General features: G+C 31.9%; 6 protein-coding genes and 1 long non-coding RNA gene across 22 annotated transcripts; 4 read left to right on the plus strand and 3 right to left on the minus strand.

Moving 5' to 3' along the window:
- Window positions 1-2072: 2072 nt before the first annotated feature.
- LOC141535190 (uncharacterized) lies at window positions 2073-3579 on the plus strand. The gene is made up of 3 exons (XM_074255022.1): window positions 2073-2403; window positions 2643-3226; window positions 3401-3579. Exons 2-3 carry the CDS (start codon window positions 2848-2850, stop codon window positions 3577-3579), a joined length of 558 nt encoding a protein of 185 aa, XP_074111123.1. The 5' UTR covers window positions 2073-2403; window positions 2643-2847.
- A 36434-nt stretch (window positions 3580-40013) lies between these two features.
- Window positions 40014-42628, plus strand: LOC141535191 (uncharacterized). The gene is made up of 2 exons (XM_074255023.1): window positions 40014-42297; window positions 42411-42628. The coding sequence occupies exons 1-2, from the start codon at window positions 40014-40016 to the stop codon at window positions 42626-42628; spliced, it is 2502 nt and encodes an 833-aa protein (XP_074111124.1).
- An 8254-nt stretch (window positions 42629-50882) lies between these two features.
- Window positions 50883-89680, minus strand: LOC141535146 (cytospin-A). The gene is made up of 8 exons (XM_074254961.1): window positions 89523-89680; window positions 88557-89138; window positions 55421-55876; window positions 54910-55345; window positions 52454-52645; window positions 52211-52387; window positions 51750-52132; window positions 50883-51677 (listed from the first exon to the last, which is right to left on the minus strand). Exons 1-8 carry the CDS (start codon window positions 89553-89555, stop codon window positions 51588-51590), a joined length of 2349 nt encoding a protein of 782 aa, XP_074111062.1. The 5' UTR covers window positions 89556-89680; the 3' UTR covers window positions 50883-51587.
- On the plus strand, window positions 74127-75380 carry LOC141534573 (uncharacterized). Its single transcript, XM_074254003.1, has 2 exons — window positions 74127-75286; window positions 75367-75380. The coding sequence occupies exon 1, from the start codon at window positions 74127-74129 to the stop codon at window positions 75264-75266; it is 1140 nt and encodes a 379-aa protein (XP_074110104.1). The 3' UTR covers window positions 75267-75286; window positions 75367-75380.
- A 500-nt stretch (window positions 89681-90180) lies between the features above and the next one.
- Window positions 90181-92515, plus strand: LOC141535149 (uncharacterized). Its single transcript, XR_012480558.1, has 5 exons — window positions 90181-90674; window positions 90741-91221; window positions 91358-91465; window positions 91601-91759; window positions 92306-92515. It is a non-coding gene; the product is annotated as an uncharacterized LOC141535149 (long non-coding RNA).
- A 785-nt stretch (window positions 92516-93300) lies between these two features.
- On the minus strand, window positions 93301-107240 carry LOC141535147 (lysine--tRNA ligase-like). 13 transcript variants are annotated; one of them, XM_074254975.1, is made up of 11 exons: window positions 104940-104958; window positions 103965-104290; window positions 103014-103511; window positions 101293-101825; window positions 101052-101222; window positions 98827-98873; window positions 95850-96030; window positions 95420-95517; window positions 94157-94215; window positions 93864-93954; window positions 93301-93636 (listed from the first exon to the last, which is right to left on the minus strand). In XM_074254975.1, exons 5-7 carry the CDS (start codon window positions 101163-101165, stop codon window positions 95892-95894), a joined length of 300 nt encoding a protein of 99 aa, XP_074111076.1. In that variant the 5' UTR covers window positions 101166-101222; window positions 101293-101825; window positions 103014-103511; window positions 103965-104290; window positions 104940-104958; the 3' UTR covers window positions 93301-93636; window positions 93864-93954; window positions 94157-94215; window positions 95420-95517; window positions 95850-95891. The 13 variants fall into 13 exon arrangements, with proteins under 13 accessions (XP_074111076.1, XP_074111074.1, XP_074111073.1 ...); XM_074254973.1 differs by having other exon boundaries at window positions 95420-95486; window positions 95850-96033; XM_074254972.1 differs by having other exon boundaries at window positions 95850-96033; window positions 104940-104957.
- A 10744-nt stretch (window positions 107241-117984) lies between these two features.
- Window positions 117985-120033, minus strand: LOC141534637 (cyclin N-terminal domain-containing protein 1). 4 transcript variants are annotated; one of them, XM_074254107.1, is made up of 6 exons: window positions 119440-119617; window positions 119263-119350; window positions 118771-119042; window positions 118616-118706; window positions 118479-118533; window positions 118252-118390 (listed from the first exon to the last, which is right to left on the minus strand). In XM_074254107.1, exons 1-5 carry the CDS (start codon window positions 119449-119451, stop codon window positions 118511-118513), a joined length of 486 nt encoding a protein of 161 aa, XP_074110208.1. In that variant the 5' UTR covers window positions 119452-119617; the 3' UTR covers window positions 118252-118390; window positions 118479-118510. The 4 variants fall into 4 exon arrangements, with proteins under 4 accessions (XP_074110206.1, XP_074110205.1, XP_074110207.1 ...); XM_074254104.1 differs by having other exon boundaries at window positions 117986-118390; window positions 118479-118706; XM_074254105.1 differs by lacking the exons at window positions 119263-119350; window positions 119440-119617 and adding an exon at window positions 119710-120033 and having other exon boundaries at window positions 117985-118390; window positions 118479-118706.
- Between the last annotated feature and the right edge of the window lie 1863 nt (window positions 120034-121896).

Here is a 121896-nt window from a genome sequence, read left to right on the forward strand (position 1 = left end):
TGTGCCCTCTCGTAACTTTAGGAAGTGCGATGCAGAATGCCTTACAAGTCACGGAGCCGGCATATAATGCACAGTTAAGATAGAGACATCAAATTAACAATTATGTTAGAAATCATTAGATAATAAGTACTCAAACATGTTCTTTTTAAATATCTCTAAGGAACTCGCGTCTAATACTTCTAGTGGTAGTTTTTGCCAGAGACATACTGTTGAGATCACAAATGAATGTTCCAGATATGATGTTGAGAATTTTGGAATTAAAAAATTCATATTATTGTTTTTGATCGCTAATCTCTCAGACCTTCTCGAATCATCTTCTCTAAATAATTCTCTTAAATAACTAGGCTTACCAATAAATAACAATTTATAGAAATAAGTAGCTAGAAAATAAAGTCTTCTACATTTAACTGATAACCATTTTAATTCTTGCCTATACAGTGTAATATGTTCTTCTCGGCGAAGATTAAAGATGAATCGTATTGCATTATTTAAATAACGCTGTAATTTTGAATAATTCTCTGCATTAGAATCTATAAGTACTATAGAACAATAATCAATTAATGGCCAAACTGTAGCTGCTACTAATAATTTCCTTATTTCAGTAGTGAAAATATTTTTCCGAGTCTTTAAACAATACAATGTGGCATTAATCTTCTTAATCGTATGTGAAATATGATTTTTCCAGGAGAGATCATTACTTACAATCAATCTAAGACATTTTGTATGATTAATATAAGGTAGTTCAACATTATCAATAGTAATTAATGGACGAGAGACCCAATCAATTTATTTTAGTTTACTAATCGTTCCAATGATCATAACTTTCGTTTTCGCCAAATTAACCAACAGACCATGCTCCTTTGTCCAGTCAGAAATAGCTTGGGCATCCTTAGTGACGAGATCAACCGCATTAAGTATATTATTAATTTCAAAATAAAAATATATATATTTTAGGGTGGGTCAAAAAAATCGAATAATTTATTTTTGACTTTATACTCTGAAAAATAGGTTCGTAGACACCTAAAAAGAATTCTCTCCAAGTATAAGCTCTTAATTATAACGGGAAGGTCCTCCGCTTTGCGGGTTTCTATTTTTTTCGAATAATCAGATAAAAAAATTTATATCTCGCTTCCAACTGCTTGGAAAAATATTCCGTGGCATAGATTTTGTGAGAAATTGAATGCTTTACAAAAAAGGTCTCTTATGACTTTTTCAAAAACTCAACCGATTAAAAGATATTCATAGTTGAAGTTTGGCTATTTTAAGGAAAATATTCGTTTTTATTATGAATTTTATAAGTCGATGAAAAAAATTATTTCGGATTGCGGAACTCATGATTTTGTAGGAAATTTACTGCTCTACAAAAATGGTCTCTTATGATTTTTTGATTAAGTGAAGCCGTTACGAGATATTCATCGTCAAACATTAACGAATATCAATATTTCCAGTTTTTGATCAATAATTCGATAAATTTTAATTTAAACTATGAGTTTCAGGAAAATTTACATAAATTTAAATTTCTATCATAAAAGTCACTCCTACAGGAGTTATTTGTTCAAAAATTCACTAAGAAGTTTTTGTTCTAATGATATTTTTGTAAGCTTTATTTGTAATAATTTAAAATGTCAATTGCATTGGCATTTCATATTATTACGGTTGTTTAGTATGTATTTTCAAATTTTATTCTACCAATTATACATAAATTTTTTTGTGAGAGAGGCTTTTTGTTCTGAATTACATTACTTCTTCTGTTGGTACTCTAACGCTAGCACCACCTATGTTGTTTTTCTTAACTATCTTCGTTGTCTACTTTTTTATCAGTACATTTTCAGTGCTCCAAAAACTCATCATTTCGTATACATGATAATAACAATTTTTTCGAAATAAGTCATTTTCTCATTATATAAATTCATTTATTATCAATAATTCTACAATGAATAAAGAAATACGTTTAATCGGTATACCTGTGCAAAAACTCACTGACCGTAAGTTACCAAAAGTGAAAAAGGTTATGAGAGTGTTTTCTATCAACTTAAAGTTTTAAAGTTTTCAATCAAACAAAGTGCAAAAATTCAGCTGACAAGGTTATTGAATTGTGGAAAATAAATCAGATCCCTACGAGTGAAGCTCCTAATGTAGTCAAAAAAATTCTCCGTTTTCATAGTGAGTGGTTGAAATTACAAAAAGATTTTAATAAGAAAAGTGATAAGGTAAAGGAAAAGGAGTTTCAGACTGATCTTGAACAATTATTCGACATTGTAAGTAAAAATTTCCTAAAAGGGGTGGATGATAACATTAGGAAGTTGTATTTGGATCAAAAATTCTGTACACACAAAGAGATTCTTTCGAATATTGTACCTGCGTCAAACTCAACTACAGATATGATGGAAATCGATGAAAGCAGTAAGTATCTGAGATAAATAATTGTTATAAATTCAGGTAGGAGTGTAAAACTTCCTTTATATTTATTATAAACAATGAGAATATCATTTTTCTACTTTACTTGCATTATAAATATCAGTATTCCTACGTATGACATTTGACTCGACGGTTTCTGGTACTCATGTTTAATTGCTTCTCATCATAATGAATAAGTGTTGGAAATTTTGTCTGTTTAATTTAAAAATGAACTCTTATTACAGACTTGAATCAGCCGTCTACCAGTCATGGGATTGTTTTAAGTGGAAAATCAGAATCATTCTCGACGCATACATTAAGTGGAACTACAAATTCTGGATCTGATTTGGAGTATGAACCCCAATTCCGACAAAACGAGCAAAAATAAATGTCTTAGCTCCTGAAGTCGTTTCTGCACTTGACAGAGCTAATGTCAGCAGTAGAAACGCGATGTTCATTATTGCTCCTGTTTTATCAGCTGTTGGTATAAAAATTGAAGATACAACGCTCAGCTATAGGTCCATCCAACGAGCTCGTATGGTTCAAAGAAAAGACATTGCTCAAGGATTAAAAGACAATTTTAAAACACACGATAAATACGTAGTGCATTGGGATGGTAAAATGCTAAATGATCTAATTGAATCCAAATCTGTGGAACGACTACCGGTTCTTTTAACTGCGTATGATACTGAACAATTACTTGGAGTTCCAATAATGAATTCTGGGACGGCAGTTAATCAAACATCCGCCATTTTATCAACATTGAGTGAATGGGGTATTATTAAGTATGTCAAGGCGATGTGTTTTGACACTACGGCTGTTAATACAGGTAATCAATCAATTACAAAAATATTTTATTGTTGTCATTCTAGTTTAATTTCTATTTCTTACTGAATTTTACTATCAAAATGTATTAATCGTTTACTCGTTTGGATTTGAAATATAACCATTGATTTTTCTTAAATACTAAATTTAACGATAGTCATTTATTATTGTTCTACAGGAATTCACAACGGTACATGTAAGGAAATTGAAAAGATTTTGGGAAGAGAGTTGATCTGGTTATCATGTCGTCATCACATTTTTGAGATCGTATTAAGGGGCGCATTTGAAGTATGGCCTGTGTCATCTGGACCAAATGTACAGATGTTTGGAAGGTTTAAAAATTTTGGGATGATATAGATATAACTAATTATAAATCTGGTGTTGAAGATGCTGTTGTTGCTGATATCATTTCGAATAAAAAGATGAAATCTCTAGTTTTATTACGAAATCTTTACAGGTATGATTTAACTGTGATTTAAATTATAAAAATTTCGTTATTTTTGACAAATTTTTTATTTTTGATAGTTACTACAACCCCGAGATGATTATAAAGAATTATTGGAATTATCATTGATTTTCCTTGGAGAAATGCCTCAAGAAAAGATTTCTTTCAAACGTCCTGGTGCTGTTCATCATGCTAGATGGATGGCTAAGGCCATTTATAGTTTGAAAATGTATCTATTCAGAGATGAATTCAAACTCTCTCAGAAAGAATTGCATGGTCTTCGTCATTTCTGTATTTTTATAGTCACATTGTATTTAAAAGCTTGGTTTTCATCAACTTCTGCAACAACTGCTGCTTATCATGACTTGCAGTTTATGAAAAATTTATTGGAGTACAAAAATATCAATCCTTTGATTTCTTCAGCTACGTGTGAAAAAATGATTTCGCACTTATGGTATTTGAGCGATGAACTTGCCATTTTATCACTGTTTGACGATGGCGTTCCATTAGAAGTAAAAAAAGTATTGTTGAAGCTGTTAATACTCGTGAAGGTACAGATTCTAAAGCTAAAAAATTTGTAATTGCTAAAAAGATTTGAATTCATTGGCGCAGAGAACTCTGAGTGACTTTGTGTCTAAAAAGTCATTAAATCTTTTCAAAATCTTCGATCTACCGTATGACTTTCTTGATGTCGATGTTGAATTATGGCCTACTAATGAGAGTTATCTCGAAAATAAAGAATACTTTCAACAACTAAAAGTTGTCAATGATTCAGCAGAGCGAGCTGTTGCATTAGTCAGTGAATATAATCAATGCTTGACAAAAATGAAGAACAATTCCAGTACTTATTGCAAGTTGTCAAAGAACATCAAAAAACATTCCCAAATTGTAATAAAAGAAATTATTTATAGTAATAGCGTACTGTTATGTTAAAAATATAGACAATTATATTGCAATTGATAATTCAATAAAAAATGTATCTATAAAAAAGTTAAATACTGGTTGTTTCTCACTTGATTCAATACTTTTCATATTAAATTTGACAAAGAAATATGTCATTCACTTCAAATTAAACTAATCATTGGCTATATGTCGAAAAAATGCTCTAATTTCTTGTTTTAATGCAATCAAACAAGCTCAAGACTGAAAACAATATTAAAAAAATTGTTTATAACATTTCTTTATCGATCGAAACTCAAATTTATGTAAATTTTCCTGAAACTCATAGTTTAAATTAAAATTTATCGAATTATTGATCAAAAACTGGAAATATTGATATTCGTTAATGTTTGACGATGAATATCTCGTAACGGCTTCACTTAATCAAAAATCATAAGAGACCATTTTTGTAGAGCAGTAAATTTCCTACAAAATCATGAGTTCCGCAATCCGAAATAATTTTTTTCATCGACTTATAAAATTCATAATAAAAACGAATATTTTCCTTAAAATAGCCAAACTTCAACTATGAATATCTTTTAATCGGTTGAGTTTTTGAAAAAGTCATAAGAGACCTTTTTTGTAAAGCATTCAATTTCTCACAAAATCTATGCCACGGAATATTTTTCCAAGCAGTTGGAAGCGAGATATAAATTTTTTTATCTGATTATTCGAAAAAAATAGAAACCCGCAAAGCGGAGGACCTTCCCGTTATAATTAAGAGCTTATACTTGGAGAGAATTCTTTTTAGGTGTCTACGAACCTATTTTTCAGAGTATAAAGTCAAAAATAAATTATTCGATTTTTTTGACCCACCCTAATATATTTATCGTCTGCAAATAGCCCATATTTATAAAAAGTAATCCGTCATACTACAAGATCCGAACAAAAACAGTTTCACTGTAAAAAATCGCGCCAAGTCCATGTTCATAAGATTTTTAAGAAAAAAAAAATTTTTTTCTTTACAAAAAGATATAAAATCAAAATATTAAAAAATCCAAGCAACCGATATGATTTTAGGTAATTTTCGGAAGTTAAAAAACATTTTGTTGTAAATTTAAAAATTAAAGAAATAATTTTGGAAAGTACTTGGTGTGCGTCATTGTGTATGTCAAATTTTTTTTTCAGTCTCAGTAGATCAATTTTACGAATTTCATAAAAAGTATAAGACTTTGCAACCAGTGGTGACGTAGCTTTTCTTTTAATTAACCCTAAATATTTGAGTTTATGCCAAAATGATCGACCCTTTTGCTCTCGTGAAAGTTCATTTTTCAAATAAAGATTACGAGCTTGATTCAATTCATATTTCAATTCCTTTCTTTTAGTTCTATAAAGTTTAAAGAGTTCCTTATTCGTAATTCTTTTCGCTCTTTTATACAGTAAATCAAGCTCACAACATTTGGACTTAAGTTGCTTAGTAATTAAAATATTAGAACTACTTTTAATTTTTCGCGTAATAAATGAGGCATGTTCATCAAGTAACTCTATCACACTATTTAGAAAAAATATTAATAGGTCATTGGGATTGGAATTTTTTATTGTATTATTATTTATGTTTAATACTTTCAATAATGAAATTGATAAATCAACATGATCGCAATTTCTAAAATTTCTATAAGTAATTGTTTTATCCAAAGGCTTTGAAAAATTTACTAAATATTCACAAAACAAATAATCATGACCCGATACAAATGGCGAATCTGATTTATAAAAAGTGCCTAATTTAGTTTCTGAGTCTAATATAATTACATCAAGCCACGAATCTTTGGATCCAGTGCGATGGGTAGCATTAAAAAGAACACAATGAAGTGCAGATTCAAAAATAAATGAGTTTAAATGATCAGATGCCCAAGTTAATTCTAACAAATGACTATTTAAATCTCCGGCAATAATAGAATTTTTTAAATTTGATGAGTACTTAGAATGTACATTAATAAAGTTATGAAGCATATGACCATTGGGACGTCGATATACACAAGATAATAAAAGATGTGAGCCACTCGCTAATTTAACATCTAACATTGAGAATTCTGCTGTGTTTATATTGTCTGAAAAGGAAGAATGTAATATGATAGCTTTAAATGATTTATAAATAAGACAGGCAACTCCTCCACCTTGAACAAAGCGTCCAGTTTCTGTATGTAATGAATTACGATCTCTCCTGAAAATAACATAATCTGGTAACATAATCTGAATTACTCCTCGAGTTGGAGTCTTTTATTATCAAGTTTTCTCGTTGTGAGAATATCACTTTTTAAATGTGATAATTCCAATTTCTCAAAGATAGCCGATGGGACCTCAGAGGGAGTTAAGTTTAATGTAACAGGGTACGGTACACCTGAAATCAGTATGTCAGACATATTCGATGGAGCCTTCTGATTAGAGAATCCTGCTGAGTCATTAAATCGATCTGTCTTTAATTAACTTAATTCTTCAGACAATAAAGTCAACTTAGCATTAGTCTCTTCTTTAAAGTCTTCAAATTCAGCCTCGATTTTCTTAATCCCTGTAGTGTTTGTTGAAACTTTTGCTTGCAATGCATCAATTCTTTTACCAATGATATCAATTTTTTTAGACACCTTCTGATTTGATGATAGGAATTCGGTCATCATAACAGTCAACTTTTCATCAGTGCTCATGGAGTTCCAATTATCAGGTAATACGATTTGCTCCGACATTACAGACTTTAACGATAATGGTGAAAAGACGTTATCCTGACCCGGTGAGTTTATAACCACAGGACTTAGAGGTGTTGATGGTGAAGAAGTTACCGACTTATAACTGGAAGCAGATGAGTTTCTTGATGAAATTTGGGTTTTTCTCAATAAATATAGTATCTGCTTTCAATGCAGATACTATATTTATTGTAAGTGGTGATCGATTAGAATTTTTTGAAGAACTATCGGCAGCAGACTTGCTCCTCGTCTTTATTTCATTTGTAGTTAAGAAATCGCCAAATTTTTTAACACAGCATGTTCTTGCAATTTTATTTGTGTGTGTGTGCGCGCGCGTGTGTGTGTGTGTGTGTGTGTGTGTGTGTCAGCATGTAAATCGCTTATAACTTTTGAACGATTGAACCGATCAGAATCTACCAAACGACGTTCTATAGAGTTACCTCAAACTTAGATTTCCTATAAATTTGAATCGATTCGGACCTATAAATTTTGAGAAATCTAAAAAAAAAATCGGAAAAAAATTTTTTTTGGGATAACTTTTAAACGGCTCCATCAATCAACTTCAAAAACTAATCCGCCTTCAAGCTTGAAAAACCACTTCGATCACCGCTAATCCAGTCAAAATCGATTGATTCGTTCAAGAGATGTCGTGAATGACAGAAAACTGAAAAAAATTTTTTTTTTTTCTAATAATTCTTAGAAGTCAACAAATCACGTCGATCACTGCCACGAACGTAAAATTTGGTTCATTAGTGCGAGAGATATCCTCAACAAAATATTTGGAAACAAGTGTTTTTTTTAACTTAATCCCTACATTTTTTGGAATAACTTTTTAACGGATTTACCGATCAATTTCAATAACTTGTCAGCTATTAACATAAAAAATTACGTAGATTGTCGTCAAGTTGGTCAGAATCGAACTATTCCTTCAAGAGACATCGCGAATGAAAAAAAATCGGAAAAAGTGTTTTTTCGGAATTACTCCGAATTTCTAGTTTTATCAATTTAAACTTGAAAATTTTCGACGAGGCTGAGAAAACTGCGCCGAATGTCTCCAAGCACGTGAAAATAGGTTGATTCATTCAAAAGTTAATGCAGTTTGAAAATTCAAAAAATATTGTTCTATGAAACTTACATCATACTTTTGAGCTCGAAGAGCTCAAAAGCATAGAAAAGCTATTTCTTTGAGCACGAAGAGCTCAAAATAACAAATGAATTACATTTTTGAACTTGATTTTGCTAAGATTCTACTTATATACTTTTCCTGACTAAGAATGATTTCTCGACTTTGTCTATCTCGATGTATTGAAATTCCCAGAAATTCTTTTGGTTCACCCAAATCACTCATCTCAAATTCCTTTTTAAGTTTTAATTTTACCTCAACCATTTTAGATTTATCGTTAGAGGCTAAGATAATATCATCAACGTATAGTATTAAAATAAGAATCTTTCCGTTTTCACTCCAAATAAATAAACATGGTTCAATTCCATGATTTTTTAATCCTACACTCAATGCCACATCAGTAAATCTCTCATTCCATTTTTTAGGACTAATCCGTAAACCATACAGAGCTCGTTCTAATTTACACACCATAGTTTCCCTAATTTTTTGTGTAACATTCACACCCTCTGGGATTTCCATATAAATTTCCTCATCTATAATGCCATTTAAAAATGCAGTTTTTACATCAAGATAACAAGTCTCTAAATCATATTTATTAATTATAGCAAAAGCAGATCTAATCAAGGGCAATCGAGATACAGGGGCATAGGTTTCTCTGCGATCATAGTTATTATTATCTTTAAAACCTCGAATCACTAATCGCGCTTTGTATTTAATTTGATTGTCATTTTCAATTTTTTTTAAACTCACCTAGAGTCTATGATATTTAATCTTTTACCGTTTTTCAATTTAATAGGTCGGTCAACTAATGTCCACACACTATTTTTATTCATAGAATTAAGCTCATCTCTCACAGCATTTTGCCAAAATTCCCGTTCTTTTGATTTCATAGCATCTTTAAAAGATATTGGATCTTGTTGAATACCCGCTAACATTGCATGACAAATTTTATCATGGGTTTCACTCGTCTCACAATCTATTCTCTCACCAAAAACTAAGTTAACATAAATTTTATCGTTTACATCAATTATTTCCGAAAAACTATTATCTTTAATTGAGTTCCCGTTATTAATTTTCGCATCTGTTAAACTATTTTGCTGTTTCTTCAGTCGTCCTCTCTTTCTTTTCGTCTCTCCCTCTGGTTTTAAAAATTCTAACTCATCTTTATTAAATTCAACAAACCACTTCTCTTTATTAACTGATAATTTGTAAACCGGCCAATCTTTCACACCATTTTTATCATTCTTATCACCATACACCAGTTTTTCATTATAACGAGCATCTCTACTTTCATAAAATTTCCCTTCTTCTGGTTGCAAGAACTGATAACCAGTAGGTGTATATCCTACCAAAATTACGCGTCTTCCTTCGAACCTAAACTTAGGACTAGTTTCTCTTTATACTTTAATATATGCTACGCAACCAAAACGTCTCAATTGATTAATGTCACAATTGTGATTCGGTGCAAACCTTTGTAAAGGTATTATCATATCGTTAGACTTGTGAGGTGTTCGGTTGTAAGCATATACAGCAGCACTTAAAGCAAGATCCCACATATTTTCAGGTAATTTCGCATCATACATGTAGGTTCTTACTTTCTTTTGTATCGATTGATTGAACCTTTCGGCTACCCCGTTGTGTTCAGGTGTATGAGGACTTGCTAATTGTTGTTCTGTTCCTAGAGTTTTTAACACCTCGAGCGTGTATCCCCCTGTATACTCAGCACCCTGATCTTTACGTAAATAGCATAATAATTACTAAAATAATCATCTACAAAAACTGAAATGAATTTATATCCTTTTGGATGAGATATCGGACTTATAGGCCCCATAGTATCAGAATGAATTATTTGAAGAGGTTCAGTTGCTCGTCGACGTGTTGAGTTGAATGGTTTTTTATTAAATTTCGCAACCATACATACTTCGCAATCTAAAATAGTATCATCGAAAATCGCGGTTCTAAGATTTGCATTTTCTGAAAATTTATTCTGAAGAGCTTTTAAATAACTAATAGACGCATGAACCAACCTTACATGCCAAAGCATAGCCTTTTTATTTTTAGCAAAACTTTTGTAGTTTTCATCGAATGGAGACTCTTTCTCTGATAATTCAACGATAGGTAATTCATCTATATCATGAAATTTTCCATCCCAGATAGACGTGTCAAAGTTTGAATTTTCATAAACAAATTTATTTTCACTCTCTACTACGGATTTTACCTTTTCAGATTCTACAACCAAGTCATTGTTATCTACATGTAACTTTTCTACTAGTAACTCATCTCTTTCATTATCATAACATTCTTTATCACCACTAGAATTAATATCGATTTTAACCTCATCTCGTACCTGTTCGACTGTGTTTGAATCCCTCTTCTCTAAATCACTCTTCTCTAAAATTTCTTTCGCAGTTACACTCCTCGTTTTATATCTTATTTCATTACAACCATCCGATCTATCTGAAGTTAGATTTGCAATTATTTTTCTATTTATAAAGCTATTCCCATCATTACTCTGACTATTATTAATTTCAAATTCTATTATCCAATAAGGTTTGTTATAAACTCCAGTAATAAATGATTCATTTGAAACAGGATCAAAAATGTCAATTTCTTTATTGTCTAGATAAATACTAAATCCCATTTCTGCAAATTTTGTAAGTGTAAGATAATTGTCTTAACATTAAATATTTATTTGCCGGGACTAGGTGTTAAAAGATGGAGAAGACACATTCGTGGTTATAATAGTATTTATTCTAAAATTAATCACAGGCGTAGTTTTGGTTGTACAGAGTTTGAGTAGTTCACAAATATTGAGCACTTTGAACACTTATTATGATCTTGAATTATTACATTAATTCATGAGTACGCGTTGTTGAGTTTAATTGAGTTGTATTAATTAATGCATATTAATTAGACTGAGCATGAGTTGTAGAAATTTGATCTTCAATTGAACTGTTAATTAGTTTACAATATAATTAACACTAGCAATTATGAGCGATAAATATGAGTAATGTTTAGTTGGGTGAGCTGTATAATTTGGAGTCACTGGATCATTATTCAATTAACAATATAATTAACTTTCACAGTGTGAGCGAATGAGCCTTAACAATAATGAGCTTAATTGATTACGTGGGTCTCGGGATGCGAGATGGAGCCCAGGTTGTTGAACACAGAATGGCCGACAGGCCCAAGAGCAGGTAGCAGTCACCCCCAATCCCCACCAAGCAACATCTGCAATGCGGCATTTGATTTTGCCGCAGGATGACGAATTTCTATTAACAATTGTAACACGTGATTGTTGCTAGGTGGAAAGTGTAGGTGACTGCTATACATATGTATGAGAAAGAGCGACACATGGGTAGCCATGTGACAATGAGTAAGAGAGAGAGGGAACATGAGAGTATAGGTTGTGATAAAGTGATCTCAGATGATTTACAATAAATACTTAATTGTACCTGAGTTGTCAATGATTGCTGGTGAATAAAGATGAGTAGCGATGCTGTAGTTGGCTTCAGTAAAGTTGAGTGGATGAGCTTGATGATTTTGTAAATACACAAAGAAATGCACTGGTCACGGTAAATGCGTGTGTACGCTATACAATTAGCACGTGTTATGAGGAGTATGGCTGCTTGCCGGTGAGCCAGTTGAGTTGAGGTAGGACACCCGAGGGCGTTTGTGTAGCGGCGCCTCGGTGCTACCAGTTTGTTGCGGGAAGGTTTGAATGATTCCGCAACAGTAAGTGATAATAAATTTTCGGACAAAGCTTCTGCATATATAACATTTTCTATTTCGATCGATTTATTATTATTTAATAAAAACTCGACTTTACCCGCTCCCTCCGTTTTCAAATCTGCGGATTCGTTTTTATTAGCGCATCTAATTTTACCGTGATCTGATTCATCAAAGGATTTAAATATTATTTTACTATTAGTTAAATGTTCTGTTGCACCCGAATCGACAAGAAATTTTGTAAATATTTTACTTTGTTCAGAAACATCTTTAAATTTGCAACTGTTATCATCAAGATCGGACTGTTGTAAATAATACTGACTGTGATTAGTTGGAACATTCTCAAAAGATATCTTACCATTATCTTGTTTAGTTTCAGTGAAATTCGCACCTACGTCTTTCTCCTTTGACTTCTGTTGAATCCTCTTATCATTGTTTCGGAAATTTTTATAAGCTCCTCTTCCTCGATTGGATTTGAATCTTTTCGCATCTCCGCCTCTCTCATAATTATTCTTCCGTTTCCAATTTTGTCTTCGGTATTTTGGAAAACTTTCGACCTTCTCATAGCGTTAGAACGTCCTCTGGCGAAACCACGGCTATACCCTCTACCTCTTTCACCATGTGATTGTTTTGTTTTCTTCAAAGGACAGTCGGCTGCTTTATGGTTGGTCACTTGTCCACACCCATAACATTTTTTCAGTCCTGTCCCTCTCCATGGACAATGAATTGCTATATGACCCAGATCATCACACTCATAATATCTGTCTAAGCAATCACGTCCTTGATGAGCTTGCATTACAGTTCCTGTGGTCTCAGACGCTGTTGCATGGTTTTTGTTAGCTTCTGCTTGTAATATGAAAAGTTTGAATTTTTCATAACTAAGCCCTTGACCAGTCGAAGACATTGTCATGAATTCAACTGATTGAACATCAGGAACGGTGGTCATAATAGCACTATAAAAGGCGTCTTTCTTTTCAAGTTCTGACAGTGGCTTAATACTAGACAAATTTCCGTAATTTCTAACGACATCTTCAAATTTTTCAATAAAATCTGAAGCTTTTTCTTTATTTAGATAATATTGCATATTATATAATAGTCTTCTGAGTGTACTTGAAGAATTATTACGTTCAGTTTTCTTAAGGTCTTTAATTGTATTTAAAAATTCTACCGGATCTTTGATTCCAATAACTTGAGAATGACACTTATGATCTAAATGATTAACTAAAATATCTCGAACTTTAAATTTATGTTTTTCAATAATATCAGTATCAAGATCTCTACGCGGAGCGCTAGTCGGATCAATTACATACAGTAATTCATGAACTCTTAAGTCTGATGTAAAAAGATCATAAAAATGTTCAAACTTTGTATTTGGTGTAAGTTTATAATCTCGTTTCATATCCCTATCTTTACTTATAATTTCTACTTTTAATGTTTCCTTAATTTTATTTGCTAAACTATCAGAATTTTGAAATTCGCTAACACTTCTATCTACTTTTAACTTTTTAAACTCTTGTTGTACTAATTTAGAAACTTGATTTTTCAATTCTCCAAGTTCACTACTAGAAGTACCACCGTTCGATCTGCTCTCATCTCTATCAACTAATTTTTGATAATGCTCATGCATTTTACTGCATTCATTATCCACATCTTTTATTTGCTTAGGGATCTCATTATTTTTGTCTTCATGGGTTTTCGTTTGTTTAACAAAAACATCTTTTTGTTTATTGAACTCATCAATAATCAAACCTTGAATTTTTTCCATTTTAGCAACAGCTGCCTGAGCATCTAACAGAGATTCCTGGCACTGCTTCATCATATTGGTAGAGGATTCGCAAAATTGCCTCACCAGAGATAACACTTCGTCTTTATTAGTGTTACTCTCCACAATTTTTGAAGTAGTACCAGGTAGCGCTTCAATTTCATTATTTTTTGCAACTATATTAGAAACGGAAAAATGTTTTGATTTAATTTTATAATTAAGATTAACTGATACTATAAATTTAATTGATGGTAAAGATTTACCTCCTTGGGATAAGTCTGTTTTGTTTAACAGAGTACTTTCCTTGTCACATCTCTTTTTCTCGCATCTCTCTCTCTCTCTCTCGGCCTCATCTCCACTCTCAATCGCATCTCTTAATAATGTCTCCTCATCTTCCTGAGACACAGATTTTTGGTCATCATCTCCTGGTGAGACTACCCAAGGACCATCTCCTTCTTGTTTCTCAATTCACTTGATAGCGGCTCTCCACTCGTCCTCGTTCATATTGCTTTTATTTGTTAAACTAATTAATTTTTAATTAATAATATTCTTATACCAGGAGCTATGCCTTAAGTCTGGTTGACTGAATTACAAGTATGGCCAGGTTAAAGCAAGGAGTAATATATATAATCCGAACACAAGATCATACATACAACCACTTCAGTAATTCAAGAAGTAAATGAATGCACAGCATCCATCACTAAACATGAATCACAAAATAAAACGTTGTATTTATTTTTGAACATACAAGTTAATTATTATTCATTATTGTCAAAAATTATTTTGAATTAGATTACTTTAAGTGAGAAAATCCAAATAATTGGATTAATTCTCAATATTTTTATGTACATAAAATTTATGATTTTCAACCAACCTGCTTGATAAGGTACCTCACGCGTCTCAACATGAAATAACACTCTCTCACCACTAATACTTAGTGATATTTCCTCTCCAGGATGGTTTTGTTCAAATTGAAAAACTTTTCTGTATCTTTCCAAGAATTATTTAAATAATTCTTCGTCTCCAATTTCTGCAGATAAATATATATAACTATTAATATTTTTATTTATTTGTGTGCACACAATTAAGAATCGTAACTCTATACAATTAAAATTTAATTTTTATACATAAGTATAAAATTTCGTTAAATCAATTTAAGTTTTCAGAATTTAATCTGATAAATAAACCGCGTCTATTTGGATACAAGTTAAATATTCAAACGTTGGTTTAAATTTCTATTTAAACCAGTTTTAATCTTCATAAACGTATAAACGTATGAAGTCACTCTCAATATTTTTTTTCAAAGTAAACATTGAGTAACAAAGGCGCATCTCAGTCTTTTCAAAATATCCAACAATCCAACGATTGTTCGATGCTGTTACCATGTGCCCTTGGCCCCATGTGTAACGTTTCAGGTTACATAGTTCTTGAAAGTAATAAAACTTGGTTTCAACACTTCTATATACAACATGTAACATGAACATTTTAACAGGCAAGGAATATTACAATATTCCTTCCTAGTTAACAAACAAAAATTCTGCCAAATTTATTAATTTAACATTTTAAAATTACGTACGTATTTTTCGCTTCTCAAAAATTCATGCTCATCTCTTAAATATTCTGACACATCTCAAAAATAAAAAAAATTTTCTTCCATATTACTTACGTTGACCGTTGTCATGGTCAAACTTTCCAACAGAAGACGTTTCTTCTGACATTTCTGCAATTTTTCAAAACTTGAATTGTTCAAAACTTCAAATCTTGATTATTCACTTCAGTTCACTTAAACAGTTCACCTCACGCTAGTTACTTATTTTCTCGAGAACTTCAAAGTTTCTTATTAAACGTAATAATTATTTATTGCTTAAAATTTTGAAAGTTTTAATTTATTAATTTTGCGCAGTGGACACGTGTAAGGCTCATTACCTGTTAGAATTAGGTAGGGCCTTTTTAAATAAACAATACCAATTAATTGTTAAGAGTATTTATTAACAGGTGCATCCGCACGTTACCAAAACTCAATCGGAAGTAAATAGTGGTACAGTTCTCAAATCTCAACTTAAGCAGGGATCATGACATCACATGACCTCCTCACGACTCATGGGGTTAGGCGTTACTTCCAACACTTCCATAATTCAGTTTGACGGTTTATTCAATTTCATTTTCACTGGCTTAAGCCAAATTATTAATTACACGATTTCCAATAATTAAATTTCACACATGACGTGGAAATCTGAGATTCATAAACCGTAATACGTTCCTGGTAGTATTAACTCAGACAGGCCTAGGTGTAAAATTAACAATCTGCCATGGACTAGTTAAATTTCCTGAACAAATTAATTAATAACCTGAAATAGGACCTGGTATTATCAATTAACTGTTTTATAATTTATTCTCAACTTTAATTCTAAAATTTAATGATTGTGATCGAGCACGAAATGGCAATGACCTTCAGCTGATATGAGGCCTGGCTGATGCCGCAGTTCCGAAAAATAATATACTCGTTATTTCTACCTGGAGTTTTTAAAATTTTTATCGGCACTCCCTCGATGAGCTGCAACTCCTCGTCTTCGAGTACTGGTGTAAATTTTCCTTGGTGAGATATTCTCAACTTAGCGGCAAAACTGTGGTCACCATCACTTGCTCCCTGGATATTTATATAGCCTATAACCGCAAATCAGCATTAAAAATTATCACAAAATTAAAACTAATTTAAGCAAGCTGACATTCGGCCTAGCAAGCAATAAATTAATAAGGTGTTATCGCTTCGTTCCACGTTGGTCGAACACATAACAAATAATTACCTTTGTTGAATGTTTTTGGAAAATTTGCGTGTCGTCCAGTTGAGCCACTCAGTCACAATAAGTCTTTCCAAATTTTTTTCTTCCTTCCTCGCTTCCTCTGCTCTCTCTACTACGGGTACGTCGGTTTCTTCATCTTGGGGCCTCGTTTAATAGCTTCAGCTATGGTTACAAAGACTTAAGATCATAGCGCACTGTGATCCGTCGATGACTAACACAGTGCGGATAAAAATGCCTTTAACGGGTGGTGCAGGGGTTATCTTACCTTCAGAGAACCAATCTCTGCCGCTTCCAGACCGCGGAAAAAGTGCCAGTTGCCGAACATGAATTGTAGGTATTCAGGAGTAGTCTAGGGCTACAGTCTTGATCATGGATGCCGGGATGCCATCAGGGCCAGGTGCCTTTCTTGTCTAGAGAGATTTAGCCGCGTCTCGTAGTTTGGGGAAAAGCTACAATGCTGTCCATTACGGCAGGCGAGTTCGGCGCTTCTGGTGAAGCCTTTCCAAGCCGTTTGGCGACAATTTAGTAGGCTTTACCCCAGATGTCCTTGTCAAGATCGTAACAGATCTCGTTCCACAACCTCGCTATACTTGCTTTGATGGCTTCGTTTAACGTCTTTTTGGCCTGTTTGTACTCGTTCGAATATAAGTCTTTGTTCAGAAAGCGTTTCGCAGCTTTCGTTGCGCGGCGACGTAGTTCATAGTATCTTCTGCGAAGTTTTGCTATGCCTGTTGTCCACCAGTACGCCGGCCTGTGAAAACTCCGATTTTTCAGTCGTGGCATAGAGGCGTCGCATGCGGCAGCAATTTACTTCATCGCTTTGAGCCCTGCCTTTTCCGTCTAATTGCAGGTATCCGAATTCGGATTATTCTATAGGGTAGACCAGCTCCGCGCAAGTAACGCTTGCAATGCCTCTGGATCAAGTCTTTTAGCGTTCCACTTCCGTTGTTGAAGAACTCGTTGTGGAACCGGAGCAGGTGCCATTCCAACTCTGAATAGCACATATTGATGATCACTGCCACTCTACTCTCCGGATACAGTACAGTCTTCAATCATGTTGGCTATCCTTGGGGTCGCCAGCGAAATGTCTAGGATGGATTTCTTGTACCCCGGTCTTCTAAAGGTTGTAGTAGTTCCAGAGTTCAGCACTACAAGGTCAAGTTTTGCTGCGAAGTCTGCTACTTCGTTTCCTCTGGTGTCAGAGAAGTCAGCACCCCATTCAGCCGATTTGGCGTTGAAATCACCAGCTACGATGACATCGCCGCCGAGCTTGCCGATGGTGTCCTCTATGTTTTCCAACTTCTGGCAAAACACACTAATCCCTTCGTTAGGTGAAAGGTAGACACTCGTCAAGTAGGTCATGGGAGTCTCAATCCAGACGAAGCCTGCTCCGTTTCCGTTGTTGTTGACAGTGACCTTCTTCGAGTTTGCGATCCATATCGCTGCTGTGCCGGACTTATCTGCAAACCATGTTTTTCCTTCGATTTTTAGATGTTGCTCGCAGATAAGACCGATGTCGATTTTATTTTTAAAGACGCGCTGGCGCAGCAGGTTTTGTGGAATGCCTTACAATTGCTGTGCGGAATGCCTAACAAGAGCTCCGGTGCCAGAAATATGGCATAAACCTTCTTGGGCATCTCTGTCTAAAGTGCAATGAAAGCATTTTGGCTTCTCCGTGCAGCTTACGGCCTTGTGGTTTTCTTCGCCACATTTGTAGCAGCACCTACTTCTGCCTGATCCTGCACAATGACGTGTTTGGTGTTCAAAACCAAGCTATTTAAAGCAGTGGGTTACTTTTACCTTTTACAACTGGCTGTATATGGCAGTGAATCCAGCCGATCTTTAAACGGGCCTTATCAAGGGCCTTAATTGCGCTGGTCTCGTCTATCGAGCAGAAGGCTGCTTGATTGTCTCGCGGTATGGGTTTTGTCAGATTTACCGTTTGATCTCCAGGTGGTTAGCTAATTCACGTTTAAGTGCTTCGCGGACGTCTCCCTCAGAAGAGATTTCATGTAAGTTAAGGATCTCGATCGTTGTCATTGGTGATAGCGTCTTGACCGTACCGATTAGTAGTAGCTGACTTTACCTATTCAGTAAAAACACTGCTATCTTTGGTATTTGGGCCATTTCGAGGAAAACGCCTCCGTGTTTTGTCAATTTTATAGACTTTATGTCTACGCTCGTCTCGACAGAGTCTACCTTGGTCTTGATTTCTTTTAGGAGATCGGCATATGTTCGGCCTTCTACTGGTTGGACCAAAACAGCTTTAGTTCTTGTCTTCCTTCTCCTCGGTTTTTTAGAGCCACCCTCACTTGTTGTTTTTAAGATTTAGTCGAGGTAGCCAAAGTTTCATATTTTTCTTCCTTTTTCTTTTTCTGTTGCCAAGTTACTTTGATCCAGATGTCCTCTCTGGCAGTCTTTTTCTGTGCTGGATTGTCCCTTGTTGAGGAAGGGCTGGGCGTAGAAAGCTACCACATCATGTTGTTGTCCTTTCCTAGCTGTGGCAGTATCTCAGGAGGGACCAAAAGTGGCTGTGGTTTTGTGGTCATTCACGGATATGTTTGAGTGGTTGTCGCTAATGTCGTTGGTGATTTGTTGGCCAGCTTATATGCCGTCCCGATAGACGTAACCAATTTACTGATTTCATGATAGAGATTTTTTTTGTCCTTCGTGAAATCAGCTAACTCTTTGACCTTGCTACCGAGCCGTTCCATTGGTGACTGTTGGCCGGTGATGATCAGTGGAGAGCTAATCCTTTCTCGGAAAGCATGAGTATTGACGGGAGCAAAAGGTCCTCCACTTTTTCGAAGAACTTTGCTCGGCTGTCCGTTCCCTTCATTCTGTGCTCTTTTAGTGCACCCTGTAGCATTTCCAGATAACAGAGCCATGGGGTCCACCTCGCTGTCGTAACGGTCGCTTGATAACAACGAGTTCCAGCCCGTTTGCACGACTTCCCTCGCCAGCACTGAGGTATCCCTCCCCTGTGCGGTAAACGATGTTTAAAAGTTCTGTGACTTTTCCATACTATTTTTTGCTAAATCTAGGTCCACCCCGAGTATTTTATTTCCTCGGTACCTGACATTTCTGCTGGGCATTCCCCTATCTGTCACCTGGGGAGGCGCCCGATGCCAGTCCTAGCAGCCCGACACGGAATGTATATATATATATATATATATATATATATATATATATATATATATATATATATATATATATATATATATATTATATATGTGTGTGTGTATGTATGTGGGGGGGTGTACCTAATGTACACACAACATTATTTATCCAAACACACGAACTATTATTCCCATAATTTTACAAATTAAATTTTTCGAAACACAATTCGATTAACTAATTGGCTAATATCCATTCATTTCCAATTATTTATAAATACAACAATAAATATTTAATAACAAGAGGTCTTCGTATCTTGAATTAATAGATTAAAATATGACACACACACACACACACACACACACACACACACACACACACACACACACACACACACACACACACACACACACACACACACACACACACACACACACACACACACACACACAGATTGATTGATTGATTAATGATTTATTCATGTCAAGGCACAGGCCAGATGGCAATATTAAATACAAAATATTTACATAAAATATAAAATATAGTAAAGTATGTATATGTAAGTACAAAAACTTAATCTAATCTAATTAGAAATATATCAAAATAAAAATAATATAATAGATAAAAATAAAAATAATGTAATAGATTCAACAATAATTTTATATTAAAGCTTTAACTACTCAATTTTTAAAGTCTTATTAATGTTTTTGATTACCAGTTTTTGACTTCTAACTTAATTATCTAAATTTAGCAAATAATCAAACAATTTATTTTTAAACACTTCACTACTACTCGAGTTTACAATATCTTCAGATAGATCTTCCCATTAGCGGATAAGGGTTACCACTAACTAAAGTTAAAAACTGAGTTAAGTGACCAATAACACTATTTATGTTTAAACTGAGTATATTTAATGGTGGAGCTAAGTTATTAGGAGAATTATTTGTTGAATTATCTAAGCGTTAATCAAGTTTCATAAGATCAGATTCACAATTTATAACTAGTCTTTCAGAGTTCTCATCTTTCTTTGCAAAGATTTGCCCATTTCTCGCCCAAACAAACTTGTATTTAGCAGTTTTAGCCTTCTCCTTAGTTTTGAGTAAAAGTCGATGGGTTTCTGGCAGAAAAAATTCATTAACATAAATAGATCCCTTGAATGCATCATCGACTTGCGTAGGAAAAACCTTCTTTACCGGAAGATTGCCAGACTGACGCTTCTTATTGACAACAAAGTTACGAGCTTGGATCGACATCATTGAAATTATAAAAGAGTGAGAGGCAGGCCTAGTTTGATCTCGCACTTGCTTGTTTTTATTCTCAAATTTACGAGCATTTAAGATGCAGCCAGTTAGATTTGGCAAACTCAAATTCGTTAGGACGGCTGTACAGATATCATCTGGTGTTTGGTTATTCGCTACCGAATCGGGAATACCCGATATGACTAATTCGGCAGAGCTCTCTGGTACCTGAGAGGAAGAAGATGCAACAGGAGTTGAATTTCCAAGGAGTAACAATTTCTCAGTTACCGCAGCCATTTCATTTTTTGTTTGATCTCTAAGATTTTCAAGATCTGAACTGAGCTTGATGATTGATGCAGCGTTTGCCTTAATATTGGCAGTTAGCCTTTCCTGATTCGCAGCAATAGTCTTGGGACTGTTGAACTTCTAGTAACTTAGCATCTAGCTTTTCAAATCTTGCATTCGTTGAGACTTCCAGACTACAGAATCTCTCCATCATTGCTGTTAATTTTTGATCGAGAGACTTATCTGCCCAACCTACTGGTAACTGCGCCATTTTTGGAGATACAACAGGTGATACGAATGCTGAGTCAGAAGTAGGTGATAGTGGTGAGATTGGTGTCGTTGGAGACTTCAGAGATGAGACCGATAATCGACCTGCAGACACACGCTCAGATGTAGAAGATCTCGCGGATTTGAAACTTGAAACTGAAGAGGTATTGGAGCTGGTAGATTTTAGTGAAGCAAGTCTCGTTTTTGCATCTAAATTTCCCAGGAGATAGTTGAATTGTTTTCTGCAACAATCAGTGAGCGGCCTGTTTTTTACAAAATCACGTGCACAACCAGGATGAAAATGTTGTTGACAAATGTTACAAATAACAGATGATTTGACAGGTCTTTTGCATCTAACACATGTGTCAGACACTAATGGCATAACCAGAAGATTTGAAATAAAATTTCTGTAAGGTGATCAGACAATTTAGTGCGAGGTTTCAAATTACCAATCAGAACCAAGATAAATAACCAGTTATTTTAGTGTCACTTAAACCTTCTCGATATACATAAGGTAAAGTAAAAGGTAAATGTCCAAGTAAATAACCAGTGATAAGTATTGTCACTTAAACTATCTTGTGGTACACACTGTAGATCTTATAAGTTGTTGAGTAGTAGCGATTTGATGCCCAGAAACAAGTTGATAATAATTTACCGATGGAGTAGATATCAAATTGATGATATCTTTCAAATCTGGTAAACTTCAAGTGTAAGTTGACATCAACTGACGCTAATTTGGCTAACAGCCCACTGCACACAATAACCACTGTCGACTTAACCTCTTCAATGATGAGAAATAAATATTTAATTATTTTGCAATCCACAACGAACAAATAAGTAAAATTTATATGTTAATCTGCAGATTGCAATTTGTTGCTTGCAATATTTCTGAAACCAAAAATGCCCGGGGGCAATTTTAAGCAGAAAAATGTTCTAAAGATAGAGTGAAAAATTTAGCGTGTTTATGTACTTACAAGAGAGAGAGAGAGAGAGAGAGAGAGACATAGTGACAAAATCGCGGGGGTAGTCAGGGAAGCTTCCTGTGATCTTCAAACGTCGAGATCAGATGAAATCTCGATTTTTGCAAAACGGGGTGAAAACAATAACTTCCCGATTTTTGAAAATCTGAGATTTTTAGCGGGAATTTAAAAATTATTTCTACAATATAGGTATGAAACGATTCCAAATTTCACGAATCGTAAAGATATCCTATCGTGTGGGGAACTTTTTTTTGTTAATTTTTTCTGTTCGTTTAAACAAATCATTATTTAACAAAAAAAACATCATTCCCATCATATATGTATCAAACGATTCCAAATCTCATGAATCGTGAAGATATCCTATCGTGTGGAGAATTTTTTTTTTAATTTTTTTCATTTGTTTAAACAAATAATTATTTAACAAAGAAAAAACCATTCCCACAATATAGGTATTGAACGATTCCAAATTTCACGAATCGTAAAGATATACTATCATGTGGGGTACTTTTTTTTCTTTAATTTTTTCTATTTGTTTAAACAAATCGCTAGTAAACAAAAAAAAATTGAAAAAGAAAAAAAATAAAAAAAAAAGTTTCCACACGATAGGATATCTTTACGATTCATGAAATTCTGTATCGATTGATACCTATATTGTGGAATCGATTTTTGAAAAGTTAATTAAGATTTAGAAAAAAAACAGAAAAAATTACAAGAAAAAAATATCAAAACAGAAATTACTCCGAGTTTCTGAGCGGCCGCTTCTATTGTTATTATTTGCCTCACATTATGATTATTTCCCCCATTTTTCTCCGACAGTGGTTGAATGGAATGACGCATGCTCAATTCCTCAGGTCCCGACATCGAAACCCCGTAGAGCTCATATTGTTTTGACTCGCGATTGCTTTACCGCAAGTATATAAAAAATTACGTATAAAATTAAAGTTTATATTTTATACCAAATAAATGAGTGAATCTAATAAATTGTGAATAAAACGTTTAGTTCACAATTAATAAAAATGCAAGACTAATAATAGATGTTGCACTAGGTAAAAAAACCAATGAGGTTTAAATTTAACTTTAATTCATTTAAAGTACAAACAAAAATGCGACTGTGCGCTATAAGGTATTCAAGAATAACTAACTTAGAGAAAATACAAAAATTGTAAAGAGTAGAGTAAGAACTAGGCGTTACAATTACAAGCAGGAAAAAAAAAGAGTAGGAATATTTGGTAACAAATAGTTGACCAGGAAACAATTTGGAAGCGGGATAATTGCAAACTATGCAGTTTGGAAAAATAAGCAGGAAAGGGAATGCGGATACTAAGATTTTACTTGGATGGGCGATAGGTTTACAAAATATTTCGAAACTTAGTGAGCAATAAAAAGATTCAAAAATACAAAATTTCCCAAAAGTAAAAAAAAAACCCAGAGTAATATAACCCAGGTATTAAGTTTATGACTATAAGCAGCTTAAAAAACAATTTAAGAAATATCCCAAAAAATCACCATTAAAAATTCATTTTCTACTCTAGAACTAGGAAAAAACTTAAATATAAAAAAAATTAACAAATTGCCTAGATTGCTATTGCACACGGAAAAAAAGTAAACTGTAAAATTCACTCGGATTCCGGTTACTTTTTACAGTTTCAAACTGTACAGCGGACATCGAGGTGGCAAAAATGTAAATATTACAAATCTAAATGTAGAAAGTATGAAAGCCACAATTTATAATTTAATATCCAAAATAAGTGATTAGTAGCGGTCACTGTAGTAAATAACGACTCTTTCATCTTTAAAAATTACAGTTTCAAACAGTAAAAATCGCCATTTTAATATGTATTTTATAATATCACGCCAAGTAATTTTTAAAAATAATAATAGTAAATAACAACCCTGACTATTTAAATTTTATAGTTTTAAATATTATTTTTGGATATAATTTATTAAATTTGCTATCGGGATTAACAAAAAAATTAACAATAAAAAAAAACTATAAATAAAAAATTTTTTTTTTATTTTGTCTTTTTTTTGTTTTTTTCTTTTTTTGTTTAATTAATATTTTTTTTTTTTACATTTTTTATTTTCGGCGTTTTTTAGAGGAGCTGGAGGAGGGGATAAGATTTCAATCACATTTGCATTCATTCATTGTGAAGAAGTCTTACGTTTGCCTTAAAAATAAATTCAGAAAAATATTGCCCTAACCGAGTTTCGAATAGTAACCTTAACGCACGCGAGACTCACCTAACCGCAACGCTATAAGAACGTTGGAGGGTCATTTTTGTCAGGAGTTTTATTAACCACGTATTTCTGGCTATCTTGACAGTGTTGAAATCGGTGCTGTCCAACACGTGTTAAAAAAGTCATGCGCATTGGCAAAAAAAATACAGTCGAGTCGCCTTATGAGCCCTCCTTGTGTCTCTCTCTTATTAACGCGAGTCTGGTTCAAAAACAAAGAAAACAAGCCGGACTCATAACGCGATTCGACTGTAGTACATGCTAATGCTCTGCAAGAGCACTAACGTTACAAATAAGGAGAAGGGGAAGGTCCTACACTCTGGGAGAATTTAACGTTTGAAACAGTAAAAATTCTACTTTTAAAATGTATATTTTACCCGTCGAAGCACATCAATAATTACAGTTCCATCTTTAGCGTTGCATTTAAAATTTACTATTTTACTTTGTAAATATTGACGTTACTTATATAAAAATTTACTAACTGTAGTTTATATTTTTTAAATATCATACGATCATTTTTTACATACGAAATTATAAATATCAAAGTCAAAGTTCTTAATTATTATACTTTAACATTTTCGACTTTCACATAGCGATTATTACTGTTTGAAATAGTATTTTTTAGCGTGTAAACAATAAATTGTAGCATTTAAATAATAAATATTACATAGTGACTAGTAAAATCACGATTTTACTGTTTGAAATGGTAATTTTTATCAGTTGATCATTACTTATTACAACTCGACTATCATTTATTACAGTTTAATTTTTTCCGTGCAGTACATAGGCTGGGAAATTTTACTCATAAATAAAATTGAATAAATAAATGAACCTTTTTCTAGATAACATAAGTAAAAGTATTTAACAAAAAATACGAATTTAAATTCCACATTTCGAAACTAAAATATACTATTTTTCAAAAAGCGCAGCAATTTTCGGTTATGACAAAATATAAATTATTTAAATTAATTTAAAATGCTATATTAAAATATATAAGTGTACGACGAAACACATATTTTTTTAAACTAGTCATCTGTCATTTTGGGTTCCATGATAATTGATCCCTCGACAAAATATCCCTGGACAAAATATCCCCGTGACAAAATGTCCCCGTCAATTGATACCAAACAGACAGAATTTATTAATAAAACCATAAATAACAAAGATAAATACACACTTAACATTAAAATTACATGAGTAAAATAACATCAATATTTTTAAAATAGGGAGCTAAAATAATAAGTTACAACAAATTACGGCAAAAAATTATAAATTTATTTAATTATTATTATCAGTCACTTTATATCTAAAACATTTTACAACAATTACAATATAGGATATGTAACCAGGGGGTTTAGCCCAGGTCCAGTTAGTTACCCCTTTCCTCTTTAGAAAGGGCGCCACTGGGATTTTAGACACGGTGTCCCAGAAACCGGGGAACATGAGAGGGGAAAGACAGGGTCGAGAGACGTCCGAGAAAGGCTGTAAATAAAACTGAGAAAAATTATTTATAACAATTAAAATGGTTTATTCAATCAACTTACAAACTTAACAATTTTCTTATAAACTAACTTAATTGTGAGAACCTCTCACCTACGCTGGCCCTTGCTAATTATTCTTATCACTAAATAATTATCACTAATTATCACTAATTTTCTTAACCTCGTCACTCCGACGGAATACCTTACTATCTTAATTTCCTCGTCAACCTGACGGAATACCATAAAATACCAATTTATTACCTCGTCAACCTGACGGAATACCAGTTAAAACCTATTCCCGACTGCGCCCCCGACTCGGGCGTCTACGCAGCGGTTTCCTAACTTAATCCGTTGTACCTCCGACTCGGGCGTCTATACAACGTTTCTAAATACTCACTAAATTCTATACAAAAAATCGTCCACCGGACGCTAACTTAATACACACTTTATCCGAATTACTAATTCTCTAAATTCCTGAAATTTAACGCTTAACATTTCTTTAATACAAAATACCAAATTCACTAATTTAATTCATTACCAAAATTTCTCAACTAAATTCATTAACAGTTTTCTCAATAAATTAATTCACTAAATTTACTAAATTAATTGAATTTAGCCCAACGGCCTAGAATTAATTTTACAAAATTACAAATTTCAAATTCTACAAATTTAACAAGCCTCATTAAATATTCAAACTACATATATTCCAAAATGACCTTGATTATCTAAATTATACAAATGCTTCTACTATTTCAATTTTTACCAAGATAATTTTACTTAAATAATTTCCCATAACTAAAGGACTTGTAATAACTAATAAATGAAGTTGATGAATAATTGACTTATAAAAGAATCTACTAAATTAAAAGTGACATCTGAGACAATAGCGATCATTAATTGACAAATTTTATTACAGTTAATTCGGCCTCTCAATTTTCAAATTCACAGCATTATTTTAGAATTTGAAAAATGCAAACCGTAAGATGAATGGTGTGGCTTAATGTATATAGAATAAACGAAAGTAAAAATTTAGTATAGACCGGATAGCTCAAATGGTAGAGTAGCCGACATGTCATCGGAAGATTCTGGGTTCGAATCCCAGTCCGAGCAATTTGAATTTTTTCTCGCATATTCTATACACTCACATTAAAAAGTTCCTCTCCCTAATCCTTTCTCAAACCTTTCCAACAAAAATATCCTGTTACGTGAATGTTGAAACGCTTCACGTAATGATTATCCGTAACTCTTATTCTTTCCCGCTTCATAGCATTATTTTCGAATTTGAAAATTTGAATATTTTGTAATTGGAATTACATATTTCTTTATATTACATAAAGTGTAATATAATACATAGTGGTAAATAAATTGGAATATATTGAATATCAGGTTTGTTGTGATCTATCATTATTTTGTTATTAAATGCTCAGGGGGGTTATCCCCGGAGTCCGATTCTCCGAGGGCCCAGCCTGAGCTCCATCCGTTACTGCTGGACCACTCCGCACAACAAGGCGGTTAGTGATCACAGCAGGCCAAAGTCATTTCCCTTAAGAGACGGAGAGAACCAAGTAAAACAGCCTTCTGCATCCTAACTGCCAAGAACTCAGCTTTTGATGAGCAATCTGGAACTTTGGCAAGTGAGGATACAAAAGACTGTTTCATCCCTCCTAGGACGCCAACAATCAGGACGACAAGCTTGACACGGTAACCTGGGTAAAGTTTGCCAATTTCGAACAGGAGATCCTGATATATTTACCCTTGCGACTGCGAGTCCACTCTGGAACCACTCTGTTTCCAGAGTCAGAGTGGAATCATACTAGATCCAGAGTGTTTCCAGAGTGGTTTTGTGCCTTTTTTTCAGAGTGAAACCAGATTGGATACAGATTGAAACCAGACTGTATTCAGAGTGAAAATTCAAGATCGATAGAGAATGAAATCAACGTGAAGCCAAAGCGGAGCCAGATTGGTTATTCAGTGAAACTATAGTGGAGCCAGAATGAAACCAAAGTGGATACACAGTGGATTCACGATCGATACAGAATGAATTCATAGTGGACCCGAAGCGGGTCCAGATTGGTTATCGAGTGAGACCAGAGTGGATGCGGAGTGGAGCCAGAATAAAACCAAAGTGGCGTCGGAGTTGAATCAGAATGCAACCTGAATAAAATTCGATTGAAATCAAAATGGAATGAGAGTAGATAAAGAATAAAACCAGAGTAGAACCAAAGTGAATACAAATTGTTGCAGAGTGAACTTTAATTATTTTCTTAGCAAATCCTTTATGAATTTTGAGTTACTCCAAAGTATTTTTAGATTAAATCCAAATAATTTTTAGAACGGACCTGTCATGTTTACACTTCAGTATACCTACTGTGAATTTATATCGATCTTGTTTCGTCTGATCAAAATACATATGGTTCAAAACGTTCGTATTGCTACATAATTTTTAGTAGATTTCATAAAAATCTAACTATTGCAGCCGTCCTCATGGCGCAACTTTTAAAAAATTTAGCCATTTTCTCACTCAGTTTTTCGAGCTGATTCAGAAAATGTAGTTTGTTCAAAAGTTTATATATATATATATATATATATATATATATATATATATATATATATATATATATATATTGGCCACGTCTAATCATATATAATCAGATTTACTTATGCATTATTATATATGATCATATATAATTATTTTCACTCATATATGTCTGATAAAAAAATGCTTTCGAGAATAACAAATTCATTTCATAAATACATAGAGAAATGGAATAGTACGGTAATGGTTAGTTACAATATTAGGATAATCAATTCATGACAATATTAAATAAAAAAATCGCAGGCGTATGGAGGGCTGGAACTCAAATCTTTTTAGCTGGAAGCCGTCTGAAACGCTGCTCACTCGTCCAAGTCACCAGCATTAATATTGAAAGACATAAATTTATTAGACTTTTAACAACAGAAAGTACTGGTTTTTATAAAAATTTTTGCAATTTCATCAAATTCCGGAATTCAATAGATTTTTGTAAAGTTTAAGAACTTATTAAATTTGATAAAATTCGCAAAGTACAATAAAATTACAAAAAAATTATGTCATTATTAAAAAAAATTAGAAAATAGTCACTGTCCAATAAATTTTTCGGTAATTATTGACAGGCTGTATGTCAGTGTCAAAACAATCGTATTGCTAGTCTAAAAAAAAAACTTTTTAAGGTCCCAAGAGTATTATCGCAAGATGTTTTGGTCATATATGTTTGATCATTCCAAACCTCATGTATAATCATATATGATCAGATAAAAATTTTTTTTCATCGTGTATACGATACTACTTGACGTACAAGTTCATAGAAATTGACGTGATAATTAATTTGGATATCTAAATCGAAACATTTTGTTTATAATTATTGGACCTACTAATTCTTGAATTTCATTTTTTTCACTGGAAACCGACGAACGAAATGCTACTACGTTGGTCATCATTAATTTTTGACTTCTTTAAACCATAAAATTTGAAAGTAAAGTAACAATGAAAGTGAACTTTGAAGTATTACGACAAATTTATTTTTTACTTTAAATAAAAGTCATTGGAAAATTAATTTTTTTCAAGTTATATATTTTTTTCCTGTGATTTTTAATGCACAATTATAGACTGTATACATATAGTGAATAGGTTCATGTACGAAAAGCATTTTAAAAAACAGCTGTAGTAAAAACTATGTCATGATTGATATGTAATTTTTTTAAGAGAATTTAGGAGAAAAATTGAAGCATACATTTTTACCGGCATATACACTAGTCACAAAAATTAAGGGATATAAAAAAAATTCCAAATTTTTTGGTGATTTTCAGCGAGCTGTAACTCCGAGGAAAATGATCGCACAGAAAAAAAAAAAAAAAAAAGCAAATTGTAGCTCCAAGTGTCTAGTTTTTAGATATGACCATGAAAATTTTTTGTCATCGTCAGGTCTGGAGAAATCCTAAGAAAACTACTGAAAAAAATTTTTGAAATTTTTTTCGTCTTAAAAAAGGTCTACGGGCTTCAAAAAAATTTTTTCGATTGTTTCGTTTAAAAGCTCTTTTAGTAAATTTAATACCCTTTAATTTGACGTAATCAAAAAGCCTGTACGATAATTTGCCGCGGAGTTATCGTCAATCAAAGCAAAAAGTTTTTTTGACTTTGGAAATCAATAACTCTGGAAATAATGACCGTATAGGAAATCGAAGGAGGGTTTTGAAAACTACACAATATTCTCTATAAGAGAACGTAAACCGCTTTTGAAGAAAAAATTTTTTTAATTGAAAACTCGGACTGAAAAAAGACAAAAATTCGCATAATTAAGGATATTTGGATAACTTGGTATAACTTTGGATAAAATGGATGAACGAAGGATATCGTTGGTAATTTTTCAACTTCAAAGTGTCCCCTAAAATCCCTAAGAAATTCAAAGCGCTGCGATTTTTTGTTCATAGTGCCCAGAAGCTTCAAATTCTGTGTTTTCGCAAAAATCACCATTATGAGCAATTTTGTGATTTTTATTCATTTTTCCATTGAAAAAAATTTTTTTCAAAATTCTTTATTTTTCGATCAAAGAGATCGATTTTTCAAGAAATTTGAAAAAAAAAAAAAAATTTTCATTTTTTCGAAAATTTTTTCGAAATTTTTTTATCAAAAATTTTTTTTTAATTTTTTTTTTTATCGTCTTCAGAATGCTTCACTATTGTAAAAAAATTAACTCAATTTTTTCTGTCCGCTACAACTGCCTTAGTTTTAAATCTCATTTTAAAAATTCAATAAAAACAAATTGATATACCCCCGCGGAGTTCGGCTTTTCCTCACACAAAACTTGAATTTTACGTTTTCTTTTTAGCCTAAATTCCTTACGTGAATTTTATGTAAGCTTTTCTTTGATAAGCACCTTTTGATATGCCTCGTCGACATTTAGCTGCCACAGATGTGGCTCGCATTGTTACCCTCCTTCAAGAGGGCTACAGTCAGGTGGAAGTAGCAGCTTCTATGGGAGTGAGCCAGTCCGTTATCAGTCGGGCCTATGCCCGATTTAACGCGACTCAAAGTTACGATCGTCGTCCGGGTCAAGGTAGACTACGAATCACTACCGAGCGTGATGATCGAGCTATCATTCGAGATGCTCGTCGAAACCCTACTGCGCATGCCCACACGATCGCTCATCAATTTCGCAATCGTCGACAACGTCCTCCCCAACAACACATATCGGCATCGACGGTTCGAAATCGCTTTCGAGAGCAAGGACTACGCGCTAGACGCGCAAATCGCGTGCCTATGCTCACTCCACGACATCGCCGAGCCCGATTGGCCTATGCTCATGATCATCACCATTGGGGTCGTAGACAGTGGACCAGTGTATTATGGACTGACGAATCTCGATTTTGTCTTCATGGCAGCGATAGACGATCTCTCGTTTGGCGCCGTCGTGGAGAACGAGATCGGGATGGTTTTACGAGACCAGTTACAGCTTTCAATGGTGGATTAGTCATGGTGTGGGCAGGCGTGTCCTTCAATACCAGAACCCCGTTGGTCATCGTTCGTGGGACGTTGACTGCCGATAGGTACGTCGACGAAATTCTGGAGCCACACGTCCTGCCTATGCGCACACGCATGGGGGCAAGACGGTTCATTTTGATGCAGGATAATGCTCGTCCTCACACTGCAGTTCGTACGCGAACTTTTCTCCGCGCCAACAACGTAACAACGCTTAATCATCCAGCGATGAGTCCTGATTTGAACCCAATTGAGCATGTTTGGGACATGCTTGGGCGTCGATTGCGGCGAGACTATCCGCAACTGCACAATCTTCATCAGTTGACTCAAGCGTTGTTACGTTGTTGGCAAGGAATTTCGCAACGTGATATTCGACGATGCATCAACATGCAAGAGCGTTTACGAGCTGTGATTCGGAACAGAGGTGGCAATACACGGTACTGAGCAGTTACTGCCGTGCGTACAGAGGTCATTCGGCAGCTGCAAACAGACAAACACGCAGACAAAGACACACACACACACACGCACGTGTGTGTGTGAGAAGCGTAAATCCGACCGAGCAACCTCCACGTGGTACGCTTTGGGTAACGCTAATGCCGGCGGTAAAACAACAGTCGAAAAAAGTTGAGAAAATTTCGAAAAAAATTGAAATTTTTTTTTTTTCAAATTTCTTGAAAAATCAATCTCTTTGATCGAAAAAATAAAGAATTTTGAAAAAAAAAATTTTTTTCAATGGAAAAATGAATAAAAATCACAAAATTGCTCATAATGGTGATTTTTGCGAAAACACAGAATTTGAAGCTTCTGGGCACTATGAACAAAAAATCGCAGCGCTTTGAATTTCTTAGGGATTTTAGGGGACACTTTGAAGTTAAAAATTACCAACGATATCCTTCGTTCATCCATTTTATCCAAAGTTATACCAAGTTATCCAAATATCCTTAATTATGCGAATTTTTGTCTTTTTTCAGTCCGAGTTTTCAATTCAAAAAAATTTTTTCTTCAAAAGCGGTTTACGTTCTCTTATAGAGAATATTGTGTAGTTTTCAAAACCTTCCTTCGATTTCCTATACGGTCATTATTTCCAGAGTTATTGATTTCCAAAGTCAAAAAAACTTTTTTGCTTTGATTGACGATAACTCCGCGGCAAATTATCGTACAGGCTTTTTGATTACGTCAAATTAAAGGGTATTAAATTTACTAAAAGAGCTTTTAAACGAAACAATCGAAAAATTTTTTGAAGCCCGTAGACCTTTTTAAGACGAAAAAAATTTCAAAAATTTTTTTCAGTAGTTTTCTTAGGATTTCTCCAGACCTGACGATGACAAAAAATTTTCATGGTCATATCTAAAAACTAGACACTTGGAGCTACAATTTGCTTTTTTTTTTTTTCTGTGCGATCATTTTCCTCGGAGTTACAGCTCGCTGAAAATCACCAAAAATTTGGAATTTTTTTATATCCCATAATTTTTGTGACTAGTATATATATATATATATATATATATATATGTATATATATACACACACGTCTGTGTGTGTGTGTGTGTGTGTGTGTGTGTGTGTGTGTGTGTGTGTGTGTGTGTGTGTGTGTGTGTGTGTGTGTGTGATAATTGCACTGGTGTGCAATGAGGGGTGAGAATTGATCTCAGCCGCCGTTAGGTTATTGAGGTTAACCGTCAACCGTTAAAATATATAGAAAGATCTAATGTATGATTATGATCAGAAGAGATCGTGTGTTTGTAATCGGAAGAGAATTGACGGTATGTTTGTAAATGGTCTGAGATGACCTGTAGTTTCAAGTAATGGCTTGATCGCTGAGATCATGTGTGTATTTGATCCGTGAGGATCTGATTTATTTGTGTGATTAAAATGATTTGAATATCTGTTTAAAATAGCAATTGAATATAATTTTTTCTAATTGACGCGAGAATTTAATATTTAATTCAAATTATTCACCAAAAGTTCAATAAACTCATTAAATGTATGAAATTATTAATGCACCTTGTTTCTTGAAAATACTAAATTGAATTGATAATTAAGTGATTATAATTAGTTCAATAAAGTACACTAAATGAAATTAAATTAATAATTACTACTAATAGAATTCAAGTAAATCTTGCAAAATATAATTAAATAACAATAACTTTAATTATAATTAAATAGTAAAAAACTGAATTGAAGGTATTATTAAATATTAAAGCTGAATTGAAGATTTTTAACAAACTTTGAACAATGATAATTTACTGCGACTAAAGACAATGGCCGCGATGCTAAGCACTAAGTACGACGTACATTTTTTATTATAGCGTCTTAAATATTTGGCCAAGAAGTTATGTTGAGTTTAAAATAATGCCAAAATGTCGAATAAATGAATTTAATTAAGTACGAGAGATGATAATTAACTGATAATTAATTATGTTAACAAACAATAAAACACAATGGAATAATTTCTATGTCAGAAAGATAGCAGGTATGTTGCACTAGTCACAGGTTCCAGTACAACTGACTCGCACATAGCGTCCCCCGGGCCGGCCGGTCTTCTTCCCGCTAAGTCATGTTGCGCATGTGCAGCAGCCATTTTACGTCGCGTTCATAAGAACAATAATAGAATGTACCATGAGAATGACCCATGTTAAATATTAAGTATAGATGTTTTAAGTTTGAGTATACTCATGAGAGCAAGCTAGTCAATCTCCTTTGTACCGACATCAAACACCTGTTGCCATACAGAAGAGATCTGTTCAACATTTTGATTCTAAACTTAGAAAACTGTATACTTTACACTTCATGTATAACTTGCTCAATAACTATTTCCCAGAAGTAAACAACATGTTCACAAAGTAAATTCACTTTTATCAGGACTACATAACCAGTGTTAGGGCCGTATCATAGAGGCCAACGATCTTACTTACGTAACGAATACACATGGACTGAGTTCAATACTCAGCGTGCCCTCTATATTGAACTATTTATGACGCCATTGAGGACGTGAATTGCCCTTGACATTAATTTCATTGTGACGTGATCGAACCGGCAGCTGAAAATGTGCTAAGTCTAAAAATTTCCAGATCGCGACTATCGCGACTATCGCCTTAACTAACAAACAATCCAATTCGAGTAATGAAAACCCAAAAAATGACACTTCAGACCTACTCGTATCGTCAATAAACAATCTCCAGGCCGTGATACAGAGTATGTTCGAAAATTTACAAAAAACACTGAACCAAGTACCCTCACGAACTGACTGCAACCGTTGTGGACGCAGTGGACATATTTCTGTAGTCTGTTGTTCACGAACTACAGACGAGATACGAAAAAGAGCCGGTTTACGGCCCTTTACGAAAAACCCGGATCCCGAAAACCAAGTAGTTACTCCGGTGATCTCCAATACACCAACTAAGGCTCAAATATCCGCGATACAAACCCTTACGGCACCTATTTCTTTAACTAGTGCCCCAGTTAGATCGGTTTCTAGCAACTGCGAACCAAATAGTTCAGAAACTACCCCTGATATTAAAAAAGACAACTTAGATTACGAGTATATGGACTATGAGTAAGACTTTGAGTCAGAAATGCTTAATTCAACACCCAAATTAAAAATCAAATCCGGTAATGAACTTAATGACCTTATGCTCATACATAGTCTCAGCACACATGACTCGAACAATTCTAAAATATTAAGTCAAAATAAACGACAACCATCATTTCAGACTAGAACTGAGAGTACTTCAAAGTTGTCGTCGATAACAAGAGTTAAATCAGAAACTTTACCTTCTGATCCCATAATTACTTGTAATTCTAAGAAACAGTTATTTTCATCACCATCTAAATCATTAATACCGACCCCTACAACGTCAACAACCAACACCAAACAAGCTTCAACATCTATCACCCAGCTCGACATTGGCAGAATTTCTAGACCAACAATGGTTCAGCCTGGCATAATTTCTACAGCTCCAACGCCTATAGCAGCTGTATCAGATCCATTAGATAACAATGTGGCAGCCAAAGTTAAAAAGCTCATGTCGCATGACAGAAACCAGTTGACTTCATTACCCCAACCAAACTTCAGGTTCACTTATAAACGACCTGAATGGATTGAAGATGTCTGTACAGCAATTACGGAAGTCCATATCCAAATCCAGAAGAATACACAGGACATCCAAGAACTCCAGAATGGCATGAAAAGACTCGTACAAAGCCATTCTTCATTAAAGAATTGCCAACTCACGAACCTGGTAAGTTCTGTATGTGAAGTAGAACGAGATGTCGTTGCCGTCAAACAACGACTTAATTCAATCCAACTCAAAATGCATAAACTGGGAAAATATCCAAATAAATACAAGGAGCCTGTCCAATCAGAAGCCGATTTATTTCCATTGATTTTCAAGGGAAAACAAGACACTACTATTTACAAAATTAGAACTAAAAATCGTCAGTTAACTCAAAAACAACTTTGGAAAAAATTAAATTTTCTCAGTTGAAAATTTCATCTCGACAAGGTTTACGAGACGAGAAAGTAAATAATCCAGCCATGGTAACAATTTTTAATTCGTTACCACACTATCAGACACGAACAACACCAATATACGATGTCTCACGAACTCGAGAGTATACATTCAACCAAGCTTAGAAACCCGATGAATTTTTTTTTCGTCCATCTGAAAACGAGAAAAGGGACAACTTCCAAGGACACCAAAGATGTGGAGTAGCAATTCAACTTTTTGATCCAGAATGCCAGGCTAGTAATCGACGTTGGCCCGGATACAAGAACGGGATTGAGATAAAATACATTGAAGAGGATATCGAAGACTTCCAGAGACGTACCAGCATTCTCTATGAAATTAAACCTCTATTCAATCATTTACATCATCATTTATTAATTTATATTATCTTCCAAAACATTACTGTATTATCATTCATATCATTAATTAAACTATCACTGTATCATTATACTATGATCAATATACAACTATTATTACTATAAAATTTATACTGTTTGATGTCGGTACAAAAGAGATTGACTAAAGCGCTCTCATGAGTGTATTCAAACTTTAAACACCTATACTTAATATCTAACATGGGTCATTCTCATGGCAATTTCTATGATCGTTCTTATGAACGCGATGTCAAGTGGCGGCTGCACATGCGCCCCATGATTTAGCGGGAAGAAGACCGGGAGCCCGGGGCACGAGGCCGGTGGGGACGCCATGAGCGGCAGTTGTACTGGGACTAGTGACTAGTGCAATATACCTGCGTTCTCTCTGACAAAGAAATTATTCCATTGTGTTTTATTATTTGCTAACGTAATTAATTATCAGTTAATTATCAGTTCTCATACTTAATTAAATTCATTGATTCGACATTTGTGCATTAATTTTAAACTTAACATAAATTCGTGGTCAAATATTTAAGACGTTAATAAAAAGTACGTCGTACTTAGCGTTTAGCATCGCGGCCATTGTCTTCAATCGCGTGATAAATTAGACGCAATAAATTATCATTGTTAAAAGTTTGTCAAGAATCTTCAATTCAGTTTCATAATATTCAATTATAATTAAAAATCATTGTTAATTAGTTATATTTTGCAAGTGTTAATTGAATTTAGTCAGTCGTAATTATTAACTTAACTTCATTGATGTGCTTTATTTAATTAAATTTAATCGTGTTAATTGTTAAATTCAAATCAAATTTACAAGGTACAAGGTACATTAATAAATTCATATGTTTAATAATTTGTTGAGTTATTCAGAAAATAATTTAAATTAAATAGTAAATTCTCGCGTAAATTAGTAAACTATATTCAACTACTAATTTAAACAAAATATTCAAATCATTTAAATCAAAAATAATTCGATCCTCTCGGATCATAACATAACTTGATCCCACTGATCAAGGATTCGATCCCAGTGATCAATTCATAACATAACTTGATCCCACTGATCAAGGATTCGATCCCAGCGATCAATTCATAACATAACTTGATCCCACTGATCAAGGATTCGATCCCAGCGATCAATTCATAACATAACTTGATCCCAGCGATCAAGGATTCGATCCCAGCGATCAAACTTATAACACAACTCGATCCCAGCGATCAAATTCAATACTTGAACCTACTGGTTCTTTCAAACCATTCTAAACACACAGTCAATTCTCTTCCGATTACAAACACACGATCCTTTCTGATCATAATTACATTTTACATCTCTACTGAGATATTAACGGTTGACGGTTAACCACAATAACCTAACGGTGGCTGAGATCTATTCTCACCCCTCATTGAACAGCAGTGCAAACATATATACATTCATATCAACACACATATTCATTCACATATCTCTCAACTGTAACATCTTCGAGGAGTTTTTCTCTAGCAATTGCTAGAGTTTTCTCCTCTTGGGGAATAAATTAATCACAATTGTTCACCCCAACACCGAGTCTTTTATTTTAAACAGATAGATCCTGAACCAATTCCTAACTAATCAACTACATATAGAAGAATTACGGAAATTCTCCTTAGTGGAGAATTTGCGACAATACAAATTGGTGCCTCCTGTGAGGTATGAACTCACGACCCCTGATTACGAAGTGGAAACAAGTGTCAATTAACTTCATCGTTGGACATCTAACTATAAAAAGATAAGTCTCAATTTATTATTATCTAATTACTTATATTTAAACTACGATTGATTAATATAATTATTCAATTGCAATTTAATCATCAACTGATAATTCATATTTTTTAATTCTTATTCATAACTTATCACTAAAAAATAACCTAAAACTATCAATTATTAATTGACTATAATATCAACAATCAAATAAGTAAATTTAAATATGGACAACTCAAATTATACCTTTGAACAAAAACGAAAAATACTAGAAGGCAGAATACAAAAACTACAGTCTAAACTAACAGTAGGAGAAATAACACCCGCAAATGCTGCTCTGCAGTTTGAAAAAATTAAACCGTTGTTTGACATATTTGATACATTAATTGACGAATATTCGTTAACAGCTTCTGACGATACTACAGAATTGGAACTAGCTGAAAGAGTTAGAGTACATTATTATGCCCTTGCTGAAAATTTAGCAAACTTGATTCCAACTGACAGTGCTAATACATCTCACAATTCGACTGGAATGAACACAACAATGACAAATACTTCCTTTGGAACACAAGCCCTTGCAAAACTTCCTACTGCTCAACTGCCTAAGTTTGACGGGAAATTTGAAAATTGGATTTCTTTTAAAAACACTTTCAGAACGTTAATAGACGGACGAACTGATGTGGATGATCTCAATAAATTTTTATATCTACGTTCATGTTTAGTAGGTGCTGCAACTAACAAGCTTGCGCTTTATGCTGCCAGCCCTGAGAGTTATGAAAAGGCTTGGAAATTACTCACAGATACTTATCAAAAAGAACGCGCTTTGATTTACAAACACAGTGACTCCATTTTAAATATAAAGCCCATCACTGTTGCTACCACAGACAATCTCACTAAATTTATTGATACTGCTCAACAATATTTAAGTGACCTCGAATCTTTAAATTCACCATAAACTGATGTCATGCTCGTAAGAATTTTAGAAAATAAATTACCTACTGAAATTAGAGACAAATGGTCAGAAACGTTTACAGATGACAATACTCTTCCAACCTTTGAATCTTTTAGTAAATTCATTACGAATTATGCCTTTAGACTTAGTACACGGCATCATGACCATCGCAATTCAGATCAACCCTTTAAACGAAAACGCAATGACTATTCAGGAAACATTTCTAAAACCCAGTGCGGAGAATCATCCACTAGAATACTGATGACTACTACTGCTAACATTTGTCCAAACTGTAAACAAACTCATCCCTTATTTAGATGCCAGAAATTCAACTCATTGACTATTGACCAACGCATTAAGTTTGTTAGAGCTTCCCGACTCTGTATTAACTGTTTACGTAATCACAAGGGACTTTGCAACTCAATACGATGTAGACTCTGTAACAAATTCCACCACACTATGCTGCATTCTGCGCAAACTCCACAAAAACAATATTCTCATAACAAAAACAATACAACACTTACTTCTAAGCCTGAATCAACTATTGTCACACCAGCTGCCAAGGACTCCACCAAATGACTATCTATGCACAACCTAACCACAGCACTTAGAATGCCACATTTTCAATTAATGATGAGCGCTCTCATACACCTACGTGATTTTGATGGTAAATTCATTCAAGCTCGTGCTTTACTAGATACTTGTGCTACTGCCAATTTTATCACTGAAGATTTAATAAATAAATTAAAGTTACCAATTCAAAATTGTGCTATTCCTATTGGCGCGGTTAATGGAATGCAAACATTCTCTAAACATCTTATACAAGTAGTATGTAAATCTTTGAATAGTAAATTTCAAAAATCATTATCCTTTCTAACAGTCAGTAAAATCACCGATTTAAGTCCTAATGAAGTATTTCCTCGTGATAAAATACATATACCTAATAACATAACTCTTGCTGATCCACTATTTCATCTTCCACGACCAGTAGATGTTCTTATTGGTTCTGGAACCACCTTAGCTTTGCTGTCAATTGGACAAATAAATCGCTCACATGACGATTGTGACTTAATCATTCAGAAAACCGTGCTTGGTTGGGTTGTAGCAGGGGGAGTCAACGATGATAATAACACACAGCCCGTATCATGTCAACTTTTAGACTTATCTAACCAATTAACACGTTTTTGGACAATAGAAGACATTAGTCCCAGGGGATCTAGAACTGTAGATGATTCCCTTTGTGAAAAACACTATCAACTTAATACTACACGAGATGCAACTGGGAGATACACTGTAAAACTACCCTTTAAAGTCGACAATGTAGAATTTGGTAATTCAAGACAACAAGCTTATAAGAGATTTCTCTCATTACAGAGGAGATTGAATTTAAATCAACAACTTAAGATTGAATACAATAAGGTAATGCAGGAGTACATCGACCTTGGTCATATGGTACTTGTATCAAATGATCAAGAGCCGGGCTACTTCTTACCACATCACCCCATCATTAAGACATCTAGCACTACCACCAAGGTACGCGTTGTATTTGACGCCTCTGCAAAATCCGACAAAGGTATCTCCTTGAACGAGGTTCTACTGACGGGGCCTACTGTACAAGATAACTTATTCACTATTTTATTACGTTTTCGTAGTTATGTTTATGCTATGACTTCTGATATTGCTCAAATGTACCGACAGATTTTAGTCCATCCGGACCATCACAAATTTCAAAGAATTCTTCATTATCATGATAACACAATTAGTACTTTTGAACTACGACGAGTTACTTTTGGGGTATCAGCAGCTCCTTTTCTAGCCACGCGTACAATAAACAAATTAGCTGATGACGAACGTTACAATTTTCCAAATGCTTCAACCATACTTAAACGAGATTTGTATGTAGACAATCTGTTAACTGGAACAAATTCTTTATCTGAAATTTTGCAATTACGTGACGAAATAATTCAATTAGTAAGAAAGGGGGGTTTTGAACTCCGTCAGTGGGCCTCCAATCATAAACATGCATTGGATAACTTTGATCAAAGAACTCTTGACTTAGATTGTGCTATTAACGATGATCCTATATCTAAAATTTTGGGGGTTTATTGGAACTCTTTAACTGATGAATTTATCTACACTGTTAATTGTCTAGATTCTTTAAGAAAAATAACTAAAAGAACAATCTTATCAGATGTCGCAAAAATTTTCGATCCACTTGGAATATTAGGTCCAGTAGTACTTGCTGCCAAAACTATGATACAAGCATGTTGGAAGGTAAAGTTTCATTGGGATGAAGCAATACCTCAGAATTTGCATACTCATTGGTGTAAATTTGCTCAACAATTACCATTAATTAAAGAATTTGCTGTTGATCGTAATATTGTTATTCCTAATGCTATTTATATCGAGATACACGGCTTTTGTGACGCCAGTCAAATAGGCTACGGAGCCTGCTTATATATACGATCAATGAATCAACAAGATCAAATCATGGTTAATTTAGCTTGTTCAAAATCCAGAGTCGCGCCAATTAAAGATATAACTATTCCTAAATTAGAACTATGTGCAGCACAATTACTTTCTAAATTATACAAAGAAGCACTTCCTGCATTTGATTTCACATGTAACAAAACAATTTTCTGGTCAGATTCAACTATAGTCTTGCAATGGCTCAAACGTTCACCTCACAATCTTAAGGTTTTTGAATCCAATCGAGTTTCAGAAATACAAGCTCTCGGGAAAGACATAGAATGGCGTCATATTCGAACATGTGATAATCCAGCTGACTCTTTATCTCGAGGTCAATTACCTTCTGAATTTCTTAAAAACAAAATGTGGTTCAAGGGTCCTACGTGGCTTTCACAGGACTCCTATACTTGGCCAATTTCAATTCAGTCAGTTCCATCAGAACTACCAGGTATGCGAAAAAATACTTGCTTGCTTACATCCACCAATGACCTATTCCAACGCTTTTCATCATATTCCAATCTTATTACCATCACATCATTATGTTACTGATTTAATTATTAGAGAAACTCATAAAAATTCATACCACGCCGGTATACAAGCTACTTTATCAACCTTACGCCACAAATTCTGGTTACTGGATGGGAAGGGCAAGATACGGCGGATTGTCAAGAGATGCGTGGAATGCATTCGACATCGCCCTGTATTACTTCAAGGGAAGATGGCTGACCTGCCTAGTGCCAGAGTTACAGAGTCCGCCGCATTCTCACATGTGGGAGTAGACTATTTTGGACCTTTATTCATAAAAGAACGAAAATTCAGAAATCGAACTAAGATTAAGGTTTACGGATGTGTTTTCATTTGCATGGCCACGAAGGCGGTCCATCTTGAGATTGCTAGCGACCTGACCTCTGATGGCTTCTTGGGAGCTTTTGGGCGGTTTATTGGTCGCCGGGGGGTCCCATCTCATGTTTATTCTGATAATGGTACCAACTTCGTAGGCGCTAATAATCAATTGAACGAACTCTATGCTCTTTTTACATCTCAATCTCATCAAAATCTAATAAATGATTACGCTATCAGAAAAAACATTATCTAGAAATTCAATCCACCATTATCACCACATTTTGGGGGCATTTGGGAGGCAGCAGTAAAGTCCTTTAAACATCATCTTAAGAGGGTAGTGAAGGATCAACTTCTCACCTTTGAAGAATTAAATTCTCTAACTATACAAATTGAATCTATACTTAACTCTAGACCTTTATGCACGCTATCTAGTGATCCTAATGATCCTATAGCATTAACACCTGCTCATATCTTAATAGGTCGCCCTCTCACAATGCTGCCTGAACATGATTTTTCTGATGTTCCAGATAATCGTCTTAGCGTATGGCGATTCATCACTAAGGCCAGACAAGATTTTTGGAAACGCTGGTATCTAGAATACCTCCATGAACTCCAAACTCGTCAAAAATGGCACACAACTCAAGGGGAAATCAAACCTAATCAGATCGTATTGTTAATGGACAAAAACCAACCATGCATGCTGTGGCAACTGGGTGTAGTGGTCGAACTGCATCCCGGAGATGACGGAGTTACTCGGCTCGCATCAATCCGAACATCACGAGGATTGTTCAAACGGAACATCACTCTATTATGTCCATTACCTATTAATACTTGATCTAATAATGTAACAACCATTGTATTACACCATACATTACATGCCATAATCTTTCTCATACATTCGCAACGGGGGGAGTGTGTTTGATGTCGGTACAAAAGAGATTGACTAAAGCGCTCTCATGAGTGTATTCAAACTTTAAACACCTATACTTAATATCTAACATGGGTCATTCTCATGGCAATTTCTATGATCGTTCTTATGAACGCGATGTCAAGTGGCGGCTGCACATGCGCCCCATGATTTAGCGGGAAGAAGACCGGGAGCCCGGGGCACGAGGCCGGTGGGGACGCCATGAGCGGCAGTTGTACTGGGACTAGTGACTAGTGCAATATACCTGCGTTCTCTCTGACAAAGAAATTATTCCATTGTGTTTTATTATTTGCTAACGTAATTAATTATCAGTTAATTATCAGTTCTCATACTTAATTAAATTCATTGATTCGACATTTGTGCATTAATTTTAAACTTAACATAAATTCGTGGTCAAATATTTAAGACGTTAATAAAAAGTACGTCGTACTTAGCGTTTAGCATCGCGGCCATTGTCTTCAATCGCGTGATAAATTAGACGCAATAAATTATCATTGTTAAAAGTTTGTCAAGAATCTTCAATTCAGTTTCATAATATTCAATTATAATTAAAATCATTGTTAATTAGTTATATTTTGCAAGTGTTAATTGAATTTAGTCAGTCGTAATTATTAACTTAACTTCATTGATGTGCTTTATTTAATTAAATTTAATCGTGTTAATTGTTAAATTCAAATCAAATTTACAAGGTACAAGGTACATTAATAAATTCATATGTTTAATAATTTGTTGAGTTATTCAGAAAATAATTTAAATTAAATAGTAAATTCTCGCGTAAATTAGTAAACTATATTCAACTACTAATTTAAACAAAATATTCAAATCATTTAAATCAAAAATAATTCGATCCTCTCGGATCATAACATAACTTGATCCCACTGATCAAGGATTCGATCCCAGTGATCAATTCATAACATAACTTGATCCCACTGATCAAGGATTCGATCCCAGCGATCAATTCATAACATAACTTGATCCCACTGATCAAGGATTCGATCCCAGCGATCAATTCATAACATAACTTGATCCCAGCGATCAAGGATTCGATCCCAGCGATCAAACTTATAACACAACTCGATCCCAGCGATCAAATTCAATACTTGAACCTACTGGTTCTTTCAAACCATTCTAAACACACAGTCAATTCTCTTCCGATTACAAACACACGATCCTTTCTGATCATAATTACATTTTACATCTCTACTGAGATATTAACGGTTGACGGTTAACCACAATAACCTAACGGTGGCTGAGATCTATTCTCACCCCTCATTGCACAGCAGTGCAAACATATATACATTCATATCAACACACATATTCATTCACATATCTCTCAACTGTAACATCTTCGAGGAGTTTTTCTCTAGCAATTGCTAGAGTTTTCTCCTCTTGGGGAATAAATTAATCACAATTGTTCACCCCAACACCGAGTCTTTTATTTTAAACAGATAGATCCTGAACCAATTCCTAACTAATCAACTACATATAGAAGAATTACGGAAATTCTCCTTAGTGGAGAATTTGCGACAATACATATACTAAACATCTATCATACTATTACATCATAAAAACTATAATATTTACTAAATCATTCATATCACCTAAAATTATATCTGCCAGTTTAATTTATTTTAATTACAGCTGCAGACCAATAAAAAAAAATTAGGAAAAAGGTTGACCCTGACGGCCATCCTTGCAACTTCCCGCTACTTTCGTAATTAAGCGCTCGATATTGCACTTATTATGTTTTTGAGCTCTTCGAGCTCAAAAATCTAATTTTTGTGTAGTTTTGAGCTCTCTGAGCTCAAAAGTTTAATACGAGTTTAATAAATCACTATTTTTGGAGTTTTCAAATCGCAATAACTTTTGAATGGATCAACCGATTTTCACGCGGTTGACGGCATTCGACGCAGTTTTATCATCCTCATAAGTGATTTTCAGGTTTTAATTGATCGAACCGAAAATTTCAGAGTTACCCCGAAAAAACTCTTTTTTCGGTTTTCTTTCGTTCACAATAACTCATGAACGAATCAACCAAATTTGACCGGACGGGCAGCGATCGACGCAGTTTTTTGATGTTAAGAACTGATTAGTTTTTAGAATTGATCGGTAAAGCTGTTTGAAAGTTATTTCAAAAAAACCACTTTTTAAAAAATTTTTTTTTGTAGTTTTTTCACAATTTCTCAAAATCTACTGGTCTGAATCGGTTTAAATTTTCAGGAAATCTAAGTTTGGTCAAGCCCTTTCGAATGGTACCAACCGCGATGGAATCGGTCAAGCCGTTCAAAAGTTAGAAAAGCGTTACACACACACACACACACACACATCATCGCGGGAATAGTCAAGGAAGCTTCCTAGGACCTCAAAATGTCAAGATCTGATGAGAATTCAATTTTTGAAAAACGGGATGAAACCAATATCTTCCCGATTTTTGAAAATCTTCAATTTTCTTAGCGGGAAGTTAAAAAAACAAAAACAAACAACAATTAATTAATAATTAAAATTCTATTTTTTATATTCAGTCCAGTAAATAGATCGAAGTCTAGAACGGAGTTTCGACCATTTGCTCAAAACCTGAGAATTGATCGACACTTCGATCTATCCCCCGGTGTCAATTACCACGATTGATATTTCTTAGTCAATTTACTACTATTAAACTATACTACTATTAAACTGTTAGTAGAATTTTAGTAGATTTTAGTAGTAACTTTTATGAATTTTGGTGAGTAATCACCTAATAGTGGTAATTTTATATTTAAGCGCTCAAAATTGTACTTACTCCGAGCCCAAAAATCTGGGAAAAGTTTAATATAACACTATTTCTTAAATTTCAAAACCGCAATACTTTTGAATAAATTAACCGATTTTCACCCTTCCAATAGACCAAAAAAAAAAAAAAAAACATAATAAATTTCAAAAGGGAAAAGAAAAAAATAAATTACGAAAATTTTTGATTCCAAAATTGAATTTCTAAAAGTAAATATTCAAAATAAATTTCCAAAAAATAATTTCTAGATAAATCCTCGAAAATAAATATTCAATAATAAATTGCAAAACTAAATTAAAAAATTGAAATTCAAAAGGAAAAATAAATTACAAAATGTTTGATTTAAAAATAAATTTCAAAAAATAAATTTTCAAAATAATTTTAGAAAATAAATTACAAAAATGAATTTCAAAAAAGAAAAATTTTCGAACTATAAATTATTGAAACAAAAAAATATTTTGAAAAACAGAATCCAAAAAAAACTTTTTCAAAGTGGATTTCCAAAATTAAATTTAGGAAATAAAAAATTTTTTTTTGTAACAATAATTTCCCAAAAAGGAATCTCAAAAATAATTTTTCACAAATTGACAAAAGATAAGCCACTCAAGGTATTTGCAAAATAATTATTATAAGTTTTAAAATAATTATTTTAAGTGAATTCTTAAAATAGTAAAGTTTATATCAATACAATTTCTCAAAAGATTATTTCTTTATTTCAAACCTTGAAGATTATCGTATTATTAATTATGAAAGAAAAAGAAAATTTAAATTAGCAGATTAAATGTTATACTAAGTGAAAATGCTTCAATAGTGCGCTGTTACTAATTAATGTAAAGAAAATAAAATTCTCCGAACTAGACAAAGAAACGTGCGTCATAGACCTCGGTAGCTTTATGTCGATTATTTTACTTAAATCAATTTCTTAAAGAAAGAATTTCTTTCTAAGCAATTTATAGGCTACTGGGTTTTACTAGTATGATGATTATTTTATTAATTTTTATCCCCTGAGTAGCTGTGAAATGTAGAAAAATACTACCACGAGCTACTGGGTTTTGCTGTCACTTCCGGTTTACTAAAATTATTTTATTTTCTTAAACTTTATTTTGAATAAATAAAAAATAAATTTTTTTATTTTAAAATTTAATTTCACGTGATTTCTACGTTCAAGAAAATTACTAAGTAAAAAAACAAAAAAAAATTTTCTTTTTTTTTTTTTATTTGCTAATGACTGAAAAATTCTTTTATTCAATTAATTATTAACTAAAAATTTATCTTTTTCCACACTTTCTTCTCTCTCTGGGATTTTTAATAGTTGGGTGTCAGTGTAATGGGGTTGACCGCTCAGATTGGCTCCTTAATTAAATAATTAACTAAACAAAATTGAAAACTAAAATTATTAACAAAAGGGCGCCACCAGGATTTTTAATCACCGTTCTTGGAACCGGTCCAGAGCAGAGAGCTTATCTTACAGGGAGAGAGAGCGAGGAAGGTGATCTGAAATAAATAAATTTTCATTTAACAATATACTCGCGATTTATTTATAACAAAAATAAGATAACAAAGTATACACGCTCACACTCACACACAAAAATTTTCTTAATCCCGACAGTACCCTCTTACGGAGCGTCTATACTGCGGTTTCCACTTAAATCGCGCTGTCCACCAGACTCTCACGCTCTAAGATTTGGATCCATCTACTCGGTAAAACATCAACAAGTAGAGTTCGTGATAATTAACTAAGTCGCGCAGCCCACCAGACTCTCACGCTCTAGGTTTTGGATCACTCTATTCGGCAAAACATAAAAAAATAGAGTTCGTTATGCACTCCACGATTCCTCTGCTCGGCAAAACGTCAACAAGCAGAAGATTGTACACACATTACCCACACTAATCTATACACACATGTCTCACACTTCTTTACACACTCTGATTTACTTTATTTTGTTTTTTTGAATATAAAAAGGAAATTGATAAAAATTTACTTCTGCAAATTACTACATTGACTCAACAAAATTCAGTCATCAGCTAATAATTAAATTTACCGAATATTTTCAATTAACAATTTAATTCTCTAAAATCCGAATTTAATCCGACTTATAATTTTGATTCAAAACTAGTCACGGGTTTAATTCTCAACATAAAATAAATCAAATTCTTGTAGATTTTTTTCGACAATTATAATAACGAATCTCGGACTTAATAAGCCACGTTGCTAAATAATTGCTTAGGAATTTTTTCACGATGACGACATAAAATTAACAGGATAAAATTTTTCCGGAACTTAAATTCAATATAAAATTTCCTCGTGGGATTTCCATATTAGTTAATTAAAAATTATTAAATAATAAGCAATTATTCTCAGTTAATTACAATCATAAAGTTTGGCCAGGTTTAATAAAACAAATTCTCAATAATTAACATTAAATAAAATATTTGCGCACTCAAAACAGACGACAATTTTTATGCTAGCGCGTGGTGACTTTTTGACCTTGGGTATACGTTAACTGCGTATCACGTTTTACAGAATGCTTAACTCATCTGCGAGAATACCATAGAATTTTCTCGAAGAATTTCTATTCGATGTTATTTTATTAAACAAAATAGTTGTACGTGAATCAATTTTCCCGATGTTCGGAATTAATTATAACTAATCAAATAATAAATTTTTATGATAATTAACACCACAAGGTCCTTGAAGAGATCTCGGGTTTAAATCCCCTTGAGGTACTCTCAATGAAACTAGCGAATAAAAAATTTCAATTAATCAACTACTGAATTATAATTGTTAATTATTGAGAAAAGTTCATTATTAAATTGATAAATTGATTAAACGATCCAATTAATAAATGGAAAAGGAGAAGTAACCGAGTATTGGGTAAACCCCGGTACACTTCTTTCCCACAGAGTAATTCTTGATACCTTGACGAATAAAACGACGATCTAACTCACTCGTTGAGGATGAAGTCCTAGTTGTAGTTGACTTCCTTCGTCTCGTCACTACTCTGGGGATCGGTCCTTCTCGATTTCCTGTGGCACTCTCTCTGGCGGTCACACTACTTCTCCCTTTTTCACTGCACGGCTCACCTGTAATAATCCAAAACTACCCCCTCCTATTCTCTTTTTAGGCCCGAAGATCGAGACGCGCCAGTGCTATGTCGAATAATTATCGATATCCGGCGACTTATCGATTAAGGGTAATTTTACCCTGTTACAACTTATAAATTACTTATTGAAATTTTCCATTTTAATTTACGGTTAACGTGTTTCCAGTTTCCCGCAGGAAAAAGTGCGTAACTGACCGAATAATAATTAAAACTAATGGATTCAAACCGATGTAAATGCGGAGCAAATTAAACGGTTGATCCCTTATATTAATGAACATATCTATTTTTACGTCTGCTAGATGACCGAGACCCGCTTGAACTAAGTGCAACGCAAATTAGAACAAAAGCCCTTACAGACGGCGGCCCGCTTTAACTAAGTGTAGTGCAAATTAATTAAAAGACCTGAATTTAATTTTATCACGTTCGCCCTATAAACAGGGACCCACTTGATCTAAGTGCAGCGCAAATTAAACCAAAAGCCTCTACGAACGTGGGCCAGTTAACAAAGATACTTGAATTGAAATAGTTAAAAGACATTGGGCGGTGGTTACCGCCTCTTTTAAAAGTTCCCGCTGCTTAGCTTGCAGAAATCCCCATCGGTCAGTCGGCAGTCGCAACGATATTAATATTAAGGTGGTTTTCGCGCATAGGTGGGTGTTCCATCTAACGCGGGAATTTTAAATAAAAAGAAAAATTTTCGGGCGGACATAACACAGTTATACGTAATATCTAAGTCATTTTCATGATATCACAGAGAAGTAATAAACTTACATCAGTATGGTGACAAAATTATAACACAAATTTTTACATCATAATTGGATCATAAGACAGGACAATTTCAAGTCATATTTACATAAACTATTGAAACATTTCTATGACATAAATGACGTCATATTACAGTTGTGTTCACTCGATATTTTGGTTTTGGTATGAATTCTTTCTGAATTGGGTATGTATTCACTAAAATTACATGTTGATTTTAGTGTTGATTTACTCAAGTTTCATTCTGGTTTTAATATGTATTCATTCTGATTTCAGTATGTATTCACTCAAATTTAATTTTGGATTTAGAATGATTTTATTGTGGTTTTAGGATGTATTCACTTTGGTTTTACTCTGGATACATGATGGACAAATGTAACAAACACACTTTGAAAACGCTCTAGAATCAATATGATTTCAGGAAATTTCCTGAGTGTTTATCTAGTGTTTCCAGAATAAATCTAAGGTCGCGAAAGTATATACTTTTATTAAAATTATATAATTTAGAATATCTGATAAAGAAATTGTATAATAAAATTATTTGAAAATTTTTGTCACAAACTTCAAAAAATACCTAAAATTAACATGATCAATCTGTTGTTGAATACAGAAAAAAATATATCTCGATTATAAAAATTTCATTTATTGCTTTCTACATATTTTACAATAAACACTTTCAACTGATTTAATAAAACCATCTATTCATCTTTACACTAAGTGATAACTAAAAAAAAATCAAAAGATTACTGCTTTTTGAATGATTTCAAATATTTCGTTTTTGTATAGTCAGATCTTGTTATGATAATACTGAATTTTTTGGATAAAAGCATCAATAATTTTTAACCGTGAACGAAATTTGTTCCCTCTTTTTTTTATTTTTTTTTTTATTTTTTCAATATTTATAATGAAATAATTATGTACAAACAATCGATTTTATGTAATTACTACGAATTACTAATAATTTTTTAATTAGAATTCAAAAAAGCTAACTGTTACAAATGTAAATTGAGGTATCGAAATTACAAAAGTATGGGAGACAATAAAAAAAAACTTTTTTGAGACTACACTCTGTTTGAGTTCGGAAATATCACACTTTAAGAAAAAAACATCATAAAAAAAAAACTTGTTATTTGTTATCAATCAACTTTTAATTTCGACTCCTTTGAATATAGTTTAAACTTTTTATGATTACTTCTGTTTTCATATTACCTATCAGAATTTGAAAATATCTTCATCGCACAACTTTGATGAAGTATTAGTTCCAGTGATTGATTTTATAATAAATTTGACTAGGTCATCATTTTTTCCGGATTCAAAGATCTGTTTTTTGTGATTCAAGTTTCAAAATGCTTATAAATACTTGTAACGTACGTCATAACTTGCTGCCATTCTGGGCGCTCTAATTGACACATGTCGCTAATATTCTAGAAGTATAAACAATGTTGAATTTAATATATATTAACTATTAATTGTGAATGAAAATAATTTTTACGTACTAATGTCGTTGGAATTCCTACGCTTTCAGCTGCTGAAAATGCTAAATAAAAATTTTTCTTCTTATCAGATGGATTTAAAGAATCATAAGGTATTTTGTCGGGTAGATATGAATGGAGAATAGCACAAAGTGCGAGACCATCATTCCAGGAACTACTGAAGTTCGTTATATCGATGTTTCGATAACCTATTGTTTTATTTTGACACCATTTAAGTAATGCATTTCTCTTAGAACCACCATTTTTAACCAATCCACATAAAGGATCTTTACCAGTAAGATCTGTTATACTGTTTCGTTGGACAAAATCAATAGTATTTACATTTAATGTTGCAGAATCCAACAGTTCTTTTGAATTTAAATTTATAAGTGTAGATTTCGATGGTTCTGTAATTTGTATAATAAAGAAAATATTTAAAATACTTGATTTTAACATTTAATTGATTTGAAAATTGCTATTCTTACCTGAAAATGTTAATTTCTTATTATCAAAATTATGAATTTTAATCAAATTCGGTGAATTTGTAACACTGATAATGCTATTGATTTGTTGTTGATCACGCAATGAAGATTTTAAGTTCAATAAATCATTAGCTCCAATAGAATTTAAAGAAGATGTAGAGCTACTTTGACTGCCTGGTCCTAAAATAATTATTGTCAATTAAATCCAATTCAAATTCTTCAAGACTTACTCCAAGATGAACTTACCAGCTTTTGCTTGCTTAGTAGCGTTTTCAATACTTTCAATCAAACATTTTACAGATAGTCTAGAATCTTGCCGTGAAAGATTAGATTTCCGACGAGCTACTACTTCTTGTTTAACCTCAGTCAATATATTTTGTTGAGTTCCGGTAGGAGGCAAAGTTTGTCGTAACGCCAGTGATACATTTTTCTGATTGACTGAAAAATTAATTGACTTATAATAAAACAATTCACTTGTTTTATTAAGAACAACTCAGACATTAACAAATTATAAAATAGATACTAAGATGATTACATCAAAAAATTTTTTTAACATTTTTTTATTTGTCCACGGTCATATCGATTTATTCTTCAAACGAAAAAAAAAAAAAAAAACGAAATACAGATTCAATTCAGAGCGAATAATTGAAAAATTGAAGTTTTAAGTAATTAAAAAATTTTAAGATTTTCATATCATCTTTTAAGAAACTAAACTGTAATCTGCTAAAATTAAAAAATGCTGAGGTCTAAATCTAAAAACTAGAATTTTTTAGGGTGATTTTTTTCAAAAAAATTTTTTTCTCTATTCGGTTATGGTAGGGGTTAATACTTAAACTTATAGAATTAAGTTAAACTCCAATAAATTATCATATGCACAATAATACCTATCGAAAATTCTTATATAATGATTCAAAAAGAATCTCCAGCCATTCTTAATAGAAAATTGAAATTATTATTTTTTTTTCTGAAACATTTCTGATACTTCTAACCTAAACATAAATCTGCAAAGATTAGTACTGGTCATAATAATTTCAATAATGTAGAAAATTTTTCAAAATTGAAAAAAATTATTGCACTTAGGGTAAATGCACCAGTTATTCACCGATGTATATAAAAATGGATTAATTATTATTTTACAAGGATTTCTTTTTCTAAGTGTATTACAAAAAAAATGGTATTTCATTATCATAATAAAAAATTGCGCAGTGATTAAAGCTTTAAAAAAGTATTTTATTAATTTAGTGATATTCATTGACATAATGTAAAATATTTTTGTTTTATTATGTTAATTAAAGATCAGATTCCAACTTTTGTGGAAAAATAAAGTAAAATTATAAGTTTTGATGTTATTTTAAGACCGGTTAATTATTGGATCAGAGGCTAATTACCCAGTAAAAAATATGCATTCAGTCATCTACTGGACCCTCTGATTTTATCACGATCCGATTAATGACCCTATATTTATAATGCAAGCTTCTTAACTTCAAAATTAAATCTGTAAAGTGTTTAGAGTACTTAAATCATTCAATGTTTTGTTAAAAGTTTTTTAAATATAAACATAATTATAAAATTTATATTTATAACCAAACAATAACACTTAAAATCTTTTTTGGTTAGTAAATTTTATTTTGTTGTAATTTTTCCAGTGAGCGGTTATTAAAGAACAAATTATTATAAGACAAAAAAATTGCTAAGCAATGAAAAAAAAAAAAATTTGCAAGCTAGTAAAAAAGCTTAAATTGAAAAAAAGAAGAATAAAAAAATCTCAAATTTATTCAGAGGAATTATCGTCATCAGAATAAATTTGTGATTATTTGTGATCTAAAGAAATCTGATTTTCTCAACTCCGGGCGGAAAGCGTCAATTTTCCTTCCGCTGCGCTAAACGAAAATGCCACTTTCCGCCTCCGTCAAGGAGAAAAATAGTATACACACCATGGGCAGTAAATAAGAAAGCCTCAGATCACATTTTTATTGACCTCGGCTTCGCCTTAATTATTGCCTCGGACAATAATTACATGTGATCTGAAACATTTCTTATTTTATTATCTTAGATGTATAAAATGCTATTTATACTAATTATTACTATTATTTATATTATCTTATAAAAACGTATGATTTAGAATTATACTGTAAGTTTAGCTCAAAGTGCAATGTCTGTGAAAGATAAAGTTAATACTTGAAAAGTGCTGAATAAATTTAATTACAAATATCTAGTTTACAAAATTAATTATATTTATTTCGACGGTCAATTAATTGGAGAACGGTCGGTCATTTATTGAGTTTCCTCGGTCAATAATTGGTGATTCTAGTATTGCAACACTTCAATAACAAAATTAATATAATATTGTTAATTTTTTTTTACAAATAGTTGTTAAGTATCATCAATTAAGTATTTAAATTTAATAAAATCCACGATAAATTGTTGTTAATAAGTTAATAGTTTTTTTTATAGCTTAGTACAAGAAAAGAAAACTTTGATTAGTCAATAATTGGTGCATTTATCCTATTAAATTTTAAGAATGAAAGAATTTTTTTTTTTCGTAATAATGTAAGAAAGCTCTTTTACAAACTCAAGGAAAGTAAAAAAATTACTGTTTTTATTGTTTAATTAAAACAATTTTTTGGTTCCTTAATATATATGTTGTTGATAACACGATAGTTTTTGAAAAATTTAATGAAAAAATGACAGTGACAACATACCATTACTAAGCTTTTCTAGTTGAGCTTCAAGTAATCTCAATTTTTCCCGTAATGTCCTATTTTCCATAAGAACACGTTCAAGTTCAGATTGCGCTTCTGTTTTAAAATCATTTGCAACACGAACAGTCATTAATAAATCATTTTGAAATTGTTCCCACTCAGCAATTTTTTCTTGCCGTAATTTTCGTTCATTATCAAGTGCTTGTTCTAAATCATAATAGTGATGTTGTGCATCACGTTCTCGTCGTTGAGCTTCACTCAATAAAACTTTAAGCTCTCGTTTATCTTCTAAATGTCGTTGACATTGATTTTGCAACTCCGCTAATGAGTCTCGAACTAGTTGTAATTCCGTATTAGCTGATATTCGCTCATCATTTAATTGGCTCAAGCGATATTCTAAATCGTTTATGGATGATTTAGCATTATTACGTGTAACCTGTAGAAGTTTGTCTAGATTAATGATTGCATAATTAAATTAGGATTAAATTAATAATAAATTTAATGAACATACTTTGAATTCTTCTTGTAATTGTGAATATTGGTCTTTTAATCTGTCATGATCACAATATGAACGAGCCAATTGTTCTTGTAAGGCAGCAGCTTGTGTTTCGAGAGTATCTTTTTCTCGTCTTACCGTATTGAGAAGTTCATCGGCTTCACTTGTTGTTTCAAATTGTTTCGAAGCTTTCAATTCTTCAACTTTGGCACGAGCATTTTCTAATAAAGTTACAAGTCGATTGATTTCGAGACTTTTATTTGCAATTTCTTGTTTAATTTCAGTCAATTCTGAACTCAACTGCTTTTTTTCTAAATTATCTGAGTCAACAATTAACTCAAGGTGATGAACATGTTTTACTAAGCGTTCTAATTCATTTGCATTTGTTTCAGCAGATGCCCGTAAGCTTTTTAATTCTGAAGTTAGCTCTTCCTGTTTATAAAGCAAAGATTCTCGCTCTTCTTGTGCGCTCTAAATTTGAATGAAATTTATTATTTTTGTGAAACCTAGGTATTGGATCAGAGTACTAGTAATTAAACACTTATCAATAACTCATTTTAGATTTTTTTTTACAGAAATAATTTAATTTAAACCAAGAAAAAAATTAATAAACACGTTTTAATGATATTAGAAAACTATTTCAGATCTTTAGTTTACAGCGTCAAAAATTTTTGTAATTTTTCATAAAGAAGAATTTCATAATGTTGCATATTTTCCTTTCAATGGTTACTTGGTAATGTTAACATTCATATATTCGTAATAATTTCTCTGTTTTTGAATAGTTTATCGATATAATTAAAGAGAGTAATCGTTATTTTTATATCATTATGGCCGGATTTAATCATGATCTATTATCAGTTATTAACTTTTTATCTATGGAACGATTACTGAATCAATATTGATTTTTTATAAAAAGTTTTGGATTGGTATAAGCACCTCTTCAATTGAACTTTATAAAAACTGTCAGTAATTAATGATGACATATAGCTTTTCCAATTTTTCAAAATGAGTTGAGTAACTATACTAAGAAAAAATATTTCTTTTTGAAATAAATGATTATGATTATAATAAAAAATCTGGAAAACGGTTGACCCTGAAGGCCATCTCTCTAACTTTTTGCTAATTCCATACTCAAGCGCTCAAAATTGCATTTATTACGTTTTTGAGCTCTCCGAACACGAAAGATTCGCTATTCTAAGCTTTTAAGCTCTTCTAGCTCAAAAGTCTGATAGAAGTTTCAGAGCATAGTATTTTTAGAATTTTCAAACCGCAATAACTTTAAAATAAATGAACCGATCTTCATGCAATTAGTTCAATTCAACTTGTGGCCCAGCGTCTTAGGCTGTATTGCAGCTTCAGTCAGTCACAATTAAAGATAACAAATAAAAATATAAACAAATTTAATTTTTAAACAATATCATTGAAAATACAATGAAACAATTTTTTATAATGAATATGAGATAGACAAAATTAACTAATAATCGAGTACAAATTTTACAAAACCTTATGTTCTATTTTCACACTATTACAGGATCTTAAAATTTAATGCTAACCGTAAGATGGACGGTGTGGCTTAATGTATATAGAATAAATGAAAGTAAAATTTAGTATAGACCGGATAGCTCAAATGGTACAGTAACCGACATGTCATCGGAAGGTTCTGGGTTCGAATCCCAGTCCGAGCTATTTGAATTTTTTCTCGCATATTCTATACACTCACATTAAGAAGTTCCTCCCCCTAATCCTTTCTCAAACCTTTCCCACCAAAATATCCTGTTACGTGAATGTTGGAACGCTTCACGTAATAATTATCTGTAACTCCTATTCTTTCCCGCTTCACAGCATTATTTTCAAATTTTAAAAATGTGGAACGCTTCACGATTTTGCGTATCATCCTTGCGCAGGGGCAATTTGATACCATAAAAAAAAAAAAAAAAAAAAAAAAAAGTATATAAAGTTTTATATTTTTCAAATGAAATTTGTCCCATTTGTTGGGAGTTTTTCTCGTTGTTGCACTCTTTATCTATTGCTATTTAGATAGCAGGATAGTCATCCTGCGCAAGGATGACACGCAAACGTGAAGCGTTCCAAATTTTTCAAATCCGAAAATAATGCTGTGAGACGGGAAAGAATAGGAGTTACGGATAATTATTACGTGAAGCGTTCCAACATTCACGTAACAGGATATTTTGGTGGGAGAGGTTTGAGAAAGGATTAGGAAGAGGAACTTCTTAATGTGAGTGTATAGAATATGTGAGAAAAAATTTTAAATAGCTCGGACTGGGATTCGAACCCAAAACCTTCCGATGTCCTCAATAGGACATCTAAAATTTTCTATATACACATAAGAAAAAACGTAAGTAAGTAAGTAAGTAATTCGAATTGAACCGATCGGAATCTACCAAACGGCGTTCTAGAGAGTTTAGTTCGAGAGATATTCTTGACGAAATATTTGGATTCAAGGATTTTTTCAACAGAACTCCGACATTTTTTGGAATAACTTCCAAACAGCTCTACCGATCGATTCTAAAAACTAATTAACTCTTAACATGATAAAACTACGTTGATTGCCGTCGGTCCGGTCAAAATCGGTTCTTTCGTTTGTGAGTTATCGTTGACGAAAAAAAAAAACCGAAAAAAGTGTTTTTTCAGAATTGCTTCGAAATTCTTGGTTCGATCAAATTAAACTTATAGATTCTTTATGAAACTTAAAAAGTTGCGCGAATGCTGCCAACTGCGTAAAAATCAATTCATTTATTCAAAAGTTACTGCAGTTTGAAAATTTGAAAAATTGTGTTTTATCGAAGTTTTATCAGACTTTTGAGCTCGAAGAGCTCAAAAGCATAGAAAAGTTGTCCCTCTAAGCTCAGAGAGCTCAAAATAACACATAAATTGTATTTTTGAGCTCGGAGAGTTCAAAAACATCACTAGTGCAGTTTTAAACACCTGATATGAAATTAGCGGGAAGGTGCACGGATGGCCTTCTATCATTTTTCTAATTTTTTTTTTTTTTAATATTGCCCTGAAGCTTTAAATTCTTTGTTTTCGCAAAAATTACCATTATTAACAATTGTTCGATTTTTATTCATTTTTTCAGTGGAAAAAATTTCTTTGTCTCAAAAAACTTGTTTTTTTTTCGATCAAAAAGATTAATTTTTTAAGAATTTGAAAAAATGAAACAACAATAATTGAAATTTGTTTTGAAAAATTTTATTTTCAAAAATTTTTTTTTGAACTTTTTTTCTCAAAATTTGTTTTCTTCACGTCTTCAAAATACTTTATTATTATAAAAAAAATTAAAAAGTCTTTAATTATCACTGAACGATGCTGCATTATAGCCTGAGACGCTGGGCCACACGTTGAATTGAGAGAGCCTGGCGCCGAGCAGTGAAATTTTCTTTTAGGATATGGAACTTTAATAAATAACGCGTATAACAATTTAAAAAAAAACTCAATTTTTTCACCGAGAAATCAATGAAATTTTCATTTATTAACTCAAAAGTTGATTAACAATGGGATTACAAACAAGTAATTTTAAACTATTAATATTTCTATAAAATATAGATATTTGACGATAAATCCTGAAAATTTCATTAATTTATCTTTAACCGTTGATTCGTAATCTATTTTTTCATTAAAAGTCTGGGAGATAGGCAGGATTTGGTAATATAATTAATAAAAGAGTTTTATAAATTATATTCAGCATTTATTAATAAAGAATAATATTAATAAGTATTACACGAGGTGTATATATTGACGACGTGTCTCGAATGAATGTAGTTGGAGAAAATTTGGAAAAAGGACATGCGTGTGTGCATCGGCGTGTGTGTATAATACATGCTGTGTATCGACGCAAAAAGCATGCGCGATGGGTCGACGACAAGCATAGTGTGAGTAATATACGTGTGAGTGTTACTATCTCCAACATTCTCCCGTAATACGAGCACGTATTACTCCGTCTCACTCATTCCCAGTGCTTTCGTGATATTAGAGTATCTTTCTGTGGTTAGTGGCTTCGTCAAAATGTCGCCGATCATCATCTCATTTATCGGCATGTGCGCCAGTTTTATCGTCTGGCTCTGAACTGCTTCTCTGACGAAGTTGAATTTGACCCTGACGTGTTTGGTTCTGTTATGGAACTTCGTCGCCGTTGTTAATATAATTGCGCCCTGATTATCGCAATAAATTTGTCCTTCTGAGAATTGTGGGATCCTCAGCTCGTAGATGAGTCCTCTTAGATATATTGACTCTTTGGTAGCTTCTGTAAGGGCCTGATAATCAGCCTTCGTTGTCGATAATGCCACAGTTCTTAGTTTTCTGGATTTCCAGCTGATTGCAGCTCCTCCCAGGATAAATGCGTACTCTGTGTGCGACTTTGAATCGGTGGGGTCATTTCCCTAGTCGGCATCGCTATATACTATGATTTTTCTAATTGGTTGTCGATATACAAGTCCCAATTTCGACGTTACTTTCAGGTATCTAAGTACCTTTTTTGCAGCTCCCCAGTGCTCTTTGTTTGGATGCTCGTTAAGCTGGTTCAGCACGCTTACCCTGTGCGCAATGTCTGGTCTCGTCGCTACTGATAGGTACATGAGCGATCCGACTAGCTCACGGTATTGTGGATTCGTCATCTGCTTTTCGGCGTCTTTTGCGGTTCTCAACTTCGACGTTGGGCTCGCTGGATTGCTCTGAGGATTGCAGCTCACCATGTTGAATTTCTTCAGTAGATCCTCAACGTACTTTCCTTGACTCAAGCTTACCTTGCCTGCCTCTTATTTAATTTCAATTCCTAGGCAGTATTTAGCTTCTCCGAAGTCCTTGATTCCGAACTCTTTATTGAGACCTCGTTTTAGATCTTTGATCCATTTTTCGTCATTCGACGTAGCCAGGATGTCGTCTGCGTACACATCGATTAATATTATTTTTCCACCTTGACTGTATTGCAACAGACATGGATCTGATATTGTTGGCTCCAATCCCAACTTCTGGAGTACGGTTTTCAAGCGTTCGTACCACTTCTTCGCAGATTTTTTCAGTCCATATATTACTTTGCGCAATTTGCAAACTTGATCACCGTCTGCAAAGTTCTCGAGCATCTTTGTTTGTCGTCAAAGCTTCCATGTTCAGCTCCTCGTCAATTACTCCGTGTAAGTACGTCGTTACTACATCCATTTGATGTAATTTTATTCCCCTCTCCGTCGATAATGCTGCTAGTAACCTGATGGTGTCCAGTCTCGCCATTAAAGCGAACGTTTCGTCGAAGTCGAATCTAGCTAGGTCTTTAGAAAAAGCCCCTGGCTACTATTGGTACCTTTCAACGCGTGATTCCTACTACTGCGTTTGTTTTATTTTTCAAGATTACCTTTGAGCCCATGACTCTCCCTCGCTCTAGTCGTTTTTCTAGCTCCCAGGTTCCATGTTGCAGGTGTAAACGTACCTCATCAGTGATTGCAGGCTTCCATTCGTGTGCGTGTTCACCTTTCGTCGCTTCTCCGAGCTCGATATCCGCCATGTGAGCCATTTCTTCGATGAATTTGACCTCTATCGTCTCAACGTCGTCTTCTAGGTTTGCGACGTCGTTCGTTGATGTTTCAGCTCCACTTGCACCTATTTTACTACGCGCTCAATTGTCGATTTGCATTAGTGATGTATTGAGCGGTCTTTTTTTGCCTCGATTTTCTTCGCTCGCCTGGTAGAACACGTCGTTGGGTCCATCTGCTTTTTCTTGCTCTATTGGTTCATCTACACTCTTTTCGTGGCTGGATGCATTGCTTGAAGCAACATTTGACATGTGGCCAAATGCTTTTGCGCCAAATACACGTAGATGTCTCAAATCTGGCTTATTTCTATGCCATAACTCGTATATAGTTTCTCTTTCGTTGCTTCTGCTGCTGGGACATCGGTTTTTCAGATAGTTCGCAGTATTTACTGCCTCTGCCCAGTACAGTTCTGGCAGTATTGACTGAATCAACAATCATCTGGTCATGTCAACGATTGTTCTATTCAAACGCTCGGCTACGCCATTTTGTTGTGGCTTGTACGGCACTGTGAGTCGTTTCTGTATGTCTTCACGTTGCAAAAATTCGCCGAATTGCTTGTTGCAATATTGTCTGCCGTTGTCTGATTACAAGGCTTTGATTTTCATGCCTGTTTGTTTTTCTGCAAAGCTTTTATACGATTTGAAAGCTTCAAATACCTGAGATCTTTTACTAATAATGCATTATTAATTTTATCATTTACATTACCATTTTTTGTTACTGCTGTCAGGTACGTCGTTCCTTTTACCTTCGTTGTCGTCGATGCGGTGTTGGCCATGTTCAGTGTTGCTGTACACTTCTGAAGATCTTCCATCATCTCCTCGTTCGCGCACATGTGCGTCGTACAGCCGCTGTCCAAACACCATCTCGATGTGGATGTCACGTTATTAACCTCTTCTGTTGTTGCGACTTCAAAGTACAAATTTTGAAAATTGGCGCTGACGTTTTTCGCCGTGCCGTTTGGACGCTGCGGGCATTTTGATGCCCAATGTTTAAGGCTACTATATATATATATATATATATATATATATATATATATATATATATATATATATATATATATATTGTGACCCAGATATCGGAAAAAGGGTCTAGAGTAGGGGAGTGGGACTGAGTCGGAGAGAGAGGGCCGATGGCTAGTGCAGGACAGCTGAGGAGTAGGGCGCGGAAGAAGGGACAAGGAGGGAAACGACGGCAGTTACCTACTCTTCGTTATTCATGTTCGCCTGATACTTCGACGGGCGTATTCTCTCGAGAAATTATTATTTAACGTTGTAAATAATCCGGTTTCTTTATTTAAGTTATTATTTATGAGTGCAGTATTATTATTCTAATTATTAATAATAATAATTTACGATATTGAGAGTATTATTCACTAAAAACTTGTGAAAATATTATTTATCTAATTTAGATTTGATTATAAATATCTAAAACTATTTTTTGTTTAGTTAATATCGTTTGTTTAAAACAATTAAGGTTTAATAGTTTAGTTACCAATGTTGAATATCTAGACGGGTTAATAATTAGTTAGTTATAAAAGTATTATTTTGTTTACGACGATTATTTATTGTGATTATATTTCTTTAGTTTATTGAAAGAAAAATAATGTAATTAATTTTGGAAACAAATTACTGTAAATTTCCAATTTATAAAAGAAATTATTCTAAGTCCCAAGCCGATTTAGTATGGGAAAGCGGCGAATGGATATAAAATGAAAGAAATGACGATTATTATTTAAAAGAAAAATATTTTATAACAGGAATTTTCTAAGTCCCGAGCAAATTTTAGTATGGGAATGTATTCTGTTGAATTTGTATGTAATCTGTTGATATTTGATTGTCGATGTGAAAAGTAAAACTCAGAATTTGACGAACCGAATGGTTATAGAATGAAGGAATGCCAATTAATTTGAAAGTTTGTAAATACCGTATAGATGGCAAAAACGATCATTCTGGTTCGTTGTAAGTGAGTTTTTGGGAAAATGATAAAGCCCAAAAATTTTGCACGGAAGAGGGAGTCTTGTGACAGAGTGTTATTGAGGGAATATTCTTCCACCAATAACAGCTGGAGGGACATTACCTTGGTTCGTCTAGAACACTGGTAAGTGTTCAAAAGTACCTTTTGAACTCTCAACAAGATTTGACTTCCCCGGATTTTTGACCCTCTGTCGAAAATCTGGTAGGTAATCACAAGCCGTGTAGGTGGGAGCGGAGAGGATACTCTCCATCCGCTCTAGGGGTAGAGATTTAGGCCCAGGGTGACGGCTAGTCTCCTGGGGAACGGGTAACCAGTTTTTGGAGTTCTAGTTCGCGATTTTGACGCTCACGAGAGTGAGAATGAGTGAGAGTTTGTTTTGTACAGACCAGTTTTGATCGGGCCGTGATACGCGTGCGTTGACCGACGTCATGAAGTCATTTTTTTGTATTATTGTCGTTAGATTTAGTCGTTGAGGTTTGATAACCAAAAATTGTACTACGAGAGTTTTGTATTTTTGTTTCTAACCTTTTTCGTTAACCTATTGAATTGATTTTGATAATTAAATGAATATTTTGTTTCTCTATCATAACCTGTTGACATTTTGAGTTTATTTATTTAGACGTAGTTATTTATAGTTTATTTATAAGTAACTGAGTTCTGCTGGTTTTATTTCGGATCGTATATTGTTGTTTAACCCCCCTTTTACCCTGGACTCCGGCGAGCTTCAGATTCGAGCGAGGGGGCATTTTGTGTCGCAGTATCGTACATAGTCGTTCAGCGTTTATTCCTCAAAAGAATAAACACTCAAAAATTACCCGTCACAATATATATGTATGTATATATACTTCTCTTTCAGCTTCGGGTTATTACGACGTTGATTACTGCTTTGCCGATTTCCAGCGTAGAGAGCGTTGTGATCGACCGCTGTATCGACGGCACGTCGACTTATATTTTCGTCCATAATTTTCCCGATGAGCACTTCTGTGTTCGGCAGGTCCTCCTTGGACCTCATGGCATACCTAAAGTTCTCGTAGCTTGGCGGCAGACTTTTGAGTACCAACACGACCAGCATGTCGTTGGGAATATCAATCTTCATCCTCGCCAATTGCTCTACAGCGATTGAAAATTTATCTAGGCATCCTCTGAAATCGTCGTCCTCGTCTATCTTGAATGATCTGATGTCTGTGAGTAGTTCAATTTTCCGCACTGGACCTTTTGAGTTATGAATCGACTAGAGCTTCTCCCAGGCTTCCTTCGACGTGGTGCAATTCGAAATGCTTCTCAGCTCAGCTTCGCCTACTGACAGGATAATTTCAGCTAAAGCTTTTTCGTTCTCCTTCCACTTTGTTACAGGGTAAAATTACCCTGAATCGATAAGTCGCCGAATATCGATAATTGTTAGACGCAGCACTGGCGCGTCTCGATCTTCGGGCCTGAAGAGAGAATAGGAGGGGAAAGTTTTGGGTTATTATAGGTGAGCCGTGCATTGCAAAGGAGGGAAGTGGTGTGACCGCCAGACAAAGTCCCACGAAAGTCAAGAAGGACCGATCCCCGGAGTAGTGATGAGACGAAGGACGTCAACAACAACTAGGAATTTATCCTCAAGCAGTGAGTTAGATCGTCGTTTTATTCGTCAAGGTATCAATAATTACTCTGTGGGAAAGAAGTGAACCGCGGTCTACCTAATACTCGGTTTACTTCTCCTCTCCTGACTTTATTTGATTATCTAATCGACAATTAGTATGATTTATTTAATCAAGATTCGATAATATTCGTTAGTTCGAGCTAAGTGACTTCCATGGAGATTTATACCCGTGAGTCATTCAGTCGACCTTGAGGTCAAGAATTATTTTTAACATTCGTCGTGAGAATTTGAATCAACCAAAATTAATCAGTCTAATTTATTGAACATCTGGAATTTGTTTTATTAATTTTGTTAATTTCTAGAGTCAATTAATTCGGTAAAATGAATAATTAATTTTTCTACTTGAGAAAAACCGACAAGTGACTTCTCACGAATTTTTGATCGAGCGTCAGTAGAATTTTACGTCGTAGTTAATCCAAGAACCTAAGGTCAAACCAACCAACTAGCGAATGTCTTAGCATCCACTTTACTAACGCAACTTTTGTCGATTTTCATGGTTGAATATTTTTACGTAGAAATTATTGAAAATTATAATGAGAATTATTTTAACTGAATTTATTTTATATTACAAAATAATTTATTACGAATTCATAATATTACGACGCGAATTGCGAATTATTAATTTAATTTATTGCTAATTTAATTATAATTGTTACGACGTGAATTATTTACGGAAGTTTATTGATAAGGTATTCAAAAACTGAGTTCTTGCCATTATTTATTGAATTGGATTAAATTCTTGAGTATTAATTTATTAATTCGAACTTAAGTTCGTGAAATTTTAGATAATTTAAATTACAATAATTATCGAGAATAAATTGTTGTCAGCGTGGATATTAAATCCAGGAATTAGTAGTTAATTTACATTAAGGAATTTGATAAGGATTTGGTTATAATTAATTGTCGTCGTAGATTATCAAAAATTGGAATTGAATATTGAGAGTAATTTTAATTATCGATTCTTATGTTAGTTAGGCTAGTTTTAAATAATTGGTTCTGGTCAGCCGTTAGTTACGCTAGACGATCTCTGTCACACTGCAGTCTTTGTGCAAAGTAATTAAAACAGTCCTTGTTAGCAGTTAGTTAGGCTATAGTTTTTAAGTGATTATAGTGTGAGTGCGTGAGTGTTTAAGTTATTAAATTTTGTTGTTGTTAATAAATTCTGATCAGATTATTAATTAAACTTTTATTATTCAATAGCACCTTCCTCCACTCTCTCTCTTTAGGATAAGCTATAAGCTCTGGACCGGTTCCAAGAACCGTGAAAAAAACTTGGTGGCGCCCTAATAATTATTCTGGTTGTTGTTCATTTTTGGTTTTATTTATTAATTAATTAAGGGCCAATTGGACAGAAAGCAAAACTGTTACAACTTGTTCAGCGCGGTCGTCGCCGCACGATCACCAGATCCAGCATCTGGTGCCGGGTTGTTACCGCTGACGTAGCCCCACTTGTCGTGTCTTAACAGCAAGGCCTTCATACGGATTCGCCATACCTCGTAGATCGAGCTATTTAGCAACTCGATCCTTGAAGATCTTTCGGCGTTCATTTTTAAGGTTAGGTTTTGCCAAGGGGTTGAGAATTATTTTTCGTGTGCAGCTTTCACTTACTTAACTCTTTCTTTTATTTTATACCACTAAACTCTTATCTACTCGTATATTGGGCCCATAACCTGTGGGAGCTAGGCAGGATTTAGTAATATAATTAATAATAGAGTTATATAAATTATATTCGGCGTTTAGTAATAAAAAATAATATTAATAAGTATTACACGAGGTGTATATATTGACGACGTGTCACGAATGAATGGAGCTAGAGAGAATTCGGAAAAAGTACATACGTGTGTGCATCGGCGTGTGTGTATGATACATGCTGTGTATCGACGCGAATAGCATGCGCGATGGATCGACGACAAGCATAGTGTAAATAATATACGTAAAAGTATTACTATCTCCAACAAAAAGTACTCAAAATTTTTACTGTAAAAAAAATTGTTGTTAAAATACAAATTTTGAAAAATCGTTTGAGGTATTCATTTTGTAATTTTGACTATGAGAGAAAAAAAATATATAGACTTAATTTACAGGATCGAGTGGAAAATAAGGGATCCACTTGACGTGACTTTGCTCAGTGACTTTGAGCTCTCAAAGATAGAATTGTTTTATGCTTTTGAGCTATCTTGACTCAAAAATCTAGTTTATATTTACTAAAACACGTTAATATTATAATCTAAAAACACTTTAAATTCTCAGAAAAAATCGGATCTGATAAAGAATGGGAAAATTACATTAAGCAACAATTAATAGTGTCTAAAGCAAAATTTTTTTTGAAGAACTTTAAAGATATAATAATTATCCAATTATAATATCAATTTTTAATCATCAATGTATCAATAAGTACTTTTTCTTTGGTAAATTAATTTTTAAATATTTAAAATTTTTTAAATTTGGAATACAAAAAACTGATAAATCAGTTATAATAATTCAATTAAATTCCTAAAAGTGTACAATTTTTCACCAATATTTCTTTATGACGTTATCACTTGAAACTATCGTCGGTAAACCGACTTTACATGTAAAGTCTGCAGACAACCAATTTTTATGTCATAATCAGACAATCAAATTCATAGTACTCCTTCAAAATTTGTAAATGATCCGCTCATTTGAGATTGATATATTTTAAATTTAGAATTGACGATTATAATGTTACAAAATAACGACTTCCAGAGTATACCAAACTAGCTGTTACCCGCCCGCACCGCTGGGCACTTAGCATTGTATTTAGAATTGAATTTTTAGATCAAAACTTGAAATTAAATTGGAGTATTGTTTTGACTTGCACAGATTCTAAATTTTATCGAATTGGCCTGTATCTTTTATCCATGTGATTATTCTGACTAATATACGTTGTAACTTTCAATGTACAATCACTATAACAATCCCGTGGCATTCTTCAAAAAATGAATAATAATTAACATGAAGAAAAAAATTTGAAATAAGCATTGAAAGTTTCAGTTAAAGTAATTGCAGGTCTCATAAGTGAAATTGAAATTGGCCTAGCTTAAAGTTTGCTGTTATCTATGATTCTATCAAATTTCATATCTGTAGGAATTATATTTGAAGAATGTAAGTTTTTTGATAATTATTACTCCCGCACTTCTATGTTAGGGAGGAATTTTGTAAGATCCTATTCGAGATGATTTCTACATTATAAATAAAAGGTTCCAACAAAACTTTGAGTTCTTAGAAACTATAGATTGGAAATGAGAGATTTTCATTGTTCACGCCTCCGCAATTCCTTTTGGGGTTAGAATTCGAGAAAATCCATTCTCAGCTGAACTTGACATTATACACGAAGATTCCTACTAAATTTGGAGTCTGTAGAAATTACAGCTTGGAAATTAAAATTTTAACATCCAACCCCGCAATCCCTATCGAAAGTAAAATTTTTTTAAATCCGTTTTGGATTTAAATGATGATCTCCTCCTGACAAATAAAAGATTCCTTGCAAATTTACAGCTTTTAAAAGCTATGTTTTTAAACTTAAGATTGTTCATTGTTAACACCCGATGAGAAAAGTTTTTGTCTAATTATATATGATTATATATGTTCATATATATGGTCATATATGATTACAGATAATCATATATGAAGTTGTATATAATCATGCATGATTATATATGATGTCATATATAATTATATATTACCCCATACATAATTAAATCTGATCATACCTGGCTGTTATAACCCCATATATAATCATATATAAGTCTATATATGATCAGATCTAATTATATATGAGTTTATATATAATTAGATATAATCATACCTGGCCATTGTAACCCCATATATAATCATATATAAGTCTATATATCATCAGATCTGATTATATATGAGTCTATATATAATTATATATGATCATATCTGGCTGGTATGACTCAATATATAATCATATATAAGTCTATATGTGATCAGATCTGATAATATATAGGTCTATATATAATTGGATCTGATCAGACTTGCGTAGTCAGATGTTATCAAAATGTTTTTTTTGAAAAAAAAATTTTTTTTTTGGTCTCTACAAAAAGTGCAAAATTATGTTTACCATTACGTTTAAATCATTCTGAAATAAAAAATTTGTTACATTTCCTATGGAATGTTTAGGTCTGCTCTGCTACTTACTGTTCTGCCACTGCTCTGCTACTGCTTAACAGTCAAATCATTATTTATTTTATTATTCAAATAAATCTAATGTAATAATGAGATTCGGTAAAATAAATAATTTAAGACTATCAAAATATATTATAAAATTAATTTTTATATTATATTTATGATAAACTGATTTGATACGTGATGTACTTCATAGAATCATTATCATATAAAATAGCAGCACAGCAAACGGGAGCTTCAAGGCGCACGGATATCACCAAAGTTAAGTAGCATTGAGCGTGGTTAGTAGTTGGATGGGTGACCGCTGGTGTTTCTATGCATGTAACTATGCATGATTAAATATGATTAGACAAAATCTTTTTTCATCGGGCACCCACCCCCGGAGTCTTTGTTGGGGGTAATTCGTCGTGAAATCCGCTGAGAGATTATTTCTGTCAGATATAGACAGTTCCTACCAAATTTGAAGTCTATAAGAGCTATATATTACAAACTGGAATTTTTTATTGTTAACGCCCCCGCAATCTTTTTTAGGGTGGGATATAGTAAAATTCGTTTATGAATTAGTTCTACATCACATATAGAAGATTTCTACCAAATTTAGAGCATTTAGGTGCTATAGCTTGAAAATTAAAAACTATCATTGTTAATACCTACCCCCGCAACCCTCTGTGGGGTGGGATTTCGTAAAAATCGTTCATAAATTACTTTTACATCACTTACAGAAGATTCCTACTAAAGTTAGAGTCGATAGGAGCTATAGCTCGAAATTAAAAATTTTAATTATTAATACTCAGCCCCGCAACCCCTTGTGAGGGTGAGATATCGTAAAATTCGTTCATATATTATTTCTATATATCTTACAGAAGATTCCTACCGAATTTGGAGTCGACATGAGCTATAGTTTAAAAACGAGAATTTTTTATTGTTAACGCCATCCCAAACCCCTTTAGGGGAGGAATTTCTTAAAATCCGTTTTTAGCTGACCTCTACATGGCAAAAGCAATATTCCTACCAAATTTCAAGTCTCTGGGTCTTATAGTTCCGGAGATATCGTGACGAGTCAATTAGTCGAGTATAGCTCAAAAAGTTAATTAGTCGAGTATAGCTCAAAAATAGTATTGGCTCGAAAGTTTATATATACATACATATATATATATATATATATATATATATATATATATATATATATATATTAGGGTGTGCCAAAATGTAACTTCCTTGGAGGACTTCTTAAAATTGGAATTTTGAGTTCCGCTTTTAACAGGGGCTGTGTTTGGGCATTTTCTGCGATATTTTGAGGGGAGAGGATTTATTCGATTTTCATAGAATTTTTAACAGCAGATTTAATAGGGCACTTTCGGCCAAATTTTGAATTTTCAGCGGAAATGCCCAAACTAAGCTTCTATTCCAATTTTAAGAGGTTGTGACCCAGATGTCGGAAAAAGGGTCTAGAGTAGGGAAGAGGGACTGAGTCGGAGAGAGAGGGCCGATGGCTAGTACGAGACAGGGAGGAGTAGGGCGCGGAAGAAGGGACCAGGAGGGGAACGACGACAGCTACCTACTCTTCATTACTCATGTTTGCCTGATACTTCGACGGGCGTATTTTCTGGCTAAATTATTATTTAACATTGTAAATAATTCATTTGCTTGATTTAAGTTGTTGTTTACGAGTGCAGTATTATTATTTTAATTATTATTACTATTGAAAAGTATTATTCACTAAAGACGTGTGGAAATATTTAGTTATTTAATTTAGTTTTGATTATAAATATTCAGAAATATATTTTTTTTAGTTAAAATCGTTTTGTTCAAAACAATTAATGTTTAATAGTTCAGATGAGTTAATAATTAGTTAATCATAAAGTATTCGTTTGTCTGCGATGATTATTATTTGTGATTATATTTTTTTTGATTGTTTAGAAATTTATTGAAAGAAAATCAATGTAATTTAATTTTTGGAAACAAATTATGGTAAATTTCCAATTTATAAATTATTCTAAGTGCTAAGCCGGTTTAGTATGGAAAAACGGCGAATGGTTATAGAATGAAAGAAATAACGATTATTATTTAAAAGAAAAATATTTATAAACGAAATTATTCTAAGTCCCGAGCAAATTTTAGTATGGGAATGTATTCTGTTGAATTTGTATGTAATCTGTTGATATTTGATTCCCAAAACTCTGAATTTGACGATACGAATGAATATAAAATGAGGGAATTGCCAATTAAATTGCTAGTTTGTAAATAACGTGTAGAGGGCAAAAACGATTATTCCGGTTCGCTGTAAGTGACTTTTGGAAAAACTGATAAAAGCGAAAATTGGCGATCAGAAAGGCAAGTCTTGTGACAGAGTGTTATTGCGGGAATATTCTTCTACCAATAACAACTGGAGGGACATTACCTTGGTTCGTCTAGAACACTGGTAAGTACCTTTTGAACTCTCAACAAGATTTGACTTCCCCGGATTTTTGACCCTCTGTCGGAAATCCGGTAGGTATTCACAGACCGTGTAGGTGGGAGCGGAGAGGATACTCTCCATCCGCTCTCAGGGTAGAGTTTTAGGCCCAGGGGTGACGGCTAGTCTCTTGGGAGGTGGGTAACCAGCTTTTGAAATCGTAGTTCGCGATTTGAACACTCACGGGAGCAAGAATGGGTGTAAAGTTGTCTTGTACAGACCAGTTTTGATCGGACCTTAATACGCGTGCGCGACCGACGTCACGAAGACATTTTGGTTTGGTATTGTTGTCGTTAGATTTAGTTTGCTGAGGTTTGATATAACCTAAAAATTTTGTATTACGAGAGTGTGTTATTTTGTTTTGTAACCGTTTTGAGACGATTTTGGTAATTAAATGATTTATCATAACCTGTTGACATTTTGAGTTTATTTATTTAGACGTAGTTATTTATAATTTATTTTATAAGTAATAAAGTTCTGCTGGTTTTATTTCGGATCGTATATTGTTGTTTAACCCCCCTTTTACCCTGGACTCCGGCGAGCTTCAGATTCGAGCGAGGGGGGCGTTTTGAGTCGCAGTATCGTACATAGTCGTTCAGGGTTTATTCGTCAACAGAATAAAACCACCAAAAATTACCCGTTACAAGGTGCTATATATATATATATATATATATATATATATATATATATATATATATATATATATATATATATATATATATATATATCAGTTTAAGTTTTCGGTTACGTTTTAGCTAGTTTTGATAATTTCTAGCGAAAAAAAAATTATCTACTTTTGTTTAATGTTACGTTTACGTTTTGAGTTTTTGAGTTTCGATCCCAGCCGTAGTCAGTTCCTGGAGAGCATCCACCAAAGGAATATCCGTACTCAGAACCTCAAGGGTTTGATTAAAGATTTAAAATATTTGAGAATTAATTGATTATAGAGATTTTAGTTGTGAGTGAGTCACGTTAAACAGTCGAGTTTTGGACTTCGTAGAGTACAGTCGTGTTTGAGAGTTGCCGCTAGTCACTTCAGGTGATCGGACGTGCGTAGAGTTTCAGTTCCAGGTTAAGGTTTTAGTTTTTTGCATTTTATTTTTGGCTCCAGATGAAAATACAGATTTACAAAGTTGTTAAAAATAAAATAAAAGGTTACTCAGCATCGACATTGTTTAAAAAAGGTATGAGATCGCTTTATTTATTGTAATTTGAGCGTTAATAATTGAGTTCTTGGTCATAAGATATTAGATAGCCAATTCTATAGAATACTTTTATGTTGTAAATAATCTAGAGTACGTTGACTGATTTATTTGAGAATATTGTTCAAGTTGTTTAGATTCATTTATTTATTTGAGATTGTTATTTTAAGATTTATTTATTTTATTTGTTTGATTTTATAAGAGTAAGAGTCTGTAACATGACTATAGCGTTTCCTATTATTAGTAATATCGTTCCGATAATTTTGTCGTAGTTATGTTCAAGTTGCTATTTAAGATAAAGTTTTGGTTAAATAAATAAGGATTTTGTTGAGTATAAATTTTTGGTGTTGCGGATAAAATCATTGCAACCATGGATCCACTCTCTACTCGAATCACACCCTCTCTCCACGAACCAGCACACTGAGCAACCCCGAGGTATCCCGTTGTCTTTCCGTTCTTTGGTTATTTGGTCTATATTTTGTTAAGTTTTTGTGTTTCCGATTACGTTTACGTTCATTGGCTAGTTTGATAATTTCTAGCGATCAAAAAGTATCAAATTTCGTTTAAGTCTTGGTTACGTTTACGTTTATGTTTAAGTTTTGGTTTGAGTTTGGCTAATTTGATAATTTTTAGCGAATAAAAATTATCTGATTACGTTTTTACTGGTTTGGTAATTCCAGTGATTAAAAATTACCTGGCGCCCTACTTTATTGAGACCAGAAATCAAAAATCGGAAAGATACCGAAGTATAATTTAGAATTTTAACAAGAAGTAAGTTCCCGTAAAACCCAGAGAAAAATCCGATTATAAATTGGCGAATCACGCCAAGGCCTGGAAGCGTGGAACACTGTAACGATTGAACACCCGGATCGACTTCAAAAATTCTCGTTATAATATATATATATATATATATATATATATATATATATATATATATATATATATATATATATATATATATATCTTTATATATAATTTTTCTGTGAGTGTGTATGACACTGAACTTCTCTCAAACGACTGGACCGATTTTGATGAAATTTTTTGTGTGTGTTCAAGGGGATCTGGGAATGGTTTAGATTCACAATTTTGTCCGCTGGACAATGTTTTTTTAATTAATTTTTAATTTATTAGTAGTTGTTGATTTTGGAATGTTTTACATTGGATCCGATAGACGCCGCTACCATCGCAGTGTCAAATTTTAAATAATATTCGAATTTTAATTTTAGTCTGTCCCGACAGTTAGCGCTGCGATCAAATTAAAAAAAAGTTTTGTTATCATTGTGTTATTGTAGACCATGTGCTGGATCAAATATTAAATTAAAAGGTACTGAGTGTTTTGAGAAGAGTTTTGAAGTGTGCCTAAAAAACTACATTTTGCGAATTTAGTGCAGAATCGAAATGAGTATATTTCTTATAATTTTTTTTTATCAAATTTTCACGTGCGTTAGTTAATAACTAACCTAACCTACAAATTTATTTGTGTACTATCGGCGTCATTAATTTATGACTGTTTCGAGATTTAAGGGAAAATAAAATAGTATGCAAATAAAATTTAAATAATTGAATATAAATGAATAAAAAAATATATGAATAAAGTAAAAAAGCATAAAATGAAATATTCGATATTTTGTAATCTGTGTCGATAAAAAATCCATCCAAATAAAACTCAGTGTTTTACAATAAATCTTTTCAGTTTATTACTTAAAATTTCATCTTTAATAAATCACTCATTTTCGTTATGTATTATTTTACAGTATTTTCCTTATACAGAAAAATGCCACGTCTTCGTGGAAGAGCAACAAACATTAGTCGGCGTACTCGGAACGCCCAATTAGTCCATAATCGTCGGTTAAATAGATCAATTGAAGAACACTCAACGGATAATGCAAATTTAAGAGAGCAAGTTGCATGTTCACGAGCAAATGAGAATTCAGAGCAACGCGTTCAACGTCTTCATGCTAATGCATTGATACAACGAGAGGCACGTCAACGAGCTACCGACACACATAGAGACCATCACCATCAACAAGTGCAACATAATCGAGCATTGTCACGAGCATCATTTAATCGTCTCGCGTTCGAATATGTTCCTGAAATAGATTATTCGTCACATGCACTAATCACGATAGGTAGTATGGACAAAAAGTGTCAATATTGTCATGCATTCAAGTATAAAGGTGAATCAACTGGTTTATGTTGCGCATCTGGAAAAATTTCACTGCCATCGGTAAATCCACCACCGGAACCTTTAAAAACACTTTTAGCCGGAACCACATCTCAATCGAAATTGTTTTTGCGAAAAATTCGTAAATTCAATTCATGCTTCCAAATGACATCATTTGGAGCAACAAAAATTGTTCATAATGAAGATGGTCGTAATTGTGAATCTACATTCAAAATTCAAGGTCAGGTGTACCGCCAAATTGGTTCATTGCTTCCAATGCCTGATGCTGATCCAAAATTTCTACAAATTTATTTTATGGGCGATGAGGAGCAACAATCACATACACGCTGCCTTTACAACCATATAGAACGGATGGAAGAACGAGAAATTGTGGATAATTTGCAAACGTTTTTGCAAAACAATACCCAATTGATACGATTGTTTAAGACTCTTTCTAACAGACTGCAAAACGACAACTACGTCATTGTCATTAAAGCAAACAAAGTGCCCTATGGAGAGCACGCAGGCACATATAATGTTCCAACTATTAATGAAGTTGCAGCCGTTATGGCTGGTGACCCATGTGAACGTCGAGATATTCGCATACAACGCAGAGATAATGCAAATAATTCAAGACAATCATCGTTCTTACGATGCTTTGCAGTATTCGTTGATATTTTGGGAAGGAGAAGATGGATATCATATCAATATTAAACAAAGAAATCCAACTACAGGTACAACTTATAAATTATCTTAAAATTATTTTATTTTAATCAATAATTTCTGTTAATCTCATAATTATATTTATTTGCAGGTGAAGAACTGAACAAGAAAGTTAGTGCTATGAACTACTATGCATATCGACTAATGATTCGTGCTAATGAAGATAATGGTATTCTCCGATGCAGACAGCTATTCCATCAGTACATTGTCGATATGTATGTAAAAATCGAAAGTGAGAGATTACGATACATAAAATTTAATCAAGCAAAACTTCGTGCTGAGGAGTACATTCATTTACGTAACGCCGTAATCGGCAACGTAGATGCAACGAATGACATCAACAATATTGGTACCGCATATATTCTCCTATCATCATACACTGGTAGCCCGCGTCATATGCAGGAATATATTCAAGATGCCATGACTTACGTACGTGCATACGGCCGACCTGATCTTTTTATCACATTTACGTGTAATCCAAACTGGGATGAAATCAAAAGTTTACTGTTGCCAGGTCAAACATCGATGCACCGTCATGATGTCACTGCACGTGTCTTTAAACAAAAATTAAAATCTTTGTTGAAACGCGTTGTTGGCTTTACTCTGTTGAATGGCATAAACGAGGTTTACCTCATGCGCATATTTTAATTTGGTTGGTGGATAAAATACGCGCAGAAGAAATTGACAAAATTATTTCAGCGGAAATTCCAGATCCGAATGTTGATCCAGAATTGTTTAATATTGTTACTACAAATATGATCCATGGTCCATGTGGCACTCTAAACATGATGTCGCCATGTATGGATAATAGAAAATGTACAAAACGTTTTCCAAAACCATGTGAAACTGATACTATCACCAATATGGACGGTTATCCATCTTATCGACGTAGAGACGTAGACAATGGTGGTCAATCATATGAATTGCGTCTGTCAAATGGTGTGAGAGTAGATATTGATAATCGCTGGGTAGTTCCATATTCGCCATTGCTATGCAAAACCTACAAAGCGCACATGAACGTTGAACTATGCAGTTCGGTGAAGTCTATCAAATACATTTGTAAGTATGTTCACAAGGGTAGTGATAAAGCTATATTTGCTGTTCAAAATATAAACGACAATGACGAAATAACACGTTATCAAATGGGTCGATACATAAGTAGCAACGAAGCTATTTGGCGCATTTTTACGTTCCCTATATATGAAAGGGATCCTGCTGTTATACATTTGGCTGTGTATCTTGAAAACGGACAGCGTGTTTACTTTACAGAAGAAACTGCACTACAACAGGCTTTGATGGCTCCAAAAACAACTCTTACTGAATTTTTTAACCTTTGTAGTCGACAAGATGCTGTTGGTCAATTCGCAAGGACGTTGATGTACACTGATGTTCCTAAATTTTTTACATGGAATAAACAATCAAAGAATTGGGAACCGCGGAAACGAAGCATTCCAGTCCCAGGATTCGCTGATATATTTATGACAAATACTTTAGGTTGATTATATACAGTTCATCCTAAGCAATGCGAATGTTTTTTTTTTTGCGTTTATTACTGGTTAACGTCCCTGGACCGACGTCCTTCCAATATTTGCGAAAAGTCAATGGTACTTCAGACGACTCTTTCTTCGATGCGTGTCGTGAGTTACATTTATTGGAGGATGATAACCATTGGGATCTCACACTTGCAGATGCAGCACTGAGCTCATCTCCACAACAAATTCGTCAATTATTTTCAATAATATTGACAACGTGTTTTCCGTCTGATGCATCTGCTCTGTGGAACAAATATAAAGACTCAATGAGTGAGGATATTTTGCATCGAACTAGAATTACTAATCAAAATCTTAATATTGAATTCTCCGCCGAAATATACAACGAGTCATTAATAATGATTGAGGATATTTGTATTCTTATTTCAAACATGCCGCTCATCCATTTTGGAATGCCAGCGCCGAATCGCCCAGCAGTAGACATCATCAACAGCGATGTTCAACGTGAACACCAGTTCGATAAGACTTCTTTGGCTACTTTTGTTGCGGAAAATGAACAATTGCTTACTGCTGAACAACGAAATGTATATGATCAAATTAACGTTTCAATTGCAGCACAACAAGGTGGATTCTTTTTTTTAGACACTCCAGGTGGCACTGGTAAAACATTTCTTATCGCACTGATACTTGCGCGGATTCGATCTCAAAATCATATTGCATTGGCCATTGCTTCATCAGGCATTGCAGCAACGTTACTTGATGGTGGACGGACTGCGCATTCAGCACTTAAATTACCTTTGAACGTTCATACAAATCCCGAAGCAATGTGTAACATAAAGAAGCATTCAGGCATGGCTGAAGTTTTGAGAAAATGTAAAATTATTATCTGGGATGAATGTATAATGGCCCACAAGCATTCGCTTGAAGCTCTCGACAGGTCCCTGAAAGATATCAAAAATAATGCTCGGCTTTTCGGTGGTGCTCTACTGCTGCTGTCTGGTGATTTCAGACAAACATTACCAGTCATTCCACGCGCGACATATGCAGACGAAATAAACGCATGTTTGAAAGAATCTTATCTATGGCCAAGTGTCACTAAATTATGCCCTACTATTAATATGCGCGTTCGACTTCAAAATGATCCATTAGCGTCAGGATTCTCTGAACAATTGTTAGACATTGGCAACGGTAAAATTCAATTGTATGAAGATACACAATATATTCGACTTCCAGAGAATTTTTGCAACATGGTGGCTACCAAAGATGAGTTAATAACAAGTATCTTTCCAGATTTAAGACATAATTATACTAATCATGAATGGCTGCGAGAGCGAGCTATTTTAGCCGCAAAAAATTTAGATGTTGACGCCATCAATTTTAAAATACAACAGTCATTGCCTGGTGATGAAATTACATTTAAATCGATTGACACTGTTGTTGATCCTGACGAAGTTGTCAACTATCCTATAGAGTTTCTAAATTCACTAGATTTACCTGGAATGCCACCACATAATTTGCGACTGAAAATTGGCTCACCTATAATTTTGCTTCGAAATTTAAATGCCCCAAAATTGTGTAATGGCACGCGATTAGTTGTAAAAAAAATCATGGGCAACATTCTTGAAGCCACTATTTTGAGTGGAAAATTTCAAGGGGAAGTTGTACTTTTACCACGGATCCCAATGATTCCTTCAGATTCGCCTATACCATTCAAAAGTTTACAATTTCGAATCCGCTTGGCATATGCTATGATTATAAACAAGTCACAAGGCCAAACAATGACAATTTGTGGCTTAGATTTAGAAAACCCATGTTTTTCTCACGGCCAATTATATGTTGCGTGTTCCAGAGTTGGAAAATCATCGAATTTATTTATTTATACACCTCAGGGTTTAACCAAAAATATTGTACATCCAATGGCATTACGATAAATTAAGTTTTTGTAAATAGAAAAATATATTTTTTAAATAAAATAGTTTGAGTGTAAGCTTTTTTACCTTTAATTAAAACAAGTTGAAGATTTCATTACACATACTCACACGCTATCGATTAGTCTAATTGTAATAAATTTACATGTAATGACGTTAGATATTGTCATAACATTTGAATAATAATTTTCATCAAAATGGTCCAGAATGTTTTAGCTTATTAAAAAAAGTTTGAAATTTTCAAATTAAAAACGTGTAGACAGGACAACGTCTGTCGGGTCCGCTAGTGTATATATGTATATATATATATATATATATATATATATATATATATATATATATATATATATATATATATATATATATATATATATATATATATATATGTCGGAGAGTAAAGTACAGTGGAGTATTTTCTGACGAAGCGATGAGAATATTCTTTAGGATATTTCTATTTTTAGTTATTTTAAGAAATGTACTGTTACTTTAATATTTTGTAAAATAAGATATAACTAAAATGTTTTATTGCGGTAGGCTTAGGCCTAGGTAGGCACATGGTTGTCAACGTAGTCGGGATCCCAGGACGATAGGGGTATCATAAAATTAATAAGGAAAAGAGAAATGTGCAGCAGGCAGACTATTTGAGAATAGTTTTTGAAAAGACAGTCTTGCTTTGAGATCGAGATTGAACGGACGTCCTGGTGATCGCGATTTCGTTATTTCCTAAGTCTCGGTCTATCGCAAGATATTATTAATATTGTTTGCGGCTTGAATTAACTTAACCTTGTACGAGTTTATCTACTCATTCGTAATAATTGATCTTTTTGTAATTGTGAATATTAATTAATTGTAATAATAAAAATGAGTGAATCACAAAATACCGAATCCTCAACAGTAACTCCTGCCTCTCTGACATCAGAAGTGGGATCGTTTCCATCTGGTCCAGCACCCGGTCAGTGGAGTTCATTTCTTGAATTTATGAAGATTTTTTTACCGAAGCCGTCTTCGACAAAGAACAATGTTTCTTTACCGCGGTTCAATCCAGAGAGTGCGGGATCGGATCCTGTTGCATGGTGTTCAGCAACGGAATTGTGCCTGTTGGAAAACCCTCTCCAAGGAAGCGGATTGATATCTGCGCTTAGTAAAGCCTTGGAAAGCTCAGCGTCTCGGTGGCTGTCTGAAGCAGCAATTCCTGGTATACAGTGGCCAAAATTAAAAGAACTTTTTGTGTCACGTTTTGGTGGTCAAGAAACTGTGACAGCGATCGTGATGAAAATTCACCAGGAGTTACAGCTCCTACTGGTATTCTGAACCATATTGGTGAGTCGTTTCCATATTGTTTTGATTCAGGAGCGGAATGCTAATTAAAAAAAGAATCGATTGCTCTTAAGTTTTCGGGAAGAAGGATTAATGAATTCGTTATTTTAAAGGATATCGAAATGTTGTAGCAAATCGTTGTATGCAAATTTTATCTAATGTAATTATGAATTCGTTTATATTAAAGATTCTTTCTTACGTTGTCCCAGATGAATATTTGAACGAGAATATTTTGATTGATTGAGAAATTTTAAGCTTGGGTTTTGAAGTAAATATTTCCCAACTTAATTTTAATATCTATAAATCTAAAGTTCTAAATGAATGTAGTAGAGTTGAAATCATAAATTTTGATAGCGTTGATACCAATGTTGATAAAGACAATAAAATAAAATTATTTTCAATATTAAAAGATTATGAAAGTTCTTTTATTACGGGTTTTTCTCTTGATAAGGTTTTTGAATATTACTGGTTTGAGGGTATGTTTAAATATGTACGTCAATTTGTTGACAATTGCATTACTTTTAAACTCTCTAAAACACACTCAGGTAAAATTCAAGCTAAATTGCATCCCCGAGACACGTATACCTTGGCATACTGTGCATATCGATATTACAGGTAAATTGAGTGGTAAAAAAAATAATACCAAAAAAATACGTTATTGTTATTGTAGATGGTTTTACTAAATATGTCTATTTATATCATACTTGCAAAATTGACAGTCATGGTGTTATCAAAGCTTTAAAGGTTGCAGTATTTATTTTTGGAGTCCCAGCTCGTGTGATTGCCGATCAAAGTAGATGTTTTATTGGAAAAGACTTTAAAGACCTTTGGAAATCTTTAAATATTATTTTGCATTTAATAGTTACAGGTACTAGTAAGGCAAATGGTCAGGTAGAGCGTGTGATGAGTACGCTAAAAAAAAAAATATGTTCACTGTTGTCGAGTCTAATAATCGCTCATGGCAAGAGGCCATTGGTGAAGTCTAGTTAGCTTTAAATTCAACCGTGAATCGTGTTACCAAATCTAGTGCGTTAGAATTATTAATCGGTAAGAAAGCAAGACCTTATGGATTGTTAGTTGATGACAAAGAAAAAGAAATTGATATCTCTAATGTAAGACAACGAGCGATTGATAGTATAGAGGAGAATGCTAATTATGAGAAAATTAGATTCGATAAAAATAAAGCTAAAGTCAATAGATTTAAAATCGGAGATCATGTTTTAATTAGAAATGAAGAACGTAATCAGACGAAACTTGACTGAAAATTTAGAGGTCCATTTGTGGTAACAGAATTACTTGATAATGATCGATACAAACTAAAATCTTTGAGTAATAATAGGAGTTTTAAGTATAGTCATGATAAGTTGAGAGAAATGCCTGAGAATCATATTCCTATTAAGTTGGATGTCTGCTCGGACAATGAAAGTTGTGCTGGAGAGACTGTTGATGCGGGTCCTGAAATAGGGACTTTGGTAGAAAGAGAGACCACCAATGACGCGGCGCACTGATGGCTGTAGGTCGTGGACCTGAATTGTTTTTATATTTTTGATCATGCACATGCATCAGTGTGTAGTCGCAACTGTAAACTAAATTAGTGGCTAATGTTAGTTTGATCAGGGCGCGATGGGCAGCTGATGATGTGGCGGCAGGTAGTTGTGGCAACTACAAGATGTGTTGGATACTGTATGTGGCATACAGGGTAGCCTAGAGATAGTGCAAAGGTCTATTGGTGGAGAAAAAATGAAATGATGTTTGATGATTGTATGACAAGGAATAATGATTGACGGATTTCGATCTCTTGATTACTATACGTTAACTCCTTAGTATAATAAATGATTAATGGATTTCTGTTACTGGAAAGGACTTCTGAAATTTTCTTATGTAGTTTACCTATTGTAAAATGTTTTATGATAAGCGAGGTCAGTTAAGATCAAAAACTAAAATACCACTGTAACTCAATGTTTTAGATACACCCGAGGGCGTGTGATTGTCAGAATGGCCGTGTCGGAGAGTAAAGTACAGTGGAGTATTTTCTGACGAAGCGATGAGAATATTCTTTAGGATATTTCTATTTTTTAGTTATTTTAAGAAATGTACTGTTACTTTAATATTTTGTAAAATAAGATATAACTAAAATGTTTTATTGCGGTAGGCTTAGGCCTAGGTAGGCACATGGTTGTCAACGTAGTCGGGATCCCAGGACGATAGGGGTATCATAAAATTAATAAGGAAAAGAGAAATGTGCAGCAGGCAGACTATTTGAGAATAGTTTTTGAAAAGACAGTCTTGCTTTGAGATCGAGATTGAACGGACGTCCTGGTGATCGCGATTTCGTTATTTCCTAAGTCTCGGTCTATCGCAAGATATTATTAATATTGTTTGCGGCTTGAATTAACTTAGCCTTGTACGAGTTTATCTACTCATTCGTAATAATTGATCTTTATGTAATTGTGAATATTAATTAATTGTAATAATAAAAATGAGTGAATCACAAAATACCGAATCCCCAACAATAACTCCTGCCTCTCTGACATATATATATATATATATATATATATATATATATATATATATATATATATATATATGTCAAAATTCGCTTCGCTGGGCGAATCGTGAAAGGGAATAAATTGAATTTTATGTTTCATTTTTTTTTAACTTCCCGCTAAGAAAATCGAAAATTTTCAAAAATCGGGAAGTTATTGGTTTCACCCCGTTTTTCGAAAATCGAGTTCTCATCAAATCTTGACATTTTGAGGTCCTAGGAGGCTTCCCTGACTATTCCCGCGATGATGTGTGTGTGTGTGTGTGTGTGTGTGTGTGTAACCCTTTTCTAACTTTTGAACGGCTTGACCGATTCCATCGCGGTTGGTGCCATTCGAAAGGGATTGACTAAACTTAGATTTCCTGAAAATTTAAACCGATTCAGACCAGTAGATTTTGAGAAATTGTGAAAAAACTACAAAAAAAATTTTTTGAAGTGGTTTTTTTGGAATAACTTTTAAACGGCTCTACCGATCAATTCCAAAAACTAATCAGCTTTTAACACCAAAAAACTGCGTCGATCGCCGCCGGTCCGGTCAAAATTGATTGATTCGTTCGTGAGTTATCGTGAACGAAATAAAACCGAAAAAAGTGTTTTTTCGGGGTTACTCTGAAATTTTCGGTTCGATCAATTAAAACCTGAAAATAACTCATGAGGATGATAAAACTGCGTATAATGCCACCAACCGCGTGAAAATCGGTTGATCCATTCAAAAGTTATTACGATTTTAATATTCCAAAAATCGTGATTTATTAAACTCTCATCAAACTTTTGAGCTCGGAGAGCTCAAAACTACACGAAAATCAGATTTTTGAGCTCGAAGAGCTCAAAAACATAATGAGTGCAATATCGAACGCTTAATTACGAAAGTAGCGGTAAGTTGCAGGGATGGCCGTCCGGGTCAACCGTTTTCCTAATTTTATTCATATCTTTATCATTCTCCTTTTTTTTTTTTTTTTTTTTTTTTATTGTTGTATGAACATAAATATGCCTCGAGGATAGAATCGTAAGCATCGATATTTTTTTGACTTGCACAGATTCTAAATTCCATAGAATTAGCCTGTAACTTTTATCCATGTGATTTTTCTTGCTAATATTCATTGTAACTTTCAATATGCAATAATTATAACATTTCATAGCCAAATATATTCTTTTACATTTTACTCACCACTCCCCTAAATAGCAAAGTAATATTCCTACCGTTTCACGTTTCTAAGTCCTATGGTTCTCGAGATTTCATGATGAGTGATTATATAGATAGGAATACTTCGATTATCCTTCGAGTGGGTTAATAGGTTCGTGGGAATGATCGAGTAGATTCTTAACTGAATGTAAAAGAACATACAGCCGTTTAATATACCCCGTTGAAATCCATGAAAACGAAAGAATCAAAAGAAAATGCTTGTCTTTTGTTTTTATTAGCGGGATAAATGTTTATGAAAGTAAAACAGCAATAAAAAAATGAAAGAATATCGGAATTTGAAAAATAAATCATCTAGCAAAAATTTCGCGTCGAATGGTCGTAGTTTCAGGTTGATATGATCAGTGGTTTAAGCGTGATTGAGTCTCAAACACAGACCATTTTCATTGTATATCTATACATATATGACATAACGCGGCTTATGTACACGGTAGCACCTACAATTCTTAACGGATTTAGATGAAACTTGCTACACATATATTTTGGATAATAACCTTGAATAAGTTCAAAGATGAGCAAAATCCATCAATAAGCTTAGAAATAGTAGTTCTTCAAAATTATCAAAATAGTAAAAATCACGTTTTCGGTGACTTCATTGATGTATAATTTTTTATTAAAAAGGGATAGCTAATTTTTGATGCATTCATGTAAAAGTTCATAAAATTACCTTTAATTTGACGTATATAACATTGACAGTTTGACCATTTTAAGTTATTTTATTAAAGTTAAGAGAGCAATTGAACCATTTTCAAGCAATGTCCATAATACAACCGGCTTATGAATGTTATTCTATCGAGAATTCTCAAAAGATTGAGAATTTAATGATTGTGATGCGAATGTTTAAAACGAGCGTAAATTTCCGTCCTCGGCTTCGTCTCGGACGATAAAATTACGCCCGTTACGAACCTTCCCGCCGCAAACCTTAAGCTCATATCGAAATATCGTCGCTGTCAGAAAACCGTCACTTCACGCCACTTATGACATAAATATGATAATTCATCTGTGAAATCTATTTTCCATTTCGGGTGTGGCCGAATAGCGTTTTTTTTTTTTTTTTTTTTTTTTTTTTTTTTTATAAAGAACTTCAGTATTTTCTGCGAAATGAAAAGAAAAATTTTTCATTAAAAGTTCGTTTTAACAATAATTTAATTTATTTGTTTTTGCATGTAAGAGTTCGAAAGTATAGAAAAGCTCAAAATAATACACAAATTGTACTCAAAAACTTCATGAGTGCAATTTTTAGAGCCCAGGTATGGAATTAGCGGGAAGTTACGGGGATGGCCTTCAGGTCAACCGTTTTCCTAAAATATTTTGCATTTCTAATAAAAAAAAAAAAAAAAAAATGCCACTCCAAAATTTCAGGAAATTTGCAGAAAATACTAAAGTTTTTTATAAAGAAAAATAATCAAAAATGTCAATTATCCCGAAATTTTCATTTTTTTCCCAACATTTTCGAGAAAAACATTAAATGTGAATTCGAATTATTTTAATTTTTTTTTTCCAAAAAGTACATTCAAAAACAATCATTTCAAAAAAAAATCATCTTAATAAGTTAATTTTCAAAAAAGTTATGGTTATTTAACAAGAAAAAAAAAAGCTATCTTTTTTAAATAGCTCGTAACTTTTTTTTTAGTTAGATCAAAAAATTTGAAAAAATTCTGAAAATTGTTTTCAATAGGGCAGAGAAAGATACCAAAATTTCAGAACAATCAAAAAGGTGGGAGTCAAAAGTGGTCGATTTGGCATGGAATGCCCCATATATAGATATACAGCCTTCTGGTTTTTGTTTTATTTTAATAATTGTAAATAAACGACACTGAACTATCGAGCTATTCGCATTCGGTGACCTACAATTTTATCAATGAATTAAAAAAAAAATTTAACTAAATTAATGCATTTTTTCACAAGTTACAGTGTTTTCAAAGTTTCATGCATGACGAACAGGAAAATTTTTAGACCTATTTTGATGTTTTTTTTCCGTTTCTATTGCAATAAATCAATTTCTGAAAAGTATGCAACTAATCTCCATTAAATGAATCTTCTCATTAATCTCATTAAAAGAAAATTCGATTTTCTACAAAGAAGGCTCTGAGCACCAAGTAGCTGAAATCAATATTTTCTGAGATATTCAATGATAAAGTCTTTGTAATTCTAAATTTTTATCGAAAATCGCTTCCAACTATAAAAAATATTTTTTTTTTCATTATCCATCACTACTTTCTTAACTTATAATTATCTTTATCTTTATCATTATCTTTAACTTATAATTATAATTATCTTTTAAAGATAGAATGATAAAAAGATTTTCGATAAAAATCTGAAATTAAAAATTTAAGTACTTGCAACAAAATTTCACGATAAGACCGAAAAAAAAAAATTAGGAATACGGTAGACCCTGAAGGCCATCCGTGCAACTTCCCGCTAATTCCATGCCCAGGTGCATAAAACTGCACTAATGATGTTTTTGAGCTCTACGAGCTCAAAAATATAATTTATGTGTTATTTTGAGTTCTTCGAGCTCAAAAGTCTGATAGATGTATCATAGAACAATATTCTTTAAATTTTCAAACTGCACTAACTTTTTAATAAATCAACCGATTTTCGCACGGTTGGCAGAATTAGACGCAATTTTTTTAGTTTCATGATGAATCTTCAAGTTTGAATTGATAAACCTAGGAATTTTGAGTAATTCCAAAAAAACACTTTTTTTGGTTTTTTTTTGTTCATGATATTTCTTGAACGAATTGACCAATTTTGACCGGCATGACGGCGATCGACGTAATTTTTTCATGCTAATAGCTGATTAGTTTTTGAAATCGATCATTGCTGCCGTTTAAAAGTTATTCCAAAAAATGTCGGAGTTATGTTAAAAAAACACTTGTTTCCAAATATTGTATCGAAGATATCTCTCGAACCAATCAACCGATTTCTCCGTTTTTGGCGGTGATCGACGCGATTTTTTAAGCTCTAAAATTATTCTACATCATCAAAAACGATCCGAGAAGAAATGACGAAGTTATGTCAAAAAAACACTATTTTCGATTTTCTTTCGTTCACGATATCTCTCGAACGAATGAACCGATTTTGACCGGATTGGCGACGATCGGCGTGATGTTTCAAGCTTAAGGGCGGATTAGTTTTTGAAGTTGATCGATAGAGCCGTTTGAAAGATATTCCAAAAAAACCACTTTCAAAAATGATTTTTTTTGACATTTTTCAAGATTTATTAAAATCTATCGGTCCGAATCGGTTCAAATTCTTAGAAAATCTAAGTTCGAGGGAACTCTTTAGAACACCGTTTAGTTCGTTTAACACACACACACACGCGGTGACAACATCGCGGGGGTAGTCAGGGAAGCTTCCTGTGACCTTCAAACGTCGAGATCTGATGAAAACTCGATTTTTGCAAAACGGGGTGAAAACAATAACTTCCCGATTTTTGAAAATCTGAGATTTTTAGCGGGAAGTTAATAATAGTTGAAAAAAAGTATTTTCGAATTTGAAATATATATATATATATATATATATATATATATATATATATATATATATATATATATATATATATGTGTGTGTAATATATTAATATATACTATATATAATTAAATATAATAATACAATATATAGTATAATAAATTATATTATATAATTATAATCATTATTATACGGTTAGCATTTTTCAAATTCGAAAATAATGCTGTGAAGCGGGAAAGAATAGGAGTTACGGATAATTATTACGTGAAGCGTTCCAACATTCCCGTAACAGGATATTTTGGTGGGAAAGGTTTGAGAAAGGATTAAGGAGAGGAACTTCTTAATGTGAGTGTACAGAATATGCGAGAGAAAATTCAAATATTAATTTAAGCCGAACTGTACTGGCATGGGTTTTCTGTGCGGTTTCCCCATCGCTACTATTCCAACAACCGATCGAAAGGGGTGAGGAATAGGGTAAATGCAGTACATAAGCATAAGTCGGTCCACAGCCGCATACAGAATAACAAAAAAATTTGAAAGTGTAAAATACGTTGATTATAAAGTGGATTATAAGTGGAGAATATTTTGAACGCAATGAAACAAGTGTTAAGTTAAAAGTCTAAAAGCCAGGTATAACGGCTATGAGAGTTATATAATAACAATAAGAGGCACTTGTAAATTGAGTGGTATTACAGTAGTAATAGCAAAAATGTGGAGCATATGGGATACAGTCTTGTAAAAACCAAACTAGGTATACAAGTAAAAACGATATAATAATAATAAATAAAATGAGAATACCAGATTGTTTATTCCGATTGAGTTAGTTGTTGCATCAAGATAAATTGAAAAGTTTAAGTAATAATTTATTGAACATATTAAAGGATCTTGAAAGCCATAAAACGTGACCAATAATAATAAAAAATAATATACATATAATGACGCGAAGTCAATCAAAATCGAAAAAGGCGTTCAAAAGTTTTAGTCATTTGAAATTTTCTAAATAACTGTTTGTTTTTTCTATAACTATTGATATAAAATCAATGAACGTGAAGATTTTTGTGCGTTTCAAACTCGAGAAAAGCGGGAAGTTCCAGAAATGACCTGCCGGTCAACCGTTTTTCAGATTTATTCAGTGAGGTTCTTTCTACTTATGGAAATCATTTGATTAATTGAAAATTCTGAAAATTGGTTACTCTCAGATGATTTAATATTAAGAGCTAAAATTTTGGGTCATTTTTTTGTTTTAATTGTAGATATCACGATTAAAAAAGATATTATTTGGTGAAAAGATTGATAACCCTTTTTTTTGTTTTTAATAAAATTTACCTTCAACAAATCCACAAGTTTTTGTTCTCTCTCAGTGTTGTAACCTTTTGAAGAATCTTGCAACTTTTCTTCTTTTAACAAAAGGCCTTGAAGTGTATTCACTTTTGATCGCGAATCTTCCAATTTTTCTGTTTGTCTACAAAGGGATTCAAGAAGTACTCCCTTTTCCTCGGTAAGCCTTTCGTTGTCAGTTTGAAGCTCTGTCAATTGAGCTTGTAAATCACTCAATTCCTGTATAGTTGCTTGTAATTCTTCATTGGTTGAATAATGACTTTCTTCCATTTGCAGAATTCTATCTTGAAGACAAGCAACAGATATTTCAGAAAAAGAACTAGAAGAATGTTTATCCCAATCAGGAGTAATACATCTTGGTTCATCAGATGTAGTGTTTGTTGTTGATGCACCGATATCGTTATGAGCCATTGAAATAGAAATAGAAGTTGAGCTGTGTAATCTGGAAGCGTCCAGCAATAATTGTTGTTTTTCGGAATCTGATAATGGAGAATGAGCAACATCACGAAGACGAGCATGTAAAGCTTGATTATCTTGGGTTAACCTCTCTACTTCTAAACTGTGTTGTTCCTATAAAATACAGAAACAAATATACATCAATTTTTGACAATATACCATAAAAAAACACCAATCTTTTGTATGTAAGTGACCCTTGTTAAAAAAAAAAAAAAAAAAAAAAATTAATACAATAAGAAAAAATTCAAAATGATTAGAGTTGACTACTACAGAGATATGCACTTTGCATGGATTGAATAATTAAAATTTTTTTTTTGTTAACAAGGGTACGAAGCTTATGCAAAAATTGTTATAAAATCTAATGATTCAAGGTTATGTTCTTTTTAATCGTCCTTAAAAGGATGAAACGATTAAAACTGCATTAATTGATTAAAATAAACATATATTTATAATGCAGTATTTACTAATCAAGATAATCAAAATTTTAATTCAATTTACCGTTACGACAGGTGATAAATAAAGTTTTTTCATTTCGCCCACATTTACAACACACTATTAATTCCATTGGTGATGTGATATATCTATATATTTTACGATACACCCATATGTATGAGTACATGTATTAACTATATGTATATAAATCAAAAGAGACTAACCCTCTGATGCGAATGGACGTTTTTCCCACTCTACCTCATTTTGACGGCAAAAGCGTTTCCCCACTCAGGATGCATAAGTGTACAAGATATAGGCCGACTTTCACGTCAAAAGTCCGTGCTCAACCCGCTAAAAAAGCTCCCTGAACCTGGCGGCTAAAAAATTATTTTTATTATTTTATTATAAACAAATCGTTTGTTCGTCGTTTATTCTTATTTGTTCGTCAAAAATTATTATTTGCTCGATTAATGTTTATTTTTAAAAAATTAATTAAATTTACTCTTATAAGTTGGCGCAACATATTCCAAATCTAATTTTTTTTTTTTAATCGATAGCTTTTTTTTTTTTATCATTTGTTCGATTAATTAAATTATTTGTTCGATTGTTTTTATCTTTTTATTTAATTTTTTTTAGAAATAATTCATAGATTTTTAATTATAAGCGCGCATGCGCCAATTAATTTTGTTACTCCACAGCGCTGCCACCGTTAAAACATAGATAGTAGGACGTACGAGGAGCTAGAGGAGCTTGACAAAAATATATGGAGGGTAGAGAAGATAGACGTAATAGCTCCTCTACCCTCCATACAAAAATAAAAAACAGTAAAGAATTCATAATAACAATAAATGATAACAATTATTATGGAAAACTTGTCAAAAAATAATCTTTCTTGGTTGTGATAATAATATCCAAAAAAGGATTGAAAAAAAACGTTAAGGATTAGATAACTGTCTTTAAAAGTGTGACAATCAGCGAGCTAAAACAACAATAGCCATTGCTGCTGCTCAAAGAGTTTGTGAAATAGTTGAAACAAAGATCACTAACATCATAGTATGTGGAATAATTTCAAGCTTAAGCTTGTTGTTTTTGTAATAAACGATAAGTTAACCATCGCAGTTTTTAAACTCCAAAATGTTCAAGAACTTTTCTTGAATAGATGTAAAAAAACGTGACAGAGCGAGGATGTCTGCTAAAAAATTGCTAAGACTTGATAAGGTACTTTTATTTTTATATTTATAATTATAATGCAGTAGTTGTACATCCATTTATTTATTCAAATAGGTATACAAATTATTGAAAAAACCAAGGCGTTGCAAAGAAAAGGAAAAATCGTCTAATGGAGTAACACTTAAAAAATTCGACCTCCCTGAACCTGGCGACTGAAAAATTGTTTTTATTATTTTTTTATGAACAAATCGTTTGTTCGTCATTTCTCTTATTTGTTCGCTAAAAATTATCATTTGTTCGACTATTGTTTATTTATAAAAAATTAAATAAATTTACCCTTATAAGTCGGCGCAACATAAGCTAAATCTAAGTTTTTTTTTTTTTTTTTCAATCGATAGCTTACAATCTCTATCGCATAGATTTCTTACATCTTGATAAAAAAAAGTTAATTTGGATAGATGGCACCATGTGTATCAAAACTTTAATTTCATTTTAAAATTTAAGGTTGTTTTTAATAAGCGACAATATAATCAGATATATTCAACTTATATTTATTATGAAGGAGTGTAATGTTGTGACAGCTTATAAGCATTAGGTGAGGTTATAAATTAAATTAAAATAAAGAAAATAATTTACTGTTTCCATAATTAATTTATTGTTGTGAATAATTAATAGTTGAGTATTTATTTGTCGATAAAGTATTTATTTAAATCAGTAACTTGATTTTCTAGGGCTTACGCAGCTAGAATTTCCGAATCCGTTTCATCTTGCTCCTGTAATATTCCGGATGAAGGGTTTTATGCTCGACCGTCGTCAGATCTGAGGAATCCACGCGGGTGGTTGGTTGACTTCATCAACAGGTACTCTATTATAGAGTACCTGTTGATGTAGATTAGACAATTAATTAATTATTTTTAAATCTTTTGTTATTAAAAAATATATTTTAAATTATAATATTTATTTATGCTTCACAGATTTGATAATCTTGGTGGGTTTGATATTTTATTATCGAGATTTGAAAGTGGAGTAAATCTCACAAAACCTGTAATATACGCGTTAATACGACCTTTTGGTCTCTATTAATGAACTACTGATTGTTCAATCCTATAGTTAAAAATCTAATGCCCATAACTGTAAGTTATTAATTTATTAAAATAATTTTATTAATGAGATCTGATTGCTGCATAAAGTTTAATAAAGAAAATTAATGTTCAATATTTTACTAATAAAATTATAAATTTTAATAAGCAATTAGATCTTAAATTTAAAAAATAGTTATTATTTACAAGTGGGGTCAATCCCATTTGGGGTCATAACTAGATGAAAAATAAACATATTTTAAGTTTTTTTTTATTCTGCTTGTTTTTATGGCGAATTTATGATAAAGAATGTCGTCAAAGGCAAAAATAAAGATTTCGATAGTTTTTTTTGCCTTTAAAAGTTGGAAAAAAATTCAGCTCTCTTGTTTTTGGATAAAATTTCTATTTTATCTTTTTTTGATATATATTTTTTTTAAAAAGTACATGAAAAAAGGAACATTTAGAAAAAAAAAAAAATGATGGATTTGACTAAAAAAAAAAATTAACATGGTCCAGCATGGGTTGACCAGACTTGTACATAATTACTTAAAAAATAAAGAGTAATTGATTAATAGTATGGACTTCTTTAAATTAAATTAGGATATAGTGTCGGCAATATCGGACGAATTAACGAACGAGAAGTTGGAAAATGAGGCGAAAAATGAATCAAAAAATGACGCTATTTTTGCCATAATAAAAGCCATTAAAAATTTTGTATCACTTATACCGCATCCAGAAGTTCTAAAAAATTTGTAAAAAATTATAAATTTTTTTTCTAATTTTAATAAAATTTAAAATATTGCAGGGAAATTGTTTCATAATATTTTTATTTTAAAACATATAATAATATTTAAAATAGTTCAATTAAAGTTTTAAAATGTATTTTAATCAAATTATATATTGAATTGCTTTCTTAAATGCTTCTGGTAAACAACCAAGAGACCATGGTGGTCGGGATGCCTCAGGTAGCTCACCTTCTCCGCCACTGACTACCAAGCTACCTGTTGTCGTCTCCAGCGTTAGGAAACAGCGTCCACCACATCCACTGTCTTTGTATGATTGTTTACAGGCATTTAGTCAAAGTGAAATGTTAGATGAACACAATCCATGGTTTTGTCCAAAGTGTGCTACTAAGGCATTGACCGTTCATCGCTATTCTAAGTACCTCATAGTTTATCTTAAAAGATTCGTATTTCATGAGTGCGTTAGCATGAAATTGGATGATAAAGTAACATTTCCTTTAGCCGGACTGAGTCTCGGCAAGCATATGTACGATCTGTATGCTTGCGTCTGTCATTACGGTGTTTCTGCTGGGCATTATACAGCATACGCGAAGAATGATCATACAGATGTGTGGTATCACTACAATGATGAAATGACGAGTAAATAGAAGCCACAGGAAGAAGATTTCAGTAATGCGTATATTTTATTCTACAGCCGACGAGAAACAGACTCAAATCCATGTAATTTATAAATGAATGTAAAAACTTAATGGCAACGAAGAGAAATTTTAAGTCAGAAATTTTTCGTATAAATTAATGTGTTTAATTGTGTAAAAATAATTAGGCGTTGGTTCAGGCTAAAATATTAGGATAATTTTTTCAATTATTATTATTTTTATTTTATTATTATTATATTTTTAAAGATATAAGCTTATCCTGATTGAAAAAATTGAAAAAAAATTAAAATACGAAATAAAAGAAAAAAATATTAAAATTTTTAATTAGTGTAATTTTTATTTGTTAAATAATTCGTAAGATTTTATTTTTTAATATAAGAAATTGAAAAAAAATTATTTAGTGAATACAAATTGTTTAAACCATTTTCCCTGCACGTTTTAATTCACACAAGTTCATGAAATAGGTGAATTGCGTGTAGTGGGCTGGCTTTTCTCTCACTGCCTGCTGATAGTGAAATAAATTAAAATAAACCTGCAAACAAAAAATTACATTTTATTGGTGTTGGGCCGCCCTGATTGAAAATACTAATTGAAAAGAATTGAGAAGCGGTCACTCCATGCAAATTATATATCTAAAGAAAATTGTATATTAAAATAATTGAAAAGAATTCACATTTTATATTTTTTAATTCTTTTCAATCAGTATTTTTAATCAGGGCGTGGTAAGTCAACTTTTTTAAATATTTTAATAGAACTTACCAAAGCCTCCTCAAGAAGGTGAAAAAAACGTGATTTAATTTGCTCTGAATTTTTTTGTCGTCTACAAAATATTTGTTCTTCGGCAAAGGCGCTTTAAAAAAAATGCCGTACATGAATAATTAGCATGGTTTATTAAGTTATTAATTATTATTATTTTATAGTAATTATTTAATAGTAATTACTAATTTACTATTAAGTAATTAAATAATTACTAATTAAATCAATAACTTAATAACTAAATAAAAGGTTTTCTAATTAATAGAAAATTATTTTAAATTAATCGAAAAACTTACTTCCAGATATCAGCATGGTCTTCGTATAAATCCGAAAATATAAATGTCGGCCCAAGTCCCTGCAAAAATAATAATTATAATTAATTAATAAATTGAATGCACATTTGAAAATTTATATAATAAAAACATTCAAGTGATGATCACTTAATTCCCCGGGAAAAAATGATCAGACCTGACCATGCCTGTTCATGTATGATCAGGCCTGAAATTAGACCTGATCATGCCTGTTCATGTATGACCAGGCCTGAAGTTATACATGATCATGCCTGATCAGTTCTGTTCATGCCTGCTCATATCTGGAGTACTAAATACGCTCAGGCCTGATCAGGCCTGTCCATGCCTGACCAGACCTATCCATGCCTGCTCATGTCTGTTCATGTCTAAAGTGTTAAATACGTTCAGGCCTGTCCATGCCTGATCAGACCTCTCCATGCCTGATCAGACCTGTCCATGCCTGTTCATGTCTGAAGTGTTAAATACGCTCAGGCCTGTTCATACCTGTTCATGTCTATTCATGTCTGACCATGCCTGTTTATGACTGTTCCTCTCTGACTATAGTCAGAGATATGATAAAAATTTTTTCTTTGACGAAAAAAATTTTTGGTCATCAAAAAAGTGCAAAATTATTTTTAACATTACGTTTATTTAAATAATTTTGAAATAAAAAAATTTATTACATTTTCTATGGGATGTTATGGTCTGCTCTGCTCCTGCCTAATATGAAAATCATTACTTATTATATTATTTAAATAAATGTGATATTATAATGAGATTCGGTTACATAAATAAATTAGGACTATCAAAATATATTATAAAACCAATTTTAACATTATATTTATCATAAACTTATTCGATACTCTATGTACTTCATAGAATTGTTACATCTAATATAGCAGCACAGCAGGCGGGAAATTCAAGGCAAACGGATAACACCAGAGTTAAACAGCATTGAGCATGGTTGGTAGTTGGATGGTTGACCGCTGGTGTTACATCCTTACAATAATATGTAATTATTTTTTTTTTTATTTTATTTTATTATAGAGAATTGCGTACGACTCTATCAAGTACTACAACCATAAAATTAAGCAAAATAATTAATTAAAAATAGTAATGGGTTTTCAGACCTGACCATGTCTGATCAGGCCTGATCAGGTCAATTCATGCCTGATCAGGCATGGTCATTTTTCATGTCTGATCAGGGCTGAAGACTCATGCCTGTTCATGTCTGATCAGGTCTGATCATTTTTTCCCGGGTCGACTTACATCGTTTTAAATCATGTGCCCAAGAAGCCTCAAATGGATAAAACATTATTATAATATGTATCCACGTCTAGAATGATAATAAGATTGATAATAAGACGCTGTAAAAGAAAAATTGAATGCTCAATAGAAAAAAAAAAGTTTAAACAAATGACAATTGAAATATATTGATGCGTGACGTTGCACGATCAGACATGCCCACAACCATACACAGACAATAATGGCGCGCGAAATTAAACTGCTATTATTTAATTAATACATATTTAAATTTATAATTTTATTATTTAATATATTTAAACATGCGAAACTATTAAATTTTACTTAAGTATACGTACATAATTAACTTGAAAGTTTAATTTGTATTTATTATTATTATTATGATTATTATGATTGAATTGAGATATAAATGTTAAACATCTCTTAATAAAAATACCTTCTATTGATTACTGGAACTAAATTTTCGTTATAAAAAGCTTCACAAGTAATTATATGTAATTATATATAAGTAATTATATAAATTACAAATTTCCCGTTGCCTTTGACCCTGAAACTCTTGCCCATGACCATCCCCTGGACCAGCAGCTGCTTGAACGGCTCCCTCATCGGCAGCAAGCCTTCTGAATGCAAAAAATGGTTGAGGAACTGAAGAGAGATAAAATTAATTTTTAATTATTTAATTAAAAAATTTTAGAAAAAAATAAATTATTTAAAATGAGTAATTAATAAAAAAATTGCACGGTAATTTTTTAATTATTGACATTTTTAAAAATATAAGCTCATTCCGATGTTATGCTCATCAAGAGCTTTCATTTGAGTACCCACATGCATTTTTGATATCTTTTTCATATATACATATAAATATATAAAATATATGAAAAATTGATGTGGGTACTAAAATTAAAGCTCTTGACAAATGTAACATCAGGATGAGCTTATATCTTTTATCTAAGTCACCGGTAATCTGACTCATCGGTCTGTAGGTAATGGACGTCTTCCCATTAATAACCATGCTTAATCTAATTAAATATATGGGTGATATAATATTAAATATACAACAGTAATATTTAAGTTGAGAACAATCAATTGTTATTTATTGATTGTTATAACTCGTTATAACTTTTTAAAAATAAAAAAAAATTTATTTCTTAAATAAACTTACTTAAATTGAAAAACTTCTTTCATTTTATACATTAAATTTAGCCGACGTTTTTGACTTTTTGATTATTTTTTTAATTTAACAAATAAGAACTAAAAAACATTTTTAAAAAACTTCACTTATAGTTTTTCAAGATTTTTACAAATGAAATTTTTTTTTATTGATTTGTAATAATTTTTTCAATTAAAAAAACATTATAAAAATTTTTAGATGTCGGCTAAATTAATTTTCATTTCTTTTTTAAACTAACTTTGGTCATTTATTTGAAAATGGAGTCCACAATATTTTAATATCCAAAAATTTCATTAAATAATTATGAAAATCAAAGTAACTGACATCTAAAAATTTTTAGAATTTTTTTTTTTCATTGAGAACTTTATTACAAAAAAAGAAAAAAAATATTCATTTCTAAAAACCTTTAAAAAGCTATAAGTAGAATTTTTTAAAGATATTTTTGAATTCTAATTAGTAAATAAAAAAAATTAAAAACATCGGCTAACTTTAGTATTGTAGAATAATTGTACATATTTTTTTTTATCAAAATATATCTAAATAAGTGACACTGAAATTGATAGATTTGTCGACATGAGAAACTTTTTTATAAATTTATATTATCAGAAAAGAAAATTTAATTAAAAAATTTCACCTGTGAAAATTCATAAACATTATAAATGAAAATTTTTAAAAGCATTTTTTTTATTGTAATTAATTTGTTAATAAAATTTTTTTAATTGACAGCTGACAGCTAACTTTAGGATCATTAAAATTAGAATTTGAAAAATTAAAACTGTCAATTTTTTATTTTTTATTTTTAATGACATAAAAATTTTCAAGAAAATTAATTTAGCATATATTTCATAATTTTTATAAATTTTTTAACAAATTATTTGTGGTTTTTTTAAAATAAAATATATTTTATTCTAATTTAAACTATAATTAATTTATTTTTAACAAACTTTTTAATACTTTTCTTCATTTAAATTTATCAAAATTTATTTTCTATTTGTTAGTTCGGTTTTTTAAAAAAATGTGTTTTTTATTTTTTTTAAACTATTCTTTATTTTGTACTTTTTTGTTTGATTGATTTATAAAAGTGTGCTATTTTAGTTTTTTTAAACTATTTATTTGTTTTGTTGAATTGAAAATTTTTTTTATTCCGCCATGAGGACAACTGCAATAATTGAATTTTTTTGAAATCTACTACAAATAATTTTATAGAATATATTTGTTGAATAAAATAAAAAAATTATCAAGTGCTAATTTTAATGTCATTCATTTTTTTAATGTTAAATAAAAGCTTCAAAATTATTTTATAAATTTATTTATTATTTTCTTAATAGTTACTACCAATGGTAATAATAAAAAAATAATTTTTTAAAAATTTCATTTATTTACTTTTTTATATTTTTTCATATTAATTTTTTTTGCTGTAATTTTTATGTTACAAAAATTTCAATCATGAAAATTAGGTAAGAATATATTTAATAATTTTAAAAATTTTATGACAAAGAAATTATTGCAAAAAAAATTTTTTATAAATTGACATGTAGTAATTTAAAAAAATAAAATATGTAATTTTTTAAACATAATTTTTTTAATAAATAAAATTAAAAAATTGTTAAGTAACTGCTAATTTTCATGTCATAAAAAATCTGATATATTAATTTTCATAGAGATAGAGCATTTTCGAATACAGCCTAAATACTTATCAACATAAATTGATTATTGGTGAGAATGATATGAAACCATGAAAGGCACAACTCCCAATAATTTTATTTCATATTAAGAAAAATAAAATAATAATAATAATAATAATTAATTATGATTATATTTATTGTAAAATAAATAAATATCGGTAATCACGATATTACCATGACAACGAGCGTCGTTTATTATTGTTTATAATTTTTTTATTTTAACACCGTATATTAATTACGTTATTCGTTATCTGATCGCAAGTCTTTGTACATGTTTTTTTATAATTTAAATAATGAAAATTGAAATAATGAAAGTTTTAGTTAAAGTAAAATAAAAATTTGTTTCAAATTAAATAAATTACGTGATTAATTTTAATTATTTTATTATAATTCATTGTGGTTTTTCATTAAATTTTTTTTAATTATGTTTATTATCCCGGGGAAAAGAAGAGGATCAAAGGTCCTCTTTTATAAAGGGTTTACCTACGCTCGTGATATACAGAGTACAAAAATATTTCGATGCTCCAAATTAAAATCTTCTTGTGATGCATACTTACACTTTAAAAAGGATATTGGTGACATTGAAGAGTGCGTGGATGAAAATCTGAAAGAAAATAAAGATTATGAAATAAAAAATCGTCATCTCCATTTGCCAGATCCATACAAAGCTCAATGGACAGTGCTTCTAAACACAATGAAAAAACGAGCGCGAGAAACAAACAATGGTTTAAAAGAAATTTTTGATGAGGTTTGTCGACCGTAAGTAAAAAATGTTTAGTGTTCTAAAAAATTTGTATTTTTATTTTTTTTCGTTAAATACTTTAGTCGCTGCTTGTTTACTTTTATCACTTTCTATCATCTTAATCTAGTTTAACTTACTTGTCCTCAATAATAATAATTTAAATTGTCAATTTTAATTTCAATTATCTTTTTTAGTTTTCCAGAAGTAAGTGCCAACTACAACTTCAGCTCGTGCGCCAGTATTTTGTCGCGGGAACGACAAAATATGTTGAAAACATCCCGAAGACAGTATCGAAGTTGGGTGAAATTTTATTAGAAAAAAATATAGCGCAAGGCCATGAAACGAGTAATGGAGTATCAGCGATTATTTTTACCAGCGATGACTTGTTACAATTGTTGAACAGCAGTAACGATTTATTCATGGATGGGATTTTTGAGGTATTTTTGTTTCAACAATATTGACATTTGTTTGTAATTTGTACTTAAGGTAAAAGCCCCAGTAGATGATCAAATACCAGTACATGATCATCTATTAAGGCTTTTACCTTGTAAGGAAATTAATTAATATTATTATAATTCCAGAATTCATAAAAGAAACCGAAAATTCACCAAATTTACACGATCCATGTGAAATTAGCAAGCACGGTATTTTTTAAATAATTTATTAAAAAATAAAATTTTAATAAATTTTATTTTTTTCTAGTACATCGCTGTTGCAGTTATTTTAATGGAAAAACGAACATCAGATTTATACGATACTGTCTTCGAATGAATAAACAAACAAGCTGAAAATTTAAGTACTAATAAAAACTTAATAATCCTTACAGATTACGAAAAAGCGACAATTAAGTCGCTAAGGAAAAATTTCCCCTTGGCAAAATTACACGGATGTTATTTTCATTACGTACATGTAAGTTTATTCAATATTTCAACTTCTTCATTAATTAGAGTTCAATCTAACTAATATCATCATTTAATAAAGCAAAATTTTATTCCTTCACAGTTGAAAAATCACGGCAGTCACATAGTCACTGCAAGGTTGCTAGTTTCTACTATCAATTTATGTTTTTATTTATATTTTAGGCAGTAATTAAGAAATGGGTCAGTCTTCACGTTAAAACAGAGGAAAGTTTTTTATCAAAAGTGCTGGCAATTCCTCTGTTACCAGCTGATAAATTTGAGGAAGCGGAAAAAATTCTCTACGACGAGATTTACGAGAAAAAATTAAATGAAAATGATAAATCTATCCAGGAATTCATGAGCTATCTGCGCAGTGAATGGTTAAATAAAAAAGATCACGTTAACGTCTACGAATGCCCTACGCTGACAACTGATGGTTGCGAAAGTTTTCACAGGCATAATAAGAAAAAATTGGGAGGAAAAAACCCAAAAATTTGGGCTCTTGTAGGTAAGACAATTTACAACCTTTTTAATCATAATAATTATCTAATAATTTCTAACGTAAAAATAAGTGGCTTAAAAACTATAATTTTTTTTTTTATTTAAATAAAATTTAATTAGCAACCTTGAAGTCACTAATTGACTGCCGTGACTTGCTAACTATAAATGAATAAAATTTTACTTTATTAAATAATGACATTTTTCAAGATATAAGCTCATCGTGATTTTACAATCATGAAGAGTTTTCATTTGAGTACCCAGATGGATTTTGATATATTTTATATATATATATATATATATGAAAAATTGATGTGGGTACTCTAATGAAAGGTCTCGATGAGTATAATGTCGTGGTGAACTTATACCTTTATAAATGTCAATAGTTCTCAAGATACAATGTAATTTCTTACTTGTGTATTTAGAGATAGAGCATTTTCGAATGAAGTCGAAATACTTATCATAATAAATTGACTATCGGTGAATATGATGTGAAATCTTGAAAAGGCATAAATTCAAGTTAAGATCTTTGCAATGACACTCAATGTTATGAAAAAAAAATTATTTTATCATATGACTATCTTCGAAAAAAAATTTTTCTTATCCTCTTAATAATATTTATAATAAAATAAATAATAATTACCTTAGTATTATTAGAGTCAGTTAAAAATATAATCAGTCGATCAATAACCATGCCCCATCCTCCAGTAGGAGGTAGCCCATACTCCAGAGCAGTGTAGAAATTTTCATCAATCATCTAAGATTCATTATCTTCAGTATCCTTATCCTTGGCTTGCTGCTCGAACCGTTCTCTCTGGAAAAAAAGATCGTTAAACTCGGTATAAGCATTGCAGAGTGTTTTTTTCATGACGAAGAGCTCAAACCTCTTAGTGTGACCCTTGGCAGACCTGCGCCACTTGGCGAGTGGCGACATGATCTAAGGGTGGTCAGTGATAAACGTTGGGTGAATGCAAGTCTCCTTAATTAAATCTCCCACCAGTTTGTCCAACAAACGTGCGGTGGATCTTGGTGGAGGATACTCGACGTAATGCTTGATGCATAAATCACTCAGGAATTTGTTGGATTCCTCAGGTTTAATTCCTTCGGATCCGGAAACTTGACGACCAGCTTTCTCTTTCAGGGTTATCACTGGCAGTCGTCTCGAGGGAGTGAAATCTATCTCTATGCCTTCGCCTTCAGGACCGTCTGGGTGGTAGACTGGCTTGTGGGTTCCGTGGATACTTTTTACCATACCTGAGACCAGTGTATTGGTTATTGTCATTAGATCGTGGTAGTCGACGTAGGCCATGTAGAACTCACAGAAAGTGAATTCAGGGTTGTGAGTCATGTCTATTCCTTCGTTTCAGAATAAGCGACTGATTTCGTAGACTCGATCGAGTTCTCCGATTATTAACATCTGAAAAATTAATATTTCTTTTTAATTATAAAATTTGGATTTCATTTTTAATAAATTAATAAAAAATTTATAATTAAAAAAATATATTTGTCTTCGATGATAGAGATTTTTTTTTTAATGTAAATTCAGGTCATAGATTAGTTTTTAATTAAAAAAATTAAAATTTTATTGATGGACAATTATTTTTAATTATACATTTTTGTATAAAATTTTTTTGCTTTATTTAAAAATTTATATTTTATAGATTTGTCGAGTAATTTTTTTTTTGATAAAAAAAAATTTTTTTTTTAATTCTAAAAAAAATTTACAACAGAGCAATTTTATTACTGAGAGAAAGGAAAATTATTTAAATAATACTTTTCAAAAATAAATTATGAAAAAGATATATTGCCTCATATAAAAACACAACTAAAAAATTTTAATTAAAAAAAAAATTATAATTTTTAAAAATATGTAAAACTGAAAACATATGAATTTTTCTTTTAATTTTAATAATTTATATTAATAATATAAGTTTTTATTGATTTTTACAATAACTAATAATATTATTGATTAAACTCTTAATAATATAGATTAAAAATATTTTTATATATTTTTTTTTGTTTGATTTACAGACGGAATTAATAAAGTAATTTTAAACAAAGAAATTAATTACAATCGAATTTTGACAACGGGAAAAAAGTCGAAAAGAAGAACACCTCAATTCGTTATAGAAAGACAAAATCATATAAACGCATTAAGACAAGAAATTAGTAATGAAAACATTAGATTTAATATCAAGCAATACTTGAGTATGATTCCAAGATCTCTACAAGAGCTCCAATTGTTATTAAAATCTATTATTGACGATGACGGAGATGAACTAGAAATTTTTTATGTGGCTCCAGAGGAATTAGACATTCCCGAAAAAAAAGAAGCTACAGATAACTATAATGATATATTGTGTGATATTGAAAATATAATACCTCCACAATCTAGTAATCCTTTTTTGGCAAAAAGACAACCCGTAAAACAAGTGGTAAACAAAAATTTTATGTCAATGAAGTCGACAATCCAACCGTTCCAATCATTGAAATCAAAAACCACAATACCATGTACGGTTACTTCGGAAACCGCAACAGAAAATTTAAAAATAATTCTCCGATTCGAATTTCAAAATATTTTCAACAAGTGCCATTAAAAACTTACTATCCTGCGCCCAAATCACCTAATGATTTATCAGCTAATGGTGTTTCAAAGGCCATTGAAATCACTGTGGACGTACACCAACCTCCATCATCCTCTGCTACCAACAAAAAACTAGCTGAGAAGAAAGATGTCATTAGTAATGGAGGATTAAAAATTTTAACTGCCTTAGCTCTGAGTTCAAAAGCCGCATCACAAACCGTTAAATTACAGTTGCCCCGAAGTTATTGAGAAAATGAAGAAATTTTTATTAATGGAAAAAAATCTAAAATTATTGCAATTAGAAAAGTGAATGATATAAACTTTTCGGAAATTCTATTGAAGCAAAAAATAGATAAATTTTATCCTGAATTCGCCACAAAATCAGTAAAATTCCCAAAATTGGAAGATCCTGAAAAAACAAAAATGATCATGATCAACATCATGTATCATTTTTCAGGAATAATTTGCCATCATTCAAAAGAAAATTTAATTTCTTCGGACGAGCTGACAAGTGGTTACCTGAGCAAAAAAAAATGTTAAAAACCTTCGTCAACACGAAATAATGTTCATTGATTATAAATTATTAATTGCTAGATCAGCTTTTTCAATAATTTGTAAGATTATCTTGTAACAAATTCAGTGATAAATCTTGCAATAGTTATATTTAATAAAAATAATAAATGTTTTTTTTTTGACATATTATTTAAGTAAAAAGATTTTTTAATAATAAAAATTAAATTATCCATGAACTAAACATTTTTATAATTTATTGTATTGATAAATTATTAGAAAGAAATTAAACTAAAAAATGTTACATGTTAAAAATTTGAGTAATTATACGTGCAATTTTTTCAAAAAAATTTTTTTAGTTTTAATTGAATTAATTTAAAAATTTACAAATGATTAAACGTCGGCTAATTTTAGTATGATTTTATAATTTCTCTAATATAAATTAATATTTCAAAAATTTACCTAGAAATAATTATTCCATAACAATGAGTTAAGTATTCTGATCACATTAATGGCTGTCCATCTTTTTTGTCAAGAAGTTACTTGTGGTAATTGTTGTTGTACTACTTAAATAAGTTTTCATACAATCATGTTTAATTATTTTTATAAATTTTTTAACACATGGAATTTTCATCAGGTCTTCATGTTTTCAATTTCGAAAACTCTACATTTATAATTTTTTATTTAACTCTATCTATTAATTTTTTGCCGTGACAGAGATAATATCTCTACCCTCCATACTATTAATAACACTCGTTTACAAAAAAATGGACGAGACTACCTTGCACCTATTATTATTATTATAACTATTCTTATTATTATTATTATTATTATTATTGTTATTTATATTATATATATATATATATATATATATATATATATATATATATATATATATATATATATATATATATATATATATATATATATATATATATATATATATATATATATATATATATATATATATATATATATATATATATATATATATATATATATATATATATATATATATATATATATATATATATATATATATATATATATATATATATATATATATATATATATATATATATATATATATATATATATATATATATATATATATATATATATATATATATATATATATATATATATATATATATATATATATATATATATATATATATATATATATATATATATATATATATATATATATATATATATATATATATATATATATATATATATATATATATATATATATATATATATATATATATATATATATATATATATATATATATATATATATATATATATATATATATATATATATATATATATATATATATATATATATATATATATATATATATATATATATATATATATATATATATATATATATATATATATATATATATATATATATATTATAATAACCATATTATTATTATTATTATTATTATTATTATAATTGCTATTGGCTCTGGGAGGTTTCCTATTCGGCCTCGGCCGTTGCACTGGATGGTGGAGTAGTTGTCGTTGTGTGGTGTTGTTGCTGTTTTCAGGCCGTTTATAGTTTATAGGTGTCTCTATGTGCTTGTTTTTAAATTGTAAATGTCGAGATTACATTTGCTCAGATAGTTGGTGAGAATGCGATAGAGATTGTAAGTTATCAGAATTATTTTACTTACTACAATGTCATAATAACAATAACACTAATAATAAAAATTATGAGACTGAAATTAATTATATCGGTAATACCAAATTGAGGTTAAAAATATTATTATCATTATTATTACTGAATGAATTATTGTTATTATTAAATTAATGTGTATTAGAGTATTAAATCCAAATCAACAACTTTTTTAATTCAAAAAAATGTTAAAATTTTTACTGTATATAAATAAAAATGTAAAATCCCTATTAATAAGATAGTTAATCGCTTTTAACCGCGGAGTTTACGCGGATCAGTCACGTTAAGTTTTTTAATGCTACTAGCTACTATGAGAGAAACAGAATTTCAATTTTTTATTAGGATTTGATTATCAAAATTAACGAATAAACAACCTATCATATCAGAATAGCTTTGCCTGCATTAATTTATTCATTTATGAATTTTCAATTTTGCGCGGGAAAAATTTAATTTTGAAATTAAGAATGTTAAAATACTTTATAAATACAAAATTTCTAGAACAAACTATCAAACAACTTCATATGTGGATGGTTTTCAAACTTATTCTTTCTATTGAATTTCATTTATTAACTAGACTAAATATACAACAGACTAAAGATTGTTTGAGTTTTACTTTCTTCCTTCAGGCCAGCAGTTCAAGATTTAGGCAATTCTCATTGGATAGTGTACACATTCTACGACTTTGTAGTCGTTGCCTGTAGGTGGCATTGTTATTCAATCGAGCGGATTTCAAATAATTGTAATTTTTAGGCCATAGGTATTACAATTATGCGTATGATGCATTCTCCCCTTTATTAACAATAATGTCATTGTAACAATAACAATGATAATCATTATAAAAATGAAATTTATTATATCGGTAATGATAAATTGATGTTAAAAGTATCATTATCATTGTTTATCATTACCAAAATAATTATTGTTATTGTTAAATTAATGTGTAGTAGAGCATTAAATCTAGATTAACAACTTTTTTAATTCAAAAAATGTTAAACTTTAACTATATATACATAAAAAATTTAAAATCCCCATTGATAAGCTAGTTAATTGATTGAAACCGAAGAGTTTACACGGGTCAGTCACGTTAAGTTTTTTAATGCTACTAGCTACTATGAGAGAAACAGAATTTTAATTTTTTTGTTAGGATTTGATTTTCAAAATTAACGAAGAAATAACCTTTTATATGATAATAGCTTTACCTGCATTAATTAATTTATTTACATATTTCTAATTTTGCGCGGGAAAAGTTCAATTTTAAAATTAAGAATGTATTAAGAGGCGAGCAAAAATTACACTTAACAAAAAGATATGAAATCGAACAAAAACAGTTTCACTGTTAAAAATTGCGCCAAGTCCACGTTCATAAAACTCATCTCAATAACATCTGCACTTTGCAAAAAAATAAGTCTCGTTACAATAATTTTCATTCTATACAAAAAAGTTAAATACAAAAAAATACCAAGAAACCGTCATAATGTTGAAAAAATTGAAAAAATTTGTTGAAAATTTAAAAATTAAGAAAAATTTTTTATCGTACTTGGCGCGCGTCATTGAGTACCCCAAATTTTTTCGGACGAATTTCAACCCGAGAAAAACGATTTCGCTTGAATTTATGTAATGTAAATATGTATAATTATATATATATATATATATATATATATATATATATATATCTTATCAGCTCTAATTATATAATATATGATTTCATACATTGTTATGTTTATAGATTCACATCACTGAAATATACTCAACGAATTAAAAACACTGCTTACTGGATTAATATCAGTTTCAGTGAAAAAATCCGTTTCGAAAATTTTTTTCAGATTTTTAGTGAAAATAACTGTCAATATGGTAGTCTGGTGAAGATATCTGAAATAACACAAAATTTTTTAATTCAATTTTTTTCAGTTCCGTCATTAAGCTTTCATGAAGAAACTTGATCATGCTTCGTTTAATTGTAATTAACACATTTTGATTGGCAATCACACCGCATTTTCTCAATTTAGTCGGCCATACGTTTTATTTTTTAGTCAACTCAATTTTCGCAGTGATTCCACTACAGAGTCAACGTATGCAGGCGTATTCACTTGTAAGAAAATTGCATAACCGAACAGGAGAGGGCGTTTTATTGAAATCATAAACGATGTGCGGAGAATTTAAAAATTTCAAATACGTATGCCATGTTGATTTTACCTAACTTTTGTTAAACGTATCATAAAATAATATTTCATTAATTACATTTATGCATTTTATAGGTTGACTTACTTATAAATGTTGAAACATTAAAAGGATGTTCATGTATCCTGAAAAAATTTGGGGTACTCAATGACACGCGCCAAGTACGATAAAAAAAATTTTTCTTAATTTTTAAATTTTCAACAAATTTTTTTCAATTTTTTCAACATTATGACGGTTTCTTGGTATTTTTTTGTATTTAACTTTTTTTTGTATAGAATGAAAATTATTGTAACGAGTCTTATTTTTTTGCAAAGTGCAGATGTGATTGAGATGAGTTTTATGAACGTGGACTTGGCGCAATTTTTAACAGTGAAACTGTTTTTGTTCGGATTCTAGGTAATCAGTAATTTACCCCATAGGAATCCTACATCATCGACAATTTAGGTAATCGGATTCAGGGTTATAGAAATCTAGGTAATCGGAATCTAAGTTACCGGTAATCTGACTCATCGGTCTGTAGGTAATCGACGTCTTCCCGTTTTATTGCTCTTTAATTCTTCAAGGAGAATTGAAAATAATAAAAAGCTTATAATGCTGAATTCTTTTTAATTCTATTCAATTCTCTGCGGAGAATTAAAAAGGATACAATTACTTTTGCGTACTGGAATTTTCTGAATGGGATTTCTTTTTAATACTATTTGATTCTCTGCGGAGAATTGGAAAGTTTTGAATGTCTCTTACTTGAAATGCTATTTAATCCTACTTAATTTTAGATCGAATCAAAAGCTCGTAATGATGAATTCTTTTTAATTCTCTGCGGAGAGTTAAAAAGTATTAAAAGTTTCCAAATACGAATTATTTATAATTCTATTTAATTCTTGGTGAAGAATTCGAAAGTACAGAAAATTTCGGAATGTGAATTCTTTCTAATACTATTTAATTTCTTGCGGAGAATTCAAAAGTATTGAATGTCTCGTATATGTTACGTCCCCACCTGCATTCGCAGATGTCTCTGATAGCGAATAAGCGCGCTAATTTAAACTCTAACAATTGTACAATAATTTCATAAACATTCATTTTTTTATAAATATAATGTTAAATGATAAGTAAAGAATTCCAAATGTTAAACATTAAATACTAAATATAGAAATAGAAAATGATAAGAAAAGTGAAACTCAGCCAACACCTTAGTAAACAAAATATTTTTAAGTTTACATTAACATTTTCTCACGAAGAATGTTAATGGAAAATGATTCATTTTGTAAGACAACTAGCGTGGAGTACATAAGTATATTCGAGAACGTTCGTGGAATGTTCTAAATAAATAATGATAATGAACGCCTGTGTGTCCCGGACTTCGGAGTTGAGTCAGCGCGGATCATCCGAGTCGGACTCGGAGATGCCACGCATATCAACTCGAGAGAATAGGACATTCGGGGCCTGATACGCAGCCCTACTCCCCTCAGGGCGCGGCCCTTCAACGGGGATATAAGCAGGGTGCACGGGTAGTTCGAGGCTTGTCTTTTGGCTACGGCTTCTTAATCTTAACATCTTGCACTTAAGGCTCTTCATAATTTTATACTTGTCGTGAGACTATTAATTACGGTTACGAAACACTATTACGTACTTCACGGCAGATGTCGAATCATATTCATTAAAAGTGTATTTTAAATACATGTAGTTAAATGCATCCATTTATTAATTAAATTCACCGAAGTTAGTTATTTCGGAGTTAGTTCGAGAACCTCTACTTACGACTCTGGAGGTCGTATCATCTTTATCTCCAGCTCTAGTTGTTCTACTGGTCATACCCAAACCCAAGGGGTAACCGGGACGTAACATATATTTGAAATGCTATTCAATCCTATTTAATTCTCCACGGATGATTAAATAGGATAAAAAACTTATAATCCCGAAGTCTTTTTTATCCTATTTAATTCTCCAAGGAGAATTTAAAAGGATGCATTCAATTTTTAATTCCTTTTAATTCTTTTTTTTAACCAGGGATCTACAAAGTCACCCTAATTCGCGCTGTTGAACGCGTTTTCAATGTTTAGTGTGAGGATAAGACACACCTTGCGGGCTTTGAGGCTAACAGACCATGCTTCTCTCACTGTCTCTTTGACTTTCTGGATCGCGCCGACTGTCGATCGTCCTTTCCGGAAGCCATGTTGGTTTGTGGCAAAACCTCCAGCACGGTCGTTGTCGTGCAGGGTGTTACAGGACTACCTTTGCCTTTTTCTAACAGAACCAATTTCTGCCGCTTCCAGGCTGTTGAAAACATGCCGGTTTCTAGACATGCGTTGTATGCGTTCAGGAGTATCCCTGATAAAACGAAATGATTTGAAATGATTCAAAATGATTAATTTTTTAATCATTTTTAATCGTACCAAATCATTTAAATCATACCTGATATTTCACAGTTAAACATTATGAATCATTTTAAATACAAATCCATTGACAGGATAAAAAATGATTTGGTATGATTAAAAATTTTTAATAATATTAAATCATTTCTAATCATAAAATACTCTGTGAATTTCTGTCCCCTGGTATGATTAAAAATGATTCAAGTATGATTCAAAATTTTTAATCTTAACAAATCATTTCTAATCATAAAATACTCTGTGAATTTCTATCCCTTGGTATGATTAAAAATGATTCAAGTATGATTTGAAAGTTTTAACCATAACAAATTATTTCTTATCATAAAATACTCTGTGAATTCCTGTCCCCTGGTATGATTAATAATACACCGGCACACAAAAAAATAAAAGTTGTCTGTGCATTGGACGCGACACATATATTCTCATGTATTTTGACCAGCTCAATCCGAATCCGAGGTCCGTTTGACCCGTATACCTTAAAATTTTCGAGAAAACCTTAAAAAACCGTGAAAAATGACTTAAATTCGGGGTTTTAGTAGTATAAAAAATTTTTTTGATCCAAATAAAGCCTGATGAAACAGAATGATTTGATATGATTAAAAATGATTAAAAAATAAATCATTTACAATCATTTTATATAATCTAAATCATTTTCTAAATTTCACCAATAATCATCATTATAATCATTCTTAATAATAGAATAAGAGCATGATATAAAATGATTAAAAATGATTAGAGATTTTTAATCTTTATAAATCATTTCAAATCATCAAAAAATACTCAAATTTTTGTCGCAAGTTATGATTAAAATTGATTCGGTTAGTATTAAAACTTTTTAATCATTTCAAATTCTTCTTAATTGTTAAATTATGTTAGAATTTTTTTACTCGTTATTATTGAAAATGATTTCATTAGTATTAAAAACTTTTAATCATTTCAAATCGTTTTTAATCGTCAAATAACGTTCGAATTTTCGTTATTTATTATGATTTGAAAGGATTCTGTTGTTATTAATAATTTGAAATCATGATAAATCATTATTAACCATAAAATATTTTCTGAATTTGTGAGACCACTTATGATTGAAAATAATTCGGTTAGTATTAAAACTTTTTAATCGTTTTAAATTATTTTTAATTGTTAAATACTGTTAGAATTTTTTTAATCGTTATTATTGAAAATTTCATTATTCGTATTAAGAATTTCGATGGTAAATTGTTTGTATTGCAGAAATTCCGATTAAATTAAATAAATTGATAAAATCATCCATGGTCAATATTAAAATTATTTTAACTGCTTTAGAATTGTGTACAATACTATGAAAATTTATTTATTTTTATTTGAAATCTTAGGAAATTACTTTCCTCGGCTAGAAATATATCTGAGTGAAGACTGAATTTAAAATATTTCGACATGTAATCGTTGTTCATAATCTACATAGAATTTTCTTCACTGTTAATTTTACTCTAAACAGAATTAATGGCCGAAAAATTATTATTTTTCTATTCCTGCCTTGTATTTTTACAATGTATCTTTGCCTTCAAGGTTTATCAGTCATTGAAAAAAAAATTTCGCTCACGCAAGTAAAAAAATTATATATATTTCTGTAATAATCACGAAAAAATTTTTACTGATTATAAAAAAATGGAAAACGGTCGACCCTAGAGGCCATCCCTGCAACTGCAACTTTTCGTTCATCCATATATATATATATATATATATATATATATATATATATATATATATATATATATATATATATATATATATATATATATATATATTATTACGTTTTTTAGCTGTTCAAACTCAAAAATCCGACAGCCCACGGAAAAAAATGATATGTTAAAATTACAGTAATATAGCTGCAAAATTTACATTATTAATAAAATGTTAATTTTACAAGAAAAAACTCTAAAATTTTTAAAAATAAAAGTGTAAAAATTACAAAAATTCGATTTATAACTTTAACAAGAATAAGCTGTCAAATTTACTAAATAAGTAGATTAAAATAATACTAGTTACTTACTTAATATCCACAAAATAATAAATGTTATTCTTACAATAATCAATCGATAGTAAAGATTGTTCTACACGGAAAGAAAAATATGGGAACTGTTTCCATAATTATAAGAACTGTTACCATAATTATGGGACAATTCCAATACCTATAGGAATGGTTCCCATAATGATAATGGAATGGTTCCGATAATTATAGGAATGATTCTTATACTGTCATGGGAACCATCCTATATAATTTTGGTAACTATTCGAAAGGGCTTTACTAAACTCAAATTTACTGTAAGCTTGAACCAATCCAGACCGATAGATTTTGAAAAATACTCGTTTAGAAAATTGAAAAATCTACACGAATATTTTTTTTTTACTAAGAAATTCAAAATTGAGTTTTTTTATATTTCAAAGTAAAAGAAATTAACAATAAAAGATTTGTAACATTTTAAATTGTTAAAATTTTTACAAATATATAAAATATGTAAAAGATTGATGTGGATACTGAATGAAAGGTATCGATGCCTGTAACATGGGATGCCCTGATTAAAAAAAGTATTTAGACGAAGGAAAAAGTATTAAAAAGAATTAGATTGATGATAAAAACTAATTCTTTTTAATACTTTTTCCTGTGTTTGGAATACTTTTGTTTAATCAGGGTGAGCTTATATCTCCAAAAATATCAATATTCGATAAAATACAATACCATTTCTTAACTATTGACATTTTTACATTTATACACTAATAAAAGAAATTAGTTGAACTAGGAAACAAATCTTGACTTAAGATAATAAATTTGAAGAAATTGATTGCCATGAGCTAAAAAGAAAAATTCTGAAACTAAGAAAAATTTACTTAAACTGAGAAAATGTTCTTGGTTCAAGAATTTTTTCGTCGTGGCTCAAGATGATTAATTCTTTCAAAATTATTTTGTTGAGTCAGATTAATTATTTTTTCAGTGTACAGAGAAAATACTGAACTTTCAATAAGTATCATTTTTAGGTGTAAAATTAACATCTTTTCGAAGCAAAGTTTGCTTTTTTTTCATGTAGATATTATATTTTGCCAGCTGTAATATTTGCATTTAAAAAAATGTAAAGTTAACATCTTTTCAAATGTATGTTTAACATTATTGATTTCACAGTGCAATTTAATAAAACACTATTTGATAAATTTTCAAATTGCGATAACTTTTGAATGGATGAACCGATTTTCACGTTCCTGGCGGCAATTGACGCGGTTTTTCGAGTTCTAAAAATCTTTCCATTGCATCAAAGACGATCCTATCAGAAATGTCGGAGTTACGTTAAAAAAACACTTTTTTTTATTTTCTTGGGTTCACGATATCTTCCGAACGAATCGATTGATTTTGACCAGATTGGTCCCAATCGACGTGGTCTTGTAAGCTTTAAAGTTGATTAGTTTTTGAACTTGATCAATTGAGCCGTTTAAAAATAATTACAAAAAAATCACATTTCAAAAAATTTTTTTTCTTCGTTTTTTTGAGATTTTTCAAAAACTATCGGTCCGAATCGGTTCAAATTCTCAGGAAATCTAAGTTCAGCAAAGACTTTTCGAATGCTGCCAACTATTATTGGATCGCTCAAGCCGTTCAAATGTTATAAGCGGGTTACACACATCTACACACACACACACACACACACACACACACACACACACACACACACACACACACACACACACACACACACACACACACACACACACACACACACACACACACACACACACACACACACACACACACACACACACACACACACACACACACACACACACACACACACACACACACACACACACACACACACACACACACACACACACACACACATTCATACAGACATACGGATATTATAGCTAAAATTTTTGAAGAAGCTTCCTTGGACCTCAAAACGTCAACATCCGTTGAAAACTAGATTTTCGAAAAAAAAAAAAAAGAGAATGGAACCAATAATTACCTGAATTTAAAAAATTTTCAATTTTTTTTAACGGAAAGTGAAAAATAAATAAAAATTATTTGTTAAAGTATTTGAAAGTATTATGAATATGCTTAATAATTACTGATAATTTTCATTAATACTTTTTGTGATTTGAAATAATTATATATTTTTTAACTAAATCGAATTATTTTTTTAGAACTAACAATGAATGAAAATTTTAATTTATTTCACATCATTTTCAATCATATTTTTATAATTAAAAATGATTAAATATTTCTAATAGTTTTAAATCATTTTCAATCATATATTTATAAATAAAGATCATTTGAAATGATTAAAAATTTCTAATCATTTCAAATCATATTCTTATGATTAAAAATGATTTAAAATGATTCAAAATTTTTAATCATTACAAATCATATTCTTATGATTAAAAATGATTTAAAATGATTCAAAATTTTTAATCATTTCTAATCATTTCGTTTTATCAGGGATATCTGAGAATTCCAGGGCTACAACCTTGATCACTGATGCCGGGACACCATCAGGGCCAGGTGCTTTTCCTGTCGTGATAGCTTTTCCTGTCGCATATTGCTTTTACAGATATGTCGAATCCCCAGTCACATAATGTCTTATGAACTACAGAAGCTTGTGCCATTCCAGTTCCATCTTCACTCGTTGGTACACCTAACATAATTTCTTTACTTTCTGAAGTAATTATTACAGGCAATCGATGAACAGTTTCTGTATTTAACAAATTAGGTAATAATTTTCCATCCCAATGTACAACAATAGATGATAACTTTAAGTCTTGGAAATGTTTTTTTATTTCTATTGATTTTGATCGGAGTGAAGTTGCTGTGAAAAAACAAAATGAATTTTCCTGTTCATTAAAAAAATTATTTGACATCGCACCGTCAAATGTATTTGAAATGGTTGATGAAAATTCCAAAGAATTCTTGAATAATCAGAGATCAGATGAACGAATTGGTTTTATTGCAAATATTAAAACGAAATACGATGACGATGAAATTGGTATTAAAAAATTAGAGAAACAATTGGATTTCGAAAAACGAAAATTGGAAAGTGAAAAAGAAAAATCATTATTTGGTAAATTATAATAATCAACTTACTCATTGATATTTTATTATTTTATAGTGAAGATATTTTTTGTCTTATCATTATCCTTTTTTGTAGACAAAAACGTTGAACTCTTATCAAGCCAAGGAAGTGCTCAATCAGTCTCTAGTGGAGAAGTATACATTCCAACTACTGCCGGCCAATTTAAATCAAGAAATATAAGAGGAACTCACAATATTCTCAACGAAAGAGTTGTAGCTACTTTTGACCGTTGTAAAGTAAGCGACAGAGATGCTGTGTTTATAACTACAGCTATTCGTCAGTCGCTTATCGATTTAAAATTATTAGAAGTGGATATTAATTCCATTATTGTCAATCGATCATCGATTCGCCGATGTCGTATGGACGTTAGTTCATCTGTCGTATCTCGCGCATACAATCGGTATTTGGAAACCGGTGGTTATCAACGACGAGTTGGCCAAGGTCGTCGTCGCGCAACAAATCCTCGTGATGACCGAGCGATCGTTCGGCGCGTTCGTCAAGAACCTTTCGTTCCTGCGAACGTTGTCGCCCGAAATTTTCCGAACCGTCGACAACAACAACAACAACAGCAACAACGACGACGACGACAACAACAACCGCGGAACATTTCAGTTCAAACGGTTCGAAATCGTCTCCGTGAGACTGGAGTGCGATCAAGAAGTGCCGCCCGAGTACCGATGTTATCACCCATACATCGCCGAAACCGTCTGGCTTACGCTCGTCAACATGTTCATTGGACCGTAAGGCAATGGAACAATGTTTTGTTTTCTGATGAGTGTCGGGTATGCCTGTTTAGAAATGACCGAAGACCCCGAGTTTGGCGCCGTCAGGGAGAGCGTTTTTCACGTAACTTCACTCGACCGGTAGCTGCTTACAACGGAGAGTCGGTGATGGTTTGGGGAGGAGTTTCGAGATTTTCACGAACTCCTTTGGTAATCGTCCACGAAAATCTAAACGCTACGCGTAACATTAATCAGATCTTACGACCTGTTGTCTTGCCTCTACGGCAGCAAATTAGAGGTTTTATTTTTATGCAAGACAATGCCCGGCCTCACACAGCAAACGTCACCCGTCGGTTTTTCCAAAGACACGACATAACGTTGTTAAGGCATCCAGCGGTAAGCCCTGATCTTAACCCTATCGAGCACGTCTGGGATATCCTGAAGCGCCGATTGCGCCAGAATTATCCCAATTTACGAACGTTAGCTCGTAACGAAAATTTTTTTTATTTTTGATAAAAATTATGACATTTTCAGAGCGAAATTCTTGCTCCTTTAATTTTTTCAAAAATTCGATCAAGTGGGAAAAAACGGTTGGCTGGATTGAATTGAAACTTTGTAGGGTTTTTGTGGGTATATTGAACAGTAAGAGGCACACTTAACGTCAGTGGTTTTCGCAATATTTTTGATTGGGCGCTTGATTTTCCAAAAACGACAAAAAGCCCTTTTTGGATGCTTTTTCAAATTCATGTAATGATTGAAAAAAATTTTTTTCAAAATTCAATTGCCAATCCTTGTAGAGAATTTATTCAAGTTTTTAAAACCAACCTCAAAATTTCTGTGCAATCATTGGTTGCTGAGATATTGGTAATCAAAGACAAAATGATCTTTTTCCATTCAAACATCGATATCTCAGCGAGAAATGCTCGTATCGCGATTTTAAAAAACCAAATTAAATCTGAATAAACAAGCTATCCGGTCCATATGGAGGTTGAGTCGAAAAAATTTTTTCCACGTCCGTAGATTAAAAAAAAACCAAAAAAATTTCGAAAATTTTTTTCGGTGGTTTTCTTATGATTACTCGAAAAATATTTTCAAAAAAATTTTCAAACTCAGATCCAAAAACAAAACACTTAGAGCTACAATTTGCTTTTTTTTATTTTGCTGTACGACCATTTCTGTATAAGTTACAGCCTGTTGAAAATCCCCCAAAAATTTGGATTTTTTTTCTGCTCTCTTAATTTTTGTGAGAAGTATATATATATATATATATATATATATATATATATATATATATATATATATATATATATATATATATATATATATATATATATATATATGTGTGTGTGTGTGTGTGTGTGTGTGTGTGTGTGTGTGTGTGTGTGTGTGTGTGTGTAAACCTCTCATAACTTTTGAACGGCTTGATCGATTCTATCGCAGTTGACGCCAATCGAAAGGGCTTGACTGAATTTAGATTTTGAATATAGTTTGGACTGATTCGGACCGGTAGATTTTCAGAAATCTCAAAAAAACTACGAAAAAAGGTTTTTAAATGTGGTTTTTTTTAATAACTTTTAAACGGCTTGACCGTTCAATTCCAAAAACTAATCAACTCTTAACATCGAAAAACCACGTCGATCGCCACCAAGCCGGTCAAAATCAGTTGATTCGTTCGTGAGTTATCGTTGCCGAAAAAAATCGACAAAAAGTGGTTTTTTTGAATTACCCCGAAATTTTCGGTCTAATCAATTTGTGTTTGAAAGTATATCATATAATTTTAAAAACTGCGTTGAATGCTGCTAACCGCGTGAAAATCGGTTAATTCATTCAGAAGTTATTGTGGTTTGAAAATTAAAAAAATAGTGATTTATTAAACTCCTATCAAACTTTTGAGCTTGGAGAGCTCAAAGCTACACGAAAATCAGATTTTTGAGCTCGAAGTGCTCAGAAACATAATAAGTGCAATTTCGAGCGCTTAATTACGAAAGTAGCGGGAAGTTGCAGGGATGGCCTTCAGGGTCAACCGTTTTCTTAATTTTTTTTCATGTTGTAATAATAACATGAAAGTTTATAATTCATGAATACTAATGAATAGTATTGATTACTAACAAATGGACATTGTGAATTAATCTACAATAAAGTAAGATTAATAGTAACTTATTTGTAATAAATTGATGCAAAAAAGAAAATAAATATTTTTTCACATTATAACTCACCATTCAAGGTATGGGCTACATATGGGCTACAAATCTCGTACTACTTACTAAAGTTAAATCAGTACATCAGAAAATATATTTTACATAATAAATATGTATTGAAAAATATATTTTCCCAAGATTGATTTGACTCTATAATATCACAATATTGGAAATGTCTCCGTTCTTATTGACATAGTATAATGGAAAATCAATTAAATGCTCTAATATTTTTCAAAGATATTTATATTTACAAATTTTGTTGAAAATACGTATGTACTGAAGAAACTCAATTTAAACATATATTGAAAATGATTATTTATAAGATATAAAACAAAAATAAATTAACAAGAATTAACTATTGAACGAATAATGTAAGCTATTATAATAATTTTTTCAGAACTTGTGTATATCAATAATGACAACTTTTCGACTATATGAAGAGACATGGCCTGTGCAATATTTAAATATGATAGCGCACAGACAATAATTGAAGAACTTAAACAAAGCAGATCTAATTCCAATGCCATAGAATTCGTTCCATGAAGTCGTTCCGATTTACTTTTTGGTATTGAACAAAATTTGAAGGATTGTAATTTTGAAAGTAATTGATGACTCTGTGCGAATTAAATTAAATCAAATTAACTTTTGAGCGTAACAAAATTTATGCTGAAAATTAAAAAACATCTATTGTTAATAAATTACCTGGATTAACACTAAATCAAGAATATCCAATGCTATGGAGCGTAATTCTGATATGCTTTGAAAATTTAATATTGACATTAAGACTTCAATACAATCTAAAGGAGTTATAAATAGCATTTGAAAAGATATAACCTTACAAACTGAAAATTCTGAAAAGAGTAGAGTTTCAAAAAAATATTCATGTTGTTGATTCTTCAAGAAATCTATCAGTTTCAAAGCAATCACTCCCTGTAAAACATTAAACATAGAAAAGTACTCAATATTTTATTTAGTTTATAAAGATTAAACATGCCTGTGATATCCTCAAAAAGTTGCTGTGAGAATCTAGCTTACTTGCAAGTTGAATGCAAGATATTAATCTTATTTTAGAAAGATTTACTATTTTGTTGCGCAAATGTTTCCATTGAATAAAATTTTTATCATTTCTATTCTCTTTATAAATTTCTTGAAACTGATTTTTCATACATTTATCGTACAAGTTGAGAGCAATATATTTAGTATTAGAGTTTAATCCAAATTTTTTTGTAATTACAAATACGATCTTTATGACTGATGAAGAAACAACTGAAACATACCAAAATAAATTGTTATAAAAAAATTTAATTGCTAAAAGATATAAATAATTAGTTTTCATTTTGACTAGCGTCGAGTCTCGTTATGAGACCTATAACGAGAGATTAAGTGTCTGTCTCATATTAACGCGAGTCTGGTTAAAAAAAAAAAAAAATAAGAGTCATCACGAGACTCGATTGTATATAAATTAAATGAATACTTTCGGTCGTACATGGCAAGAAATGATGATTTTGATTTCTAAAACATAAATATTGTTCTTTTCTCAAATGATGTATGTATTCTAATCTCTCCATTAATCGCTAGATGTATAAATATGTTAAACAGTTTTACATATAATAAAGATCAGGATAAATGGATCATTCATATTAAACCATTAATTAATATCTACCGGTATGTACATGACAATTTAAATAAATTTCCAAGTTAAGTCAAATTAAATTTGAATGAGCTAAAAATTGAATATAGATTTATTAACGGCTCACTATAAGAACTTCGGACGTCTTTTTAATTTTAAGGAGAATTAAAAAACACTTCTATAAGATCGAACTTGAACCTATTTGAGTACATTGTTTACTTTTTCTTATTGTATTACGATGATAACTAACAATCAATTAAATACATATACACATACATATTTTTGAAATTGCATAAGGTTAACCATTAGATTTACGTTGCGATGTTATGCTATTATGCTTCCATCTAGTAGATGTTACAGTCGGCGGCATGTGTCTCCCGTACACAGTACAAACGTGCACAAAACATCTCTATGTAAATAACTCCATGTCAGATATTTCTAGGAAATATTTAGGGTAGAACTCTATAGCCATGAAAGTGATGACTTAAACAACCGATAACATAGGTTCCGATGACTTGAATTCCTATAGCCCAGATTCCGATAGCCAAGATTTTCGATTGGATATAATTCCGATAACCAAGAATCCCGATGAAATAGAAACCGTTAGCCTAAATTCCGATAGCCAAGATTTTCGATAGGGTATAATCCCATTAACCCAGGATCCCGATGGAGTAAAATTCCCAATGCATCCCAAATTTATAAAATTTTATTTTTCCAATATACCATAGCTACTATTAACATTTTTATTTTTTTAATTAGTTCATAAAATAACTAATAATAAAATATTATTTTTTTAATTTCATCCAAAAGCACTTTGACCGATGACAGAAATGTAGATTTAATAAGTTGAGTCTGGCAAGCTGGAGATCGAGTTAGCTGATGAAGAAGACGAAGAGGAAGCTTCCGATTCCCCAAAGAATATTGATGAAGAATGGAAGAAGCTATTGTTTTTTTTATTGACATGACCGTGCTCGAAGAATTTGGATCTGTCATGCGGGCTGAAAAATGCGTGCCTCGGGGAGAATTTAACATTCTTTGAGCTACTATTTTCAAAATAAGGAAACTAGAAAATAGAATACTAGAAAATCGAGCTTGCTTTCACCAACATATTTATTATTGACATTTGAATTTATCTATTTTTTTACAAATTGCACTGTAAATCCAAGTGTTTTAAAAGTGACTACAATGCTTCTAGATAGAAACAAAACACTTGGATTTACAGTGTGTATTTCTTAATTATTAACATTTTTAAAAATATAAGGTCATCATGAAGTTAAGCTCATCGGAACTGTTCATTTGAGTACACACACGATTTTTTTCATATATTTTATATATATGACATTTCTCATAGTTGTGAAATTTATAAAATATATTTAAAGTTCGTGTGTGTATTCAAACGAAAGGTTTCGATAAGTATAACTCTATGATGAGCTTTTATCGTTAAAAATATCATCAATGCACAAAATACTTCATTACTTAATTATTGACATTTATGAAGATATAAGATCATCTTGATGTTTCGCTCATCGAGACCTATCATTTTAATACCCACACAAATTTTTTCAAATATTTTATAAACATTTTTCATATTTGTGAAATATATAAAATACATAAAAAATTTCTGTGGGTATCCAAATGAAAGCTGAATAAAAATTTTTTCGCAGATGCATTGGGAATTTTACTCCATCGGGATCCTGGGTTAATGGGATTATACCCTATCGAAAATCTTGGCTATCGGAATTTAGGCTAACGGTTTCTATTTCATCGGGATTCTTAGTTATCGGAATTATATCCAATCGAAAATCTTGGCTATCGGAATCTTGGTAATCGGAATCTGGGCTATAGGAATTCAAGTCATCGGAACCTATGTTATCGGTTGTTTACGTCATCACCCTGATAGCCACCTTACCTGTAACTTACTGTCAAACTACGTCCGCAATTTGAAGCTAACTTGACGGAAAGAGTTGGTAAAGCAAGCGATTAACTATTAGTTACCTATAACTTACTCTGAAAACAGACGTCAAGACTTGCTGTACAAGTATTTCTGTCAAATTGTAATAAAGTTGAACGGAAATTTAACTACAAGTTTGATTGTTAACTTGTATTCAAGTTTCGGCCGTAGATTTCCGTCAATTTGCTTACAACTGTTGTCATGTAAAAAATTACCGCTAACTCGATGTCAAGTTAACCGTAACTGCTAGAAGCCAACTACTTACTGAGAAAGCGCTGGCTATCAGGGCACTTTCATGGCTATAGAGTTCTACCCCTATTATTCCTGTTATATCCTAAAATATCATAGGTATCATTGTCAATGCATTACGCGGTAATTAATTTAAATTCGAATTACTTAGCTCTATTTAAATATAATTATAATATAAGTCTTTTATCTTGGAATCTCAAAAACCGTTGCAACTCATAAATTTAGTTTAAACGCTCTCTCAAAACATACAATAAATAAAACCATTTACTAAAACTTCCCAGAAAACATAA

The sequence above is a fragment of the Cotesia typhae genome, unplaced genomic scaffold (assembly GCF_013202065.1).
Source record: "Cotesia typhae breed Kobodo isofemale line unplaced genomic scaffold, CoteBio_Ctyphae scaffold_13, whole genome shotgun sequence".
Lineage (NCBI taxonomy): Eukaryota > Metazoa > Arthropoda > Insecta > Hymenoptera > Braconidae > Cotesia > Cotesia typhae.

What these genes read in the sequence shown, in the direction of transcription:
- LOC141535190 (XM_074255022.1), top strand. Translation starts at nt 2,848, where the DNA reads ATGTTCATTATTGCTCCTGTTTTATCAGCTGTTGGTATAAAAATTGAA. An exon ending in CACTACGGCTGTTAATACAG is followed by an intron (nt 3,227 to 3,400) that starts GTAATCAATCAA and finishes ATTGTTCTACAG; the next exon opens with GAATTCACAACGGTACATGT.
- LOC141535191 (XM_074255023.1), top strand. Translation starts at nt 40,014, where the DNA reads ATGAGCGCTCTCATACACCTACGTGATTTTGATGGTAAATTCATTCAA. An exon ending in AGTTCCATCAGAACTACCAG is followed by an intron (nt 42,298 to 42,410) that starts GTATGCGAAAAA and finishes TTTAATTATTAG; the next exon opens with AGAAACTCATAAAAATTCAT.
- LOC141534573 (XM_074254003.1), top strand. Translation starts at nt 74,127, where the DNA reads ATGTATTATTTTACAGTATTTTCCTTATACAGAAAAATGCCACGTCTT.
- LOC141535146 (XM_074254961.1), bottom strand. Translation starts at nt 89,555, where the DNA reads ATGAAAAAACTTTATTTATCACCTGTCGTAACG. An exon ending in ATTTATCACCTGTCGTAACG is followed by an intron (nt 89,139 to 89,522) that starts GTAAATTGAATT and finishes TGTATTTTATAG; the next exon opens with GAACAACACAGTTTAGAAGT. An exon ending in AATTACAAGAAGAATTCAAA is followed by an intron (nt 55,346 to 55,420) that starts GTATGTTCATTA and finishes AAACTTCTACAG; the next exon opens with GTTACACGTAATAATGCTAA.
- LOC141535147 (XM_074254966.1), bottom strand. Translation starts at nt 101,756, where the DNA reads ATGACTCACAACCCTGAATTCACTTTCTGTGAGTTCTACATGGCCTAC.
- LOC141534637 (XM_074254104.1), bottom strand. An exon ending in AAATCATCATTTCTTGCCAT is followed by an intron (nt 119,043 to 119,262) that starts GTACGACCGAAA and finishes GGTATGTTTCAG; the next exon opens with TTGTTTCTTCATCAGTCATA. An exon ending in TTGATTTAGTGTTAATCCAG is followed by an intron (nt 118,391 to 118,478) that starts GTAATTTATTAA and finishes TAATTCGCACAG; the next exon opens with AGTCATCAATTACTTTCAAA.